Genomic DNA, 129,485 nt, shown 5'->3' on the forward strand with positions numbered 1-129,485 from the left:
CCTCTCCTTTTTACTAGGAACTCAAAACCATATAGACTCGTGGTACTGTTAACTGAAATCATTAGCTCTGTGAACAAGGCTTTTCTGGTGTTTAAAGGCTATTAAACTCTGTTAGGTTGACGTCAAAATGAGCAAAGTGATCATTGGAACAAGCCATTAAATACGCCCGTAACCAATTGGATATGGCAATGCAGGGATTTATGCTCGGAGATTTGTGTCTAATTAGTTGATTGCTTTCATTGCCTTTTTGATGGATCACTTCCCTTCATGAGTCTCACCCAACAAATGAACATCATATAGTACGGTTCACATATTATTACGGTCGGGAGAGAAGCATCCCGTAACAGACTTAATATTTCCTCGCAGCACCTCTAGCAGATAGCTCACTGAAAGATAACCACGTCGTATTTCCTCGCCTTGTCATTTCCTTTTTCCCTAGCAATACATATCACTCTACAAAGGGGTTATAGCATTTCCATTCAAGCCAGGAATTGAGGCCAGAGGAAAGGTGAGTCAGCGTGTAGAGCAGCACTTTCTATCCTGTTTATCAGGAAATGAAATGACGCTGTCAGGGAAACAGAATAAAAAAAAGAGTGTGGGTGATTGACAGCTTTCTGACAGAGCAGCAAACTCTTAGATCTTACTGGTTTACAAGCAATAATAACTCTGCTGTATAACTCTTGACACTATGTGGAGTGACTGTATAAATATATTTTTTAATATTGGCACAATAAATGAACATTTCCACATATGAACTCTTGGATAGGTAGAAACGTTTTTTGATGGTTTGTTGTTTGGTCTAATTAAAAAAACACATCCATCATGCACATGACAAAATATCAAAATCACAATAAATATTTACATTCTCTTTATTATAAAAATGTGACTCTGTATGATGGTGTTCTTCACTATCGTCTATAAATTAGTATATCTTCACATGCTGTATTTTATTGTTGTGTATTCTCACATAACAGCAGAGTTTTCATATTTGTATTTGTCTTATTTTGCTTTGGTCTTTTGCAAGATGTAGCTAAAGGTTAGACAGTTTGCCCCTGATGACTCATCACTTTCAGCTGTCTTTTTTTATGACTGGTAGCATTCAAACGTCATTTTAAATGTCACGTATCAGCCATGGAAAGTTCATGAAATTTGATTAGCAAAAATATTCAGGATAAAAAGGTCTGCATGCTGATCATCTGCATTGTTTTTACTCTCCTTTCTGCCAACTTGAAAGGCAGTTCAATTGACACACAGTCAGGAGAAGACGTTATAACCTGCTGAGTGAATAAAGTGCACTCCTGGCAGATGTCCATCACGTACCTGAGAGGATACTTCCGTTTTCCCCTTCGGTGTTACTGCAGAGCAACGAGGCGGCGGCCTTTTGATGGACGGCTTTCCTGACCATCCCAGTCACTGATGCACACCGCCTCACAGTGAGGCATGAGGAGGGTCATGTATCTCCCTTTGCAGGTATGTGGATGCCTGGGAGACAGCTGCCTCAGGGTGAGGTGATAAAACAGCCCATTTCATTCTGGGGACATCTGATAGTGCAGCCAGCTCCACAGAGTCTGGCAGCACTGGGCCAGACTGAAACTGGATCACACAGCAGCAGGAGGGAGTGGGCACCAGGCTGTCAGAGCAAAGCCAGAACACAACTGGTTCTGGGCTGCGATTTCAGACTGAAGGTTGAAGTGTAGAATACAACTGTGTTTACACACAGTGTATTCGGCAACTATTTTGATAATTGATCAATCGCTAAAGTCATTTTTCATGCTAAATAGTTCAAAATGCTGTTTTCTGCTTCTAGAAATATAGAGATGTCCTGCTTTTCTCCGTTTTAAAATCATATTAAATAGAAAGCAATAAAGTTATGCCCTGGACAGCTAAATAATTATGCCTAAACTCACTGTAAAGCTCTGTAAAGCCAAGGGAAGCTGCAGATTCAGGATTTTTTATACATTTATGGGGATTTTGATTGAAACCAAACAAATAAATAGTGTCTCCTTTACATAGTTTATCCAACATAAAGCAATGTCAAGTTTATTGTTCAAATATAACATGTCCCACTTATCTGTCTATTACCAAATGAATGAATCCTTAGCAAAAAATGAATATATTTTTACATTTCTGTAAAAAAAAAAACAATATCTGACAATATATCATTATCCAATCTTTAAACTGTCAAACAACTCTAATTCTTGGCTCTTCATTAAAGCCATGTATGTCACCGCATCACTACCTGGGGGAAAAAAACACCACATCCAGTTAAAAGTTAACTACAAACATGACACTTTTATTGAACTTCTTTTTTTCCTGATTTAGTTACAGAAACAAGAGAGTTAACTGTTTGTTTTTTCTAATCAGAGGAATCAAGTTCTATACATAGGCATGCTGCGTCACCGCACAGTCACAGCTGTGAAAACCAATATCACCCCTGTCAGCTGCCCCGCTGGAACAGTCTGAAGGCAAGACAAATCAGGAGAGGACAGGCAAGGACAAGTCAAACCCAGGGATACGGGTGTTTAGTGGGCTGTCCAGGGATGACAAACTTAACATATAGAAGTTTTGTGCAAATTTTACCACAGTCTATTTGATTTTAAACACAGAGACAATATCAGTCAGAAGATTCTCTTTTTTTCCCTCGAGATTTCAAACTAACAAGGAAGTTATTATTAGGTCCAGTAAAGATGGCATTTTGTTCCTTTTTGGGGAATCATAGTATTTTGGACCATTTTCCCCTGACTTTAATCTCTTTGCTTGTCAAGAGCCAGCTCTCTTTTTGTGTTTAAGAAAGCACAGACATTAAGTGTGTCATCTGATATACACTGAAATTATGATTGCTGTCACATGACCTTTACATAAATAGAGTTAGTATTCAAAAGTACGTCTGAGAAAGGTCTTACATGTAGAAATGGTGATAAGCATGCACAGATAGGTAGTTGACAGGTGCAAAATCTACAAAGTCACATGTTATTATTGTTTTTTTGTTTTTTTTGTACTCGACATTGAGTGAAAACATCACAAGAACTCAAACCTCCCCCCTCCGCTCTGAGTGGTGAGAGTTTTATCTCGTTACTGCTGACCATCCGAAACCCTGAGGACAGTTCTTCATGGGCTACGACGCACGGATCTGTGGGCCCGTAGCCTGTTTCTGAACAGTGGAGGCCCAAACAGAGCCTGACGTAGCAGGACACGCTCTCTTTGGGCATGGAGCTGGCCTGCTGGTACCAGTCCTATTTTAGAATAGCCAGTGGGTAAGACATGAACATACAGCAGCAGTCAAGGGTTGACCCTTTGGCTTTTCTTAGTTGAGGGTTGATGCACTGTAAGACCAAGGGTCAGCAAAATGACTTGGGAGGTCTTGAAGCTTTTTCAGCCTACCCTGCTCTGTTTATTTATTATATATCTATCTCTAAAGTGTTGCAGAATAGGTCATTGTTTGCTGCATGAAGTGCCAAAAATGATTCACAGCTATTGTAATTTTTCTGAAAAAATAAAACTAAAGTATGTTTGTATCCCCCGTAACTGTAACAGCGAAGAGAGGATGACTGTCTTGATTGAGAATATTGCGGGAAGTACAACCGACGTAAATCCCTTTTTAAATGACAACTCATCATTTCCTCGAACAATAATCAAACAAACAAAAAAATAAAAGCCTCTCTAGTATTGGCAAAACATTTCCAAAATGCTAGCTTAAAAAAAAGACACCAGCGAGAGAGAAATAAAAGCATCATGGAACAACAAGCAAAATGTATGAGCAACTAAGCAAACCAGTTAAAAAAGAAAATCCCCAGATAAAAAAAGTTTGCAGTAGTCAGTTCTCCAGGGGGTCATATGACACTGGTGTCTAAACTCAGGCTACAGTTAAAAAAGAAAGAAAAAGTAAACAAGCAAGCAAAGCTTTACAGCACTACTATGTACACAGCTTCTCGGGTGAAAAGAGAGAGAGCTGGTGTCGTGATGAAGGGAAAGGGCGTGAAACGGAGACTCCAGTGAAACAAGAGTCCTTCTTGGCACGGGGCTACACTTGAGCTATAGCCGACCACAGGGAGACAGGAGGAGGAGGAAGAGGAGGAGGAGACGCTTCACCAGATAAAGACGATGACCACATAGAGCAGAGCAGTCAGCACATCACGCACAAACACACAACCCACGGAGATCTTGCACTGTCGCATAGACTCCCCTTGGACCATCACTCGCTATCTCCTTCCTTCTGTCCCATCCCCCTTCTTCCTCCTTCTATATTGTATCTCCCACTTTCTAACTTACAGTGTAAATCTGATCTTTCTAAGGCTCTAGGATATGTCCACACACCAGCCACAGCTCTATCTATCGCCTGTCACTGATAGTTTTGACACCTGCATCAGTGTTGTTCCTGTAGTTCTGTGCCGCACTGGGAAGTTGTGTGGAGGAATATATAGCACCAGAAAGCAACGTTGACTTTTTGAAATCCCACCCCCTCCCCCCGTCAACTCCCGACACTCATAAAATCACACGTACGCACACATTAACACAGATGGAGGAGCTTAAGTACAGGGGAACGTTTCATTTCCTCGCTCCGTTTCCTGCTGATATAAAGTGACAGTTTCTCCTGGCTGGTTCAAAAACGCCAGTGGCCACCGGAGATGTGGGAGAGCAGCATACAGCAGTCTGACCTAGATTCATGAAGCAGTGCCTCATCACCGATGACTGACGGCCTCCTCGTCCAATCAGAATCCACTCTACTCCATTGTATCGAACAGCAGTTCATTAGCAGCTTTGCGATCCCTCTGTTCAGGTGCTTCAGGCTGCTTTTGCTGCGTGCGCGGTCACCGGGAACTTGTGTCCCGACCGCAGTTCGGGCTTCACAGTTTGTTTCACATATTGCAAAGTGTCCATGCAGGTGGGTGGATGAGGCAAGGTGAGAAGAGTTATGTGTTATATTCACAGACGGTGCAGTGAAACCGGAAACGGAGATAGAGAGGGATGGAGGAAGAAGAAGTGTCCACGGAGGGCTAACGGTCTGGAGGGGGAAAGGTTTATTGGAGCGGTGGTGTTCAGATGTAGGGAATACACACACTATTTTTTCCCCTCTCATATACTCCACATACACACCCACAGAGGTTGGATACTTTTTAAGCGGGCGGTGCTCGAGTTGTACAGTTGCCCATGTGCTCTGTCTTCACCTACACTGTGGGTGGATGGAGGACAGAGCCAAATGTTTCCACGCGAGCGCCAGCATTTTTGAGGAGCAGCAGAAAAGACATCCTGATTGACAGGAAGAGAAATAGAGCGGGAAAAGGCGATAGATTTCACAGTTTTTCAAGGATCCTTACAGTGCTGTATAGTCTCAGTGGAGCAAATAAAATAAAAAGAATACTGCATGTTGATATTTTCAAATCGTGCATTTTGTTTTGCTACTTGCTGGTCACATTTTGAGTTTTTGAACCCTTCTATAGAGATTTGTGTGCTAGAAGAGCTTTAGCTCTGTCCTCCATACCCTACTCTTTCTCAGTCTCACACACACTCATACAATAGTTGATTGGCACACAGTCAGTGTTTGAGTCTGTACACAGAGGGAAAGGACCCTGTTGGCATCCATGTTTTAAGTCCAATTCAACCAGGCAGCACCCCTCGTCCCGGACCCCTCCCTCCTCACCCTCTCCATCCTCTTCATTTTCTACCACACATCTTCTTTCCAATCCTCTCACTCACCACAGCTGCCTCCCTGTGTAAGTTGGAGGAGCAGAGGGCACCTGTAGATGGAAAAATTATGTTTGTAAATAAAATAAACAATTTGGATACTATCATATTCACACGTGCATCTTTACAAACACATGCATACAGTAGCTGCATGGACCCCATATACTCATGCTTGTGCACAAACCCCTCTGTGGTTTAGGACAAAATACATCTCTGACTGTCTTCTACTAAAACCCTCTCATGTTATCTGGTAGCTGTCGAACTGTTCCAGATTTCAGAGCAACCGACAGAGAAGCATTTACTCATTGTGCTCTGTAAAGCTGAAGCAAACCGCCGGAAGGTTTAAGACCCAGCTCAACAGTTAGCCTAAATAATTCTACATGCTCGCCATTCCTTTTAAAGCAATTGTTTGATATTTTGGGAAGTTTGGGGAGTTTAGGCTAATCGCTAGATGAGAAGATCAATACCACATTGTCTGTATATGAACAGCTGGTTAGCTTAGACTGGAAATAGACTGGAAACAAGGGGAAACAGAATCCAACAACCAGCACCTCTAAAGCTAACAAATTAAATAAAACTAAAGTGTAAAATTGTATTTGGTACGTGTTTATTGTTACCTGTGGACAGGGCATTGGTTAGCGGTTGCCCCTATGTTCAGTCTTTATGCTAAGCTAAGCTAACTATCAAGCTCCTCATCTAACCCTTTGCAATAAAGCGAATAGGCGTATTTCCTGAAAATGTCAAACTATTCAGTTAACCTAATCTTACACACTTAGACCATTATCTACCATGCACTTGCATCCTTCACTTTCTTCTATTTAATTATGTTTTTTATCTTTTTAAATTGCTACAAGCTGAATTTATCATTTTGAATATATTTTTTGCCTTATGCAAAGCACTTCCCTTTGAGTACAAAGCATGCTATATAAATAAACTGTCTTTAGAATAAATGCACAAAATTATATTTCATGCAGAGCATCTTAAAGAGAAGTCTCTGCGTTTCATTTGTCTGTTAAATCAGCACGCCTGCAATCTCTAGTAACAGTGGCTATAAATGATCTTTTAGACAGTAGAGAGTGTTGCTTCAGCATTTTTATCCTCCAGTGGTGTGTGAGGTGGTGTGCTCTTGTCGTTAATTCATAATACTGTGGCTGTGAAATAAGTTCACCTGTGCCAGCCAGAGTGCCCATTCATCCTGCATAACGAACGGTGTTATAGGCCAGCAGACAGTCGCATCACTCAGTGGACATATAGCATTGCAGCTTATTAACACACATGAAAGCTCTCTCACACTCACCCATATCAATGTCAGATGAGTGACCATTTGTGACAAAACCATCCATGCATGTGCCCACAAAATACAACACATACCGGCGCATGTCCATGCATCCAACAAACTGATAATGCACACACACACACACACACACACACACACACATACTCACACCTCTCCCTCATTCTTGTGCAATGACGTACGGGCTGGAACGCACAAATGTGCATGCAGTCTGGCCGGCGTGGTCGAATGAGAGAGCGGCGTGTAAGCGGCGTGTACCTGTGACTGGGAGGATGTACTCACCGCTCCCCCATTCAGGATCATGGTCATCTCGGTGGGTTGGTAGACATTGCTGCGGAAAGGAGCGCTGGGCCTGGGGCCAGTGTTGCTGTTATGTTGCCCGGCGCCGCCACCGCCACTGCCACCGCCACCGCCACCGCCACTGCCACCGGTCCTCAAGCCTGGCATAGAACAGACAGAGAGGCGAACAGAGATTACTTACTGTGACTCACAACGTCACTTGAAAAAAGAGAAAAATGTTCCTCCTGTACCTTTTTCTTGCCACGCATGCAAATATTTCCTGGTGTTCTATTACTCACTTTGGCCTACATTCCACCTACAGCCTGTCTGCAAATATTATGCCTGTCTGCTCTAAAATATTGGATTGTACTGTACCTGCAGTGTTCTCATCGTTGTATCCGTAGCCCTGGTTCTCCACAAACTGCCTGTGAGAGAGAGGGATGTCTTCGTCAAAGCTGGTCTCCCTCATCCGTGTAGAGTTTTGGGAGGTGTCAAAGTAATCTGGTGCAGTGGGCTGTGGGGGTGGTCTCAGGCAGATGTGGGCTTCAGGAATTGCATGGAAGATCAGCAGAATCCAGCCCTGAGCCACTAAAGCAATGGCCAGCGCCGGGTCATTCCAGGCCGGGGACCTCCCCAGCCAGTCGTTGCCGTACAGATAGAAGCCCACCCAGGCCACCCACAGCAGCAGCGACAGCAGGCAGGTCACCAGCAGCCAGATGGCATTGCAGCGCCACTGACGTGTCTTCCCACACAGGGCCAGGGAGGCTGCAGTCAGCGCGGCTAGTAGTAGGGCTAACACGTAGCTGCAGGCTAGTGAGAAGTCCATTGGCAGGTACTGACAGGCAGCTCGTCCCTCCCTCAGCACGGTGAGAAGTAGCCACTCGGCGGCGATGATGCCCTGCACAGCACTCAAACCCAGCGCGAGGCATGTTAGGGCGCAGCCACCGGGGCTCCGGCGTTCACGGCCGATCCTACGCAGGCGGATTCCCTGTACCAGCAAGCAGGAGAAGCAGATGGCAAACAGAAGACCCCACAGGGCCCTGCGGAGCAAACATAAAGACTCGTCCTGCTCGATCAGGTAAGCGAAGCTCAGGCCGAACAAGCCAAGGATGCCGAGGAGCAGCAGGAGGATGGGGCCCACGCCGCTGCGCTTCTCAGCCTCACTGATGTGGTGTAAGCGGCACAGCAGGATTAGGGCTAGAAAGATGGCAGTCAGCACCCCACCGGCAGCCACTGACTCGACAGCTACACCCCATATGGAGTCCAGGTCACAGAGGAGGGTGTATGGACGCACAAGGCCCCAGCCGCAGCCTCTTGGGAGAGCCTCAGAGACCTCCGAGTCTTGACCGATGGCACGATGAGCGACAGTCAGCAGCAGCATGAGGAGGACCAGGGAGGGAGGCCATCTCTGAGAGACCAGAAGACAGAAAGAAAAGAAGGAGCAAAGAAGGAGAATGGAGAAAGTGAAAGAAAAGGAGAAATAAATAGAAGGGTCAAGGGATGAGTAATTCTGGTTATAAATGCAACAGAGCTGAGCACTCATTCCCACAGAAATCATCCGCCTGTGAGTGACAAAACAGATAGCTGCTGTGTTTTAGAGAGGAGACAAAGAACAGTAGTTCATGCCTTTCCACACACACACACACACACACACACACACACACACACACACACACACACACACACACACACACACACACACATTGTAGTAGCCTATAACCCTGCCCTCTTTTAAATGTTTTAAGGTTTCATTTTTGTTCAAATAAACAACATAAACATGGCAGAAAAATACCTACAAATCTAAAAAGGCCCAGATAAGCTGCCTTCAGTTCATTCACAGAGTGAAGTGAGGTCAGAGTCCGAGCACCTGGAGTACTTCTGAAGAGAGTTTCAGGATTGTTATTTTTCCGGTCGTGTCCAGTGAACCGGCTTTTGGGGCACTGACAGGGAAGCTGCAGCATCATGCATATTTTTATGAAAAGAAAACAACATACAGAGAAGGGATGTAGTGCGGACAAGCAGTTCCACTCACTATCAGGCATCTCAGGGTATCTAGCAAGGCGTGAGACAATGCATAATACACTGCACACAAATACACAGCGCCTCAAGCACAAGTACAAACACTCGAGTACTTCTGTGTCCCGGTGAAAAAAACAGCAGCACTCTGTAAGCGAAATCAATGCTGTCTCAGTCTACTTATTCCTTTATTCATCACAATTGTCAGACAGCCATACACACACATACACACACACACACACACACACACACACACACACACACACACACACACACACACACACACACAAATACACATTCTTTCGTTTCATTGAGGTCTTTGCTGGGATGATCAGTGCTGTTGTTTCACCTGACAAGCTGTGTGTTTTTGGAGAAGTTGATCTGTATTTGAAGCCACCACGGAGCCGAACACATACAGACACACAGCACATCATTCTGCCAGGTTACTGTCAACTGTCTCACCACTACATTGCTAAGCTTTCAGAAATTCTTTCCAAGCTGCCTCATACATTAGTGAGTCAAACAATCTGCTCTTACAAAGGACACACACACACTTTTCGAGCCGCTCTGTGCTTGAAGCTACACTTTGGATTGTTTATTTCAGCTCTAGTTTTGACATCAAAAAATCTCCCGGGGTCCACAAATAGACTGTTCCACAATATTTACATACCACATAAAGGACACTGGATATCCCCAGCTTCATATTTTCTCTCCATGCCAGTAAGTCGGGAAGAGTTACACGGTCGAGACGTCAGGGGAGAGGTAGGTTTAAATACATGCCAGCCAGGGCTACAGGTCACACACAGTCCTTCCAGCATGTGGCTTATTAAATGGGGCACACAGCGACAGACTCCTACATACTCTGATTTATTTTATCATGAGGAAAATAGGGACAGAAGTGGGAGGACGTCTAGTGGAGCTGCGGCAAACGTATTTAGACCAACACTGCTTTTGATTGTATGAATTGACATTTAAATTAATCTGACTTGTAACTTTTCTATAGTGGTGGAATGCAATGAAGTACAATTAGGCAAGTACTGTACTATACTTGAGCATCTTAATTTCATGCGACTTTGTAATTCTACTCTATTACTACTTTTTACAGCAATAGTCACTTTACAAAAGAAGATGTTGCATACAAAACAAATGATGAGCATATAAAATATGATGCATTGATACAGATTAAACTACCCAACAGTATAATCATTTTGCTCTGAAAAGATAAGTTGATTGATGATTTGGTGCTTTTGGTATGGTGATAGCCGTTTTTCACAATTGCACACCAAACAATGAAAAATAATCTCTGATTTGATGTTCTAATATTCAAATAAAACGTATATTTTTCTTGTGAAAAATCATTATTTATTTATGTGAGACCCCAGAGGGCATAACAGTGAAAGATGCATGTGTGCATATATGTGTGTATGTGTGTTTTTCTGCATATTCATGTGTTTAGAGCTCTTTCATGTATCCTTCAGAGATTTACACCGTCCAAGTTCCTCCTCACGCCTCCTCATTACAAAAATTATTTGCTCCTTCATTTCCTGCTGTTGTTTCAGCCTGTTCTTTCCTGTCATCTCCTTCCCGCCTTGTTACAGCAGTTCACTGCCGCTGGTTATTATTGGTCCACATTAACATCAATCAGTACTTCTAGAAGGATGAGTCACCAAAACAAGCACGCACAAAAAAAACTGTGCTGGATCTTTCTACACACACAAACATCTTACACTTTTATGAATACCTGCACAAGTGGCACACAAACAGACACACTCCAGATCAAATGCTTCTGTCAACATCGTGTTGTTTTCTCTCGTGATAACCATGGTTACGCCCGCATCTCTAAATGACAGAATTAAAAAACAAAAGGGACGGGAGACAAAGAGAGAAAGGCTCACTCGTCCTCAACAAGCCGAGCAGGCTGCTCCTCCTCTCTCTTTTTATTTGTACTTTTCTTTTTGTCTTCTTTGTCACAGTTCCTGGTGACGGAGCCTGTGAAGCCGCACAGTCCAGACAAGAGACACAGAGACGGAAGCTTTGTGTCCTGCACAGCACTTTTTCGTACACTCACCCTCTCATCCAGTCACTCTCTCTTGCACAGATGGTTGCTCTGGCTGCTTTTTGAGTGGGCCTTGGCAGACTAGTGAGCTGAAGGCTGAAGGATGCACACAGAGGGCCACCCACACATACACACACGCATGCAAAATCACTAATGCTCCTGCAAACATGCCCGACACACAGTACCTAACACACCTACAGTACACATGCCTCACACTTGAGTCCTCTTCCCTGCTTCTCACTAATATGAGTTGTATGTGCACAGAGAGGGAGAGAGACAGAGCGAGAGCCCCTGGCCTTCCGCTTTGTGCAGTACTGAAGATGCTGCTGCCGTCTCATCCTCCCCTCCCCTCCCTCCCATCATTCTAGACATGTTTCTCTCTCTGTCACTCCCGCTCCATGCAGCCATTTCTGTCCTCCCCTCCATTTAAAAAGGTTCTATTCAATGCCACCTCTTCTCCGGAGCAGCCGGAGCGGTCTCATCTCTCTGCTACATTTAAAGATGTGCTGTGAAAGATGCACCCCACACACCTCCTCTCTCCACATTTCCTCCTTCCTTTCAACCCCCCCACCCCCACCGTTTAATCCAAAACACACCCCTCTTCCTTCCATTTTGGCTTCTCCTTCTTCCCTCCTTGTGCCCCTTCTTCCTCCCTCCCTCCCCCTTGCCTTTATTCTTGCTGTGTATCTTATGTAACTGGGGAAGGATCCAGCTCTTGCCAGTTCTGCTGCATGGCTGCTGTTTCTCAGGCATCATCTTCCACAGTGCCAAGCAGCCTGCTGGCACTCAGAGGTCCATCTTACTTTTGTATTCTGCATGTAGCGGGGTTACATGCACTCGTGCTGCACGTGTCTCACACACACACAGGCTAGTGTAATGCCCATGTGTGCTGGTTCTATTTGCATGTAAATATAACATTCTGCTTGGCGGCATGTATTATGCATCTGCGGGTGAAGGGACCACCTTCTCACACAAGGCTGAATGTGATGCAGCATGCATTCCTTACACACACACAACTGGAATACAGGCGTGAGAGTGCAAATATGCAGCACTGTAGTCCTTCAAATCTGCTCCAGGTTGGATAGGCAGGGAATGGGGGGGGATCTAGCGAGCCGTCCTGTACAATCACCTCCTCCTATAATTATCAGACATAGCACACAAGCAGATGCGTCTAATTACCGTGGTGATAATTGTGAGGATTATTGCATTTTGACGACTTGCTTCAATTCTCATTTTTCCCCCTACTTTTCTTTTATTCAGACTACTGACAGAGGAAGTGTGTGTGCATGTGTGAGTCTACATGAGTGTGTAGTTGTATGCCTGGGAACACACTGATCCAGCTGTTGAGGTGAGCAGGTCATTTGCAGGACCGGTGCTGGCATCTGCTTGCTGGTGACGCCATTTGAGACTCTGCAGCCTCATCCACACTCTTCTCGAACACTAACAGACCTTTCCTTTTCTGACAGCGTATAAATTTACATTTTATATCAGTGGCTGGGATTACGTAAGGCCTCAGATATCAGTCATGTTAAATTAACCCAGGCTCTCTGGATGTTCTGTCTCACTGTATGAGATGTACTTATAATAAGGACCTGCCTGTCTTACCTGAGGTCTTAGATATGTTACATATACATATGTCTTTCTTCTTCTTCTCTGATTCATGTGTGTCTTTGACCAGCTGATTGACAAATCTCTTACTTGCTTCCTTTTACATTTGCTTTTCTGACATCACCAAGCTGCCATGTAACATTTATCCTCCCTGGAGTTATGGAGGAGCTCTTTTTTAAAAAGAGCTTAATGTGGACATGCTCTTAGCTATGGTGCTCATCCACAACAGGCTCTCTCTTTCTCACTTAAGGACAGTGTGATAGGACACATGGTCGTTGTAATCCCTGACCTTGTGATTTTCCAGAGATGGTCTTCCTTATCAATCGGAAATTCTGTCAGAGTACTCCTACACTGAAAATGTCAAATGCACGGCCAATTTACACAAGATTTCTAAGTTGCCGTTTAGAGAAAGATTTCTCTGGCGCAAGTTTGCTGAAATAAACAGACCTGACATCATCTGACTCATCTGACTTTGTCTCCAATCTCGCCACATATGAAACCCTCCTGAGTGACGTCACCAATAATCCCCAAATAAAAACATGAAGGAAAAAAAAGGGGGATGCAGAAGAAGAAAGAGGTGGAGCGTTGTGATTAGACGTCAAGGTATGACGTATGAGTATGCTAAAATATTAAAAAGGAGTTAGTGAAAAATAGACTCTCGAATAACAGGAGAAGTATGGTTTAGATTTAGAGGAAAGGCATATTGAATGGCGAGACTGAAAAAGTGGTAGTCCATTGACTGCACTGGCCCCCTGAGTGTCAGCATGAAGAAACTGAGAGTGGAAGTATTTTCCCCAGCCTCTTCAGACACTCCCGGCCATCCTAATTAGGCCTCATTACCATGTGACTGGGCCCACAGCAAGACCATATGCTAATTGACTTAACAATTAACAGTGCCAGCGCCTTACACCCCTCACGCTACTCCCTTTCTCTTCTTCTTCCTCCTCCTCTTCCTACATCAACAACTAGCGGGGTGTGATCAGTCAGATGTGAAGGCATCCAAAACCTAAAATGCACACTGAGCTGCAGATCTCCGGTGTCATGTGTTCTGCTTTTTTGTGATGTCAATAAGCATCTTCTTGAGGTTGATCACAGGAGCCCAGAGAGTTTAGATTTGGTTAGAGAGCGTGATAGTGATCAGAGAGCAGGAGAAACAAGGAACAGGCGGATGTGCAAAAGATGAATTGGAGCGAGCCTTGTGCCTGGAGCATCTGTGTGTGTGTGTGTGTGTGTGTGTGTGTGTGTGTGTGTGTGTGTGTGTGTGTGTGTGTGTGTGTGTGTGTGTGTGTGTTGTGTGTGTATGTTGTGAGTGTGTGTGTGTGTGTGTGTGTGTGTGTGTGTGTGTGTGTGTGTGTGTGTGAGGGGAGGAGGGGTGAGTACATGAACACAAATGCTCATATGGGAGGAGAAGCAGAGAAGTTTCTATGTATGTGAAAATCCATCTCATACACTCAGCTGTGTAATGTGTAGAGGCTGTGCACACACACACACACACACACACACAAACACACAATCCTCCAAACAAGGTACATATGGCATCAGCCCCGAGGAGATACTGTAGCATCCTCTTTTCCCATGAGGAAGCTAACTAACTCATGAAAGCACAGCCTGAGAATAAACAGCTCCACTCTGCTGAATATTGATTAATGATGGAAAACAGAACACACCAAAAAAGGCCCGGGAGCTTTCTGAGTACACAAATACTGAAACACTGACCAGGGCTCGAGGTTCATGTATCATCTATCTATTGACCAACAGAAAGTCAATATATGCATTGACTTCCATTTCCATGCAAACTTCCTTAGTCTAATTGGACTCAAGTGGACATTTAAGTGTAATTTCGTTCCAGAGTTAGACAACAAGCCGTTTGTTTATGAGGACAGCGTGGGAGGGAACCGTCTCATAAAGGGGACACCCTTGGTTTTAGCTGACCTAAGGAGCAGTTTAATGCAAACACACATTTGGAAAATGCTTTTTCAGCACCCCCCCTCTCTTAACAATACTGGAGGGTCCCTGGGGGTTCCAGAAGAGTGTGTTTGTTTGCAGGAGCAACAGTAAGACCATTGTTTCTGAGGTGTGTGTGTGTGTGTGTGTGTGTGTGTGTGTGTGTGTGTGTGTGTGTGTGTGTGTGTGTGTGTGTGTGTGTGTGTGTGATCCAAATATAAAGAATGACATCTAACCTCTAAACTAAAGAATGGAGAGGTGATTGACACTCCCAAAATATCCCAATGTATTGTGGGCTGAAAATGGAGGGGCAGCTACTAAAAGAGACCAACGTTTTCATCTTTGTGAGAAGAATGTACCACAGCCAATCAGGCCTTAAATATCTCACAGGTCAAAGTCATCCATGTATTTAGCTAAGCTTAACATGGTTTTGTCAAATGCCCTTTGAGGTCAAGGCCATATGTGCCAAACCCTGTGTGTAAATGTAAATTTCTGCAGCATGCCCTGTTTGAAAATGTACATTTATGTCTACAATACTGCTTGCCCTTTCCTGCTTTACACACCTATCTATTTGGTGCATCGACATCGCCTTTCTCCCCGGGCTGTCAGTGATGCAACTTCCACCTCAGTGGTATTAAGCCCCGAAACAGCCTTATCACAACACAACCTGAGATATGCATTCAAATAAACCGAGATCCCCTGTGGGTTCAGCTAAAATAGTCCTACCCACTGAATATATCATGCACACGCATCTCCACAAGATATCACTCCCCTACCCCCCAATCTTATTAATCAATGTCCTATTGGCTACGTGGTGAGCAGCACGTACCTAAATCGATGTAAACAAATCCGATCGGGAACGAAGGCAGATGCACGGTTGTCAGGTTTGATGGGAGACTGGGAGACTGAAAAATGTCACATTTCGGAATGAGCTCCGCTCGCTGTGTTTGCGTATTCTCTCTCCATCCACATGGACTCGTACGCGATCAGCCCAGATGATTCCTCCTTCTCCAGCTTTGAAACCAGAGGAACCCGATGATTCAGCCCGTGTCCGTTGTCCTCAGAGGCAGATATGGGCATGGACAAAACACACCGGGGTGTCAGGATTAAATTGAGGAAGATATTCTTGATCGTTTTCCCCTAAATCCTTTGTTCAGCGGTGCGCATCTTTGACTTTCACTCTGCACCAATTCATCAAAAATATATAAAACACAAAATGAGTCGAAATCCTATAAGGCGCAGAGAAGGTAGCCCCGAACCTGCCGGATCCCCTTCTCCTGCTACTGCACTGGATGTCCGGGTTGACGGTCACTGCTCCCTGCTACACTTCTCCCAACTGAATGCATCACCAAAACTGCGCTCCGCATAACGCGCGTAACGATAATCTCTCTCTTCTCCGCGCACACACATACACTCAGAGAGAAAGTGACAGCTCTCCAGAGCTGCCACGGACTCCTCTCTGTCCTCCTTCCTTTTAAAAGGTTTACTCTCCAATAAATTAATTGGTGCCTGACAAGGGAGCCACATTAATAAATGCTTTATAGACGCCCAGCGGGTCTCACACGCACACACACATGCACGCACACACACACACACACATACAACTCCTTAATATATTGATTTAATGTTACTGTCAGAAGCTGTACGCACAGTTTAGACTATCTAAATGCTACTCCAGTTAAATTCCAGTTTGCAGTTCTGTTTTTGCCTCGTTCACCGTGTTAAATCATAGAAAATATGCCAATACAGTGTCAAGGTAAACATTTCAACTCTATTTCCGGTTGTATCTTTCAGAATAAAGTTATTAAAATAAATTCACAGTACTTTTTAAACTAGAAATCAAACCAACTTAATGTGAATATATCTAATGAATACTATCATCTTCATTTATATAGCACTGATCAAAACCAAGTTACACCGTGCTTAACATAGTAAGCAAAGAACACATAACACACATAACAAATCTCTAACCTAATAAACCTGCCTAAAATAATAATAAATGGACTGCATTTATTTTGCGATTCAATCCAAAACCCTTTTCAATTTGCCTCTGGTTCACGTACTTACAGACACACACTGAAAAGGTTGATGTAAATCAGCAGGAAACAGGGATTGAACCACAAAACCTTCGATCCAAAGAGAGCCATTTTTAAACCTTGTCCTTTTGTTCTTAATTCAGCTAATATTTGTTTAATTAATGTCAACTCATAAATCCATCTTCCCCTTCTTTTACATTACATTACAGTTCTTTTAGCTGATGCTTTTGTCCAAAGCGACGTGCAAAAAGTGCAAACAATCTTGAGGATACAACTCCGAGTTTGAAATGCAACATAAGTGAAACAGTTGTTAAAGAGGTGTTGATGAGATGGATGAGAAAAGGAAGGAGATCAGGAGCAATAGACTGGAGAAGGTGAGAGGGGATAGGGTCCAGATGGCAGGTGGTAGGACGGGAAAAGGTAATGAGAGATAGATTTCAGCCATTTTCTTTCAGCTCCCCGTAGGATGGCTCTGTTAGCACGCACAGAGTCATCCAACCAGGGAGCTGGAGGGGTCTGGCGAACCTGCTGCAGAGTGAGAGGACAGAGGGAGTCTAGAGAGGAGGACAGAGTAGAGAGGAGAGTGTCTGTGGCAGAGTTGGCAAGCATGAGTGAGAAGGAGTCAGGAGAAGGAAGGGCCGAGAGGACAGCTGAGGCAAGAGAAGAGGGAGAGAGGGAGCGGAGGTTACGGAGGTTACGGCGGAGGGGTACAGTTAGATAGGTTTGTTAGTTTGGGAGAGGGGGAGAGAGTAGGATATGAAAAAGTGATCAGAGATGTGAAGTGGGGTTACAGAGAGGTTTGAGGTCGAGCAGTTTCTGGTGAATATGAGGTCGAGGTGGTTGCCAGCTTTGTGAGTAGGAGGGGACGGAGACAGGGAGAGAGCAAAAGAAGATAGGAGAGATAATAAGTCTGTTGAGTTAAGTTCTTCTGCAAGTTTTCTTTATATGTGTTGACACTCTTATTTTGAAAGTTATCCAGCCTCTTTTCTGGGGTTACTCTGGTTATCTTTGGCTACTTGACACAGCCACAAACTGCTGTGGTGCTTATTATTTCTCCCTCTGTCACATGCTTGTCGCCTCAGCTGCTACAATCCATCCAACAGGGAGGCTTTCAATGGTGGAGCCCCCACTACCTCCCCCACTACCACCACTACCCCCACCCCCACCCGGGCTTCCATCCTGCCTTTATGCTAGTGCATGATCTGAGCCAGTGGAAGTCATCTGTGACAATGTTGTCACAATTTGCCGTGGGTCCCAAAATTGTTACCAATGCATTGTTGGACAAGCAGGAGTAGAGCATGGCAGCCATGACACCTCTGACCAGGTAATCATAATGCTGCTGCTGGTCTAAAATATCAGACAACAGAGACGCAAACCTCTCCTCTCTATGCACTCACCGAGTTAGGTTTCATTTTATGGGATTGCAAATAATCCAGTGATTATCGTCACTTTGTCGTCTACATGTTAATGGTAAAAATCCAAATCCTGCTGAAATATGAGGGAAACACTGGGAACCACATTCTGCATGGGGTTGCCCCCTCATTGCCTCCTTCCCCCACCACTTTCCCTTTCACACGCATACATACATGCAAAGTGAGATGACATGCTGGCTCTGGGCAGTAAGGAGGCGTATCATATGGAGTGGCAGCTGAGGTTGTGAGACTAATCTGACAGGTGCAGGCTAAGAGAGTGACAGCATGGGAAGAGGAGGAGGAGGGGTCGCTATACTCGAAACAGAACGACGAAGGAGATTAATGACTCTCTCACTTTATCAGATGACAGGCTCAGGCAGTACATCATCAATACCATCCTTATTCTCATCAGCAGGGAGAGATTGCGTACATAAAAGCCAATCATTAAACTATCACACATAAGTAATCACAATAAATGTATTAGGAAGAACATCACCTCGGCAGTGTAGGATGATAGTGTTTTTAAGAGGTAACATGTTGTTACTGAATGAGAAGCTCGGAAGATAATTGACATTTTGTTACTGAAAGAAACAATTTGAGATTTCGGGGAATAGGCTTTCCCTTTCTGGCTGAAAGTTTAATTAGTAGATTGATATAATTTTCATGTGTGTATGGTTAATATGTAGCTGGAGAGAGAAGCCTATCAGCTTAGCTTAGCACAAAGACTGGAAGCTGAGGGAAACAGCTAGCCTGGCTTTGTCCAAAGGTAACAAAATCTGCCTAGCAGCACGTCTAAAACTAATTTATTAACATGTTATAACTCCCAAGTTTAATCCATATAAAGACCAAGGTCTAAAAACAACAATTTGCAGTGTTAAGGGGTTTATGTGGCTGAGTATACTTTGGCCGGGTGCAGTATATGAATGAAATGTCTTGTTGTGATGTGTATAATGTTAGCTCTCTCTTTTGTAAAAGAGATCTTGATCTTAATGAGACTTCCTGAATAAATCCGGTTTAACTATCATCCCTGATGCTGAAACATGTGACATGTGAACTGAAACATGCGTTTTGATTTTCAACTCAAAACTGCTTTTTTTGTAAATATTCTTCACGTTCCTCGAGCTCTGTGGTAGAGCAGCAGTGTCGTAGCAGATTGTTCCAATGCATGTTTGCATTCATGTCTATGGTGCAATCATTGGAACTCCTGCTTCAGTATTTATAGAGGGTGACAAGTCACCTCTGTATTAGTATGATGATCATGTGTAGGGCTTAGTTGCTGACTAATATAGCGTTACAGACAGACAGACAGCAGAATAACTTTGGCTCTGTCTGGTGAGTTATTGTCCATTAATGAGGAGAGCACATGCTCTTAAGGTGTCATGTGTCTACAGGAACAACAGCGTCACAGCCACTGTCTGTCAAGTTTCCTTTGGTTTATGCACTATTTATGTTGTTCAGTATGTAATGAATTTTCAGTGTCTCAGTGTCGTCGCCCCCTCCACCTCTGTTTATGTTCTTTCTTCTCTCTCTCTCTCTCTCGTCCCTCCCTCATTACATGACCTCCGTGCTGCCCGGAGGTTGCCTCACCTCGGTGAGACCCTGTTCGGCTCAAACACAATGAACCACAGAAGTGACTGATGGTGGCCGACACACAGGTCGAATGCTGCATCTGTTTCCAGTGACGGGCATCAGGATGAGAGCCTATGACCTCACAGGATGTATTAACTATGACAGGATGCAGGTGTCCTCAAAATTAGCAGGAAGAGAGTCTAATTTTGAAGAGCACTTTGTTTCCAGACACAAATCCCATTTTAAACTCAATGGAATGTATCTTTAAGAGGTGGAAGATGTGAAGCATGATGGAGAAAAGATCAGCTGAACAAATATTTTGTGTATAAACACTGACAAATACTAGTGAAAGGTGCTGCCTTGGTCACTGAGGTATTGAAGGTAGTGTGTTTAGTGTGATAATCCTGACCTCATCTGTTCATAACGCTGACTTATACCCTCCACCTGTCACTGGCCGCCCAGAATACTGAAAAACTGCAGAGGTCATGACCTCTCTAAGTAGCATAGCCCCGCAGAAGGAGGGTAAATATTAAAGGTCATCTGAATGTGACCTTGTCGGGACAATTTAAAACAACGTATATGTGGACAGGACAGGACACATGCACAGAAGCAGTCACACAAACACACACAGTGGTCTTATCTGACCACTTTAAACCACCACACAGACCGTAGCTCACTTGTTTACATTAAGTGAACCTTGGAAACCTTTCTGTCAGCTCCTCAGGTTTCTCAATGGCTCTAAACAGGATTTAACCCTTGGTAGGTCAGGGTGAGGTCAGTGGAATAAAGGCAGCTCCAGGATTTACCTTCCTCCTCTATCATCCAGTCACCGTGTCCACATGCTTAAAGTGACGTATTGTTTTTAAAGCCAGACTCAAGGATAGAGGTGGATAGAGGTTGCTCTTTTTTATCAGCAGAGCAGATATTGTATGTCAAGGCAATCGTCTGTCGGTTGGTTCACCACTTTGGTCTAATGTTAAAATATCTTAACAACTATTAGATGGATTGCCATGAAAACATACTCATGGCCACCAGAGGATACATTCTATTGACTTTGGTGATCCTCTGACCATAAGGTTTATATTTGTGGTTTTGAGTGAAATATCTCAACAGTTATTGAAATGGATTAACCATGAATAAGCTCAAAATACAAATATAGGGAGGTGGAGAAAGTCTGTAACCATAACTGTATACAATGATTTGAGCATTTTGCAACACTGTTACTTGTTTGTTTATTGACACTTCTGTAGTTTGTTTCACCAAGTGGTATTTGGCATCGTGGCTGGTGTGATCCCATCGCAAGATGGTCTCCAGTTGTCAGAATGCTGATGTTAGCATGTAGCAAATACCGCCTCACAGAGGAGCTAGCATGGCTGTAGACTCTTAGTGTTGTTAAACAACTTATATCAGGGGAACATTTGCCTACAGCTGAGTTATATAAAAGTCAGCCTGTCTCTCTCTTTCTCCTGCAGCCACTTCAGCCAAGTCCAGGCCCTAACCTCTCGAGGTCCTGTGTTACCTCCACCCTCCTGCGCAATTACCCAACCAAGTGGAAGCTGCTCTGTCTGGCATGGGGCTCGAGACGGGTTGGGGTGACTGCAGAGCCCTGTGTCTGTGGAGTCCTGAAAGGAGAAAAGAATGGGGACATGGATTTTGGGGAAGGGGTGGGATTATTGGACAAGATCATAGGCGTGCCTTCACAGATACTGGAACGCTCATTACACACACCGCACAAGACTTTAACTCTGTCAATCTGCCTTCCACGCTCAGACATACTGCTCACCCCCTACATGGAATCAGACATCACACAGACAGTTAATCCCTCCGAAAGTCTGTCATTTGATGTTACCCCCCCAGATGCCCCAGCCAATAAGCATGTATGTGCTATGCATACATACAAGCATGCACACACACACACACACACACACGCACACACACACACACACACACACACACACACACACACACACACACACACTGCACACAGACACACACACACACACACACACACACACACATTAACACACATGAACACACTGGGTGGGGAGGATTTGCGATCACAGCATGGAACTGTTTTGGGGGGTTTTGGAGAGAGTAAAGGATTATTGATTTAGTAGGACACTGGCCAGATGTACCCACATGACACATTGGAGTACAATTCAACTATTTGCAGCAAGCTTGTCCAGCAATAGTATAAATTGATTTGTGTGGAGTGAAAGGTTTTGCATTGAGTGCTTTCACTTCAGTAATGGCCTCGCTAATGTTTCTCTCCAGGGCCTTTTCATTCATGTCTAATATACTGTAAGTCCATCAATCTATCCACACAATGACTGACTTCTTTTCTGTGTCAACATTGCAAATCCCAGGTCTCATGGTCTGTCCCTGCTTTCTTGACCTCTCAAACATCTCTCACTCTGCCCCTTTTCCCCTCCTTCACGTCACATGCTCGTCTCCCCATTTGTCCAGATTTGTGGTTTGATTAATCAAACCGATGAAGTTGCTTTGATATTTAGGTGATACAATAAACTGAACTTTAAAAAAGCCTGATCTCAGCAGCTCAGAGCACATGAAGTGTAGCTGCTAACTTGCAGTGTGTGTTTATGTGTGTCTCTGTGTATATATAAGCTTGAGCATATAAATGGAGCTGGCAGGACCAGACTCAGGAAGGAAGGAGCTCCACTCAAATTAATCTCCACTGGATGGCCCAGTAAAGGAGCAGAGCCATTTTTGGGAGCAAGGAGCCATCTCCTAGGTGAGTACCATGGCAACAGCCAACGTGGGCCCCAGCTTTCAGAGCTGTCCTTTTCAAGCACCCGATCAGAAGTGGCAGGCCAGGTTTTTTTTGTTATGTGGCTTCTCTTACTCTCTCTCTCTCTCTCAGCCATTCTTCTGCCTCTCCTTTTCTCTTCCTGCATGACACGGTCCTGGCCTTGTTCACCAGGGAGGCTGTGAGAAGACTGCAGAGGGCGAGTGTCTGTGGGAAAATGTTGCCAGACAACACAGGGGTATGTGACAGGCAGGGCAAGCTAATATCAGCCGGGACAAAAAGGGAATGTTCAGAGCAATATTTGAAACTACGGTTGAAACAGAAATAGAAGAGATTCTTCTTTTTGACTGTATTTTATTTCTCCTTCTATTTCATTACTATTTTGTTCTCATCTGCATGTTAGCAGATTACAAGGTCAGTCAGTTGGTCCACTACTTTGGCTCAGACTGTAATATCTCCACAACCGTTGGATGGATTGCCTTGACATTTCGTAGAGACGTGCATGGCCCCCAGAGGATGAATCCAACTGACTTTGATGATCACCTGGATTTTTCTGTAGCGCCACAATGAGGTTGACATTTGTGTTTTATTAATAAAACGTCTCAACAGACTGGCAAGTTTTTGTGTTTAGTGCTAATTAGCAAATGCTAATGATAAACATCAAACCATTAGCATTGGTTCAAAGCACCACTGTGCCTACAGCCCCACAAAGCTGCTGTTTCTTCTACCTTTTGAAGCCTTTAGGTTTCATTTCTTATCACTATTGAAATTACTTCACTGAGTGAGACAGTTGTTCTCTCATTTTATATCCTAGTTTCATGCAGATAAAGCTTGTGATACGGATGTAGTGGGGGTTGTTTGGGGTCGTAGAAAAGCCCTTTTGTTTTCTTTACATTATGATTGATTATTTTATATTCTTCTTTTGTTGTTTATTTTTTATACTAATTTTTATTTTCTGCTAATGTCAATGTTTTTTTTTACCACAATCCCCTCCAATACACAATAGTGCATTTCAAGAGGCTAACCCTAAACTTAAAGAAATTTAATGATCACATTTTAAAATAAACAGGTCTAATAAGCCTTTTGACATCTACTTAGATTATCTAATGGCATTTCCAAATGTTAAGATAAATGACATTTCCATACTGTATACTTCATCCTGAAAAAGTGACAGAACTGACATCAGGTGTGTTGTTAGGGTTTATTACATTCATAGAACAGTTATTACCTGGAGTGTTACAAGGTGAGTGTCAACCAGTACAGCAGTCGCTAAAAATAACACCACATTAAGATTATTAAAAGGTATTTCCAAGTCACAAAACACATGCTGAATAATTCATTGCATTTCTTGCTGCTTCTGTCTCTGTGTTAATACATACAGAAAGCGCTTCTCTGTTTATGTTAACAGAGCGCCACCTTGTGGATAAATGAGGAAGTCCACAGAGACTGAAGGGATGCAATAACCTAGTTGAGACTACATGGTTACATTAGAAGATTGATATTATTAAAAGACCAGACGGAGGTTGAGCTTGAAGCACTAAATGAAAATCTTCATCTGATTCCCTGTTTATTCACCTTCATTATAATATATTTTCCATAAACAATAATCTCCATGTTCTCCCTGACGAACCCACCTAACGTGAACCCATGAGCTGCCTCAGCCAGCCTAGGTGGCGCGACACTTTCTGGAAGATGTAGCCTTTGCTGCAGTCTTGCCCTGGCGGCAGGCTGATCAACCCAGTGAGGTAGAACACCTCCCTGTACATGGTGAGCAGGGGACTGCCGGAGCCCATGGTGCAGTCAGCATTGGTCCGGGGAGTCGTGCATCCCATTTTGTTGGTCATCAGGTTGGGGTAGTTCTCCAGACACTGAGGCAGGCGCTCGTATATCAGTTGGTTAAGGGTGAGCGGGCCCTGGAAAGCAGATTCCTCAGTGGGTACTTTCCAGCCGGTGATCAAGGCCGGGTACTCTCCCGCCAACAGGACACTCTCTGCAAAGTCTTTTTCTGGCAGACAGGCAGCTGTCACTTCCTTCTTGAAGTTGATGCGGTCACGGAACTCAATCACAGCCAGGTCATTTTCAGGGCGACCCTCCACATAGCGCGGATGGACGTGAACTAATTTAACATACAGCGTCTGCTCTCCGGATTCATGGTTGGTGCTGCGCTTGCCTGAGGAGGGGCGAGTAAGACAAGACATTTAGGATGATTGTGCTTATAAATTTCATGCACACATAGACGAGTAGCATCAGCTGGCTCCCCGTTCAGTATCGAATTCCTTACAAGGAATTTTTATGTTTGTGTTTAAAGCCCTGCATGGTTTTGCCCCAGGCTATATTACAGAACTTGTATCCTCATAAAGTACCGCTATTAACCATCCCACGATCTAGACAAAAACCTTTTGGAGACGAGGCCTTCTCAGTAGCTGTACCAAGACTCTGGAATAGTCTGGCTGAAAATGTTTGTTGTAAAGCACTTTGGCACAAACATGGTTTGTTTTTAAAGCGCTTTATAAATTAATTTGACCTTAACATACTGACATGTAGAGCTGCAATGATTAGTCGATCATTCAAAAATGTGTTGATCGACGGGAACTATTGTGATGATAGAATAATGACAATGCCAAACCTTTTTTTGCAGCTTCTCAAATGTGAAGATTTAAAGGTTAAATGATTGGAGAATTTCTATTTTAAAGACATTGCATTAGGCTCTAAGAAATGATAACATATACTATTTACTATTTTCTGATGTTTTTTTTTAAATGTTGTTGATTAATTAAGAAAATAATCGTAATAATAATTGTTAGATGCAGCCCGACTGATAAGTGTGTCCTATGTAAACTGTGATCATTTGTAACTGATATCTTTGACTTTCATAAGCATTTTACACTCAAACATAGTGCTGTCACATAGTCTGCATACATAATCTGTATTGTGTAGTTGTGCTTAAAAGATGCACAGTTTTTTTAAATGATATTTAGGAAATAAGCCAAATTTATTCTAGAAATAGATTATACATGTTTTTAAAATGTCTACTGTAATTGGATTTTAGTGCAGACTCTCTGTCATGTATAATCTATATAATATAATTGTTCTTGTTGTTTGTTTAAAAATAAATGGGTATTGCATGTCCTTTTTATGAAAACGTGTTTTCGGATAATGGGTGTGATGATGTATCATGTAGTAGTAATAGTAGTAGTTGTAATAGTAGTAGTAGTAATAGTAGTAGTAGTAATAGTAGTAGTAGTAGTAATAGTAGTAGTAATAGTAGTAGTAATAGTAGTAGTAGTAGTAGTAGTAGTAATAGTAGTAGTAGTAGTAGTAGTAGTAGTAGTAATAGTAGTAGTAGTAGTAATAGTAAAAGTAGAAATAATGTAGTAATAGTATTAGTAATAGTAGTAGTAATAGTAGTAGTAGTAATAGTAATAGTAATAGTAATAGTAGTAGTAATAGTAGTAGTAGTAATAGTAGTAATAGTAGTAGTAATAGTAATAGTAATAGTAATAGTAATAGTAGTAGTAATAGTAATAGTAGTAGTAGTAGTAGTAATAGTAATAGTAATAGTAATAGTAATAGTAATAGTAGTAGTAGTAATAGTAATAGTAGTAGTAATTGTAGTAGTAGTAATAATAATAGTAATAGTAGTAGTAATAGTAATAGTAGTAATAGTAGTAATAATAGTAGTAGTAGTACAAGTAGTAGTAATAGTAGTAGTAGTAGTAGTAGTAGTAATAGTAGTAGTAGTAGTAGTAGTAATAATATTAATAGTAGTAGTAGTAGTAATAATAGTAATAGTAGTAGTAGTAATAGTAGTAGTAGTAGTAATAGTAGTAGTAATAGTAGTAGTAATAGTAGTAATAGTAGTAGTAGTAGTAGTAGTAGTAGTAGTAATAATATTAATAGTAGTAATAGTAGTAGTAGTAATAATATTAATAATAGTAGTAGTAGTAATATTAATAGTAGTAGTACTAATAGTAGTAATAGTAGTAATAGTAGTAGTAATAATAGTAATAATAGTAATAGTAGTAGTAGTAATAATATTAATAGTAGTAGTACTAATAGTAGTAGTACTAATAGTAGTAATGGTAGTAGTAGTAATAGTAGTAATAGTAGTAATAGTAGTAGTAATAATAGTAATAGTAGTAGTAGTAATAGTAGTAATAGTAGTAGTAGTAGTAGTAGTAATAATAGTAATAGTAGTAGTAGTAATAGTAGTAGTAGTAGTAATAGTAGTAGTAGTAATAACAGTGGTAAAGGAATGATGACTGTATGCGATTTGTCTACCCACCGACAACCACCTGGAAGTTGATGTATTTTGAGGCACACTGAGCTGAAGTCAAGACCATGTTCTCCTTCAGAATGACTCCGCTGCAGAAACCTGCAGACTCTGGGCTAACCAGAAGAGCCTGCAAACAACACAATGACACACAGCAATAAGCCCCTGGTTTATTGTGACATGTCACAGTGTGATGTGTGTGTTCCTACCTGCCAGGGACACTCTGTAGAAGTACAGATAAGTCCTTCAAAGTTGCTGCGAATGTTGCTGGACAATCTTCCATCCCACTGATTCAGACTGTTCACCTTACCACAGGGGAATTTGACTGAGAAAAGAATGTGAGATGGTTATAATTACTTTCTCTTATTACATTATTTCTCCAACTGAAATCACATTTAGTCATCCCTTTTTGCATTAAAAAATTATATGTTTTTTGTTTGTATTTGAATGTATAGTTCATAGTTTTTATTATTAAAAGGAAGAAAATAATGTCTAGGGAAATTTCAGAAATGCTCCTTCTGTCTCAGCTGGCTGGAGGGCGTGTGTGTTTGATTGACAGCAGCTGAAGTGTGTATCCCCTTACCTAAATCTGAACCAATCCTTATCGCTGACCACAAACAGTTATCTCTGCTACACCTAAACATAACTTCACCTAAGCCCTCAGTCCAACTCAGCGTAACCTGCCAACCTTCGATGGGGCACAAAAATATTAAAAATCATTCCGCGGACGGAATATGTTTTCATCCAGAGGGTGAGAAAAGCTTTGGGGATTCTGGAAATACCTTCAGAACAAAGATACCTTCTGGGTTTTTTTAAACATTGCCTGTTAATTATCTTGTAGAGAAACTAATGGTTACCTCTGTGACCTGAATGTTTGCTAATTCATGACAGGCACAAGCTGTGGTTAGTTCAGCAAGCTAAATTGCATGACGAGCAGGACTTCATGTTTGTCAGCTAGATGAGAAGGAGACTTTAGCAGGAAAGCTAAAGTCTGTGGCTCTTGTTTTGCATAGCAGGCTGCTGTCTGGCTCAGTGTAACCGCCTGCTCTGCCTACAATAAAACGCTGACGTACCTGCAAAGATTTGACTGGCTGTATGGAAACAAGGTACGCCTATAGATTTACTGCATTCCTGTTTACATACAGTTTATTCATCTTGCAATTACTGTACACCTGTCTAATATACAGAATTATTCGATTTTATATTTGATTTGTTTTTTATTATTATTTGTTTGATCATTGTTGGAGGGAGCTTGGGATTTTCATGACTGCCTTTCTGTAATTGCTGTGCATATGACAATAAATAAGAGCAGATATGTATACTATAGCAGAAAAGAAATGCATTTTTTATTTTAGTTGGACTCAAACACTGGAAACAGACGTACCTGCAGGTTCACACTTATTCCTGTCTGAGCTGAGCTTCCATCCGGGGGCGCAGGAGCACTCGTAGGACGTATAGCCTGGTTTACAGAACTGGGAGCAGCCTTTGTTCTTTTCCAGGATGCACAGAGTTTGGTCTGCATCGTGGAAACAGAATAGGAAGATTACAGCACTCACACACCAAATGAGAAGTGAATTAACACAGAGGATCACGCACAACATCCTCCTCACCCTTTTCACAGTGGACCCCTGTGAAACCCGACTTGCAGACGCAGTCGTAGCCTCCAACGCTGTCCGAACACATGGCTCCATTATTGCAGGGGTTTTCTGCACACTGGTCTCCATCTAAACACAAGATAGCAAGTCTATAAGAATATGTAATGTACTACTAATGACTGTGTGGTGATGGGAAATCATTTTAATGATGCACTTACCAATGTAGACAGCCCAGAAGATATCCTGTAGGAGAAAGATATGCACGATAAGTGCACAGTCCACAGAGGCATTTACACAGTGTACTCATGAAATAGAGGCAGACTTCAATATAGACAAAGCAAAGAGCAGGCACTGAGGAGGTTTGAGGTGAAAGGAAATGAGGAGGGAGTTAACTGTGAAGTCATGGAGCTCACCGTGCGGTATGAGTCCTGGAAGACCTTTCTGGCCTCCTCGTAGCTGCACACTCTCTCCATGCAAACCTGCTCAAGGCTGGAAGACGAGGCCGGGTTACTGCCGTCAATGTTCCTCTTATGACGGGAGATCACCGAGCTCGCCTGCTGCTTGTCCAAGAACACTGGAGGAACAGTTAATGTCTCAGCTGGGTTATCCACAAACAGACTGAACTACAGTTTGAAGGTGTTTACCTACAAAGAGGCTTGAAGCTGCGCAGATCTTGTGTCATTAGCAACTACCGTTTTTAAGATTTCCGTTTCACATTTGGGGTTTTTATCCCATTTGGGGTTTATCTAAATAACAATAATATTAGTCGACAGAAAAATGATCAGCAACTGTTTAGATTAATTAGATTAATATATTGTTTAGTTCCTGCTTCCCATATGTGATTATTTGACACTGTTCTCTGTTTTACTTCCTTGTATGGCTTTTGGACTGTTGTGACATTTTATAAACTAAAACAATAACCAAGAGACTAATCAGCAGATAAAATGATAAGAAAATAATCCATAGTTGCTGTATTACATTGGTTGATAAATAAATAATCAAGACAGTAATCATCACGAAGATCATACCTTTCCTATCCCATAACATGAGAAAAGGTTGTGCCTTAACAACAGGGCAGAAACAAACAAATCTGCAACCAAGAAATAGAAGCTCCAGTTTGATGAACAAGAAGCTCTTAGAAACACAGCAGAGAGACTCTGACATGTCATATACTCAGCAAGCTGCCATCTTGACCTCTTTTATTTCCTCACTTCTCTTTTCTCTCTCTAGAGCTCAGACTACACCAGCATCGAGCTCTGCAGACCCATCTGGCTCCATGTCGGCCCTCTCACCTGTGTGGGGGGTCTGAACGGCTGCCATGGCCCCCGCCAGCAGACACAGCAGAGCGGCAGATGTGGTCGAGGAACACATGATGACACTGAAGCGTGATCTGTGTCGAGTTGTCGGTGCAGCAGGATCAATGTCTTCTTCTACAAACAAGATTAGCACATTACAGACATGATGCACAGGATGATCGGAAAGAGACAATGAGATGCAGAAACCCCCTATAGAGTTAGGACTGCCCGGGTTCATTAAAGTGTTACTAGAAGATGAGGGCCACCTCTCTGGCACCACAATTATATTCACACATATGCTCCGTTCATTAATAAACAATAGAGTTATAGAGAGCAAAGACAATAACACTGGAGCAATAGATTCTTCAGTCAAATCATTCTAATGTAATTATGGAAGAAAACTTATGACTATTTGTCAATCAAGGATTTCTTAAGGGATCACACAGGTTTTGTATTTCCCAAAGTATGTTTCAGCTTTTCAGTATTTTGCAGTATTTTAAAACTAAAATGTTCAGGTTTTACACTCACCTTAAATTGAGAGCTTTGCTTAACAGCACTGGTATGATTTGTTAAGTTGAAGTCTTAAAAATGTATTTCAATTCAATAATAATGAACTGTTTGATTATTTATATCATAGTAGATAATTGTATGATAATCTATTAAGAAAATAAATGTGTCCTTTTCTGTAAAGTAAGTCATTTTTTAAAGATAGCAGAACATCACAAAGTGCTTCAAAAACATATAAGGCAACTAATATAAAAAAACAGACATAAATCAGAGTTAAAAGGATTAAAACAAAATTCAAATCTCCCAATCCCAATGAATGTAATAGCATGTTGTAAATGTGACTCAACCCTTATTATAATTATTGTGTTTTATTTGTTTAATAATCTATGAGTAAGGTTAACTAGTAAGTTACCTCGTGCTGTTTTATCGTCAATAATTGTGCAGTTTCTTTCTGCAGCAGGTCATTGATGCACTGCTGTCATATTGATGGGACTATCTGATTACACATTGTAAACAAACAGTGAAGGCCTCTTTAAGAATCTTATTTACGTTTTCAGGTCAGAAGACTACAATGCGTTTATTTTACGTTAGAGAGGTTACGCTTTCTATCTGCGTAGCTTTTTACCATCCTGATAGCATTTAGCTCGTGTGGTGTTACAAAACAAATGAGCCAGAGCAACTACACCGCATCTCTTGTGCTGCAATCAGGATGCTGCTTTTTCTACAAATTGCTAAATTGTTACATGTACAAAAGCATTTGATATTTACATATCCGTCTCTGTGTTTCAGGGCGGATCCTGTAGGTCTGAGTAACGGTACGAAACAACAACAATATCACAACAACAACAGTGATGGTCGGTACCTACCGCTTCAGACTGAATCAAAGTACCGGTCTCGTCTGGTTCCTCTCCGGTCCCTAAACACACCACACCCTCCTGCACAGATCGGGCCTATCGATCCAAAATAACAGATGATGACCACATCCGAGCCTGCTCACTGTTGTACTGCCTGTGGTGAAGTGTGATGACAAAGAGGAGCCACCAGAGGGCGCTATAAGACAGACTGTCACTGTGCGGGACAGAGCCTGCAAGTAGAGCCATACAGTAAAAGATAATAGGTAATAATACAATTAATAGGTAATGTTATTATTATTAATAATATGAATATGAATACACTTTATTTATAAAGCACTTTTCAAACAAGAGATGTAGCTCAAATTGCTTTACAAGAAGAAAAAGAAAATGCAACACATTTAAACAAGGGAAAAATCCATCCATCCATCCATCCATCGTCTACCGCTTATCCGGGATCGGGTCGCGGGGGCAGCAGTTCCAGTAAGGAACCCCAATCTTCCCTTCTCCGGGCCACATCCTCCAGCTCCGACTGGGGGATCCTGAGGCGTTCCCAGGCCAGTGAGGAGATATAATCTCTCCACCGAGTCCTGGGTCTTCCCCGGGGTCTCCTCCCAGCTGGACGTGCCTGGAACACCTCCCTAGGGAGGCGCCCAGGTGGCATCCTTACTAGATGCCCGAACCACCTCAACTGGCTCCTTTCAACGTAAAGGAGCAGCGGCTCTACTCCGAGTCTCTCACGGATGGCTGAGCTTCTCACCCTATCTCTAAGGGAGACGCCAGCCACCCGTCTGAGAAAACCCATTTCGGCCGCTTGTACCCGTGATCTCGTTCTTTCGGTCATGACCCAGCCTTCATGACCATAGGTGAGGGTAGGAACGAAGATCGACCGGTAGATTGAGAGCTTTGCCTTCTGGCTCAGCTCTCTTTTCGTCACAACGGTGCGGTAAAGTGACTGTAATACCCCCGCTGCTCCGATTCTCCGGCCAATCTCTCGCTCCATTGTCCCCTCACTCGCGAACAAGACCCCGAGGTACTTGAACTCCTTCACTTGGGGTAATGGCTCATTTCCTACCCGGAGTAGACAATCCACCGGTTTCCTGCTGAGAGCCATGGCCTCAGATTTGGAGGTGCTGATCCTCATCCCAACCGCTTCACACTCGGCTGCGAACCGATCCAGTGACTGTTGAAGGTCACAGACCGATGATGCCATAAGGACCACATCATCTGCAAAGAGCAGCGATGAGATCCTCAGGTCACCGAACTGCAACCCTTCTCCTCCACGACTACGCCTCAATATCCTATCCATGAAAATCACGAACAGGATTGGTGATAAAGCGCAGCCCTGGCGGAGGCCAACATTCACGGGAAACGAGTCCGACTTACTGCCGAGTATCCGGACACAACTCTCGCTTTGGGCGTACAGGGATTGGATGGCCCTCAAAAGTGACCCCCTCACCCCATACTCCCGCAGCACCTCCCACAGTATCACCCGGGGGACCCGGTCATACGCCTTCTCCAGATCCACAAAACACATGTAGACCGGATGGGCGTACTCCCAGGCCCCCTCCAGGATCCTTGCGAGAGTGAAGAGTTGGTCCGTTGTTCCACGACCAGGACGGAATCCGCATTGTTCCTCTTCAATCAGAGGTTCGACTACCGGCCGAACCCTCCTTTCCAGTACCTTGGAGTAGACTTTACCAGGGAGGCTGAGAAGTGTGATACCCCTGTAGTTGGCACACACTCTCTGGTCCCCCTTTTTAAATAGGGGAACCACCACCCCGGTCTGCCAACCCCTAGGCACTGTCCCAGACTTCCACGCAATGTTGACGAGGCGTGTCAACCAAGACAGCCCCTCAACACCCAAAGCCTTCAGCATTTCTGGACGGATCTCATCAACCCCTGTGGCTTTGCCACTGTGGAGTTGTTTGACTACCTCAGTGACTTCCATCAGGGAAATTGACGATGATCCCCCATCAGCTTCCAGCTCTGCCTCAACCATAGAGGGCGTGTTAGTCGGATTCAGGAGTTCCTCAAAGTGCTCCTTCCAGCGGCCGATAACCTTCTCAGTGGAAGTCAGCAGGGTCCCACCCTTGCTGTACACAGCTTGGATGGTTCCTCGCTTCCCCCTCCTGAGGTGCCGGATGGTTTTCCAGAAGCACCTTGGTGCCGACCGAAAGTCCTTCTCCATAGCTTCTCCGAACTTCTCCCACACCCGCTGCTTTGCCTCTGACACGGCAGAAGCTGCCGCCCTTCTAGTCCTTCGATACCCTGCAACTGTTTCCGGAGTCCTCCCGGATAACATAACCCGGAAGGACTCCTTCTTCAGTCGGACGGCTTCCCTGACCACCGGGGTCCACCACGGTGTTCGAGGGTTACCGCCCCTTGAGGCACCTAAGACCTTGAGACCACAGCTCATCACCGCAGCTTCAGCAATAGAGGTTTTGAACATCGCCCACTCAGGTTCAATGCCCCCAACCTCCACAGGGATGGCTGAAAAGCTCCGCCGGAGGTGTGAGTTAAAGATCCCCAGGACAGGGGCTTCCTCCAGACGTTTCCAGTTCACCCGCACTACCCGTTTGGGTTTACCAGGTCTGTCCAGAGTCTTCCCCCACCCCTTGATCCAACTCACCACCAGATGGTGATCAGTCGACAGCTCCGCCCCTCTCTTCACCCGAGTGTCCAAAACATGCGGCCTCAGGTCAGATGATACGATTACGAAATCGATCATTGACCTTTGGCCTAGGGTGCTCTGGTACCACGTGCACTTATGAGCATCCTTATGTTCGAACATGGTGTTTGTTATGGCCATTCCATGACTAGCACAGAAGTCCAACAACAAACGACCGTTCGGGTTTAGATCAGGGAGGCCCTTCCTCCCAATCACGCCTCTCCAGGTGTCTCCATCGTTTCCCATGTGTGCGTTGAAGTCTCCCAGCAAGACTACGGAGAAGAGCAAGGGAAAAATTGGACAATAAAATAGACAATAAAAAGACAGTAGATGATAAAACATATAAGTGAAATAAAATAACAGAGTACATTAAGAATCATAAAAATTTGATCATTAGTATTAACAAATAAATAGGCTATAAGTTTTCAGCTGTCGTTTAAAAAGGTTCACAGAGCCTGCGTCTCTTGTTGCTTTTAGTAGGGTATTCCATCATTTTGGAGCATAGTTAAAAAGAAAAGCTGCGCTGCCTATTTTCCTCAAGCGTATAATTGTGTGTATTTAAAAAACCCAGCAGTAGATTGCAAAGGATGATAAAACCAAGTCTGCAATGAAAGTCGGTCCAACACCATTAAAAGCTGTAAAAGCAAGTTGGGCCAGCACACATCTTACAAAGAACAGATAAGATAAGATAAGATAAGATAAGATATGTGAAGAAAGACAAAGACAAGATAAGATAAGAACATGTCCAAGATGCTCAATGCAGTTGTTCCTAACGTGGGGATCACGACCGCCAGAGGAAAGATAAATCTGAGGAGTCACCAGGTGTTTGAAGGGATAAAAAGGTGTGCTTATTGTTGTGACTTTTCTCAAATTTGTGCTTGTTCCTTGTGAAAAAATATGAATACTTCACCTCTTCAGGCTTTATAAATCATTCTAATGGTAAATGGTAAAAAGATTGCCTTTTTTATAGCGCTTTTCTAGTCTTTGTGACCACTCAAAGCGCCTTTACAACACGTCAGCAGTCACCCATTCACACACACATTCATACAGAGGCAGTGGCTACCATACAAGGTACCACCTGCTCATCATGATAAACATTCACACACACTCACACACTGTTGGTAATGCCATCGGGAGCAATTTGGGGTTCAGTATCTTGCCTCAAGAGCTTTTCAACATGTTGGCCGCAGGGGGCTCTGACCACCGACCCTACATCCTGAGCTACAGGAGGTAGAGTGAGAAGGAAAAGTCACTCTTTGGTTGAAATGCTCATGATTTATATCCACATAAATGCCATAACCTGTGGTGAGGAGTCACAAGATAAAACATGCAGTGATAGTTTGATAACTGTTTGTCTATCTGTGGCCTTTGGTCTCTGCAGAAATATATACGTATTTGGCTGGAAAACAAGTGCTAAATGATACACCCGGGCATAAGCACACATGCATAAAAAAAGAGTGTGATTAGAATCAGGAACTCCTCTGATGTGCACACTTGATCAAACAAAATGGGATGCTATCTGCAGTGATCAATAGGAGAAGCTTAACTGCAAACAAACACACTTGAGCCGATACAATAGCAAACAGCAGATGACCAGATTTGGGCTCTACACAAATCAGCAAAAGCAGACAAGTGAAAATCAAAGTGAAGGGAAGGATAATGGAAAGTGTTGAGAAACTGAGGGCAGAGAGGCTGTGAGGCTTTCAGCACAATGAAGAACAGTCTCATATATATAACAAAAAAGAGGAGAGAGAAGATTTATAAAAACATTTAGTTCACTCAGGAGGAGTCATGAGCCAGTATTTAGAGTTGTTGCATATTTAATCTTAAACTTTGTGATTAGCAATTCTTGGTTGGTGATGATCAAACACACAAATGATAAGAGCTGCTGAAACTAAGCCATCAAGGCTACGCTTTCCAAATCCAAAGTCCCTCTTCAGTGGCCTTATTTCAATGGGATTGTTTGTTGGAGCAATGTAATTTGCAGACAGGGCCTTGGGGCTTTAGTCTCAGCTGCAGCCGTGTTAAATGTTTCCATTTCCCAAGTCTAATAACAAAGGTTTTTATCAGAGCCTGATCGGACCAGCTGGTCCCTGGTGCTGGACAGGGGCAGGAGCCGGACTGCCCAGTCCAGAAAGACTCACCCAGGGATGGGGAGAGCGGATGGAGAGCCTGCCCCGACATGGGCTGCAGCTAGATGTGTAAATGATTACGATTGTGATAATTTCCCTAGTGATTGTGGTCTGAGGTGAAATCCAAAATAGTTTTAACATGTTTTAACATGTTCATACATGTGCAACATTATATGTTGACTGTGAGAGTATGCACCGTTTGCATGAGCTGGAGTGGAAAGCCTTGCATATCTCCCCTAATTATCCATCCATTTCTTTCTCTCAGTTATGTTTTATTCAACATCCTCCTCTTGTATAGTCTCTCTTGCTCCCATTTCTTCTCACCCCTCTCATTATTCTTTGAGTGTCGTCTCCAAATTGGAGTGGAGCAGGACAGAAAGAAAGGCGCAGCGCTCACGTGTGACCTCACTGACCCATTCCTCTTCAAATTCACGGTGCAATTTTGCAGGCATGCTGAACAAACAGCCATCACAGAGGGTATCTATAATTAATGTCACTTGACAACTTTCTGATGGATACAACAGGCTCGAGACGAAATCCCCGGGACTCCCTGCATGTTGGAGTCTCGATTATTCTCCTTGCATCTAATTACCTCCTCTGCTTTTCATCACTTCTTTAGCACCATGGCTCAAGGGATGGCAATGTCCGTCTTTCGGTGCAGCACTCTAGACTGAGATATCTCAACAGCTATTGGATGGATTGCCATGAAATCTTGTACCGACATTTATGGTGCCCAAACGATGAATTGATCCCATGAGTTTTTGTCTTCTAGAGCCACCATCAGGTTAAATGTATGGCCAAATACCCAAACTAATGACATCAGCCTCAGCTGTACTCTGTGTTTTGTGTAAATTAGAAAATGTGAACATGCTAAAATGCTAAACTAAGATGGTGAACATGATAAAGATGATGCCTTCTTAACATCAGCATGTTAGCATTGTCATTATTAGCATTTTAGTAGGCTACAGTTAGCATTTAGATCAAAGCACAGCCTCACAAAGTCACTACTAACCATGGCTGTAGACTCTTTGTCGTCTCACTTTCAGGGTTGACGTCACGTCATCGCCTCCCCATTTTCTCAGATTTTATGCTTGATTCAGGGACTAAAATGTCTAACGAAGGTGGTGAACATTATACCTGCTAAACATCAGCATGTTAGCATTGTCATTGTGCACATGTTAGTTATTATTAGACCATATATGATGTCATTTTTAATGTGTCACATCCAGATATTCAGCAACTGTCATATGCAAGCATCCCACACCATAAACCGCGAGGTTAAACAGTTTCAAAACCACAAGATCAGCTTTGTTCTGCTTAGTAACTAACCATAAATGTCAACATACAAAATGACTACTGTGGCTTTTGAGGCAATAACACAAGTTTGGTTTTGCATGTTGGTGCATGTGATTGTTCAGTTGAGTGTGGGGGCCGCAGATAATGTGTGTAATGATGATGATAATGGTTTAATAAATAATAATAAAAATAATGGTTTGTTGTTCTTTCCAACTGCTAACCTGTTACATGTATTTCTGCAGGAAGTAATGAGGTCAGCTGGAGGTATGACCACGCTCCATAACCAACAATGCACAACAACCATCACCTGCCCTGGTTTGGTTTGCAATGTATTCAACATTATAGTTTTATTATAAAAATACCCTCACACATGTACAGTATCGGTTGTCCTGTATTGTATCCAACAGCAAACAACAACAACCCGCACACAACACAGTCACGCCTATATCAAAGCGCCAGAAGATTACATGTAATCTAGTTTGTGTGACAAGGACCAATGATGATGTTGTAGTAAGTACTGCAGAACAGGCAGGCACTGCCCCTGTGGGGGTCTTTCACAGCGATACTAGCTACTCTTGAAGAATCACCTTCCCCTGTCCCACATTTCTCCGTGATCAATTCATGTCAGCTGGCCATATTTTATTTAACACTTAATTGCGGCGCTCCCTTCCCTGCGTCCCCCGCAGCTCATTTGTTGACATGTAGGAGAAAAAACAATTAAGAGCATGCGATTGCTCCTTTACACTCTTCTCACCTTCCCTCACTTCTTTGCACTTTTGCTTCTCTTTCCTGCATCTAATTCAAGTGGCTTTCAGCAGAAACAGGTCAGACATTTTATAACTGTTTCTCTAATTAATTCTTCCTTTCATACGGCGCCTTCCATCTGATAGTTGAAGGAGACTCAAGTGATGCCATAATTGAAGCTCCAAGCAGGTTTCGAGATGGTCCTGATCCTCTTTTGTGATCCCCTGCTTTGTGACTCATGAGTTTCTTCCACAAAAATCTCTTTCTTTGTGTCTTTAATCTCGTCTGCCCTCAGGTCCTTGCCACAGCCATATGTGCTACCTTTAAAATTATATACTGTATCTCACTCAGACAGTAGAAAAGAGCGTGGTTGTGCTTCCTCTGACCGGTGAAGTGGTGGAGTAGGCCTTGATTGTGCTGAAGAGGCACAGAGAGAGCAGAAACACAGCTGACAGTTCTCTAAATGGACATGATTTTTTCTATACTCAATGCAAAGCTCCTTTGATGTCTACTTTCTGCACATATCGAAACACCTCAAAGCCCACAGGAGTCTGCAAACCATTGCCATAGTAACAATAATGACTACTATGAATCCACAAATCTGACTTCATACAGTAAAAACCACAATATGGAAAAGTTGTTCCTGCATCATGTCTATAGTTTCACAGTAGTTGATGTAGGAGAAAGATGAAGGCAGAAGGACACAGACATTAGTTTTCAGGGGAAGAATGTGAGAGCTGAGAAAAACACCTCAGTGAGGTTTGGAGTATGAGGTGTGCTTATAACCATTAGGCTACAAGTAATGGTCCAGTATTCAGCAGTGGTGGGCCGTCAGGGCCAGCAAGGCCTTCTCTGCTGGCCTAAACATCATCAGAATATACATTTAATTTTTATTTATTTTTTCCACAAATATGTATTAAATTATTCCCCGTAGTCTATTCTCTTCATTTCATAGCTTTCCTCTTGGTTGCGCTGCTTCCAGCCTCAGATCGAGATTTGGAGGTCTGGCCTTTATGTTAGAGCTTTTATCCAATCATATTTCAGCCATGATGTGTTGCCAGGGTCCACGAAATCTGCCCTGAGGCCTTCAGAACCAACAGTGCGGGCGCCTGTCGCTTAAAGTGAACGGAACAAAACTGTGGCGTTAACCAATCAGTATTGAGAGGCAGAGCTATGCAGAGCTAGCTAACTTTGAACGAGCTAATTTGTGTAGATTTCTACAGGCTGTTTTTTTTCAACCCACAATGGCTGAAGGAGGAGAAGAGATCGATTTGGTTGCAGATATAATTACAACGCCATTTTCAAGACGAACCTTTCTTGAAAAGATAGACATCGTGAGAAGAGAACGGCCAACCCCGACGCTAGCGAGCCTATCACAGCTGGGAAAAGGGTTTGTCCGCCACTTTCAAATCACTAACTACGAGCGGTACCCCCGGCTCACAGCCTCCGAGAGGCACTGCACATTGTACTGCTGGGAATGCCTGATATTTACAACTAAATGTTTCGTAAATATTATAACTCTGTTGTTAGGGTGATGCAACGCCCGGTTATACTGCGTTTCTGTCTAAATGTATAGTTTCTAGAGCCATGGCGTCATAATGATGGTATTAAGAGGTGGAATAATTCAGGTAGGACTGTGTGGGACATCACTGAAGGCCTAGGTGTGAAATGCACGGCCCGCCACTGGTATTCAGTAACTGTCAAAAGTATTATCAGCTAAATGTAATCAAAAGTATCACAGTATGCAGATTTGTTTTATAATTATTCAATATAAATTGTTATTAGCCTACTACGGTTTTATGTTGAGCGGAGTGAAGCTAATGTTCAACCTGCCTAGCAGATCCTGTAGAAGCTATTGTATATATAGTCATCAAATGCTAATAAAAAAAGGTTGTAAAATATACAAAACTTTGTCACAAAATGTAATCCCGTTTTCTCGATGGATGTCTTTTCTGCGTTGCTATTAGCTGCTCCAACAAGAAACTGAGACTTTGGGTAGATTTAAAGCCACATAGGATCCTAAATCTCCATTATAATTCAATCCTCATGTTACTCATGTCACGATACCAACCGTGAAGCGTTAAGATCGAGTGGGCCGATGGAGAGCCGCTAACTACCCCGTGTATCTCTTGCTAGCTTGATAACTCGTTTACTAAATGGACAACCTTCCACTATTACAGTAGCATGTATTTCCGGTTTTTCTTGATTGCATTTTTCCTAAGTACAACGCAAGAAGTCATGGAGGTCAATTATATCGTACCTTAAGCATTTAGTAAGCTATATGTAAGGTAAATCATAAGCTAGCAAGTTATTCCTTCCTGGTTTAATTAGCTACTCAGCTACTTTCACATGCAGACGGTGAAGGTCGGACAGAAGTCGTACATTTATTTTTGCCCAAAGTCTGTCATAACGAATATCAGACTTGTGCTTTGAGTAATAACGTACAGGTATACCTTCATCTGTTGAAGGGGCCACTACCCAGCATTATTAACCCAAACATCTTTGCTTCAATGTTAATGTGTTTTCACTCTGCCTCTGCAGTAAACGCTTGGGAGTGCAACACATAAATCAGCCACCAGATTATTCTATAAAGATTATTGTATAAAGAAGTAAAACATAGAAATAGAAGTACAAGTAGTTGTAAGTAGTCATTTCCAAAACCTCACATTATTATTATTTTTATTCTTAGACTATCAAGATCAAATTATTAAACAGGTCCCAGAACTACTCCACAGCATTGTACTATATGTACGTTTCCAGCTACATTGCCTTTAGTGGTGGTGAAAGCAATGATGTAACAGAAAATGTTTAGGGGATAAAACAGTCCTTTAATTAGATTTTTATGGACTTGCAACAGTTATGCTTATGTTCACAGTGCAAAGAATCAGAAATTACATTTTTCAGACTAAACAACTAAGGGATGTATTGAAAATAACTATCAGTTGCAGCCTTGATAAACCAGAGACTGGTTTCTTTAGAAGGAATATGTGTGTTTTTCAGTGTCAGCCTTCTGCTCATTAGCACATTTTAGCTGGAGATTTAGACAGTTCACACTGCATGGCAAATTAGATTAAGTCCCAACCCCCACTCCCACACACACACACACACACACACACACACACACACACACACACACACACACACACACAAACAGGCGTCGAAAATCACATGTATACTGTAACGTTTATGATATGCAAATAGGATTGTAGGTACATGTTTTGATTCTGCTTTTGCACTCATTTGTGGATAAATGGTAAAAAGCAATCATCATGTTATTGAAAATGCACTAAAGGGATGTGAAATAAAAAGACAGATTGACGATATGACAAGGGCAAACACACATCATGATGTTCCACAATCGACTTAATCCTCCATTTATCTTTTCTCATCTGTTACAGTTTTATTGTCTCTTTGTGTTCACTGCCCTCAAACAGGAACCCCTCTTCCTCTGTCTGAGAATCCCTCAGCCTCCGTCTCTCAGCCTCCGTCTCTCCCTCACTTTCTGCTTTCTAGCGTACCCTTGCTCTCCATCTACCTTACTCCCTCCTTCTTTCCCTCCCTCTCTCCTCCTTCTCCTCCTCCTCCCGCTGCGCTCTCGACTCGCTCTCATTCCCCCTCGCTCACACTCAGGCAGCATCCTCCCCTCTTCACTTCTACCCTCATACTCACCTCTCTCGCCTCCTTCCTCTCCGTCACCTACTAACACATATCATCTCTGGCATTTCCCCGTCTGTTGTCTCCCTCTCCCTTCACTCTCCCCTCCATTTCTCCCTTCTTCCTACACACTCAACCTTGTTGCCTTGTGCAAACTCAGGCGTGCACACACTCCTGCTGATTGGCACCCAAGGACAGTGCACCCTCTCTCCTATACCGCCGACCAGGCGGTTTGCTCGTGTGGCCAGCAGGCTTCTTGACACTGAGCTCAGCTGAGGAAGAGGACGAGGAAGAGGCCATGGAGCACAGCCACATCTTTCCTGTTTTTCCCCCAAATGGCAGCACTTGGAGCCCGGGGCAGCAACCCTCTGAGTTTGCCCAGGGATGCCCTCTTGGACCACTGCCTGTCATCTACTACAGCGTTCTGCTCTGTCTCGGCTTGCCGGGTAAGACATGGACACATGCAATTGTGTGTTTTATATACGTATGTGTCTCGTCACATGCACGTCTCATTCTGTGTTAATTTGCTCAACGGTGGGTTGCAGGAGTCACGCTTTGCATCTTGATTTGTTGTGCACTTTTCTGCAGGTTTAAGTGAGTGTGTGTTGTGCACAGCTGCTCCAGAGTGTCATTCTTTGCACACACACACACACACACACACACACACACACACACACACACACACACACACACACACACACACACGCACACACACACGCACACACACACACACACACACATACACTGTGGATTTGTCATTCTGACCTTGTGGCAACCACTTGTGCATGCTGTATGTATGTAATTGTCTGTGCTCGTGCCTGTCTGTTTGAGCTGTTCTTTGTACATTTGGCTCTTTAGTTGGAAATATTCAAGCACCATTTAACCAAAAGAGGAAACACAGCAACTCTATGTGCAGAGCATCATTAAATCTGACTATTAACTTTGGAAACAGCACCTGTTTTTTGAGCTGGAGTTGTTCTAGCCAATGTCTGCGTGACATATTGTGTGAGTAATGACTCAGGCTTGACCCCGGGGACAAGTGTGCGTTACGTGGCTGATCTTGAATTAATGACACATCCTTGTTGCGTCTTTGCCATTGACTGATTAGTCCATTCACAGTCACTGTCGAACTCATTTACTGCCTCTCTCCCACTGCGTGATCTATGAGCGCTGACCTAGTCTCACACAGGGAAGCAAAGAGGTGTGTGCTTATATATGTGTGTATATGAATGTGTGTGAGAGAGATGCAGGAAACTTGGAGGTCAGATGAAAGTGAACTAGTGCGGATGTCTAATCAAAGGTTCAGATGTAGAAAGTCCTCTTTCCCATCACCAAAATGCTAGACTCATTCTCTGGTAACATAAAGGATCATTTATAGTATATATATATAGTATATATAGTTTTACTATTTAACCCTGATTTTGATGAATTCAAGCAGAGACTTTTCTTGTTTTATTAGTCCTAATATATTAGATTAACATATATTCTAAAGCTCTGCACCTCTCTTACTTAATAAAGATTAGGAGTGAGATGTTATTAAAAACCTAAGCTATTCTGGTTGAAAACAAATCTGCAATGCAAAGTGAAACACTTTTGTACGCCAAGACTGCAGTTGCTCCGCAAGATTTGCAGCATTGTAAAAGAAAAAGTCTGTCTTTCTGATCAAATCTCACCTAATTATTTCTGCTGGATGGCAAAGCAAGTCTTGTACAAGCAATTCTCTCTGCTGTCATTTAAAGTTTCCCCTGCCTCTGAAGTTTTATTCAATTCTGCTGCTGAGTCGTCTTTACAAATGTGATTTAGACTGTTTGTTTAATCACTGAATAACACTAACCTGGTAGTGTAATGCAATCTTACAATGGTTGTCTGAATTAATGGCAGAGTTGAGTGTGGTGGGCTGATACTTTGCAGCATCCGAGATCGACTTATTCAATCATTGTGACGTTTCACTCAAGCTGAATCATAAATGTTTCATGAGTGCGGCATGTGAGTAGTAGCGGCGTGACCTAAAGACCCACACATATTTAACACACTCGACGGATTTGAGGCTGTTACCTTGATTACCAGACAGTTTTTCATTATTTATTTAACAGCAACATGGCTTCAGGGAGACGTCTTCATGTCTGTATGTTTTTTGCAGACTTTGACCTTTTAGCAGCAGACAGAGAGGGGTCACAGATTTGAGGATGAAAAGCGTGACGAAGGTGATGATGAAAGGGATTACGCAAGTCAAGAGGTGGGAAATGATTACTGCGTGACTTAGGGAAATGATGAACAGGTTGAACAGGATGGGATATAAGCAGGACAAGGACACCCATAAGGAAAAGAAGAGGATGAACGGAGTTAAGACAAAAAGATTAATAACAGCAGAGCCAGTGAAGGAGCAACTCTGAGCCCTGAGTGGGGAAGCTACAGACGACGGAGCTGAGACGAATTGCCACATTTTTAATTAATTGCTAACTCGCTCTCTCTCCTTCTCTCTCTCTGCTCACCACACCACACTGCCTGAGACAGAACAGACGTGTGCCGGCATAGCAAACAGCACAATGGAGGAGTCGGTGTTTTACCTCAGTCTTTGACATGCTGGGATTACAGAAGTGAAGTATTCTCTTTGTACAGTATGTCTCGAAACACTCAAAGCTAAGACACATGGATGACAGCATGTTGATGCTGATGAGCGATCATATGTGATATAACTGGATGTTCAAGTGAAAGCTGCTCTGAATATCCGGGCCAAGACACCTGCTTTCATGCGTTTTCGTTTGAGCTGATGGTGTATATAGACTTTCTTACCTGCACACATACACATTTTAAATCCCACCTGATGCCTGAATGTCGTCTAAATTGGCTTTCATTTAAATAACTTGCAAATGTGTTGTTAAAATGTCCAAAGCCACTAAATGGATTAAATTAAATTAAATATTATTCAATTTTACATTTGTAATTATTATTTATTAATCATCAGGCTCCCACAAAAACATTTTTGCCATCATTTGCATCGTGTTGATTAATTCCATCAACACACCAGCAACATGTTTTCTTTGACATCAAATTTTTTACAAATGGTAAATTTGTATTTCTATTAAATACACGCCATCATCACGTATTAATTCAAAATCTCATTACTGTGTGTATACAAATGGTTTGTGTTGCTTTCATGGGCTCTGAAAAGTGCTGTGTTACGACATTTAAGCATCTGTGTGGAGTTGGTCGCCAGCCTGTTTAAAGTCACAGGAGAATAGTGATGAAAAAAGAATTCAGATGATTTCCTAAATGATTTACTAAATGTTATAAGATATAAACAATATTTCCCTCTAAAATGCAGTGGAGTAGAAGTAGAGGCATGAAATGTAAACACTCAAGTACAAGTATCTTAAAATAGTACTTATGTATAGTAGTTGACTAATTGTACTTAGTTAATTATTGACCTTTGAAACAGTGAGACTGTTGAAACAAACAAAACACGTTTCTATCCACTGCAATTAAGTAAATGTTAACAGTTGTGCACATCGAGACAAAACAGTTTCTGAAGATTAGAGTGCAACAAGATGACATAATTGAAAGAGCACCAGTCAAACCTCAAAAGGTGTAAATATATGAAGAAACTTGAAGGTTACAGTTTCCACACAGATGTTTTCCTCTGCTGCTGCCTTTTGTCTCTTCAGTAGAGAAGAAATATATGAAATAATTCATATTCTTATTGTAAATCATTCGCCAAGTCAGTTTTCCCTGCACTGTGTTGCATTTAGTTTTTTTTATCAACTGTTCCACCTCAGCCAAGCATATCTTTCAGAAATTGAAAAGGTGCATAAAAACAGAAAATGCACATATTGTTATCAAACCAGGCAAAAGCATTACTTTAGTCATGACCATGAGAAACTTTAACCATAGCCACAATGTTTATTTAGATTTGGATTGTTTTCTATTTGGCATTGTATAAAATGTTGTTGATAGACATAAACATATATTTCCTTCTGAAGGTCTATTATGTATTCTTTGGAATTTGTTGGAGACAGTATGTGCAACTAAATAATCATAACTCAAATGTCCATTGACTAGCTAATAGTGTGACATGTTGAATATGTGACAACAAGTGGTTATATGGTGCGGAGATGATCTTCCTTGAAGTCTCTCGTGGTTTGTGTGGCTGTTAAACAGTCAGTGGTGTGACCAGCACACGTGAGAGAGAGGAAAAACATCTCCCCCTACTCCCTCTTATCCACCCAACCGAAAGGGGAAAAGGTCGGGGGCGTTCAGCGCTAACAACCCTCTGTTCCACGTCGCAGTATAGGCCAGGTGTCAGCCCCTACTTAACGAGGAGTTGGGCTTTAGCGATTTTCAGTTTGGATTATTGATCTGTCAATCTGCACCGGCGACAGGGCATGTGTGGTGGGATGGGGGCTTGTTAATAGATACTATCACTCTAAAAGTGGAGTTAGGTGGTAAATTGGACAAATAGGAAAGAATGTGAATCCATGTGTTGAAGTGTGGACAGCGGGAATATTGAGAATATTCAGTGAATCGAATAGAAAGAGATTTTTTGAGCTCTGGTTTGTCTCCAATCTGCAGTCTGAGAAAAGAGAGGAAGGGAAGGAGAGACTTTGTGTCAGCTTGTCATGGGGGGAGACGAGCCAGAGAGGGCGCGGGAGTACAGAAGAGGCAAGAGAGGAGGGAGGTGTTGTTAGAGGCAATAAAGCAGAGATGTTGTTGATGCAGTGACAGAGCTGACTTTGTTTGACCAGCCGACAACAAAATGCTGTCACCACTGCTGAAAACCCAAATCCATGTGTGCTTTGACATTTTCTGGACGACAGTAATGCATCAATCTCAGGATAATTACAGAGCTGTAATATTTAAATTTTTCTCCTCATCCATTTACCATTTCTTCCCAGCATTTAATTATCTCCTCTACCCTCTGTTTCACAGCAACTAACTTTCACCCTTTATGTTTTTTCGAAGCTGAAACCTCATAAAAAACATTTGGAGATGATCCAAGAGCACATCATGATTGTTAGCATTGTTTATGAGCCCTTTAAACATGATACGCTGAGTTTGTCAGTCTGCAGTGTCTCGCCACCGGCAGCAGCCTCGATGTAAGGACAGTCGTCTCCACCAAACTTCGAGTCATTGTGGCCCGTCTGGAAAATAAATGGCTGTACAAGGTTAGCAGAGGCAGAGCACTGCAGTAGCATCAATATCATTAGCAGCAACCAGAGCCTCTCTCTCTCTTAATATGTCCACAATCCTTAGATATCTCGTTTCCTTTCATATCTCCTTATTTCTCATTCTTGCTCTATTTTCTTTATTGCATTTTTCTATTCTCATGAGCTTCCTCTGCCTTTCCTTAATAACTCTCAGATCACACACATCAAGCTGATGCTCCTAAATAAAATGTGTTGGCTTGATATCATATTTTCGTGGCATTACAGTCCTGGTTTTCAATGCAAATTAATGGCGCTAAGAAGGATTTCACTTCATGACAACATCAGGGGTTTTTGTCCTCATTCTTAACATTTTTAAATCATAATTTTATCTTCAATGTATGCTTTTTGTGTGGCTTTGCAGCAGGGAAGTGGTTCTGGTTTTTGTTCGGGGGAATTAAGGAATCACCCTGCTTTATGTCCCGTCTGACACTTGGAGAAGACAAAAGGGAAATGGTTGTCATCAGGAACAAAGTGCTTGTGACCTTTGAAGCAAGCTTTGATATTCACCTCCTATCTGTCTCTCGCCTCTCTTCCTTCCCTCCCACCGCCTCACTGCTCTTCTCTCTCTCTCTCTCTCTCTCTCTCTCTCTTTCTCTCTCACACTTTTCTATTTAATCCTCCCCTTCATTCCCTCTCTTTTTTAACTCTCTGTGACCTTCCTCACACCACACTTTACCTCACCTTCCACCTATTTCCTCATCCCTCTCTTCTCCACTCATCTCGTCTTATTAGCCTCCAGATAAGCCGTCAAAGTCAAACCTCAATTTCCTTCAAATAACCAAATAAAATCTTAATTGCAATGTTCACTTTCATTGTCTTTTCTGGGGTATAATTTTCTTTTTGTCTGTGTAATATGAGGCCCATGAGGAAGCCTAAGGACTAGCGTGCAGCATCTCATGTCTTGCCACCGGTTTCGAAGGGTTAAGATGTCGTTTGTCGACTTCCCGTCTGAACACGTCGCTTTAGTGGGTGGATGAGTCAGCCTCCAGTACACACCTCGGGGATCATGCTGTGCCTTCTCTTTTCCTGCTAAACAACATCAATGACACTCGTCATATTGGAGGAGCAGAAGGGGGAGCACAGACACAAAAGCACTCCCTTACAAATAAACAGAAAGGGTCACCTATGCAAACACACACACAAACAAAAACACACACACACAAGCAAATGACTGACAAACACACAGCAGCCCATTATCTGTCCTACACAGCTCATTCTAATCCCCTCTCAGGTGGAGACACTTCATTTTTCCTGCAAAGACAAAAGATGGGGACATTGTGCATGTGTCTCCACCTGAATGTCCAGGCATGAGATGCACATGTCTCTGTATGCATGCTGTGTTTGTGTTGTCCTCGTGTCTCTGGTCTGTGTGTGCAGCTCTCAAACTCGTCTGTCCCCCTACCCGGCCCCCGAGACAACATAAAGAGCAGGAGTCAATTGTAATGAATGGGCAACCCAGTGCAAGCTGGCTAGAGCTAAATGGAAATGTCAAGCCCGCCACGGATCCCTTTTGTTTGTCTGTAAAAGGGCTAATCTCACAGGGGAGCCCAAACAGAATAATACCCAGCCAATGACAGTCAACACCTCACTGTTTCCGTTTCAAAGAGAGAAAGTGAGAGAATTGACGGGCAGAGGTACAGTTGAGGAAGTAAGGCGATTGGATTAAAGGCAAGATACATTGTGCAGGGTTTGTAATGGACCTCCACCAGGATGTTTATGAGCAGCTAAGAGCTTAGAAGCAAACCTTTCCTGGTACAAAAAACACTAAGAAGATAATTTGGATTAACCTGATGAGAGGCTGCAGGTGTGTGTACAGTACACACCGACAGCTGTGAGAGGCGGCTGTATGAAACGACGCGTATGAAGAGTCAGCATGACCTGACAGTGACAAAAGAGACAGTTGAAATAAGCAGTAGGCCAAATCAATAAATGTTAGATCAAGTAGCTGAACAGATTAGCAGGAGATCAGAGTTTAGACTTTCATTTATTCCACAATGACCCCTCAAGGAGGTTTATGGACACAACAGAAATAACAAAAGCAGAAGAAACAGAAGGGCTGCAACTAACAGTGTTTTTTTTCATCTTGATTAATCTGCCAATAATTTTCAGAAAGAAAAGTGAGAAAATTGTGAAATATAGCCATTATAGTTTTGATTCCGATTTAGCGTCGCACTCCTATAGCCGCCTACATTACCCACAATGCAGCTCTAACAGAAGAACGAGAAACGGAGATTCAGGTGTGTTATGCTAGTAGCCTTAAAGGGCCCACGAAATGATAAACATGAATTTCTACTGATGATAGTAAATGCTATTTGTGTTGTAAAATGATGTGTTATTTATGAAACAATGATCGCAGTATTTAATAAATCATGATTTAGTATGAGTGGTAGATAGATAGATAGATAGATAGATAGATAGATAGATAGATAGATAGATAGATAGATAGATAGATAGATATAGAGATAGATAGAGAGAGAGAGAGAGAGAGAGAGAGGTAGATATACATAGATAGATAGATAGATAGATAGATAGATAGATAGATAGATAGATAGATAGATAGATAGATAGATAGATAGATATAGAGATAGATATAGATAGATAGATAGATAGATAGAGAGGTAGATAGATATAGAGATAGATAGATAGATAGATAGATAGATAGATAGATAGATAGATAGATAGATAGATAGATAGATAGATAGATAGATAGATAGATAGATAGATAGATAGATAGATAGATAGATAGATAAATAGATAGATAAATAGATATAGAGATAGATAGATCGACCACCCATGTTTACATTGCCGCTACCGGAAACAACCGACGCCGTGTTCTGACGTCACAAGTAGAAAACAGTCCACCAGTATATACAGACAGCACGACAGAAGCAGCAGACGTGGCGATGTCGGACTCTGGCTCGGATATTTCGACAGAATCCAGTGACAGTGACAGTTTATTGAAGAAGATGCCGGTGTTGTGGATTTAGATCATGCGGCCGAGTTTAACGTGGTGGAAACAGAGCAGCTCGAGACACAGTATTCAAGATGGAGACACAAATGGGACCGAACATGGGGATGATGGTGATTCTGGATTTGGCGGAGATCCTGTGCGACAACAGAACACAGACAGGTATATACATTTGACTATAATTCATAGAACTTCTCAATATATAGTAAATACATCATAATAAAACGTAACATTATCCTCGATCGTAAATAGATCGCACGCTATCGATAGCTTGCTAGAGAGTTGATAGCTTGGTTTCCTTGAATTGTTATGAACCCGACTAGTTGTCCGCAAATTGCTCGATCCCTAAATATTCAATTATTTCTCTACTTGGACACATCGACGTCTGTAAAGCTTGATAACTTGATTCTTTCTCAAAGTTTCTGCGGTTGAGGTTCTAACGTTGTGTCTGATGTCATTACGAGTATATAAAGAATTAGCTATTAGCTAACAGACAAACCAGAGGACAGCGCTGTTTTATAAAGTATAGTCTGTATACTGATGTATATATATATATATATATATATATATATATATATATAGAGAGAGAGAGAGAGAGAGAGAGAGAGAGAGAGAGAGAGAGAGAGAGAGAGAGAGAGAGTCACTATAGCCTATAGTAGCCGGAACACTTACCAGATGTTCATGGAAGTTACGATGTCGTAACTTTACGTGAAACGGGTAAAAAGTTGCTACTAGATAGATCCTACCTCCGTATGACCATAACAGGCTTATGAGCTGCTTACGAGTCGTGAAACACAGGCCTATAAATAGTATGAAATTAAGATGACGTTAATATTGGCCTTTCTTCTGGATATTGCATATTGTGTACATGTCCTTACCACTCTTCTTTTGTACATTTAGGTGTACATGTGAAAACTGTAGAATTACGGAAGCAATTGAAGAGCTGCTGCCAAGAAAAGGATGTCATGGAGAAACTTTGATGTATTTTTGGGAAGTCGAATGGTCACTCTGGTAAAGTTACAGAATAAATAGATAAATAAGGTAATAAGGTTGAAGTGATTACCATTGACATGTATTATCTTGTATGTTACAGAATGTATCATCAACATTGTCTTGGCACAAAGAATTGAGTCTCGGTCAAGAGTTAATTAACATACTCTACATAAAATATGTTTTATAATCAAGAATTATATATAATATATATATATATATATATATATATATATATATATATATATATATATATATATATATATATTATGATGCTGACCTTTGGAACAACCAACTTGGATTGGAACTTGCAGTCCAGCTGACCTGACACGTGGTCGCGCCTGCATGGACTTGTAGTGTGTCCGTGGAGGGGGATCCGTCTGCACAGCAATTTCTTTCTGACATGTCTGAAATGTACAAAACACAACTTTACTAATACATTTTTCAAACCAGCTTGAAATTGTATTGCATGTTTATACATGTCTGCGTAAAGAAAATATCTAATAACATTCATAATAAAAGATGTGGTTGAATTGATTGAGAGAGCAATGATATCAAATTAAACAAATATATGAATTATGTACATGCATGTGGTGATTTTATGTTTAACACGTCATGTGCAGGTCTACTGGCACTACAACTGTAATGTACAGATGACGTACAGTCTGTATACTTACTGCTGTACACACAGCTTCCTCCCCAGTGTGGATGTCCAATAGATGGTCGCTGATCATACAGGTATCCTCAATTAGCTAAAGTTATTAATACTACAAACAATAACACACAGATATTGGCTAGGGCCTGGTGTAGATAGATAGATAGATACTTTATTCATCCCGAGGGAAATTTAGAAAACATTTACATTCCAGTTTACATTTGTATGTAAACTCATTACATACAGTAGGCCTAGACCGATTATGGCTTTATGCTTGAAACAATAAATACAGTAAACAAGTAGCACGGCTTACCTTTGCTCTCTCCCGTCTGGCGAATGCATTTCGTTGTCTCTTTGGTGGTGGACTCTGCACCAGCGGAGGTGTTTGAGTCGGCGTGCTGGCTTGTGCTGGCTTGTGCTGGCTTGTGCTGGCTGGGGTCTCGGCAGTATTGTAGGCACAGCTTCTGCGTTCAGTTTTAAATTATTTTTGAATCTCATTTCCTTGGCGAGCAAAGTTTGTTCGAAACACGATCTCTCAAAGTGCTGCCCACAAATCGTCGGTTTCGTTGACACACTTGTCGTCTTGTCCATAAACGCGACATTTTATCATCTTTTGGCCACAGAAAGCAAGATTTGGAGACGGCCCCACATCCCCATACAACACATCGCTTCACAATTATCCTTGGCGATCGATTGTTGTCCGTTCTTTCTCGTAATAATTGACAGCAGTCTTTGCTGGACGCTTCAACGCAGACGAACACTGGCGGCGGCTGTAACGCAGACGAACACTGGCGGCGGCTGTATTCTACTTGTGACGTCATCGCCCGAACATTGCCGAAGTGGATGCTCTCGGCGCAGCGATCCATTGTTGTTAGCGGAAGTCATTTTTATGCTGTTATGATCGTGATTTATTATGAATACATCAATATTAAAAATATATATATGGCACATTTCACAATAGACATGCAACCTCTATCATATACCAAGCCCAATAACACTGACAAAATATAATTTCGTAGGCCCTTTAAGCCGCTATTCTCAATCAGAGATGAGGAGAGGTCTGGTGAACTTATCTAATACTACATCTTCAAAATAATTGTAAACATTTTTTGTAGTAGTACTCCCTAAGACCTGTAAACAGACTTTGAGCTGTACATTTGGAAATATGTACCTTTTAACTTTTATTTCCAGTCTGGTCAAACCATTAAACATTGAAATATGTCAGCTTAATCTTTCAAAACATAAAGTACACAGTGTTGGAAAAATTATGATTAATAACTCTTGTTTGAAATGACCACATTTTTTATTTATTTAATCCTTTATTTTAATTTATTTCAACATTGAGATCGGGATCTCTTTTTCAAGAGAGGCCTGCGTACAAAAGAATCAGTCTCATAACAAAAAAATCATATTGCGCATTGTTAAAATCCATATCCTTGAGTCCAAGGTTAATCAAATTCAATGTATTCTGGATTAATTTGCTACGATCCTGGACCAAACTGACCACAAGAAAAGAAGAAGAGACAGAAAGTGTAAGACCAGTAGGCGAAAATAAATAATCAATAACACAGTCGACCAAGTTTGACATGAAAGCATTTTGACTTGCCTGTGCAGAAGGTGTGTTGTACAAGCTGGGGTGACTTTGATATCGGGGGACAGTGCAATCCAGCAGCCCTACTTGTACACATATATTGGCTTGCCGAGTCTTGTAAACTGCTTTGACGTCTCATTTATGTTTATTGATAGATGAACGTTAATGTATTGGCGCATCCCTAATGATCTGTGTGTTTGTGTGTACGTGTGCAGACATGTGTTAATGTGTGTGTGTGTGTGTGTGTGTGTGTGTGTGTGTGTGTGAGTGTGTGTGCGCACGCGTGCGTGTGTGTGAGAGTGTGTGTGTGAGAGTGTAGTGTGTGAGAGTGTGTGTCTTCTGCTGCACATCTTCTAGTCTGGCAAGGACATCTTTAGTCATTATCTGGAGTTGCCTTGTAATTTGTAATCGGTTGATAGTGGCTGAGGCTGTGAAGTGTGATGTACCAGACTCCAAGCTGCCATATATAATCCAATCCCTGATCTATTACTGCAGAGAGGAACAAGATCACAGAACACACACACGCACGCACGCACACGCACACACACACACACACACACACACACACACACACACACACACACACACTCACACACACACACACACACAGACAGACAGTGACAGCTGCTAAAAGCATTGATGTCAGAGGCATCTTCATCCGAGGAAACAGATCGGACATGTCTTCATGCTGCACCAGCAAATTTCACAAAATGGGGTTGGTTAGCAACAGTAATGGATGGATACATTATTGTGTGTATTTGATTTGAGTTTATATAATTGAACTAGTACAGCATGAAATAGGAATCTTTGGATACATTGGAAAAGTATAGATTTTCGCCACTGAATGCCTCTTAATTTTACACTTCATGTCACACAATGATAGATTAAATGATCTAAAAGGTTTAATATGTAATTCCGAGCCACAATAAATAGGGTGCAGTAATTCACCTCTACTACTGGCTCCATACAATCTAAATTCATCAATCATCAAAACCATCAGTTATTAAAAAAGCCAACTAGTTAACAAGGTATGTTAACCTGTATATATTTTAATTGTAGTAGTTTGTCATATTTATTGTATTAAAAACCTTTAGAGTATGCTTTATATTGTGTGTTGTATTCTACAGCTTTGTCTATATTTCTTCTAGTGTTGACATATTTACTGTGTATGTTTTACTCCTGTGTAAGCATGTCTGCCTGTCAGTCAGTTCATTATACTAGACTGCTGAAACTCTGAGAGGCAATCTAAATATCACTGATTTCTTATAATCTTCACGTGGAGCTCAGATGTCTCGGGGCTGTACGCTCCGTGTAACGTTACGTTTTGATAGTTTGTTTGCAGAGGCGTCCTACGCGCCGACATAACATAATAATGCAGCTGTCGTGTGAAGGAAAGCGACAGAGTTGTAATAAATAAACGAGAAGGTAGCGAGAGAAACAATTAATTTAGCAACATGGAAGAGAAGGTATACATATGTCGGGGAAATGGAGTGAGATTGAAAACGAGAGGCAGACAGAGACAGACGGGGTGTCCTTGTGCTTTGTTTTAGGATCTAAATTGTCAGCGGCAGGGTGGCAGGTAGTAGTGAACTCAGCAGATTGCCAAGACTGTGATGCTGCACCTTATCCTCCTCTTTGTGTTGTGGCCTTACTCTTTATTAGAGCTAACAATTTGGCTAAAGGCAGAGGCAGGTGCTGCTGGAATGACACAGTAGGTATAGATGAAGGGGAAAAGGGAAGGGAGCAATAAACAGAGGAGGGATTACACAGTAGAAGAGCTGGTTGAACGTGATACACACTGACTGGCGACGATAACAGATTAGATTTTTTTTCTTTTGTTTATATAGCAGGCTTAAACTGAAAGAAAATGTGTGCTTGTTGCTTTTTTTTTTTTTTTAAAGGTGCTTAAATAGTTTGTATTGTGTGTCAGTGCAGTTGTACTTGTGTGTTGCCTACAGTGCATGTCCACTACATCTCTATTGCTGTCATGTTTTGTTGTTGCCTTTTTTAAATTGCCTGCCCACTAACATGCAATTTTTTCTGTTTCCTTCCCCACCCTAACCTGTGTCCATTACTTTTGCAATCTCATCATACTTTTTCTTTTCACATCATTTCCCTATTTCCACCTATCTACTTTCAATCACCTTCCCGCATCCTTCCTTCTCCTAGCTAATATCCTAACAGTGGTGATCCTGTCCCAGCTGGTGCTGCGTCGTCAGAAGTCCTCCTACAACTATCTCCTGGCTCTGGCAGCCGCCGACATCCTGGTCCTGCTCCTCATTGTTTTTGTCGACTTCATATTGGAGGATTTTATTTTGGCCACGCCGCTGCCTCCGTCACTAAACAATGCGGTGCAGGTTCTGGAGTTCTCCTCCATCCATACGTCCATCTGGATCACCGTGCCTCTCACAGTTGACCGTTACATCGCTGTTTGCCACCCGCTGCGCTACCACACAGTCTCCTACCCGGCCCGCACACGAAGGGTGATATTTGCTGTGTATATTGGTTGCTTGTTGTCTGCAGCTCCCTATTACTGGTGGCCTGAGCTGTGGCACAGCCTGCCCGGGGTGGGCAGTGTTGGTGGAGGAGGAGGGGAGGGCAACAGGAGAACCGTGGTCCAGCATGTCCTGGTGTGGGCCCACTGCGCCACTGTCTACCTCCTTCCCTGCACTGTCTTCTTCTCCCTCAACTGCTGTCATCGTTCGTAAGCTGCGCAGACGCCGCAGCTGTTTCCGTCTGCGAGGCTACTCTACCGGCAAGACCACCGCCATTCTCCTGGCAATCACTTCCATTTTCGCTGTTTTGTGGGCGCCACGTACCCTCATGATCCTGTATCACTTCTACTCCCCTCCTCCAGCCTCACAAGGTGCCGGCCGACTGCTCCACGTGCTCACCGATCTGGCGAACATGCTAGCGTTGCTCAACACCGGGGTCAACTTTTTCCTCTACTGCTTCATCAGCAAGCGTTTCCGGGGCATGGCGGCCAACGTACTGCGAGCCCTGGTCCACTGCCGGAAGCAGCCGCCACCATTCTACGCCAGCCACAACTTTTCCATCACTAGCAGCCCCTGGATCTCACCAGCCAACTCCCACTGCATCAAGATGTTGGTGTACCAGTATGACAAAAATGGGAAGCCCATCTGTATTTCCTCTTGAATCCTCAGCCACCAGCAGCCGCCCCCACCCTCAGTTGTTGGGGAACATATTCAGGCATTATCTCCTTGGTGACCAGCTTTGCCCGCATGGGACTCTTTGAGGCTTGAAAATGTCAACACACACAGAGAGCACATAGGTGACAGTTTAGCTAGCTTTGAGCGATAACAAAGCGGTTGGCTAGCGAAGTGGAAAAGCAAACAGCAGATGCGCGTCTGACAGAAAATAGCCTCTCATGTTCAATAAAGTATTCACAAAGCAGTGACCAGCATCAAATAAATGTTGATTGTTTCCTCCATGCAAAAAACATACAGCTACTGTATAAGTGACTCCAGACTCACAGACTGATAAAGGGATATAACCACCATCTATCACTGACTTTTATGAGCCACAGCGCTAAAGACTAAACTGGCAACTGGATGAATCCTTGGTGAAGCTTCACACCTTGACATTGATTTCTTTATGGACGCTCTCTGTTGCCAACCGTGAGGAGCTTTGAACAGCTGCATCTTTGTGCGGTGGGAGTCATTTCCAAAAAGCAGAGATATCCAGTCTTGGCACTGAACATCTCACCTCGAGTGGTGATTCACTCAGGCAGACTCACCGACGGTTCTGTCTGTCTCTCAAGCAATGTTAAAACAGCGCTGTCATTTATAGTTTAATATCAGAGGAGTCTCAAAGGCATGTTAATTTGGGCTTTCATCAAATGAACAGCCCTCCCTGACTTTCCTCTTGTGTGTGCCAAGTTCATCCTAGCAGTGCAGGTCACCTACAAGTCCACTTTTCTTTGGAAGTTACCCCACGGATTGTCTTAGGATGAGTAGACTCTGCTTATTGTTGGTTAAATATTTATTAATGGTAGACTTGACTGTTATTGTAGCTTCACAAAAAAACAAGACAAAAAATATGACTTGTGTGAGGTGTCATTAATCTAGTAATCACATTTCCAATATTAGGAAGAGGAAATTTCTACTATTAGTAGATAGTCCTCTATTAACTATTAATGGTCCGTGATGACTTACTGTTAACCATTATCTGGATGAATATAATGAATTTAACAGCTTTAACCCTTTAGCTTTTTTGAGAGACTGAGTGAGAAACAGAGAGATAGAGAGGACGGTAAAATCTGTACTCCTTCCCTTTCGGTTTGTTTTCCCTCGTTCAAGGTTTTCTGTCCCACGGTGCAGCAGTGAATTTGGTCTCAGGGCCAAAGTGACACATTTCAGCTCTGCTCATTCTGCCGCTGGCTGATGGCAATTCAATAACATTTCACACGAAACACAGTCACGTACGTCAACTCTGTCTCAGTGCTGCTCGAGTCCTGCCCGGTAACAAACCATAAATGCACACACACACACGCACACACACACACACACACACACACACACACACACACACACTGTCCTCTGTATTGCCCACAGAAAGAGCACATTGGGATCAATGCACATCTATTCTGCAGACACCTTGCGGCATTAACAGTGTTCATCTATCTAGCGAGAACGGAGCTCAGCCAAAGGGCAGATTTCTCCTAATATCTGCCTGGAGATATCAGACACATCAGGCCTTGTTTTAATGGATAAGGCTTTAAATCTGATTAATGTTACGTGCATCTGTCGTAGCTGATAAAGGCATGCCCTCCAAACTCTTGTTCGACACCCAAATGTCAGAGACACTTGATGGGGTGACTGCCGCAGATTTACACAAAATACTGACTGTAGCTGAAGATCAGGGCAAGCGTTTAATAGTTTGGGCCATTTTTCAAGTCAGTTATAATAACATTACTCACCAGCTTCATTGCTGAGATATGGGGACATGTCAACTCAACAAGATACGTCGAGGAGTACGAGTGATCAGCCTGTTTAAACATCTTACCGGTTTAATGATATTATCTACATTTAAAGTAGATGACAGGCATTTTGCACTTTTTTCCTTTTTTTCTGGTTTTATAATTGGGTTAAATTGGGATTTAAGGTAAAAGGTAACTATTTAATCTTTACCTTCACCATGCGTTTTGTCACACAGAGCTGAATGAAGCCATATCCTACTCGGTGCTTCATGTCAGCCAAAGTCTGCGTTCAAACTCAGATTTTACAAATGTACTTTTCTAAAACATGAACATCTTTAACACCTTCCATCCCATTTGAACATGGCAATAGAATATGGTCATAAGGTTTTTAGACCAATCAAATGTCTGAACTGTTAGAGAGGAGAAATATTTGAGAGCTTATAAAAGAACTCATTCCTTCTCCATGCCCCTCACAAGTAGGTACACGTTTGGCTAAACCTTCACTACCTGTTGCAATGTAAAGTGTTGTAAAAGATCTAAGCAATATAATTGGTGAATAAATAATAATATGGCCCAAACTTCAAAGACCTAGTTTAAAACTGTAAGGACAAACTGTGAAAGTATCTTCCAATTCAACCCAGAGCATTAAAAACATTTTATTCAAGTGCTGTACTTACACCAATTCCAAATGTTGGCTTATGTGATAGACTTTCCAATTTCTTTTCCCATCAAAGACTACTTTAACTGTAGTGAACCTATTTGCCCAACTTCCAAATTCCCCCCTTTTTCAGTTCAGTTGTGGCTCTTCCACTTTCAATTCCCATTATTTTGTTCCTTACAAATTGATTTTCTTCAAAATGACAATGTGAATGAGGGAGCACTGATGGACACTTGCTTCTCACCTGCTTCGCTCTGCACTTCTCCCACTCATCCCTCTTCCCTCCCACTTTATGTCAAATGGATTCGCTCAAATTTAATTTCACAAGTGTCCTTTTTACTCGTTAACTGATGATCTTGAAAGTCTTCTGTGCTAAATCACTGCATGATTTCTCATCAGAAAATGGATCCATGCGGTTAGGGACCTTGAGATGAAGCTGGTGGATGTCGAGCTTTATTTGATGGAGATGAACGGCCATGGTCGATAACCAGTAATCAATCATCGAACTCCTTAAGTCCAAGTCCATCAAAGCCATCCTCAGTAGGACGTTGCATTTCATTTAGTGTAAAGACACTAAAATATGTGCTTTGATCCACAATCAATACTGCCTAATGATCCGACAATGATCATTAAGAAAGTAAGATAACAAAAAATGATTTGGGCTTTAGCCTGTGGAACTCATGCCAGATCAATGTTGCCATGACATTCATTTCACGTGTTAACACCATCCATTGTTTCAGGCGATGTTAATGTGACATTTGTAGGCGAACCGGGACCTCAGTCCGGTGTCCTCCTGGGAATGAAGCTGGCATGCTGGGAAACCAAAGCGAATGCATGATGGGGGGGCGTTGAAAGAGCGTCACATGCAGGTGTCTCTTCGTCTCCCACGTGAGGCCCTCGGTTGAGCGGTTGGGAGGGTGTGTGTATGATGGGGGATGAAGCCAAGTAATCCTCCCTATTGTGAGAAAAAAACTTCCTAAGATCTATATTTTCTTCAGCCAGATATTAAAAAGATAACCAAACATAAATCAATCAGAGGGTGAAATTGTATTTCTCTCTCACACCTCCTCCGTTTCCTCTCTGTCTCTCTCTACCTGCTGAGCTCAAAAGTGTTTGTGTGTGCGTGTGTGCGTGTGTGTGTGTGCGTGTGTGCGTGTGTGTGTGTGCGTGTGTGTGCGTGTGCACGTACGTGTGTGTGTGTGTGTGTGTGTGTGTGTGTGTGTGTGTGTGTGTACATAAGGTCTGTCTTAGAAAGAAAGAAGCTTTAAAAAGTGTTTGTGCCATAGGACCTGTAATATATGAAATCAAATGTGTATTTATACTCAATCATGATGAATATACGATATACATAATGAATGTAAAACTGACGCTTCTAGCATTTTTGTTGGTAATTTTCTGATTGTGATTTTCTACACAATGACCTTTTTTGAGTATTTTACCTTTTCTCTCCATGGCAGTGTTTCAGAACTGTGTTTTTTGATTGTACTGGAGTAATTATAGGCTTGCATAATTCAGTTTTTTCCTCCTAATGAATGTATTGACTGTATAAAGAGTATGTATTACTGTGCTGTGCGAAGGTATGCAAAAAAGTATTGGCTAATATCGATCTTTTTGAAAAGAAATAAAGAACAATATCTCTAAGGATGGAAATATAGTGCTGCTAATGAGCAGATCAATGTTTCCATGACATTCATTTCACGTGTTAACACCATTCATTGTTTCAGGCGATGTTAATGTGATATTTGTAGGCGAACCAGGACCTCAGACCCGTGGCCTCCTGGGAATGAAGCAGGCATGCTGGGAAACCAAAGCGAATGCATGATGGGGGGGAGTTGAAAGAGTGTCACATGCAGGTGTCTCTTCGTCTCCCACGTGAGGCCCTCAGGGAGCATATATAGTGTGTATAGATATAGTGCTGCTAATGGGGCTAATGGGTCTTTTTAGAGGTCACACTCTAAACTCAGAAATTTCTATTAAGAAAATAGAAATAAAGACTTTTTTTAAAATTATTATTATGGACATATACAGTATATAGCACACTTCTGAACATTTTCCCAATAATATTTAAATTTCTGATACATTTTTAGGAAAGAACCGTGACATTTGGAAATAATTATATATGAAAAAAGAAGACAGTGTTCAAATGGTACTATGCAATCAATCAATTCCAATTAATGGAAGACTACAGAGTCTTTAAGTTAGCAAACAGCAGGTAAGCTGAACATGCAATGTGAAATCTGTCTAAAAGCAACCATAAAAATTCCACATATATAGACAACTAAGTTTCTAATAATAAAACAATTGACAAGGAATTACAGTAATAGTTAGTTGGGTTTAAATTATTTTGAGGAAATAACCTTTTTTCTGTATATGTATTATTAATGTACTATTTATTTCAAAGAAACTGTGTGTGTGTGTGTGTGTGTGTGTGTGTGTGTGTGTGTGTGTGTGTGTGTGTGTGTGTGTGCGTGTGCGTGCGTGCGTTTGTGTGTGTGTGTGTGACCGATTAAAGTCTTGACAGCAGCGCTGACTCAGCCGACACTTTGTCCCTGTCAACGTCAGGATAGGTGGGAAACATTGCATAGTGTAACACACACTCACACAAACAAACAAACACATACACACAGATTCTATCCACATATAAACACCTCTGGTTGAAGTTAAAGCAACACCTGTGTGTCAGCTTTCAAGTCACCATGCAGCTGCAACAAAAAGGATCACTGTGTCTGTTTTAGTAACACATCCTGCATCTGGCCTCTTCCAATAAATCACCACATTGTATAAGAGGAGGTCACTGCACTTTCATGCTGTTATATAAAGTAGGTCTGTTTGATAAATGTACCGTCAGCCCTAAACCGTCTTCTCATGTGAAGCGTATACAAAGAGAGAGAAAAGGAGAAAAGGAGAGAATGAAGACAGAAAGATGGAAGGATGGAAGGACAGGGAGTAAAAACGTGTGTGTGTGTGTGTGTGTGTGTGTGTGTGTGTGTGTGTGTGTGTGTGTGTGTGTGTGTGTGTGTGTGTGTGCTTACTGCCAAGTCTTATGAGTGTGTTGCTGTCGTGATAAAGATGGATGAGTCTGTCTGCTGCTGTGATTGGGCTGCTGTTGTTTGTGAGTGTGTGCACATGCAAAGAATTCTTTATTTATTTAATTATTGAAATGGACCTCAGGCTGGTGTGTGAATTTTAGAGTCAAAGAAAAGGAGAAAAAAAGAGTAAAAAAGGTGAGAATAAAAATTCATCCTCTGAAAATCACTGCAAGAGAAAGACATTTTTAAATATATGTCAAGGCTATTTATTATATATGTCTATCAATATCTTCATATCATATATATATCTACATATATCAGAGGGTGTATTTGTGTATCTGACATTCAATCAGTAGGCTAACAGATGACAAATTGAGAAGAATTTAAAATGATCACATCCTGTCATCCTATTTTACAGTTTCCCTGTCTCTCCTCATATTCATACTGTGAAATCGCGCAAAGGCACATTAATAATGGCTGAATTCCATTTAGCTCTTTCCGTTTCCGTTTTGTCTACGTAATACCTCTTTTCTACTTACACTCAATATAAAGACTTCTAGAACTGCGTCTTAGTGGCTCTTAGTATCATAAGAAGTGCTACCAACCCTCTCACACTACCTACAGTGATTAATTTGATTTGATGCTACTGTAATGCCATAAATGTATTTAATAGAGCGAACACAGAACTTTTAAACTTTCTGAGCAGAAGGCAGCAGATGTTGAAGAAAATTAATGGATTGAAATAAAGTTCTAGGAATTATTATGATTATTATTTATGTGCCGGGCAAAAATAATTTGCTCTTGCAGTTTTTACTGCATCACAAGATCCTTCAGTTCTAGATGAAACACTTTGTGCTTTTCTCAGCTTTTAATGGCCCAAACACTTCCACTTAACCTTGACGAGGCACAATGAGGAGCTTTTAAAGTGTTTAAATCATAAGCTGCTCATGTAAAGTGTCTTTTATCTGCAAGGGGGGTGGACACAATAACAGAAATCCAATAAAATGACCCTGCAACATCTACTACTGACTGCATTGCGTTCACATTTATTGTGCTGTTGTACTGAACTGCATTGTATTTTCTAACATATAGGTATTTCAGCACATTGGTGTGTTTCTTTCACGGAGGTCGAATTCATTGCAGAGCTGTTCTATTGAATTGCATTATATTGTTATTGCTTCCACCCCGTATCTGCCTGTGATGTAGGTGTCTGTCTCTATGACCGCCTCAGGCTCTCGCCGAAATACTCAACTCATCTTCTTTACTGAGCAATAACTGCTATCATATTTTGTACAGTCGCACCAAGTGTTTGAGATTGGAAAAATAAGTAAATAAAACAGAAATAGGGAGGCTAGCCGGCAACACTCTGTGTTGTGACTAAACTGATGAGGTTCACGTCCTTCATGCAGAAAATCTCAGAAAAATTTGCAACAATTGATTATCAACACACAGATAATTGACTGACACGGCAGAAGACATCAGTAATAATTGGGATCAACAGAATTACAGCCACAAGTGTGTTACACCTGAGCTTCATTCTGACTCCGACTGCATCTGGTGGAAAATTACACCTTCACAGTGAAAACATTATACTCTGGGGGTGATCACTCTTCAAAGTGGTTCTTTAACTTTATTATATTCAGGGACACTGTGAGTTAAAGTGCAAATGCAAACAAGCATCTTCTAAGTAGTAAAATCTCCTGAAATGCAAAATGCCTTTTTTAACTTATCCCCAAACTTAATGCTGTGCAGTCAAACATAACTGCTTAAACCCACATAACTTTCTGAGTCTGAGATTTGTGATTGAATATTTTTACAGATAAACATGAAAATGGAGACCTGCTCAAAAAGCATTGCTCCATAGCGCTACTAGTGGTCAAAATACTCCCTATGGTACCTTTAATTTAATTTATATTGATGTTTATTTAGTCAAGAATATGTTTATGAGAAATGCCCCCCTAACGACCCTTCAAGTGTTCAAGGGTTTTACTTACTAAAAGGGAAAATTGGACTTAAGCAGTTCGAACCAATGGGTTGAGACCTAAAACATAAATCCCAGTTCAAACAGCTTATTCTTTTTTTGTATGATTTCACTTATACTTAAACTTTTTAAAAGTCATTGAATCATTGATCATTCGAGAGTGTGTAAGGTACAAAGGCCCCGATGCTTTGTTGCTTTGTGCGACATTAACAAACAAGCCTGCTGAGCTCTTATCCTAACAATCGCAGAGTCGCCTCATGTAGCACTCATGGCTTTCCTGTGATAGAGAGAGATGATGAATCCATGCTAATCCCCCTTTCATCACACCTCGCCCTTGTCCCTCGCTGCCTCGCCTGTGGCTCTGAATGCCTGCCTGTTTAATGTGCAACCTCCTCGGCTTTCATCTAGCTAACCACACCACCTTGATGTTGGAGTAGTGTTTGATTCAGGGTGGTTAGAGCATCACACAATCAGCAAGTCTAAACATCTACAGACACAAAAGGTCACCTGTGAAGTTGACAGCAATACTGTTGTATAGGTGAGATATTATTCACATGCACCTGACACAACATTTGTTATTGTTTGCATCATAAAAGGTTTGTTTAGTGAAAGACCACTGAACAGTTTGATCAGAGGGTATTCTACCATGTAGTGCACTGCAGCAACCCTTAAAACCCCATGAAATATGATAGATCCTAAGTTATGTTTCCTGTACAAAACACACACTGCTGCAGGAATTCCTCCTCTTGGTTTAAAATAATCAAGTGAGGTTTAATGAGCGAGTCCAGCAGCTGACATTAAAGCTCTGGCCCAGGGACAGAAGACACTCTCCCTGCCTTCCTTTACATTACAGGTCATTCCTCAGGGACACATTGTGAAGTAATGGAAAATGCAAAAGGATGGTTGCAGGTTTAATGAGACAGAGGAACTCCTCTTGCCGCTCAATGTTTTTAGCCCTTTTAATCCTTTTCCTCTGACTCAGACTCAGACAAAGGTGCAGCAAATAATGGATGAGGGTGTATTACTCTACTATTACCTTTCTTTAATAATGACCTCTTCCTCCTACTTTTTATTCTATCCTCTCTCGGGAGCTGTCACTAATCCTGCTTCAGCTTTTAAACGTCTCCCTGTTTAATCATAACTCAAACAGTGTATCAAAATGCAAGAACGAATGGCAGCAACAGCAATCCATCAAAGCACTGAAGCCACATGCATATCTGATGAGGAGTACAGTAGAAACAACAGAGTGCCACAACATTTTGCTGATCAGGTTCATTTTTCTTTCAGGTGCTGTTTTGTAAACCCACTGACCCAACTTTTGAAAAATTCCACATTGCTTTGTTATTCAAAGTTTGCGTTCTGATAGACTGCAGCGGCGCTGTTGATTCATTATAATTGAATGTGGGAAACACGCTGATTAAATATTGCAAATTCAATCACTGACCATAATGAGGTGGATGATAATCAAAAGAATCCTGATGTTTGGCTCAATTAACATACAAAGATAATTTAGTGTCATTGTACAACACATGTTGTGCAACAAAATGCCAATATAGTCCTATTCTGCTACATAATAAAAATAAAAATAAATATTTGTTGAGTGTGGAGAACGAGTTCACAGCCTAAAGAAAGCAGCTGCTCTGCAGTCTGGTGGTTCGGCAGCAGATACTTCTGTATCACTTGGCAGATGGCAGCAGGCTGTGACTTGGGTGAGTATTGTCCTTTAATATATTTTGCCTCTTTGCAGGCACCTCATCCCACCAATATCACTGATGCTCTGTAGATGTTATTAATGATTAATCACACGCTGCAGAGCCCTCCTGTCCTGGGACGTGCACAACCTATGCCTATTTGTAATGTCTTCGGTCAGGATACTTTTAATCTCTCCTCTGTAAAAGTTAACAAGAACTTTGCAGATTGAGATGTGAAATGACCATGTCAGGTTTTTTATGATGCTATTAGGAACTTAAAACCGTTCACTTGTTCCACCTCAGCTCCATTGATGTAGACAGGTGTGTGTCTTCAACCCTTTTTTCTAAAATCAACAATCAGTTCCTTGATTTTGCTTATGTTAAGGGATACGTTTTGCTCTGAGCACCACTCTGCAAGATTGTTGATTTCCTCTCTATATGAAGTCTCCTCGTTGTTTGAAATCTGGTTGTTGATGGTAGTGTCATCTGCGAACCTCACAACATAGTTCTCTTTATGTCGAGGCAGGCTGCAGGCATGGGTCTTCAGCGTCTACAGGTGGGTTCTGAACACAAAGCCCTGGGGGGCTCCAGTGTTCAACACAAGTGGAGGAGGTATGAGCACCAGATGTGTGAGAGCTGAGTGGAGGACAGTGGTGAAGGCATCCTCTGTGGATCTGTTGGCTCTGTATCCAAACTGGACTAAATATGAAGTTTAATCCAGCAGCCGCTAATTTAGTTTAGCATGAAGACTGGAAACAAGGGGATAAAGATTGGCCTGTTCACTACTTCAAGGATTCAAGGATTATTTATTGTCATTATGCAACACAGGGTTTCACAACTAAATGCAATTGTAGTTTAGTCCATTATGCTACACAAGAAAAACATGACAAAAAAAAACCGAACAAAAACAGTTACAACTTGTTTGAGCGTCCGCCTCTGTCCTGCAGTCAGCCTGTCAAGTGCGGTAACTTAATCTGGGATGCCAAGAAGGAGCCAGGTCTCGTAAAATGTGCGCACAGCAGTCTCTGATCTCCCATTGCTGGGTGAGCCAGAGCCTTGTTTCATCCATCTTATTTTCCTGCAACCGGACATCAGCCAGGAGCAGGCTGGGTAGTGAAATAGCCTCATGTTCTAGCTGGGATGGATTAGGTCCCATTTTGTCTCTCCTCATGCGGTGGTCACTCCGCCCTTGGTGGCATTAGATCTGGCAGGTCTGGCACTTCTAGCTGGGTGGTTCGTAAGATGTTGTATCTAATTAACATGTTGAATTTAAATGTTTTCATCCATACAAAAAACTAAAAGTAAAGACAACAATTCACCATTTTACAGGGAGTTAGCTTTGTGATTGACTATATGTTGGTTAGGACTGGTTGCCAGGCAACAAGCGGAGACTGCAACTAGTCCTAGCCAATGATCCTGGATAATTAACGGAGAATTGTCGTTTCTAGCCTCAGGTTTGAATACTAAATTAAACAACGAAAAGTTAGATAGCGGATAGCCCTAGCTTTGTAGTTATGTCTTAAACATACATCTCTCAGTATTGCTTATTTTAACAGTGTAAAAATGAACAATCCTCCTGTGTGTACTCTGTGTGTGCAGTGATGCTGCTGTTGTTGGTTAACCTATAGGTTTACAAGGACTCTGACTCATTTAATCTTCCAGGGAGCTCCCTTTGAGCCTCTTGCTCTCCCCGGTCATAGCAGGAACCGAAAGTGCCTCCCCTTCATCTGGCTAAATGACAACCACTGACAATAAGAACAATCCTATTTGACACAGGGCAGACTCCAAAGACATTGTGTTCTCCTGTGGCCAGTTGTTGACCGAGCACTGGATGGATAGAGACGGATAGTGTGGTGGAGAGGTGTGGGTATCGAGCGTGACAAGGGCGAAAAAACACCTCCAGGCCCCTCTTGTTTTCTCATGAAACACGGCATATGTTGACTGCAGCACGTCAGTGAGGGACAGACGTCAATAATGTGCACATGATATCATTTTAGAGGCCAAACATTAGGTGGACATGCATCAGTTAACATGGATCCACAGGAGATTTCCGACCTCTTTAAGTCCCTCCTCTCACAGTGATTAGTTTTTACAATCAGGAGATGTAAATTGGAATTTACTGACAGCCCATCAATCACATCCTGGCTGCAATATGTTGAACGTCTCGGCACGTGCCAGTAGACATATGGTAAAGTCAATTTGCTCTGAGACGCTCAGATATATCTTTGCACCACAGGTATATGGGAGACATCAAGAACATTCAATTTTCATCTACCCTCAAGTCGAGGAGTGTAATTTGTCTCAGGAGCCATGGAACAACTCTGTTACTTATTTTGTTGAACAAGAAAACAAGTTTATTATAAACATGTTTTGTGGTGGTAAGAAGAAACGGAGCTTCCTAGCTGGGAAAACATAAAATAAGTATTGAATCCGTTTACAAAACAGTAAAGTATGTATATACTCAGCATAATGAGCCCACAAAGGGTCATATATGTATATATATATATATATATATAACATATATGTGAGGGGTCGCAAGATGATTTACAGAAGAGGAAAGCACAACAAACATATTTATGTTAAACACCGTTCTGATCTTGGCTCTTTTTCCATCTAAATTATTGAATAATTGTAAGTCTTCTGTATTTCCACATGATTAAATAAGCAATTATGTTGGTCCAACTAAATTGAATTGGGTTAAGTTCACTTGGGTCAACATCTCATTGGACCAACATGTGTTTCATTCATCAGAATTAGTCATGTCACATTTAACCTTAACATTAAACACAACAAATTAATGTAATACTAACATATACTTATGGTTTGCTAATGAAACACGTGCACTAGTTTTAAATGGTACATACGTATACAGTTAGTAAGTTGTACGGAGCAGAAGTGTAAAACTATTTAACCTCCTCCCAGCTGCAGCAGCTGTGACAGAAGATGAATCTTTTCACTGGAAACTGAGGTCAGCTGTTGAACATCCAACTGCCAGTCAGGCCTTGTTATCAAGTGAAGAAGTGGGCGGACGTGTGGTTAAGCATGGCCGCAACCAGGCTGCGGCAAACTCCAAAATACAAGAAAGACACGTGGGGAATAGAGTCATGAAATTAAAAGCCTGGAGTAAAAAGCAGACAGCAGAAAGAAAAATGTAATTATTGGGAAGTCCTTGTTTTGTGTGTAGAGAAGAAGCACACACACTTGTGCACATGAAGTCTTGGTTCACTGAGTGCATTGTGTTTAGCAGTCTGGAGAAGTACTGTTGATGCAGTCTCTCTCTTACCAAATCATTCCCCTGTACTCAATACAAAAACAGAGAGATTAATTAGTATGGCCGGCAGCTGTAAATGGTCCAAATAGGCCTACAGTAAGTTGTCATCACAGGTCCCGAGGGGTATCTCTCTTTGGTGTAGCTCAAAACAGATCACACTGCAATGTATCTGTTATGTGCCCACATATATTTAATAGTATCAAAAACTCTAGGGGCTAACTTAATATGTGGGTGGCCGTGGCAACTCATATCTTTGATTGAAGAAGTAATCAGCGGTAGTGGTAAAGTTCAGTGATTTAATATTCTGATCAGTCGCACTGAGAAGTCTGCGGCTGTTGCCATCTAATAGCGGTGCGGAGCAGAAGGGAAGAAAGTGTGATCATTATTTCTAAGGAACAGTTTCAGTCAGACTGCTTGGAAGTAAATTCAGAACCCACTCTGCTGGCTCTCAGGAGAAATACTGTTGTGATTTCGCTGTGTATCCCTGAATAGCGTGCAATGGGTGGCTTCTTATCTCATACAAACAGTCCGCAAAGTATTTTCTATTTGATTCCTCAATTTGTGGCAAAAGTCACCTGAGAGAAAATAAGACAGAAAGAGTTTCCTTTATTTCACAAACAATCATTTGATAATTCCTCACCTGTCCAATAAAGACGATCGGTGGTTTATGGCGCAATTAGGCAGAAGCAGAGAAGGCTGGCCATGACATCCATCATAATTAATGACAACGGTCCTTTAATGACGATGAGTAATATGCCAGCGAAGGAGGAAAAGATATGTGGTTGTACGTGTGGTAAAACATCAATGTAGATGGGCAATCCCACTGTTATCAATTTTCGGTCCACTGTTATCTTTTATTATGTATTAGCCGTCTTATCTGGTTTCGTAAAGTGTCCTTGGGTGACTTGAAATGCGCTTACAAATATAATGTATTATTATTAGCAAAATGCAACAAAGTGAGAAACTGGCAAGATTACACTCAGAGGTCTCCTGTCTTTTTAATGTGTATGTAACTGTCTTTTAAAGGGCCAGTGTGAAGTGGGATCTATTAGCAGGAATGGAATGTAATGTTCATCATTTTCTTTTAATTAAAATGAATAAATCTTTTTAATTATTTATTTTCACCTCAAACTAAGAATGTGTTGTGTTTTTGTTGATGTCTACGTAGGGAGTGGGTTGTCTTCCACGGAGACCGCCATGTGTCTACAGTAGCTCACAACGGATAAACTCTGGCTCTAGAGCAGGGGTGTCAAACATGCGGCCCAGGGACCAAAACCGGCCCGCCAGAGGGTCCAATCCGCGGGATGACTTTGCAAAGTGTAAAAATGTGTTGTTTTGATCAGTAAAATACTGTTCCAGATACCTGTGACTAAATGTTTAGTGCCTTTGTAGATACACTGTGATCTGTACGTTGTAATGCACATGTTTAAAGGATAAACTGAGGCACTAAAACAAAGGGAAAAATGTGGAGTTGTCGTTATTTATATGTTATTATGCTCTGATGTTACTACTCCGGCCCACTTGAGATCAAATTGTGCTGTATGTGGCCCCTGAACTAAAATGTGTTTGATACCCCTGCTCTAGAGCCTTTCATGTTTTTACACGTTTGTAAAACTGCGGTAATTCCAGCTGCTGCCTGCATTTCATTGCTTCTAATAGTGTTATGGTAAGGATGGCCTCTGAGCGAGACGAAGTTCCTGAAACGATACTACGGCGTTGCAGCGGTTTTGCTTGCACTCGGAGGCTCTTTACTGTAAACGGAGGGGTGAGCAGAGGAGTTTTCATTTGGTTGCAATCTGCAACCACAACTCTAGATGCCGCCAAATCCCACACACTGGGATTAAATATTAGAAATGTGTTATAATCACACTAATAAATTGTACATTGTGATAAATAACGATTATGTTAACAGTGTATCTTTGCCTGATGAAGGTCTAGTGCCAAAATGTGAGACAGTTTGTGATTACTTGCAACTTTTGAGCTACTTATCCCTTCAGTACCTGTCTCATGAAATAGATAGAATAATCACAATAATAATAATAATAATAATAATAATAATAATAATAATAATAATAATAATAATAATCATAATAATCATAATAATAATAATAATAATAATAATAATAATAATAATAATAATAATAATAATAATAATAATAATAATAATAATAATAATCAGTTTATATTTCAGTATTATTTCCACTGAATTAATTCCATATTATTTCCACAAGTATACCATAAATAAACAAATATAGTATCTGGTTATTTAGGCTGTTTATTTATTATATTGTTGTTGTTTTTTGTTTTTTGGGTTTTTTTTAGCAAAATTCAGTATCAGTATTTTGATATATAGTTTGGTCTTATACTGATCTTGCCTATTTTAATTAGGATACTACATATTTTATGAAATGTAGATGCATGGCACTGAAGTGATTCTTCAGAGAAATAAAGCCTCCAGTGTTGTGCTGAAACATATTAGGTGAACAGTAGATGGCAGCAACAGTACCAACATGCATTTTAAACTCTACCAGGAATCCAGAAGAGGAAGTAGGAGGAGGAAGAAGAAGAAGGTGTGTTTTTAAGAAGGGTGTGTTGCTTCTGTTGGTTTGTCTGAGGCAACTGCAGGAGACAGTTTCATATGTTGTGAGCTGAGAATCAAACCAGGTGTCCTTCCTTTTTCAGGTTTGTACTTGTAAACTTAACTTTGTTAAATGTTTTCAGAGTTATTGATGGTGTAACACAGGACAGCTGTTAGTTAACTAAAGGCTTGTCTTAAGTTACAGTCACTGTTGATCACTTGAATCCTTGAGTCTCTATCTAAACTTGAATTTTAAAAAAAAGAAATGCACTAACTAGATTTTCCTTATGTCCTCAGTGTGGTGTGTGAAGATGGAGCACAACAACATAAACAGTGAGACTGGGAATCATCAGATGTTTGAAGGTTTGACCACACGGTTGAACCACTTTTATGATGACCACAAGGTAACACAAAACTAAGCGCCTGCATCTGTCCAACAATCTTCCTGTTATCTTAATTTTGTGTACATGTTTGCTTTCTCATCAGCACAGGGGACTGTGTTCCCTCCCAGCTAACTGACAGTGACAGCTGCATCTTGTCTCTCTCTCTTTAACAGGTAGCACAGCTGATAAATACAAGAATCGGGCAGTACCTGAGCAGCCACCCTTTCTTAGCTCTCATAGTGTTGATGTTCGGCGCCATGGCTGCTCTGCCTGTCGGAATGTTCCTCTCTTTTGCTCTTGTGACCATTATTATGTCGGCAGTAGGTTTTGTTTTCTTTGAAGGTATGTCTGATCATCTCAACATAAATGTTCTGTCTTCTCCAAGCTAAAATGTACTTATCTCACATAACTTTTTACTTAACTTATTATATCTAATCTCTACTATTTCTCTGTGTGTCTGTCAGTGTTCCTGTTGATTGTAGGCGGGTTGACTCTGCTCTCTGTGCTGTCTGGCATCGCCCTCTTCTCTGTCATGGTTTCAGTCGCCGTTAATGTGCTTTATATCCCCATCTCCAACGTCCTGAGACGCTATTACCAGAATCTGACAAAGGTAATGTACTGAGGAATCAGCAAGAGGTGTTTGGTGAATGAACACCAATGATTTGGAGTGTATTGTGAACAGAAGATGACCACACGCATGATTTTATTGTATCACCATTTCAACCACCTCCACTGCAAGGTAAGTTCAGCCTTAAAGATATATACAGTAGCCTACAATGTAGGCCCTACATCACCTGATGGAAATCTATAATAATCAATCATATGTCATTAATTTGAGTTCAAGTGTACATTATATTTAAAGCCGCATCTAACGCTTCTGTTAAATGTGGTTGTGGTGATACAATAAAATCAAAGTTGTTTAGTCATCCTGTTTTCTAAAAGTCTCCTCACGTTCATTTTAAAATCTGTGAAAATGTTTCCACATTGTATTCATTTGTTTTCTCTGTTGACCCACCAGCAAGATAAGGTCCAGGAGAAGGAGAGTGAATGTGAAACTTCAAGACTGAGCGAGACTTTCATGTAGAAAAGTTTAAAATCGCTGAGTGTGCCTTAAATCAGCACTACTGAGGCTCAGTGGGTGTGATTCAGTGGATTCAGACCCTTGAATGTACTTTATGTAACAGATTGTATAAGCACAAAGACTCCCTGTACGTCTAAAGCCTAAAGATTATTATTACATATTGTTCTAAATATCGAAGTGTCATTATCTCTATGTAGACATTCGATATAAGTGTAAAGTATCTACAACAGCCAACAGCCATAATAGTCAAATACAGAATATTTATTTTTGATCTAATCTGCAAGTTTTCTATATTTGCACTTTGCACATATCTTGAAATGGCTGCTCATTTCAAGATATGTTGAAAAAGAGAACAAATGTTGACTGCTGTCTGAACAGTATATATGCCTATTAGTAAAAAGAAATCACTACAATAAAACTGTTACATATTTATTTTTGCTGTTACCTTTTAAAATAGCACAATGTTGTACTTTTGTAGCTTTGAATAAATGCTCATCAGGACAAACGTTGGTACTGGTCTTCTGACCAAACAGAGAATGAGAAATGTCAGTAAACTTTAAATTATAATGGATTCAGAACGATGTATTCTTGGTAAAGATGCAGTGTATTGTGTGGCACACGCCAATTGATCTTGAATTGATTTATCAATGTGGTATAACTACTATACATTTTTCTTCATGGGAGAATATGTTGATGTATTACAAGGAACTGGAGATGAGTTTGGGAGGTAATGGTCTATCCTTTAGTATGTGTTTTGGGTGCAGTAATCTTTATTGGAATAAACTGAGTTTACTAAACAAATGTTCTGTGTAATGTCATTTCTTTCAGTATTTCTCAACCTTATTTCTGTCATAATTTCAAATATGTTTATATGGACTCCTTTCTGTTTTATACACGTGTACACTGGGATCGCAACATATGCAAAGGATTTGTTTACTTAATTTAATTACATGTTGCTTCCCTGACATGTTCAGTTTTGTGGTTTCAAATTCTAAAGAAATATAGAAGTAAGGAAATAAATGAAAGAGAAAAAGAATGAACATTTAAAAGTGCTGAATCCTTCTTGTAAAACAAGTTTGTTTGCATTTGATGTTACTCACCAAGATGTATTGTGTTTGCAAAGCCTATTATTGAGTATTAAGTATTTATAACTCTGTGTTGCTGCATTCCTTGACACATTTCCAGCTCCTGTAGAAATAGTGTTAATGTACATCATCACATGACAAACAAAAGAGGGACCCGCAGGTAAAAACACTGATCCACAGCCAGTGGTTGAATGTAACTAAGTACCATTACTTAGATACACATGAGGTACTTTTGCTTTACTTGCCACTAGATACTTCTTCTCCACTACATTTCAATGGGAATTATTGTACTTTTTACTGCACTAGATTTATTTAGCTTTAGTTACACAGGAACAGCTTATGAAATGTTTTATCATAAATTAAAGTATCCAGCAGTATACGCAAGTACAACTCAAAGAATTAGTGGATTAACTGATTAATATAATAATTAACTTAACTATTTTCACATTTTTTTTAAGCTAAAAGGCCAAACATTTAATGGTTTAAGCTTCACAAAGCTGAGGATTTTCTGCTTTTCTTTTATATTTAATAATGTTGGTTTGTATTTTTAACAATTTAGACAAAACTAGCATTATGAAGGTGTCACTTTGGGCTCTGGTTAATTGTTATGGCATTTCTTCGTTTTGTGTTTTAGAAACCAAACCAGCAACCGATTAATCAGGAAGATAATTAGATTAATCCACAACGAAAATAATCATTAGTTGCAGTCCTATAAAAAAGTTACCGTAACCAAATACATCATCTTGCTTTTACATGAGTAATAATAATATAATATTTAATAGAACAGCCATAGAGGACATTTTTCTGCATTTAATCCTTTTACTGTTAATACATTAATTTCCTGATTATGTTTACATACGTTCACTAAAGTAACATTTTCAATGCAGGCCTTTTACTTGTAACAGAGTATCTATACAGTGTGGCATTTATAATTAAAAATCATTTGAATACTTCCTGCCCCACTGTCCATGTCACTATTAGGGGTCAAAAACTCCATAATGTACCTTTAAAAAGAAAAGAAGAAAAAAAAGGTGTGCTTCTAATCTTTGCTTGAATGATTTCAATAATCAAACAGCGACACCAGAGAGATTCTCATAAAATCTTTAATGGAGGTGATATCATGCAAAAAATAAAAAACATAAAAAGTTGGGAATGACTAATTTGAGAAAGTTGATGTTAACAAGAGGCCTTTAAATGTAATAGAAATGTACCCAATGGACACAGTGACCCTCCCGTCCACTCAATTACAGAGCAACATCTGTTTAATTGTTCACACTCCAGACATACAGTTAATTGAAATGTCATAACCAGTCAAAGAGCTGAAGGATTCTCAGTCTAATATCATCATCCCTTATTGCTTTACTCTGGACTTCATTGATTTCAAAGAAGGTGTTCAAGAGTTGCGTTTGTTATTTGGGTGCAATGCTATCAGAAACAAGGTTTGTGCTCCATCTACATCCATGTGTGATGAATGTGATGTAGCATAGTTTAAAGATTGTGTACATATATATTAAAGCTGTAGAAAAATTGATGCATTTTTATTTTTTTTTTTTTCAAAAAAGCAAGAAGATCAATAAACACATGAAAGGTTTAATTCCATTTGAAAATACTGACATCTATGTCCCAAAGATTGCTGGCACTAAAGTAATTTATTTCGTTGGTTACTTCTTAAACCTAAGATGATACTACAAATACAGTCTTCTGCTTACAAAAAGTTTCAGGTTTATAGACTATAGTTAAAATGTTGTTTCGAGCAATTTTAGAGAGCAATGTTTTTACAAAATGCATGTTTTTGTTGGCGTGAAGCTTTTGCTGTTGGCATCTTAAATATTTCCATAAGAAGGTACATGTATTACAGTATATGCAGACAAAAGAAAACCAAAAGTAAAAAAAGGTGAGAAAGTGGATATAATCTTCATCAGGCACTCAGATACATTACCTCTTTATCTCACTCTTTAACAAGACTGTACATTTGTGCATTTCATTACCAAGTCAAACAAGGTACTTCTCAAAGTCGACCCTATTTGTGACATTATAAAAAAATTAAAAAACAAGCGTATACACCTCACATGTAGAAAAAAAAAGCCTTTTCTCCTATTTGAACAGCAATGAAAAGAAGTTTAAGGCAAGATGCTGAACACAGAAATCCAAACGTTTATGGATTTTTGTTCAGCTCTGCTGTTTGTTGGCATTTACCATATCAGCAATCATCAAGAAGACTAGTGTTTTCCCCCCAAATAGTTGGCTCTCTGTCTCAGGCATCTTTTGCTGTAGGTCACGAGAATAAACGACGTCATCTCCACACCCCCCTGAGTCTGCTGGGAGTCTCCGTCTCCTTCTGTACGATTTATGCCGGCAGGCTCAGCTTCTTGCCTTTCAATACTGAGGGACAAGACAGAAAGATATACCGTCAGAAACCATCACAGGGCCAGTACATGTTCATGCTGCCATAGATGATTTACACAACTTTGCTTTGATAGTTTAAAAATGCTTTTAAAGGAGAGTTCAACTTGTGTTCAGAAGTAACCCTCGGTGGTTGTAAAACAGAAGCTCTTTTCAACCAACTACTTCTAGGAAGTAGAGTTCAAATGGATTAAACCAGAAACTCAACGTCACTTGTGCACACATTCCCATCTAAAGAACCGTGAAGATTAGGTCATTTAGACTGATGACATATTTTAGAAGTGTTTGAGACACAATTTTCACACAAGATTTAACACAGAGACAGTTGTTCTTCGTAATTTACCTTTTTTTTTCTTTTGAATGGATGAATGAATAGGAGACACTCAGAGAAGAAAAAGGAGATCGAAAACTCTAACACGCACGCCTCCAATGTGAGTAATATGGATATTTATTTCTGCTTTACAACATAAGGAAATTATAATTTAAGTTCTTGGGCTATCATAAAGTGCTAACCAAAGACTTTTAGGGAGCCAGGAGGAACTGAATTTAAACTCCATTTTCTGCGATGAACATGAAAAAAGGTTTCCCCTGGGCACCCAGAGGGAGGCACGACTCCTACTTTCAAAACCCCAAATGTAGAGGATGTACTTCCTTCGGCAGCTGAAGAAGTTTAACCTGCCAAAGTCAATGATGGTGCACTTTTACACTGCCATCATTGAGTCCATCTTAACCTCCTCCATCACCATCTCTGCTGCCACAGCACAAGGACAAGGGCAGACTGCAGCATATCATTCCCTCAGCTGAGAAGAGTGATTGGCTCCAATCTGCAGTCCCTCCAGGACCGTGAGGCAGGCAAGATTGAGTCTGACCTCTCCCGGCCCAGACAAAAACTTTTTGATTCACTCCCCTCCGACAGGAGACTGCGGTTCATCAGGACCAAAACCACACGCCACAAAAGCAGCTTCTTCGTGACTGCAGTAGGGCCTCATCAACAAGGCCCGGGACCCCTACCGACCCTGACTCTTACCCAGCTCAGTCTAAAACTGTTATATTTGTTATAGTATTGTAATATTCATTTATGTTCTGTAAACATGAAGGAAAATTCCTTGTTAGTGAAAACCTACCTTTCAATAAACCTCATTCCGATTATAATGTTGGCCCTAAGAAAACTACTGTATCGAAGTTACTGAACAAAAATCAATGGCTATAGTAACTGACAAACCGTGAAGTTTTTCTACATCTTTGTTGTTTTGAATGTAGTGTGAACAGCTGCAGTTTCGGAAGCAATGTGAAGTGGGATAAAGATAGAAGGGATCAAATCTACAGCCATGGTTTCGTGAGGAAAATGGATTCTGAGGTCCAGCCGATGCTAATGTGCGGGTTCAGCAGCCTGAGGAAACCAACTCAAAGTGCGTACTTCCACATTTACAGTCTTTTAAAGACAAATTCTCCTTTGTGCGTTTCCTGGGATAGTATTTCCTTGCTGAGCTACTGTAGATGGACAGTAATAAAAAGAGTAGTTGTACTTAAAAGACCACTGTGAAAGCCTCATATTAGCTTCAACCGAACTTTAGAACGAGGAATTCTTTTTTACTGTAGCTGAAGAAGAAAACATAATTGGTAATTGAATCATATTTCATGTGTATAACAAGTGTCCATATACAGTAAAAGATTATTTTGTTCCCATTGTATTGTCTGATAATTACTCTCTTATTTTTGTACTTAGTTTATGTCTTATGCCATAATGGATGATACATGAAACCCACCTTTGGTGACATAAAGGTAGAAGAAGTCACAGTAGAGGACAGTCTGGACCAAACCGGCTACAATGGCAATCATGTCAAAGAAGCCTTCAAAGTAGAAACGCCAGACCCAGTTGAAGAGATAGAGGGCCCGATACAGGCCCAGGCAGAACAGGTAGTGGGTGGTGATAGTCTCTGCCTCGCCAGTCTTGCTGATCATGAAGAGCTGAGGCAGGATTGCCACAGACTCCAGGTAGATGGAGAACGTCCACAGGATCTGAGGACAGACACATTTAAATGTTCAGGAATTGGGGATGTAAAATAATAATCAGATCTAAGCCTCCTCTTTTCAATATTAATGATGCATGATTTTCTTTACAAATTCAAGCCTTGTTGCAGTTCAGTCTGTTTGTCTTCTCATCCAGCATGTGAGACGCAGAGCTGAACAGCCGCTGACTGAAAGCAAACGTGTAAACAAACCAAACGTGCACAAGGTACCAATTGCCATTTTTTGGATTTTCTTTTCCAAATGTTGAATCTGACCAGAATTAACCAACACAACATTTAGCCAGCGCAAAAATGATGCAACAAAAAACTAAACATTGGCCACTGCCAATTGCAAATGACATCATATTTGCCGATAGGCCAATGGCCGTCAACAATGTCAATATTGGCCGATAAATCGGTGCATCCCTAGCAGGAATCACATTACAGTATATATAATGACAGACATCGGAGTGTGTGTGTGTATGTGTGTGTGTGTGTGTGTGTTCCATCTGGCCAACGCTTGGGGCCAATCTACTTTACGCTCGGCGCTGCGTGTTGCTGTGGACCAGACTGAGTGCAGAGCCGCGTGAGACGTTATTTGGATCAGCGATTCTGTATAAAACTGCAGAACATGGTCCGCCTGGCCAGTCTTTGGTTAGCGTCTGTGCTAAGCCGTAAAAGTGCAAATAGACGCGCATCAAAATCCACATAACAGCACGACCATGTCTGCTAATGGCATCTATGGGACGTCTGTCTGTTTTCTTTCATAAAATAGCGCGCCTGTCTGTTACCGGTGATAGAAATGAGGATAAGGGTGTGTGTGTGTGTGTGTGTGTGTGTGTGTGTGTGTGTGTAACACGTTTATCCATTCCGTTACGGTACAGGTGTCCAGAGCATTCAAAATGGTGCACCGCCCTTTAAATGAAGATGAAGTCTGAACTTCAACTTTCTTCCAAAGCCTTCATAAAACCGGGGCATACACATTTAATGGGGCTTTGACTTTATTGAGGCCGTAAAATCTTTAATAGGAGCTTTCGCACTCATGATGCGTAGACTGTAGCGTTGCTACTGTAAGCGCATGCATAGACTCACTTCGAAACCAAAGAAGCAGCGGTAAGAGCACATCCCGAACGGGCACTGCTCTAGTACAAATACATTTTAGACACAGTATCATTCATACCAAGCAAGATTAGACGTTTACAGCAGGAAATTCTTATAGCGGTCAGCTCCTTTTCAAATAATCATATCACATTTTGACAACATTATAGGAAGTCGAACCCACCTCAAGGGGAGCGAAGCTGTGGTTGATGAGCACAGCAAGACCCCCGACGGGAACAATAAGGAACTCCACTCTGAAACTGTCATGGTTGCCGTCGTAGGTGGCCCTGAACTTCACGTAGATCAGGTAGACTGTGGCATACGCACAACCGACGTAGATCAACTGATAAACAACAGAACAGAACAGCAGAACATCTCATCATTGAAGGTACTGGGGAGAAATGTGGAGCTTGTATGAAAGGCTGCTGGCCAGAGCTGAAATGTGACCATCTTACCTTCATGCTTGTGTTATAGAGGGAGATGAAAGAAGTGAGCAGATCCAAGTAGCGTGTGGTGAACACTATAGCAAACAGGATTTGGCTTTTTCCAGAAATACCTTTAACAGAAATATCAAACAGATTTTACTTTTATGTTGAGCCATCAGAAAGGGCAGTTTGGATATCAGAATCAGAAATGCATTTCCTTGTTGAATGGTGCCATCTAGTGGAAACATGATGAAGCAATCTCAGTCCTTTTGAACTTATATATTGATGTTCTTAAGCTTACACAGCACATCAGCAGAAAACAAGAAGTGTGTACATGTTTCTCTCTTTGTATGCATGCATCTCATACCTTATCACAACCAAACAGAGACCCTTACAAAATAACTTTGGTTTTAAAGACAATTAGAGGCAGAGATGGACATCCCTCACATATCTTACCATGCCTAAATATTATGATTTTATCTTGCAAAATAAGCTTAATGGGCTTTAAGATGCATACAGAGTGGTGCAGTGGTTCGCCCGGATGCCTTGGCGAAAAGGTCCTTGGTTGGAACATGGTGGATTTTCTGTGTGGAGTTTCTTTGTGTCTGCATGAGTTTCCTCCAGCTGCTCTGGTTTTCTTCTTAGTCTGAGTGAATTGTTGCCTGTCTGTACACGGTGTGCACAATTATTAGGCAAGTGAGTATTTTGACCATTTGATCATTTTATGTATATTTTCCAACTCCATGATGTATAAACTTGAATGAGTATTGGATTTAAGCATATCAGGTGATGTGTATTTGTGTAATGAGAGAGGGTGTGGCCTTAGGAGATCAACACCCTATATCAAGGTGCGCATAATTATTAGGCAGCTTCTTTTCCTCAGGCAAAATGGGCCAAAAAAGAGATTTAACTGACAATGAAAAGTCACAAATTGTAAAAAGTATTTCAGAGGGATGCAGCACTCTTGAAATTGCTAAGATATTGGGGCGTGATCACAGAACAAATGTTTTGTTGCAAATAGTAAACAGGATCGCAAGAAACATGTTGAGAAAGAATTACGCAAATTAACTGCCAAAGATTTGAGAAGAATCAAACGTGAAGCTACCAGGAACCCATTATCCTCCAGTGCTGTCATATTCCAGAACGGCAACCTACCTGGAGCACCCAGAAGTACAAGGTGTTCAGTGTTCAGAGACATGGCCAAGGTAAGGAAGGCTCAAACCCGACCACATAAGTTGAAACGTCAAGACTGGGCCAAGAAATATCTGAAGACAGATTTTTCCAAGGTTTTATGGACTGATGAGATGGGAGTGACTCTTGACAGACCAGATGGATGGGCCTGGGGCTGGATCAGTAATTGGCACAGAGATCCACTTTGACTCAGACGTCAGCAAGGTGGAGGTGGGGTACTGGTATGGGCTAGTATTATTAAATATGTGCTAGTTGGATCTTTTTGGGTTGAAAAGGGACTCAAAATCAACTCCCAAAACTACTGCCAGTTTTTAGAAGACACTTTCCTAAAGCAGTGGTACATGAAGAGGTCTGTATCTTTAAGAAGACCATGATTCTTATGCAGGACGATGCTCTATTGCATGCATCGAAGTCCTCCACTGCGTGGCGAGCCAGTAAAGGCCTTAAAGATGAAAGAATAATGACATGGCCCCCTTCCTCACCTGACCTAAACCCTATTGAGTACTTGTGGGCCCTTCTTAAACGGAAGAATTACAGTGAAGGTAAGCAGTACACCTCTCTGAACAGCGTGTGGGAGGCTGTGGTTGCTGCTGCACAAAAAGTTTATCTTAACGGATCAAGAAACTGACAGACTCCATATGAATGGAAGACTTGTGACTTATTGAAATGAAGCGTGGTTATATTGGTCACCGATTTATTTATTTTAAATGTCTGAAAAGTTTATTTGTACATTTTGAGTTGTTTGTTTATTATTCTCACCTTAACAGATGAAAATAAACAAGTGAGATGGGAAAACTTTCGTTTTTTCATTTAGTTGCATAATAACATTAATAGTTGCCCAATAATGGTGCACACATAGATATTCTCCTAAGAAAGCCAAAACCTCACTTTTGCTTTCTTAAATATTCAGGTTTGAGGTTTATTAACATTTTGGATTGACCAAGAGCACTGAAGTTGTTCAATAATAAAATGAATCCTCAAAATTACAACTTGCCTAATAACTGTGTATACAGTGTATATGCGAGATGACAACCTTTACAAAATGTACCCCTGGTTCTTGCCTAATTCAAGCTGGTCTAGGCTAGAGGCCCATGCAAAGGATAAGCAGGTCTTGATCCTCCAGGAGATTTTTCTAGTGTTTCCTCCATCTTTGCATCACGTGCTGTGTGCAATAACTGCTTCATCTTCTCTTAGCATCTCTGTGTCACTTCTTCTTCTCTCTGCGTGAATGGTATCCTTGTTTTGGCTCTGCAGTGTATGTATAGTCTGTCGTCTTTTCAGGTTCTCAAGGTAATGAGGAAGTTTTTACATCCTACCAGCGCTTGGCAGCACTTTGACTTTCATCAAATATTAATCTGATCCATATGCTTCATGTATGTATGCACTTTATTTACCTAATATTGTCATTCTGCCATTATTCTACTATTGTTATTTCTGTCTACTATACACAACAGCTAGGTTATTGCATGTCTGTCTGTCCTGGAAGAGGGAGTTTGGTCATTTTCATTCAATGAAAAAGGTTGGATCACTGTATTTCATATGGTTATTATACAGCAGGTTTGGGAAATCTTCATTTGCAAAGTAATTAGTAACTTAGGTCATCAAATCACTTTAGTTGTGACATTTAATATATTTCCCACTGAAATGTAGTGAAGTAGAAGTACAAAGATTAAAACACTCAAGTAAAGTTCCTGTCACTCAGAATTGTACTTAAGTACAGCACTTGAGTACATGTACTTAAATACTTTCCACCAGTGGTAACATTAACATTTTAAACATAATTAATAACTTAGATGTAGATACAACTATGCAATATCTAACAATGTAAACCTAAATTATACATAAACACTATCTACACTATTACACATACCACTATCTTTTGGTTGTAACCCAACATAACCCCCATTAGCTTTGAACCTTTAGGCAACCCTCCAGCTTTGCAGGAGGCCAATCACAACAATTCTCCTCATAAGCAAAGTAGGATACACTACTGTGTCCTCTTGACTGCAGACCAGAAATAACTCTATATAAAATATAAATATAAATATATAAATAAGAGCTAGAGAAATGTGTAAAAGAAAAAGTAACACAAACTACTTAAGCGGGTTAGACACTTCCGCAGCGCTTTAGAACGCCACGTCAGAAGCCAGACGAGAATAATCGAACACCAAATGTATAATTATAGAGCAGGAGTAATGGATGTGTGATGTGTACAGAAAGCTAAACCAACAGGTGAAACTAAATAAATGCCCCCCAAAAATATGATAAATGTTGTATTAATTTGCTTATTCAGCTATTAAGTGACTACATCAACCTGTAACGTTAGCTTAGCTAACAATTAGTTAATCATACCAGCAATCCCCATTCAGTTAGCTGATGCTATGCTATATTAGGACGTTGTAACTTCCATATTTAACTGTATATGTTCAATAAATACAGCAGTAGACTGCTCCTAAAACTTGTTAAGGGGGTGCAGACAGCCCAGTCAACGTTAGCCCATTGACTGCTAACGTTATTAGCCATAGACTCAAATGAATGGGTGGTAAACGTTAGCATGTAGCTAGCGTTAGCTAGCTTGGAGCTTGCTGGGTAAGACGAGAGAAAGCTAAAATGATCGTTTCAGACATTTACGAAAAGGCAAAGTTAACCATTAACGTTAGGGCAACAATATTGTAGCATATATTATACAATTTACAGGTATGGCTCACCTGCACATGACCTGCTTTTCCATATTTTAAGTAGCAGGATGATGATAGCAGCCAAATGAGAGAGGTCCCCTGTCAGTCTGAAGACGTTCATTGTTGCAGAATGAATGAACGGACACAAACTAAGGCAGATGTCGCTTTTATCCTTTGAAGTAGATCGTTTCAAACTTAATGCTGTCTTGTGTGAAGGCTTCTCCTTCTTAATTTAGCAGCAAACGGGGCTGAGGGCTTCACAGGATTGAAAATATGGCGAGAGAGGAGGTCGACGTGGAAGGGGGCGTGAAAAAACACAGAGAGAGATTTGGATTGGACTAAAATCTGACTGACAGACGAGAAGATCCGCCTACAATGAGCTGTACGGAAAGCGAGTGAAAACTTGAGCCCTGTGAGAATGAGGAGTCGTGAAGTCATGATCACGGAATGTATAAAGAAGCGTGAAATTGATCCCATAATTTTATGTTTTCATTTATTGTGATAAAACTTCAGTTCAGGTCAAAGATGGCTGAGATCATGAAGTCACCAAACTACATAAACTAATATGTATGATGACAGTGTCATTTCTCCCACACCCAAAAAAAAAACAAATTGGGTAGGTGTGTCAATTTTCCATGTTGTTGTCTGCCCAGAGAGTTCACCTGTGGTGAACATGGATTTTTGCTGCTGCTTTATATACATACAATGTGTTATCTGCTCCGCGGTCATTAAGGCTCCCGGGGGCCCCTAAAAGTCCCATATATATACTTTCTGTGTATTTATTTACTTATGTAATCAAAAATTAAAAAACTGACATGACAAGGGCCTTAAATCTTAATCTGGCTTTATTTACCACTCTTAAAGCAATCTCTTAAAGTCAACTTGACAAAAGAGCATTGGCACTTTACTTGAATGATCTTGTTTATGTTTATCAAGTTAGACCAACTCAGAGGGCAAAGGCCATTCTGGCAGACCTTCATGCAGAGTTTCAATTCCTGCTATCAGGGAGAAGGTACACTTTCTCCAGGAGGCGTAAATCAAACAGATATTTGAGATCATTTGTTCCCTTGGCTGTTGGATTTTAAACTGTATCTGCTATTGCAAACACACTTAAACAAAGGACTGATGGACTCTTGGTGCTTGTTTAGCTCATTGCAATTGTATTATGATAACATCTACTGTATGTTGTTTGTATTTATATATTTTGTTTTATTTATCTATTCTATGATGTACGTTGGTTGTGTTGACAACTGTTCGCGAACCAAATTGCTCCTCAAGGACATTATAGAACTATCCAATCCAACGGCTAATACTGTGCTTACATGGCGCATAATAAATTAGCTTTTTTTTTTTACCTGGCGCCATGTAATAGAAGAGGAATACTACATAATGCAGAACATGGTGGTTGTGATATAGGGATAGAGGCCCGACAGCTCATTGTTGCTCTCCCAGCAGGTTAATGTAGCCATGATATTTAGCTTTCTTTTACCCCTTTTGCTGACAGCCTTTTTAGTGAACAGCATACAGTCTCAGTGGTATCACCATTTCTCTTTATTGCATGTTTGAATTCTGACCACACATAAAATATGTTTCTCTATTCCTAGATTGCACTATCACCTATGCACAGAGATGACGGTACACTTCTTACTACATTTTACAGAAAATGTTGCTCATATTAGGCAATAACAGACAGATTGTGGTTTCCCGTTTAAATAGACAGTACGTCTTTCCGCATTCTAACCATAACTTTATCTGTAAATCTTAAGCTTTAAATCTATTTGCACTTGATATTACAAATGCCATCCTTATCCTGCCATGTAACTACAAACACACTTAAATTCATCATGTTTATGAAAAACATTTTGCTGCAAAGGACAGGAACATAAGTACGAACTACGTGTTGAGGAAGTGTAATGTACCCACTTCCCATGTTGTCACACATTTAGATACCTCCATGTGAGGAATAATGAGATCATTTACAAGCTGTCAAGCCTCAGACATGGACCGTATTTTTTTGTTTTCTCTCTTGCTCACCTACCTGCCAGTAACAGGTAAGATGTCTTTGTTATGTTTTTATCAGCATTATGTACATTAGTCCTTTAGGGAATAATATTTTCATTTTTCTACATAAGCGATAAGAATTAGGCTAAGCAGTTTCTGTTTCAACAATAGCTCTGACACATTTTGGGACAGGAGATATTTAATGTTATATCTGTTAAATGTCTCGGTCTAATTTTTATTTTTTTTATTTTTTAGAGAGCATGAAAAAAGAAGAGAGCTGCTTATCACAGCCAAAAGAAATGATCTGGAGGAAAACCGGACAAAGTGTTGTTCTCCATTGTAGCATCAGTTCACAATGTCCAGCCATTGGCCAGCATTATGAGTGGTTTGCTTTCAAGGAAAACTTCCATCTTCGTCTCAACCTGGGTAGTGAGTCTCTCAAGTACAGCCTGAAAGGAGCATCTTTAAACATCATGTCACTTCAGGTTAACGACAGCGGGGTCTACTACTGTGCTGCAGTATCGAGTGGCGACCCAGCACGCGGCGCCCAGCATGTAGGGTTGGGTACAACTCTTGCAGTGAGTGGTAAGAGTCTGATTTTAAAGGCGAAGCACAGATGTTTGGATATGTTGATTAAGAGGAATTGGGACAGATAGCTTTTCTTTTGTTTTTAGAACACTTAAAATCGATGACGATGCACATTCTTCTGTGGATATCATTTGTCCTCTTGGCCATCTACAGCTTGGCAGTAGTGACACTTATTATAAAGAAGGTATGTATTAATTTGTACTGTTAAGATATTTCTGAGTTCATACAAACAAGACTGAAAACTGAGAATGTACTGATGTGAAATGTACCTGTTCCTCTCTGTTCTAGTATGGCTGCAATATGAGCGTCAGCAGAAGGTCGCGCAAAACTGAAAAGGTTGTAGATATAGATTAGTGTCTGATTTCTATTTTAATGTGTTTACCAAACTGGGAAAAACCCAACAGAAGCAAAAAGAGGAACAGGAACCTAGGGCTCTGTAAGCCTCTGTTCACCAGCTTTTCTTAACACCAAAACAATCAATAAAAGATATCTCCAAATATCTCTGTTTTATAACAAATTTCTTCTTAACTTTACAAACAGAATAACTCAACTAAAAGAAAACTATTCCGTGATGTGCTGCAAGAAATGTACAGCGGAAGAAACTTGGACGGAAACAAAGAAACTGTGAGCAAAAACAGTTCTCAAGCCGAGGTAATTCTTGTTGCAGCAACTTCTGCATCGCTTGTGTTACAGCATGTATGTAGTTTTGCCATCATTTTCATATAGAATTTAATGTCATTGCAGGCTACAAGCACGGAGTTCAACAGCTCAACTGATGACATCTATCAAAATATTTAAGTGTCATATTAAATGACTCAGACCTCCAACATCCAGACAGAGGAAATTCCACAGCCATGAAACACCTGACGGAGTATGCCATTATGTGACATAGAAAATGAGCAAATCAAAGGCTGCAAGTTAGTCGTGTGCATGTTCTCCTTTTCTCATGGAGTGAGACATAACAACCACAACAGTTTTTCAGTTAAAGCAGTGATAGACTGCCCTTTCTTCGGGAAATTGTAGTTTTTCCTATGGTTTTGTTGATTGTAATCAACAATTAATACCTTTCAAACCCACACCTGTGTTTATCTGAAAACAAAGAAAGAAAAGAAAATCCATCTTTAGAGTTTTTTAATTCATCTATTTAATTTATTCCATATAAACCGTTTGATAGGAAGAAACAAAACTTGTGTACTGTACTTTCAGGAATAGAGAGAATAGAAAGTAGCACATTTGCACTAATGAAAGTGAAAATCAAAAGTGTGGAAATCAAAAGCTGTCAGAAGACAATGTCAGTTCCCTTGAGAGGACTCATGGTAATACTTTGAACACTTTTCTCAACAAATAAGTAAAGCACACATGTGTATCAATAGTCCCGGCATAATTGTGTTCAAACACTTCCAAAAACCTTTGAAATAAAACAGAAGAATTCACATTCAGATGTAATTTGATTATACATTGATCATTAAAAACACTGTAATGACATATAAGGCACATTACATATGACCTCACATACAATACAGTACAGCTTTCAGTAGACAATGTTACATTAACAAAGCTAAAGGTTGTATTTGCTATGAAAAATCATCATTAACTTACAAAGAACTTACAGTAAGGCAACATTTCAACAACCTGATGTGTTTGTGAGGTATCTTGCTGTTTGTTTACTGCAAATGCCCACAGAAAGTAACCAGGCAGTTAACATTAGATTTTACTTTATAAAGTCAAAGTGGATGTTACATGTCTATGTGCATTTTTTGTTTTTTTACACTTTTTAAAGCTGTGATATGAACATTTTGGATGTATACCATTATTTCAAGCATCTGTAGTTCAGAGCTTGTGTGAATTCTTCCCTTTCTGCCTCCTATTTTTTAAAGCTTAAATGGTGTGAGCCATGCATTGACTAAAAACATTTTTTTTATGTTACTCAAGTGCTGGTAATCATTTAAAGGGAAGATAAGTAGAAGGCAACACCCACAATAAATAAATCAATCAATTCAAAGGTGATGTGTGTGGGCATTGACTCTTTTCTTTGGAATATTATTATTCGCAGTGAAACGAAGGTCTGTTAAGGCGCCACTGATGTAAATGAACATCAGAGCATTACATTGAATTACTATAAATGCAATTTGTAATTTTGCCGATGTTTAGAGCTGATGATTGTGGTATTTACTGCAGTGCATAATGTCTGATGTAATATACGTTTGTAGTATTTGCTTGGTTAAATGTTGTGGATTAGAAACAGCGTATACATCTTGGAATGCATCTTGGACACATTTCAGAAAAAGATTTGGAAAATAAAGTGAAATTTTAACTCAAATCAAATGTTTGGGATATTTGTTTCACCTGGTTTCTTCAGGTAAAATTAAGTTGAGCCTATTATTTACTTAAATTATGAAATTAGATTTGAATAACATTTGTTATTACTTCCGCATTGTTACATATTATATAAAAACGAATGTCAATTAAAGAAAAAATTGATTACACTATGGAAAAAGATGGATATAACATGATATGTTAGTGGAAAAAGCATTACAGATGTCAGCTGATATGTCTTTTTTGTGTGTATTGCAATACAACAATTTCCTAAAACCATACAATCAAAAGTCAACCCTGGAATGGGAAAGCCCTGGACTGAAAAAATCCAACTGAATGCACTTTATGTTTTTGTACCTAGTTTCCCCTACACCATATGGTGTAAATGTGCTTACAGAGGAGGTAGTCAGTACTCAGTCTACAGTAAGTATTCAATGTTCAGCTTTTGTCTTGGTAGAAGAGAAATGGAAGACACATCCTATTTTCCACTGCCAGTATGTATCACGTCTGTTTCAGCTGACTGTTTCAGGATGCTGTTAGACAATTTCTGTAGCGACTTTCTAATTTACACTAAGTTTCAATGTTTGAATAACTACAGTTCCTCTATTAAAGCTGGAGTGCGGGACATTTACATATAAATGAACGGAGTTCACAAAATACAGATTGATCCTATCGCCGCCAGGGTGAGCCCTCTGTATTTCGCAGTATACCGAAGTTGGGATGGGTTTTATGTCAACCAGCCAGAGCTAAAGGGGGCAGGAAGAGGAAGAGACCCTAGTGATGGAGCAGCAGCTACAAGTATGGCGGAAGCAATGGCAGAAAATTCTAAGAGTCAAAGAAAAGTTTTTTGGAGTGGCTGCTCCAGATAAAAAAAAGAAACTAAGCACAGAGGAGGATTAAAGTGAAAACAAGAAAGCGACCGACGGCAAGGACCAAGACTCCTGTGTGCGGAGGAGATGCGGCGAGCTCACCTGATGGTGTACCTCAAAAGCAGCATTGACGGTGTTTGTGTAATTACTCTCACTCCCATAGGGGGAGACAAAAGTCCTGCACTCAAGCTTTAAAAACAAAACAGTGTTTTTCACACGCCCTCTGAGGAATTGCTATTTTTCTGCAGAGCACAGCAGTCGTACAGGATGTTCCTGCCAATTAGCTGCTGAGGTCAGTGACTGGACAAAGATTATGACATTTAACACATCTGTAAAAGACTGCAGGACTGGGATTCTTCCAAGGAAGATGATTTCAAGGAATATAAAGTGGCATGATTTCTGCTACATTTGGTCCAGTTATCCAGGAAGTGTTTGAAAGGAAAGAGTCTCTCCGCTTTACATAGATTCATAGTTTACAGCTCATCTTCTGGGTGTCACCCGTCAGCACACCAAAGATGCTTTACAGTTGTACTTTCAGTATATATTCAGAGCAACTCAGGATTCACAGACATTTACACATTACTTTCAACATAATCTCTTAGCAGAAAATAATTTACCCAAATGCCTGTTGATAAAATATCATATAATAAGTTAGTTATCAACGTACTTTGTGTCAACTGTGTGACTGCTGCGTATAGAAAACGGTCTCCAAGCGAGAGCTTGCAGGGCAGCGACACACATGGGCACCAGACACACCAAGTAGAACATGACACTGTGAAGGCTCTGCGAGGCGCTGCAAACAGGGAGACATTTTGTTATGGACACAAAGTGTTTGTATGTTTACCTTCATTTATAACTGCGGGGATTTAGGCGTCACCATTTGGCTTACTGCACACTGTCAATGATATGAAACTGTAAATGTAACAACCTGAGCATGTCAGTCACATTGTTTAAAATGAAAGATAATGTGTTTCTAAATGTCTTTAAGCAAAGTGAATGTCAGACCTTCTTTTCACACATGCCTGTTGTTGTTGTTTATTAGATTTGTGCATTAACCTTTTCAGCCCATAACCAACATATATGTCAGATCAATTATCTGACTTCAAAGCAAACATTTAATTGGCTCTGAATTTATGAAATTATATTACCGGTTATGACCTTTGAAATAAAAGGCCATCTCTTAATCACTGACATTTATTCGGTTGATTATAAACTTGATGGGGGGAAAAGGAAACTTCTGTTACTTCAAAGTTTCTGAGCCTTTAAAAGTTGTGTTAGGTGATTTCTGTATAAGCATTCATCTTTGCTGTAGTTAAACCTACTGTATAGTCGTCAGAATGACATTTTGCTAGTTCTCCTCAAGTATAAATAGTTAAACAATTTATCTACAGCTCTTATAATATTATTATTTTCCCTTTAGATTGTGGTGTTTATTTTTCAAGTGTAGTAGAGCAAATAAATATAACTTAATACTGAATTAAAACTACTGTACATCAGATCCCAACATCGGTTTTAGTTTGACTTATTTGGGCTATTTCGCCTCAAGTTTTGAGAAGCAAGAAACTCTGTGTACCTTGGATTAGAATCCCTTCCTGCATCCTTCAGCTGCTCGTATCCAAACTGGTTGAGGATATTCAGCACTATCATTGGAGCCAGAGACTGAGCCGGCTTTGTGAACAGAGCATTCGTCCCAAACACCATGGAGGACAGAGGGGAACTGTAGAAGGGGAAAACATGATACACTATTAAATCACCAGTCAAATAATGAATATAATATGATTATAAATGAATAAAACATGACAGATTGGCTTCATCAGACACATGCTATGCTATGGCGTAAATTCCCTTTTGTATGTAGTATTGCCAGATAAAGTGCTGTATATTTGTATGTGAGAATGGAAGTGCTGATTATCATATTTATTTTTACCTGCGCTTGTACTTCTGCATGTCTGTGTCAATGATGTCAGCCAAAGGCAAGCCAAAAAGACTGAAGGCTGCCTGGATTATGACCCTGCATAGAAGATGAGGGAGAGAGTGATGGAATAATTCAAAGTGCAGTAATAGTGTAATTATATTTTTTAAAAGTGAAAGATATTAGAGTAAGTGTTGTTTAACCTCTTACATATTAACGGTGAGGAAGAATGCCAGGATATAGTAGTGCTGAGGACCGAGTGCGAGCATGATAGCCGCCATTCCAGATTGCAAGTAGAAGGTGAAGAGGATGATCCTGTAGTAGCCGAGACTGCTGAGAAGACTCTGACAGCTCAACACTAACAGCTGTGATGGAGACAAGGGTCCAGAAACAACACATAAACACAAAGCAGCATGTTATATATAAAGTAGTGCATCAAGCATGTTGTTGATGGTGCATTCAGGTGCTTGGACAAAGCTTGTTGTTGTGTTAACAATAGTGATGTCAGCTAGATCGGTTTAGGTTTCGAGCTATGGAATATTAAATCATCCTTTTTTTGCACATTACATTTTAGCCTTTCTTACCCTCAGGTGTGCATACATTACAGGTTATGAACTTCTTTTTAAAATACAAAAATGTGAAATTATTGGTTATCTTATCGGTATTGGCCATGAGAAGGAAATTATTGTTATAAGTATCAGCTGAAAAAATTCCATGTCATGCATCCCTTTTCATTAGCTTTGTTGTACGTAACAGCCAGCATGGTCCTTTTAGATAATGGGAGAACAAAAAGACACAAAAGCCCCTGAGGTACAATACCTGTGGACAGATGAATCCCGCTCCATACATGATGCTCTTGGCAAGTGATGGGAGCGCATTTGGAGGAATCAGCTGGTCAGCAAATATCATGGTAAAATTATTAAAGAAAGCTAACATGAAAACCTGGAAGAAGTTCATCAACACAAAAAGCTGGAAGTCCCTGTTGGTCAGAATTTGCCACGTCAATGATTTTAACATGGAGAAGGAAATTGCTGATTGATGGGAAGTCTGGTCAGCAGACCCCGGAGCATCCGATTCAGATCCTTTGTCGAAGCGGCTCTCACTGTGGAGGCCCGTGTAGAGCATGCAGCCACAGCTCAGGATAGCGATCAGCACTGTGAAGGCTTGGAAGGACGCAAAGTCCTCCATATTTTTAGACAGCACACCACAGAAGAGGACACTGGAGGAACCAATGAGAGAAGCCACCTGGGAAATAAAAGGGAGGGGATATGAGAAGGATGGACAAATACCCTGTTGACTGAAGTGTGTGATATCACTATTCCTTACCTGGCTGTACTTTATAAGTCTTATTCGGCTCTGATGGTGGCTGGAAATCTCTGCAAACAATGCACATTGTGCCAGCAGCACAAAAGTCAGCATGGCGTCAAAAGCACACAGTGCCACTGTCAAGTGTAGGCCACTCAGCCAGTCACCGGGGGCATAGGTATGCCATGGGAACCAGGCTAGTAGAAAAGCCAGTGAGTAGAGGGGAGCACCATAAAGGATGGAGAGACGTCGCTGAGAGCAGCAGGGCACCCTGGAATTATCTTGCAGGTAGCCAAAGAGAGGGTCATTGATTGCATTCCACAGCATGTACACAACCTGCGGAGATAGGATTAGTGATTAAATTGTTACAAGTAGGAATCTTGTTTCCTTTAGAACTTTAGAGAACAGCCCTAAAAATGTAACTTTTGCTCTTGACTACAGCAGTGTTATTCTTATTATGATCTACTACATTGATATACATTTGTATACAAAGAACTGCAATGTCGACATAATATACTCACTTGTGATTGGTGGAACGCTCCCTCTGATATCTTGTACTTATTGAGAAAGAGTTTGACATAGTAGAAGCTGAATATGTTGTTTATCATGCCAGATCCCAGTGTAGTCATGGCATAAGCCACAGCAGCAGGATTGAGCCCAAAATTCAACAGAAGTCGGACTACATTCATGTTTCCGGAAGCAGGTTTTTCCTCCACGGCCATGACAGCCCAAGTGGTAACAACCAAATGACTTGCCGGTCTAACCAGCTCGAGCGGAAGAAGGTTGCAGCTTGCAATAATTATGTTACGCTCTTGTTGTTGTTTAGCATTGCTTCAAAGTACTGCTAATAGCAACAATAGTGAAGTTAGTCAATATTCCAGAGCAGAAAGGCGTTCAGCACTGAGCTTCCAGCTGTCTCACTTAATGATGATGTCTTCATGTCACGATGTTTCTTCGGGTGAAACAGACACTACATTTGTACTGAAGGTGTGTTACATTTTTTTTTTAACTCAACTGCCGCACTCACAACAATTGTGTGTCTGCGGGGCGGGGCGGGACTTCTAGATAAATAACAAACATCTGAGTGGACAAAAGAGTTCTCTGGTTCAATTTGCTGCTTCCTGATTTGTCGATAAAAGTGTCTGTCAACCGAAGCAGGAAGTTACGACAACGAAAACATTTTAAAACATATTTAACTGTTAACTTGTTAGTATGTTCTGTATAACTTATATTTTGAATTGTATTGAAAGTTTATTTTAATATTCGGTTAAAATAAAGAGGTTTCTTTTTAAAAGTAATTATCTATCTGCCACCTGCTGGATGCTGGGGTGTATTTGCCACGTTGCTGTAGACAACAGACTTAACGCCTCACTCACACCGGGAAGATGTCAGTTGACATTTCTCCACACACAGTGGTGGACGGCGGACAACTTCAAGCTGCTAGACCTCACACACCGATGTGTCAGGTTTCTGTCAGGTGGAGCTGCAGACTGTTTTGCGGCTTAAAACATGTTAACTGACGTGATTTTGGAGGAAGAGTTTGACAAGAATGGAGAGGCTTGGTACGACCCGCAGGACCTTGAACATGGTAAGAGCTGCTCGGCTCTGCGGTCGCACCCTAAACTCTGTCTGACTGTGTGGGCTGATGTGTTATTACTCCATAGACAGTTGCATACAACATAATAATATAACTGAGTTATTATCGCATCAGGTATGGTACACGGTGTTAATAAAAAACACTTAGTTTAGTAGTTAGTTGCTGATCATATGGGTTTTCTCTGCACTGACGACATGATGACACAAACCTTAACAAATAGGCTCACAGATGATGAGATTGAAGTTTTTAACGTACTTTTGTGATTAAATCATCACATTGGTCGTGAGGTGAAAGCTTGTTACCTGAGGCTGTCACAGGTCCTGTGTTGGTTATGCTTGTTTGATATACTTGCTTCTCATGCATGTTCTTTGTGCTGCTGACAAGTCCACAAAGGTGGGTTTTAGATAAAGATACATGTCTATATAAAGATATATTGATGGAGTACTTTATTAATGCTTAATAAAAACCTAACTCTTATATTTGCTGTATGGCAAGGTGAGATAACAGTGAATAGCATTGGAAAAATGAACCGCAATACATTATAAAACTAACTGAAAAATAAATCCATTGCAAAAATAAAAATCAGCAACTAAATTGATAATCAAAAAATCTGTATTATTCAAGCAAAAATGCTGAATACTCACTGCTTTTAGCTTCTTAAGTGATAGACTTGATGCTTCTGTTCGGCATTTATGAAATACAAGTGATTATGTCTGGGTGTTGGCCTGTGGGGAAGATTAATTGATAATGAAAATAATTGTAAGTTGCCGCCATAATTAATTACTATTATAATTAAATGATGAAATAATTGACAAAGTGAGCGGTCTGTCTTAGTTGCATAAATCTTCGGCTTCATGGGCAGGAGAACCACAGTCCCGATACAGAGGGTGGCTCGTGATACAGGGTGAATGCTGCAGGAAGGAAAGACTTCCTGTAGCATTCCACAGAGGCGCTGAATCAAACTGATTTACTGTTTGTACATATCTGTAGAATAACAGTTCTTCTGTGCAGCATCCTCCTCTCCACTACTCTAAGGACTTCAGAGTAGGGTGTGTGTGTGGGTGTGTGTGTGTGTGTGTGTGTGTGTGTGTCTGTGTGTGTGTGTGTGTGTGTGTGTGTGTGTGTGTGTGTGTCTGTGTGTCTGTGTGTGTGTCTGTGTGTGTGTGTGTGTGTGTGTGTGTACCCTTTACACAAGTCTAGTTGTATCCGTTGCCTGTGTTTGGGCATTAAAAGTGTCTTGTATCTTGTGTTTACATGTTTTCCGGTGTTTTGACAGATCTCCATTTGGCAGCGGAGCTTGGGAAATCCCTCCTCGACAGGAACCATGAGCTGGAGCAGGCCCTGCAGCAGATGTACTCCACCAACCAGGAGCAGCTGCTGGAGATAGAGGTGATAAATGTTAGGAAGGAACTAATCCAAGTTCATGAGGCTCCAGCAGCAATAAAAACTGTCTGTGGACTGTGTTTGAGCAATGCATACTCCATTTATTGCAAAAACATTCTATGTAAATCCTCCAATGGGAGATTCATTGAGAAAAGTCCACAGTCTGCAAAGCTCTTTCACTGCAGGGGAGGTGTCATAGTGAATGTCTCTCACCTTTAAATAGGATGGAGTAAAAGCTAATATAATCCTGACCAGACTGACCTAGTGAACCTTTGGTACGGCCTGTTGTCAGGATGTGTGTCTACCTAATTATATATGTATTAGTGCATTACATAAACCTTAAAAATTAAAAAACATAGTTTCAATAAATAAATGAAAAATATAAATGTGTACAATATTTCTGAATTAAAATGAAAGAGGTTTGCAGTTTTTAGAAATGGCAGTTTTGTGCTACAATGTGCAAAATTGTCCAAGAATGTGCAAATGTTCACATTACGATGTATAAAAAGAATATGCAGTGTACAGTGATATAGTCACCAAAGATGTGCGTTAATGTAACGTGTAGTGTCCATGGGAGGGATATTGTTCAAGTATGAACATGTTATTCATCTATTCCCTAAATCAATACTAGATCAAACTCTCTGGCGTGTGTCAGTCTGCTTTAATACAGCAGAGCATAGATTTTGCTTTACTTGTGAGTTTTCAGGGAAAGCTTATTAACATGAAAAGACCTCACATTTCAATGCTCAGACATTTCATTTTGGCATATGCAGACGGTGCTGATCTATTTGAGTTTGAGGACATGGCATTCAGCAGGCCAATAAAGATAAGTGCCTTAATTTGTTTACGGCAGTTAGAGGGCCAGTGGCTTGAGGATTTATTGAGGTTGATATGGTAATCCCCATACGTCACTCTGACCCTCATCCTCATGCAGTGTGTGATACAGCGCTGTGCTGCTGCACTAGACAAATGGTTGCATTGCTTTCTACCAGAGAAAAGTAATTTAATTGAAAGACGATGGAGGGCTATAGCAGAAACATCTTTGTAGATAGTGAGTGCATTCTTATTCACCATGCAATAAAGCTCAGACATTTCCATTTTAAAGGCTCTTAATTGGCATCTCTTTGTTTCTAAGGAAGCCTTTGTCTGTTTGGTAACATTTATTAGCCTGGGATATAAAACCAAATGTAAAAGTGTGTCAAACTTGCTACGTCGGCTCTTGTTTTTCTTTTCTTTTATGGGTCGAACATTTCAAATGACCTCACGTGTGGCTGGTGTGGCTGCTCGACATTTTTTAATATGTGATAATTAAGTGTCTGATAATAACGTTATCATAAATTTAGACTCTTGTTTGTGTTTCTCTCATGAATCTGAATTAGAGCTGCAAGTCGATCAACAAAAATAATCGGCAACAATGTTTTGATAATCTTTTTATTGTTTAAGTAATGTTTAATGCAAAGATGTCAGCAAATGCTGTTTTCAGCCTCTCAAATACGGAGATTTCCTGCTTTTATTTCATATCAAACTGAATATATATATTTATTATATAATACATATCCCTATTATGAATCAACACATCTATGAACACATGTGTAGAGCTATTAACAATTACTTTCATGATCAGTTAAAATAAAAATAAAAATGTCCAACACAATTTTCCATGGCCCATGGTAACATTTTCAATCCGTCCAACAGGTCAAAACCCAAAACAAATTCAGTTTGCATGTATATAACACGGAGAAAAGCAGCCAATGCTCACAGTGTAGAAGATGGTGAATAGACAACAACAAACTGATTTATACACGTCATTTATTTAAGATACAGTATAACGGACATCTAAAACACAAACCAAGCTAAATCTTTGTAATTTCCCTCTCTTGTCCACCAGTACCTGACTAAGCAGGTGGACCTGCTGCGTCAGATGAACGACCAGCACGCAAAAGTGTACGAGCAGCTGGACATGTCCACGAGGGATCTGGAGCAAGGCAACCAGAGACTAGTGAAGGACAGCCGTCTGGCCCAGCAGAAGATCAGCAGGTCCGTTCACTTATCAGTGAATTTGGCCTTCAAATGTTATTTTACATAACTATGTATCACATATTTGATAAGGTGCAGTGCCACATTATTCTTTCTCCTCTTTCCTCTTTAGTCTAACAGAGACCATTGAAGGGCTTCAGACCTACATGGAGGACCTGCAGACTCAGGTGGAGGAGCTAAAGACAGCTCAGGCAGAGCGAAACAAGAGAGAGCTGGCAGAGCAGCGACGCAACCTCGGAGCACAGAGTGTGTCCTGTCTCAAAGAGCTGTACGACTTACACCATGACAGGTATTTGTATGTGTGTGTCATTGCACATGACCTGCTGTACAGCGCCAATGGCAGAAATACAGGAAGAGACAGAGGGACTTTTTTCAGAAAGAGAAAATGAGCGGGAGATCCAGACAGTATTGTGATATAAAGTCACAGTTAGGGCTTTACCACATAGTTCAAAGCTTCTTTCATAACGTTGTCGTTCAAATTCTAAATCCACATTCGAATGCTGCACAGCTTGTTTTCCATTCTTCCTATTACATGTCTATTTATTCTATTTAAACCCGGTATTTCTGCACAGTTGCAAATACAGATTAGGCTACACTAATATAATTAGTATTATTCCAGTGGTGGCTGCGTAGGACTGTTTCTGACTTCTGCGATCCAGACATTTCTAATAACTCCAGAGCGTTAAAGTCCAAACGTTAAAATTCATAGAAAAAAGATAGATGTGATCTTTTACGAAATTCTCAACATCTTTTTATCTTACAAAATATTCTGCTTCAATCCATTATTGTTGGCGTTTAGCCTTTCAAAAACCAAATTTCCAATGCTCTCCCACTTGCACCTGTATTAATGGGTCAGCAATGTAACAGCACCATAAATTACATTTATATACATTTTCCTCTACTTTTTAAGGTGATGACATTATAAAGTATGACAACAGACATTCAAAGCTTCATTCGAAAACCTCAATAGAAGCTTAAGAAAATGACCTTCGATACAGCCCTAGTCGCAGTATGTAATGTGGGCATTTTGACATAAATGTACTGAAAACATATTCAGATATATCTGCCTGTTAAACCCAGGGCAATGTGTTCAGATGTTAGACTTTCCTGCATCTTTACATGAGTAACAGTAAGAGCTCCTGTCTGCTGTCTGATCATCTCTTACCCTCGGTGCACTGCTGTCTCATCCCCTTTGTATGCTGACTGGACTTCTACGGGTCACCTAGAGCCGCAACAGACATTTAGACATAATCCAAAGTAGGAGGAAGTTTATCCTCCCTCATTGTAAGCAGTGCACTGATACATACACGCAACTGTTGCTTTAGCTCGCTACTTGTCATGCCACTTGTGAGAGAGAGCAGATGTGTATCTTGTTTTTTTGAAGGTCAAATAAACAATTGTTAACATAAAATGTGTTTATGTTTACAGACAATTTTCCATGCCAGCACGTGAGGGCGTATTTTTCGTTTCATAATGGAAACAATGAAGTTAGAGGTCTAGCAGTTGTAGATCTATAATCTTGTTTGCTTTTCCTTGATAAAGACCTAACGCTTAATGATAAATAACCTCCTATTTCCATCTTTATTATGTAGAGCACTGTCCTTAACTGCATTAAAAGCATAAATGAAATGATTTTTGTTTCCCTCAAAAGAAAAACATGTGGAGGAGGTGAATTAGTTTTTTCAGCCCTAAGTAGTCTCTCTCTCTTGGGTTGCATGAAAGTTATGACCTTGGGTAAAGAATTCCCCCAAACATTGTTCCCTACTGGACACTATTTACTGAGGTGTTAGTGAGTGAATCAAACTAAAACTGTAAAAGTAGTTGGGACAAAAATAGGGTTTTAAATAGTTGGGAGACATGCCCCCATCACCAGTGAAAATGATACCCTTGGCTACACTTCTTTGTACATTTAATTGCACCTGTCCATGTATTATTGGGATCTCATTGTTTGTCTTATTCTGAAAGTGTTATTTTCACACATTTATTGACATTTCTCTGTCCTGTCTCAGGCATCTAGCCCACCATGGTCTGCGTGTGGATGGACTCTGGTCATCTGGTCCGGGCTCTTTCTATGACAGAGACAGAGGCCAAGACCCGGAGCAGGAGAACGCGGCTCTCCAGCGCTCCGTCCAAACCTTTCAGAGCCAGATAGCTGTGGAGCGGAGCCGGAGGAAGGCTGCAGAGCGTGAGAGTGAGTTGACATCTAGCGAGAACAGAGGCCTGGAACAGCAGCTGGCCCTGCTGGCCGGCGGCCGGGCCAGGCAGAAGGAGCTTGAGACCGAAGTGGAGCAGCTGCATCTTCTGTGGCGCGCTGAATGTGCCAACAGGTAGGACTGACTTCTAGACAAACTAGATTCAGATTGTCATATTTTGGCTGCAACTTGATGACTGAGATTTGAGATTACAACATTTGATATAATGATTCCCATGGGTCTATAAAATCTTTGAAAGTTTGTGAATTAGAGGGGCCTTTATTTATTTTTTAATAGATATGGGTCTTTGAAAGTGCTTGAATTATATATTTTTTGTGCAAAAACGGAAATTGAAGATTTTTTGATATGTATTCTTTACTTAACTTTAGTATGTAGGCTACTTTCCGCTGTCTGCAAATGTCTCCTGCAGTTGCGTCATTGTTTTACGACTACCTGCCTTGATTCCTAGAATTGGACCTGGAGAGTCCTTGAAACATCCCTGAATTTGATGTTTAAAAATGTGTGGGATAAACAGCACAACAACAGACCTACAACAAATGTCATTTCCTTAAAATACTTGTCCCTACTTGATACCCACTTGTCCCCTGCACTCTCTCAGTGCCAGAAGACCGGACCTTCTGCTGCTGCCTGATACAGTATTCTTTGCCTCAGAAGAAAGACCGGTGCAGGATGAGATGGATGAGAAGGTAGAAAAGGAAGAGGAGCAGAGAACATACATCCGGCAGAGGTGTAACAGTGACAGCGGTTTGAGAGCGACTAACACAGACGAGATTCGCCGTGGTCACGAGCAGCTGTGTGTAAGGCGAGCGGAGGCGGTGAAACAGAGGGGCATCTCTCTGCTCAACGAGGTGGATGCACAGTACAGCGCTCTGCAGGTGTAGTATTCATAACATGTCTGGTACAATTTATGCATGATGAATATTCAGAGAAAAGGTAATCTTGTTGCAGAATTTCCATTTTAAGATTTATTTTGTGTTTTTTATGTGTTTGTTGTCTAGGTGAAATATGACGAGCTGCTGCGGCGGTGCAAGCAGGCAGACAGGCCCAGTCATAAATCTGTCCAGACATCCAGCAGTCCCTGTGCGAGCGGCCGGACCCGCCGCCGCCGGTCCTCAGTGGCTCTGTCTGAAATGACAGTCGTTGTTGAAGACGGCAAGCAGCCCGAGTACAAGGCTCTCTTCAAGGAGATTTTCACCTGCATCCAAATGACCAAAGATGACCTCGGTGACAGCAGACATCCAGTCGAGGACAGTGATGCCCAGGGCTCTGCAAGATGATTTTATTATTCATAATCCTTGGACTTGTTTGTCTCTGTCAGTGTTTGACAAAGGAGAAACTTGGATGTTGCTTTGCTATAAAAACATCCAGAGGGTGTGGATACAATATACTTGACATGCTGCAATCCTCTTATCTCCTGTCATTTTCGACACGCCTATGCTTTTGTTAGTCAGCACTGTTAATTTTACTCCGTCCTTATTGAAAAATGAAGTGTTATAAAGCAGCTAAGTAAGAGTGAACAACACATTTGAAAAAACACAAACAGAAAACTATAGGTGGTAAAGAAATATTTCATGGGGAGATATTTATAGTATATGTACTCTCAGATCCTCGACTAATAAAAAGTACATTTCAGTGTGTTGTACAACCTCCGACAGTATTCAGGGTTTATGTAATGTTAACACTGTGATCCTTTGATCACTTGGTGCTTGGGAGACTTGACCTAAATTGGAGACGTAGCTGTTATGTATGACTTATGTAAACAGAAATGTTGGAATGTTGTAATAGGATGAAAAACTGTAGATACGTAATAACTAAAGACTCAGGAGTTTACGATAATTAGCTTAATAGCTAATGTGAGTTGGTTTTTGTAAGTTGACAAAAGTTGGTTCACCAGTCGAGGGTCATTGGAGTGTTACCAGAGAAATATGAGTGGACACTGGAAAACTGTTTTCATGTCTGCACAGCTTCTGACGAGTGTCTTTCTGCCAGTATGACGCATAACAGCTCTGCACTTTGCATGACTCATGACATTTTCCTTTTTTATTTATTATTTTTTTTGAAAGAAGATTAAATTATATTTATTTCCTTTGTTGTTAAAGCAGATTGGTCAGCTGAGTGTGACAGTAATTGTACACTGAGGTGCGTATTTTGTGGATGTACATAATCAGTGTGGCACAGGTGATTGAAAAAAATAAAACAGAGGTAAATGGAAAAAATCATAAGAAATGTGCACTTGTTTATAAACAATTTCCTTTGCCTCAAATTGTCTGAATAATTCTTCTGACATGGAAATTTTCTCCTTTTGATATAGAACCGTAATTGTGTTGATCAGGTTACCATACACTACGGAAAGACTTAAATAACAGTTTATGTATAAGTCCGAGTTCGAAATGTTGTTATGAGGTTGTCCTTTTACTTTCACTTTCCATGTGATGTGATGCTCATGTGAAAGAAGATGCTTAATGGACAATGCTGATGTACTAAAATACAGTATAGTATGGCACTTAGCAATATGCTTTTTTGAAACTGTGAAACTAATTATTAAAAAAAACATTAATGCAAGAACCTGTGGAGTTTTCTCTGTGTGCTAATGTCTAAAACATCAACTCTGGTATCATCGGTGCGTGCATCTAAAATGCTTTACCAAGAAAGATAGCATCACTACATAGTTTGTGTTCGCAGAGCTGTTTCAACTTGAGCTTCCTGCAGTGTGTTGTCGAAACAATCCAAACACCGCAGTGAAACATTTTGTCTCAGGACTTCGCATTCTTCAAGATCTCCACCCCCCAGTGTACTCTGGGCGAGCAAACAATTAATGGGGCTTTGTCTCTTTTTCATAATTAGGTTTTACATAACTGAGATTTCCCCACCCTGCTTTCAAATCCAATAAACCTACAAACAAGGGGATTGCATACCACGCTTGTCTAAAGAGGACAGGTCATGGCAAGACCATAAGCATACAATCAGAAATCTTACAAAGGCATTATCAAAGCAATCAGAAGAAGTATTTCTTTGCTTTATCTTATTTTATTTATTTATTTATTTTCCATATTACCTATGGAAGCCATACTTATGAGATAAAAAAGTCGAAATTATGAGATACTACGTCAAAATTTGAGATAAAATCGAAATTATGAGATAAAAAGTCATAATTATGAGATATTTTACACAACAGACAAGCTAGCAGCTTTTTGGCGTAAATTCTCCTATTTATCTTGACAATGAAATGGATTGTGAGCACATTGAGGACTACTTTAAGCATGGATTTACAACAGATGAAATACTTAATTTGCTTGCTGATTTTGAGCAGGAAGCAGCTGTGGCGGTGAAAGAATAAAACCGATGTAGCTGAGGTGGCAACTTTCATTGAAAATGATGATATGATATGGCTTGAAGCTTACAAAACAAACAATGACCCAAAGATCATCGCTGGCTACTTCATTGATGCTGTTATCAATGCTGGTGGGTTAATTTAAGATCTTCGCTGATGCAGTGGCCTCTGAATAACATGAAGCAACTTACCGCAGCAATCGGCCTGTTTACACTGTTTTCATTAGTGATGTGAACCACAACACTAGAGGCATATTATAGTTTATAACAGGTGTTTTCGGAGCTTCATGAACTGCATTGTTATACAAAATGTAGTTAAGCTGCAAAGACTGCTGATTAACGTTACAATTAGGCTGGCGGAAATAGGCTTCCATAGGATTACCCTATTCCTGCAACCATGTTGAATGTATCAGTGTTGATTTTTAAAATAACGATTTTTTTTTTTTTAATCAGTAGGGGAGGTGGTGAAGCCACTAATACAGAGTTTGTCTAAAATATTAAGCATTAGACTCCTCTGAAATGTCGTACTTTACATTAGGCCTGTTTAAATACGCACTTTTCTATTCTTACATCACATACAAAATCCATATATATATATAAAATATACATTTTACTAGTATTTTTAGCTCAATCTATTCATTCAGTGCTTAGTGGTAGCGTGGCCGAGTGGTCTAAGGCGCTGGATTTAGGCTCCAGTCATTTCGATGGCGTGGGTTCGAATCCCACCGCTGCCAGTATTATTTCATTTTGTATATAGACTCCTTATATATGCACAATATATGAGTTGTCATACTCTTGTTTACTTAATTACTCGAACACACTACTCACATATGCCTGTAATGCTAATTTTGCTGCTACATTATTTACCGCTGATGAAATCTTTGGCAGTGCAAGTGCGCACTCTTGTGGCAGCCTGCATGCTCAGTCCTCAAATGTGACAGGCTGTGTTGGATTACACTTAAAATGTGTTTCATAGAACTTTCAAATAAAAATTATGTTTTTCTTTTACGTGCAGGAAAGTTGGGAACTTATCATAGGCATTCATTGTTAATGCTTTTATTTTTAAAGTGTATAAAATTACTAATTAAATACTTAATAAAGTCTTAATAGGTGTATATCACAACAGATTATCATAGAACCTGGAAACAAATCAATCAAAATGTTTATATTTGTAGTACAACGTTAGATTTAGTCTTTTAATGAAATCAAACTGCAGTTAAATCAATAACATTCACACAACTCAGGTTTAATACTTTTCAGCAACCTGGTAGTTTCCTCATTTGCAAATCAGACACACATATATCAACATCAAAAAGATGGAAGACATATTTACATGACACATCCTGAAGGCTTATCTTTAAGGCATATTTTATTTCATCTTGTGGGTTTCAAGTCACTCGTAGAGAAAAAATGTCATCAAACATTTAATTTCCTCACAAACTTTATTAACCCGCTATTCATCCAGTATTTTTCCAATAAAATTTGTTTAGTTCTAACAGAGTATACAGGATAGCACCAGTAGCAGCAAGCTGAGGCCCATCAGCAGCAGGAGGGGGAGGTGTCGGGGCAGCTGGGGGGTCCAGGACAGGCTGAAAAGAGCCGAGCTGGAGCGAGGCTGTCTGGACTTCAGGTAGTACTCAACAGAGTCCGCCAGGCTGTAGGACTTCGGACAGTAACCCAGCTCTCGACGGGCCTTGTCGATTTTGAATGTGTGGCTCACAGCTATGCTCCTTACCTGCAGTGGAAGACATGTGTGTCAAATAAATGTTTCATCATGTTTTCATCTTTAGAAGCTCCTAAAGCCACTTCACAAAAATTAAAACCAGGCCAAAAGAGCAAGTTAAAGGTCATACTGTCAGGCTAATGGGTTTAGATTAACCTCAATTTAGCAAACTTGGTTTTACATTCTGATAGTCTGTGATTGATGGATGTCTCCAGTTACTGCCTCTTCGAACAATAAGGGGATAAGGTGTCTGCATGTGAAGTGACGACTTCAAACCGACACCAGTCAGGCACGAAAAGTTTGTTCTCACACAAGCTGGTTCTTCTTTGCTCATGGCGTAAAACTGCTTTAATCAGCGTATCCTTTAAAAAAGATCTCCCCTGTATGACTCGTGACAGGTTTGTTGAGGATTGATCTACCTGTTCATCAGCATTGTTGAACACAAACTGCTCATCCTGTCTAATCTGACAATCTCCCTGGCTATATTTCTCTCCCTCAGGCAGCTGTGCCTTTTTACTGCCTTCAATGTTCCCTCACTTGGACTTGAATCAGCATTGAAAAGTAATTCACTGCCAAAGGCATTACCTTATTGAAGTCAGGACAAAGTATATCATTTTTGATGTTGCTGATGTGTGAGGTGGGACACTGAAGACATACATATATAGTTTGATTTTTTAAATAGGCTAATTAAAAACCTTCCTCCATGTGTTTGCAGACCTGAAATTTATGTGCAAGAGGAAAAACTTTGCACATCACGCGATGGCTTAACCTGAGAGTTGGCAGGATCATTTGAGCCCAGCCGAGAGACTGCACGACTCTGCTCACCATAGCAACAGCCACTGTACTGAGGTCACTTCCTGACGAATTCATTTTGAACTTCCTGTTCTGACCCACAGCAGTTTATGTTTTATTCACGGGACAATCATCGATCCCCGGGCCAGCAGCTGTCTGACAGAGTGAGCTCCAGGTGCAGGCCCAAGGGCTCAGCTTTGGTTTCTGTCTCATCACACATTCATGAGCACCTTACAGGCCGTGGCCGAGGCTCCTTAAGACACATCGTAAAGGTCTCCCCAGGCAGAATTACTGCTGACATCATCCTCATCCTGATACATTTTAGTTCCTAATGGTGCAGCAGACCGGCGGATAGTATTAAAATGCTTTTAGTGACTCTGAGAACTTTTGGATTTCATTTTTTGCCAATATTTTGAATTCATTAAACGCTCATTTTTGTCAGGGAGGGAGGGGAAGAGCTAGGGGGCAAGAATCTACTAATGAGAAACCAGGTAACCTATCTCCAACACACAAGACCTATACTTTCAATTAGGTAGCTACATACTGTATGTATGCACAGTGTTGCAACTTTCAACACTATAGCCCTGTCATTAAGATCCAAAATATATCTTATTTCATTCAGATCAGACGGCTAAAGGAACTTTTTGAGGAATTTGAGTTATAAAATAATTCAGTTTTTCTGCCCAGAATCAAATACGGAGTTCATCTGTACCATGACATATCAAAAAACAAGTTCAAGAGCAGAAAAGGTTTCATGAAGGAATTCATAAAATACATATAAACAAAAATAAAAGTTTTGACAGAGACAGAAGAGGCAGAAAGAAGCATAATTACCTCACTTCTGGTAAAGAGGAGAGGCACTTCTATCACGGGTCTCAGGACTACATGTAAATATTCCACCAGGATGGCTGAGAAGAAAAACATATATAGAGTATGTTAGTAACAACTCACCAATTTGTAATACAAATATGTATCTAAAAGGAGTACAATTTTTAGAGAAAGAGAGATTAACTACCTGCTGAATAGACGAGTGAAACAGGCAGGTTTATCAGCGGTTGGCTGTAGCCCAGCATCTCAAACTGCAATGATAACATAAAACAGAAGGAAGTAAATTCCACTGAAGTTTTGACATAATGCATTGTAATTAAACTGTAAATATCCTCGTCAGTGTAAAGGATGAGTCCGGAGTTATTCTATATTTTTCTTAGAGTCTTAGTTTCTAATTTCCCTATCATGTCTGTATCACTATCCCTTAAGCCCATTCATTACGATTCGAAGATGTAAATATAACAAAATTAAAAAGGGTCACAGATATATAGTTTCATTTTTTTTTTAAAGCTCCATAATGTTCTTTAAGAGCTTGGTACTTTAGTTTTTAGCAAACGTTGTTTCAAACAGGAGTAAATGGCCCATCATGTTGGTGACTATTTTCAGCTGCGGATTAATACACATTTGGAGCGTGTGAGGGTTTCCAGCAGCATGCCCATGTGCCCATGTTCACTATCGTGAAGGAATATGTTACCCAGTGCAACAGTGTGGCCTTACTTAGCATACAACAATGGAGCTCTACGACATACATTAAGCTTTGGCTTCACGGACGTTACTTGTTAGTAGGATCAATTCAGTGTTGGTTTTGGTGTTTTCATGATATTTGTTGACAATAAGAAAAATATATATCATCCGCCTTATTATTTAACTCACCAAAGGTGTCAACCACTCAAACAGATTGAATGAAACTCCATCGTTAATGAAATAGGCCTGTCCACTCTGCAAAAGAACAGAAAACAATGAACGTCTTTATTCAAACTATAAAATAGTGTAGCTAGTGGTTATCATTAACATACTAGCTGTAATAGATGTATCCTATCTGTATTGGGTCTCGTTCTGTTCGTTAAATGTTTTGTGATATTTTTGTACTTCCTGTTTTATTTTGTTACTTGCCTGTTCTCTCTTGTTTCAGTTGTTTCTACTTCCTGCTCCCAGGTGTTCCCAATCTGTTAGTGTCTCCACCTGTGTCTCGTTGTGCCCTCCCACTTCCTGGTGTCTGTGTTTTGTTTGTCTCTCGTTGCCAGTTCGTCTTTGTACAGTTATGGCAAGAGTTCCAGCGTTAGTCCCGTCTTCCTGTTTCCCAAGTGTTTGATTCCCCGGCTTCCTCGATCCCGTTTCAGTTACCTGATTCTGTCCCTGCCTGATTCTTGTCTGCTGTGCTGCTACGCTGAGTACCTGAGTACCTGAGTACCTGTGTATCTGAGTATCGAGCCTGTTTCTGTGACCCGACTCTGCCCCTGGATTCTCCCTGCATGTTTTGTATGTTTGACTGCATACATGTGTACCAACTCTACTGCCAAGTTTCAGTAAAGACTGTTTTCATTCTACATCGTTCTGCCTCTGAGTCGTGCTATTAAGTCCCACCCTCCTTGTGTCTTGATCGTACCGTTACAATCTTTGGTCTCAGTTTGTGATGTGCAGAACAAAGGTTGAAAGGCATGTCATACCTCTCCAGGATTAAACATAAATCTTCAGGTCTGATTTATTGTGTGTGGTTTTATTAGTCTGATGGCATGTCCTAACTCACAGCGACACCGTTCCTCTGCAGTGTGAGAGCCTCGGCGGCCAGCGTGTGGGCCAGCACCAGGTTTTCTACATGTACCCAGTTCATCCTGGCCCGGGGGTCACCAAACCTGAAACTGAACAACCGGCGCTCCACATTCACCTGAGTGAGAGAAAGAGAGATAGTTGTTTGGTGGTTAATGTTAAATTACTCCCTGTCACTCATTTTGTAAAAATAAATAAATGTATAGGCGCTTGTGTCATTGTGCTGAAAAAAAGGATACCATGCATGTGGGGTAAGAAAAGTTAAAAACAAAAATGAATGCATAGAAAGTTGGCAGACAAGACCAAAACCTAAATCCATCAAATTTACTGCACTGTAAAAAACTTAAACTAAAGGCCTTGTACTGTAGATATGATAATTACGCTATTGATTTGGAATCATAATTATACATTATTTGTCAAAATAACTCCAGACCTCAAAAGTAAACAGGCCAACAGTAAACCCAGAACATAAGCAACCGCAGCAGCCCTTCAGCAGCCTGTACTGCTGCCTCGTAGAGGACAGACTGGAAGGAAAGGCGGCTGTAACTGGATGCTCTGGAAGCTCTATCAATAATGTAAACTCTTCAGGCAGAAAGATTGCAAAATGTAAAAAAATTCCAGTATCGACACAAAAATAAATTAATCTTTATCATATGAGAAGTTTAATATGTGTTAGTCTCTCACCATCACTCTGTGGAGGTGTCTCCTCTCCTCTGGTCCGTAGATGCCACAGGGCCGCAGGACGCAGGTCCGAAGCAGACCTCCACCTTCACAATAGAGGATTCAAACCTTCACTGAATACATGCATGTAAGGTGTTATTGAAACATGATGTTACGTAATGGGTGAAGCCAAATTAGCAGCATATTTTGATGGTGGTCAGTATCCGTGCACTCATATAAAGAAAAAGGCATAATTTCTCCTTTTCCACTGTTTCAATTTTTTTGGTTAAGTTTTTTGGGAGCCCCCCACTGGCTATATAGTTAAGAGAATAATATAGATCCAAGAACAAACTCTCAGAAGGATGGGGCTCAATTACAAATCCATCTGTTACTTCAGCACCGCGGACAGCAACATAGATTTATCAATACACAGCACAGTGAGGCTACTGATAGATTCTAACTTGCACAAAGCTCAGTCAGATAAAGGATCAATGACTCAGGCAGACTAGACTAGCATATTAAACTAAACAACCGCTCGGCCCCTGCACAGAGGGGATGAGGGGAAATTGCATCCCCCTCATATCCCCTCAAATTGTCTACTGAGTGTATCAGATAATATTGGATGATCGTAGCTCTTTGGGCTCTTTCCAATGCAAAGAATTTAAGAAGTTTAGAGGGGAAACCTGCTTTTTCATACAGGGTCAAAGAAAGTTGGAAAGCACTTGTATTTACTCTTATTTTATAATTCTATGTTTTTCTTTATTTTATGTAATTGCTCAATTTTTGTCTGAAAAGTAACAAGGAACTATACTTATAAAATCAAGCTGGTTATACAAGTTTAATTGTACTTAAGTACACTACTTGAGTAAATGTATGTTCTCTCTTGCTGAGGTGCAGAGGTAGTGGAAAAGAAACTTAAACCACATCTCCCTGTAGAAGATACATAAACTCTAACCTACAGTATGTAATGATACAGCTCTAAGTTTAATTGAACGTATAAGGTGATGGTCACTGATGGGGTGTCGGGTTACACTGAAGGAGGTAATGGGACGCTTTACACCTGAACTCAAAACGCATTATAATGTATTAGAAAATTGTAACAGTCACATGACTGCTCCACTACAAACTGGCACTGCCCTGTCCAGCTCTAAATTTAAACTGGTGTCACTGGTTTGATTTGATTTGACTGGTGTTGTATTGGATTTCACACTGAATTTGAAACCATTCAGCGCTTCAGTATTTCTCTTTCACACAAATGTTTTTACACAGAAACCAAAAGCGACAGCTGCAATCTCCTCTGATTTTCATGTAATTCTGTCATTGCACACATTGATATTTCACACATTTCAGGGAGCATCCGTCGGCAGAGAGCACCATCTGCTCTGCAATCGCTTTAGTCCTGGAGTAGTGGTCGATGTGCTGGAACAGAAAGAAAGATACATACTGAAAATGTTGGCGAATGTATGGCACATTTTCATATTGAATATTCATACTTACATTCTTCATTCCAAGTGATGGTGATACATCGGTGTATGGGACATTTACAGGAATTTACGGGTAACATTTTAGTTGACATGGAAGTATTCAAAATGCTATTAAGGTAAAAGTATCAGCATGGAAATGTACTCAAAGTACCAGAATTAAAAAATATTCCTTATGCAGAAGGCACTCATTTCAGACTAATGTATGTTATATTATTGGATCATAATTATTGATGTATTAAACTGTAATCATCACTTTAATGTTGCAGCTGGTAAAGCTGTGGCTACATCTTTAAAAAAACATTATAAATTATTAGTCGATTATATTTTGCAATAATAATCTTAATCTGCAAATTAAACCAAATGATCAAATAAATGTAGTGGAGTGAAAAGTACAAAGTAAATGCATAAAGCAGTGTAAAATGGGAAAAAGTACCACAAAATTGCACTTATTTACAGTAGTTGAGTAAATATACAGTTTGATTAATTAGTTTTTGTTTTTAATTATTTTCTTTTTACTCACTACGTCGGGGGGCACATACGGCACAGAGGCCTCATCACCCTCTTCAATTGGTTTCCCAGCAAACACCACATTGATGGTGCTGGTGTACACCAGCCTGGGGATGCTCCTCTCTTTACACACTGAAAGAAAGGCAGATCACACACATCAAACACTCCCAAGATGTTTTTAGCGGTGTGCAGATGCTGGTGCAGGTGCTTCAGATTTAAATTCAAACTTTGCTAATAGTAGAAATTAATTGTATTTTCTATACAATTGTACAATATCTTAATTAAAAAAAACCACTCAACCAATTCATTTTCACATCACAATTAAGAATGTCCCCTTAAAAGGGCCCTTTTACTATTATTTGTAAGTATTAGATTTCAAATTGTATTTAGAAATCATCACATGTATTAATCACAGTATGAGTGGGAATAAAATAGACAATGACAAATAAGATCATTGTTACATGAATACTTACCGTTTATGACATTATTGGTCCCTCCAACATTGACTGACTCCACCTGCTCTTTCCTCAGCTGGCAGACAGAGAATAATAATAATAATAATAATGAAGATATTACATCCCTTATTTTCACCTCCTGTGTCTATTTCTTCTGTGCCGTAAGCAGTTTATATACACCTCAATTTGGATTATCGGATTATAACAGAAATCCTAATCGCTTGGATGATAGCTCCTGAAAGATATTACAAAAATACTCCCATTACATACTTCATCTTACATCATGACTACTTGCTCTCTCATACACTCACAAACAAGTCAGCAACCCAAACAGAGACTAGTTGTAGTGAGGTGTGTTTGCTTTAATTGTATTTTTTGGGGGAGCACTGGGTGTTTTGGCATGGAGGTTTATTAGTGTATTTGTTTACACATGCTTGTGAACAAGACCGTCAGTGACTAAGTCAGCCTTAAAGTCAGTAGAGAATGGCTTGTATGACTTGTTGTGTAGAAACGTACGGTATGCGTCTTAGAATGTTGGTATGCACTGCATGCTTGTGGGTATGTGACAGTTTGTTGGGTGCGCCGAATGAGAGGCCACACTCTTCTTCTTGCTGGGTTGCCTGGTGAAGAGGCTGCTGGGTGTAGTATTGTATGTATTAATTTGTGTTACCTTGGTCCCTAGTTGTATATGGAAGGATGTATTGTTTTTAAAGTAGCCTAAGTGATTGTTCAGGGTACCTTAGTCCTCTGTGACTTTTTTTTATTGCTATCTTTGTCCTCCTGTAAAGAGGACCACATTGGAAAGAAGTTATCCTTTAACTTTATTGTGTTATCCTCGACATTTTCAATGAATATGTAATTGTTGCAGAGTATGATCTGTTGATATGTCAAATAAATCAAATCAAAGGTTAACTGGTGATTTTACACATCAGTCTGTTTACAGGTGTATGTGAAAAAATAGTATTAAATCCTTTGTGGATCCAGAAAGAGCTGCACGAAATATGATAGACTGTGATGTCACTTGAGTCAGCGTCAGCTGGGAATGGAGACGACAAGTTCGAATATGAAATAAATCTGGGGGTGTGGAGTTAGAAAGAAGTGAGACCTCTGTAGCTCACTCCTCATCTCTGCTTGAGGTTAACATTCGCTGCATGCATAACTACTAATATTGCATAATGCTGCATTCACATGCTTCGTTGTGTTCATAAGCTTTAAATTGTAATGTGGAAACAACATGGACGCTACAAAGATGTGTTTTTTTTATTGCTCAGAGTGTTTAAATCATGTTTACATTGTTTATATTAGTGATTTTGAACCAGACTTGTTGCTGCAGTACATTATTTACTACATCACTATTTACTTTCGTCCACTATGTTTCTGCGTAATATGACGTCAACTCGGCAAGTCATTTACCAAAGATCTTCGCTGACTAGTTCCAAATTGGGAAATCATTTTCCCGATTATTCCGACACCACATGAATGCAGCATAAAAAACCCGAAACTCCAACTGAATTGTCTGCGTACACGTTGCATTGTGGGTAATGTAATGTAGGTGCCAGGATTTGACAAGGAAGATCGAATAAAAATGTGTTGATGTTATATCAATTGTAAAAGAAAAAAGACTGTTACTCTTCGATGTGTGTGAGTGAAAATAAAGGTGGAATGGATGAAAATTGAATTCTTTATTTTGTCACTGAAGAGAATAAAGTACACTACATCTTCACTACATACAGTCTTTGTTTCTCTGACTTTTGTTTGAATGATTAAGTGGTAAAAACGCACTAAAGAAGATATGAAGGGAAGTCACCTGATCTGGTCCAGACATGCCGTAAGACGCCGTGTGGAATATGCAGTCCACTCCTTCACACACCATAGAGAGGGAGGAATAGTCCCGGATGTCACTCTGTAAGAAAGAAGGAAGAAGAATTACCCTCAATTAGTTAATGCCAACTCTGAGAACACTTATCTTAACTAAACCACTTGATCTGTTGTTATTACTAACACATTCAATGTGTAAATGGACTGGTGAATTGTCAATGGATTGCATTTGTATCGTGCTTTACAATGTTTGCCTCTCATTCACCAATTCCCACACACACACACACACACACACACACACACACACACACACACACACTGGTGGCAGCAGGCTTCCATGCAATGTGCTGTTCAACCATCTGGAGCAATTTGTGATTCTTTGTCTATTCCAAAGACACTTCGACCAGTGGACCCCCACCTGCACTCTACCTCCTGAGCCCCATCTTTATTCTCAACATTAGCAGTTTGACTTGGGAGCTTTGCAGCTTCAGCGACAGAGTATGTGTGAGTCAATATCTATCCCTTGAAAGGACAGTTGTAATTAACGTGAGTGTGCCATGAGGCCTGCAGGTGAAACCTGAAACATGTCTCCACCCTCTCTGACCCAGTCAGCACCTGGCGCTCTGAGGCAGATCACTCACCTGTGTCTGTTTGCAGCCAGAATGCGGACTAACCACACTGACGCTCAGTCAAGCATGGAGACACTAGAGATGAGTCTGTGCAGAGCATTGTAAATTGAACAAAAAACACCTTCTTTGTGTTTCATGTAATGTATAACCCAAACCAATGCAAGAAGTAAAGCATCTGTAAGCGGGAATGCGAGTGACATTGAATGAGTTTATAGTTAAAACTTTAATGTGCAGGGAGAAAGAAAAAGCCCACAAGGTCATTTTAAAGACCTCCATCTAAATAATACATAACACATTTGCATTATAAGTTATGACAAATCAAGATGAGAAACCATTTTTGTGATTAGAGACCTTTGAAAATGTGAGCCATCTCCTCCAAATGAATAGGGGGCAGTATTACACTTCTAAACTGGGTCCATACAATCTCTAATGTTTAGAGATGTATTGCATTTACTCCTGTGTAATACCTGTCAGTCAGTCAGCGGGCAACATTTAACCAAACTGCTGAAACTCTGAGAGACAGTCAAAAAACACATAATGTTAGTTAATTGTTTTAATGTTTTAAGTTTAAATTCTGGCACATCTTACACATTGAACCTGAAAGATGTGATTGTTTGACCAAATGAGAAAAAGAGTTCCACAAGTCAGGAATCCTAGTTGAAATGAAATGAACAGAATCTGGACTATTATTAACATGTAACATGACTCTGTTGCTTTTCACAAACCTTGTGAAGGTGAATTAACTGTCTTGCCATATTTCTGCATCATTCTGAATGTTAGTTCACAAGAAGGATTTTCAAAGCTTTAAGTGGCAATTGGCAATAGTCGTGGTAAAAAAAAAGAAAGAATTTGAAAGGATTGAAAGGACACTGTTATTGGGCAAAATGAACCACATCTATATGGCTGAATAATTATTTATGTTGTCAGTGATGTGTGTCCTGTAAAATTACAATGTGAATTGAGTGTGAGTCGATGAGTATTGGAAAAACTGAGAAATATGAATCGGTATAATAACAGGATTTCTGTTCCCTCTCCACTGTCCCATACCTGATAGAAGATCGCCCCATTAGGGATATCACAGGGAGGCTTGTTCATGTCCAGAAGGATCACTGACATCCCCTGACTGGCCAGTTCTCTCCCCAGCCTGAACCCAAAGTACCCCCCACCTCCTGTCACCAACACCTTCCCTGTGGAGATGCCTTGGGCCAGTGCTGCCTCCTCCCTCAGTCTGGAGACCGCACACTCCGGGTTACTGCAGCTGGCCACCATGGCTCCACTTGCCCTGTGGCGGATGGCAATGGTCGGGGTGTAGGCGATGGCTGGAGCTGGATGGTTGACCCAGGGCTGGTGGGGGAGGTTGCGCATGTGGTGTCCACTGGCTTGCAGATGGCAAAGGGGGACACTGTGGCAGGGAAGCTGCTTTACCTGGCAGAGAGAGCCTCCACTGTCACTCATGTTGGGACCGCACAGCTCCATAAATGTCCTGATGGGGGGAGGAGGGGAAATATTGATCATTCATTGTTTAAGTCTCATTACAGTTTGACCTGTAAACTATGTCATATTTGTTTTATTTTTAAAAACACAGGCATACACACCATTCAATATCATCAACAATAACAACAGGAAAAATATATATATATGGTGATATATACCAAAGAGAAAAACCCAATAACAAACGCTGCAGTGAATAAAAATGTAATTAAAAGAGAGAAAGAAAGAGAGAGAGAGAAACAGATATATACATACAATACATGCATTGTATGACACATAGCATGTAGCCTACAAAGGAAACAATTAGCGTTTGCCTTCCAGGGACAAGTGAGTCCGTCTCTGTCGGAAGCAAGAGTTTGTCTACAAAATTGTCCGATATATGATTTAAATCATGAGTCATAACTGTGATATCCACATGCATGGGGAGAGCAGACTAGCGCAGCAAGTTACACAACATGTCATATTTAAGCAACATCTTTTCTATCTTCTTCTGCTAAACGAATCAGCTAATGAGACATTTAGCACTCAAAGTGGAGAATAAACAATACGCGGATCAGATTGCAATCACGAGTCAACTTTAAACGGTCCTAATAAGCTACTCAAATTAATATTCACATTAATTAGCATACCTTAATTTTCCTTTCGACCTCTCACATCCATACCTGTGCCGGTTGGCTCATGAAATACTCCAATCTATACCGTCCCCTTTCCTCTCGTGGTGCCTCCTGACGCGTATTGCTCACCTGTCAATCACCTGCACCTTTACCTGAGGACTTTTCTACCGTAATGTCTGGATGCAGCGCGCCGTAAGGATCCCGTTTCAAGGAGCCTCAGGTGACAATCTCTCCTGCTCCCTTTTGAGTGCCTACGTGCCTAGAATGTAAAGCTGTGATTCTTGGCAATAATAAACTGCACTTTATTAATAGTTACATTGTTTATTCAGTGTATTACTTTTAACTTAATGATCATTATTTATTATTATTGATTATTATATATACAGTATATATATATTTATATATTTATAAGCACGGGCCGAGCTACTCATTCAAACAATATCTAAATACATATATAATAATCGTTCAATGACTTAGGCTCCACTACCCTCATAACACCATAATATTTTATAAGAATTTCCCTTTATAAATGATCACATATCTGTTGTGGAAGAACACATAGGGCCATTAATCAAAGCTCATGCATCAAATGATATAACTGAGGTATCTTTGACATGACAACAGGCCAGGTAAACAACAGCAGTCACTTCCTGAGCACAGTGTTTTTGGAGAGGACAGAAATAGACGCTTCATGTTTTATTTAGCAGACAGCAGACAGAATGCCAAACCTGAGCTGACAGTTAAATGCGCTCCACGTAATTAAAGAGGGGAAAAAGCGGTTGGAGCTCTTGAGTACGGAAGCAATTTGGAGATAAACTGCAATTATTTTAAAAAGGGCTGAATTGTACGCTTTTTGATGCACTTTCCTTTTTAAACAGGAAATACACGATGTGTTGATTTAAATCTGATCCCAGATTGCATTCAGCCTACCCTCATATGGGTTAAACAGCAGCTCTGGCACGGCTGTTGTGTGGCAAAAGTAATTGTGATTATGATGTAAAAGCCTCTTTCTTTTGTATTTTCAGAAGAGGCATATCCTTCCCCTGTAATGGACACTGATGAAGGTGAATGATGCTGTGTCATCAGCAAACCTAACGTAACAGTGATTATGTGCTGCATGATGGAGAAAGTATGGAACCCAGAGGGACATGAAAACATTACATTACCCACGATCCAACTTGGCTACCGACAGTTTGTGCTTTGCTTGAAGCGGCTAATGTAGCAGGTGACGCCACTTAGGCAAGACTTCCGATTTGACACAGCTTTCTGTCATTAATGGATAATCATACCACTCTGTGTGATAAAAGGATTACATGTTGCCAAGTACACGTGAATCACAGCCAGCAGGGAGCCGTCACCTTGTCTGACCTGCTGCAGCGGTGAGGGGAAGGAGTGATGTGGTAACAGGGCAGACCTCCTTTGTCTACAACACTGTCCCACCAGTATGGTCCCACAACCAAAGATATTCAGTTCACTGTCAAAGAAAAGCAGCAAATCTTGACATTTGAGACGTTGGAAGATTTTTGGCATTTTTGCTCAAAAATTATTTGAGCAACTAATCAATTATCGAAATGTTTGGCAATTAATTTTCAGTCATTCGACTAATTGAATCAGTTCTAATGTAAATGCATTACATCATCCAAAAGGTAAACCAACCTAAAATATGTATTCTAGTTTCAGTTTCTACAGATTTAATGATCTTGTATACAAGGATGCATTGCAGAGCAGTGCATCAATGATATTTCCCCCTTCTCAGTGCTCCAGTGAAAGCATCGCCCACCACCGCGTGACAGCTCTGTGGCAACTAAGAGAGAAAATCAGAAATATAATATTAATAATGTATAATAGCACTTTAAAATAAGCATTTCGATAAACTGCACAATAATTGTTGTTTTAGATGTTGATCTCAGTGCAATTTGACTTTGACCCTACAGTAGATTCAGAGAAATAAAATAAGGGGTCCCACACAAAATTAGTAGGCCTAATGGGCAGCAGGGGGAGCCAGACAACAGCATTTGAATACACCATGAGCATCAAAACATTGCAGATGAGTCAAAGGTCAAAGATGGTTTGGTTATTTATAATTGCATGTGAGCTAATAGAGTCAGTGTACCATGATGAGTTAAAACAAACTGAGGCTGGATCAGTTGCTCCTGTTCGTCTGTAGTCTTCTGGTAAGGATGCAGAGGCTTTTCATCCTCAGATTCTAGATGTTTCTGAACCATTTAGACAGAAATATGTACAAATGTTAAAAAGCTGAGGTTTAGGCTTCTACGTTCTATCATAAACCAAAGAAAAGAAGGCTGATGATGACTTATTGAATTATATTATAGTGATAAAATCTACTTTCATAAAGATGTAAGTTCCTGTACAAAAGATAAAAGACAGAGACAGAATTACATCTTCAAAATCTAGTGAGACCTTCAGTGGGAAGTCAGGGCAGATGAGTTGAAAATACTTGGAAGGATGAATTAAGCGGAGGAATCGTGTGAAGTTGGACCCTTGACAGCTGAGAGCAATTGAAAGAGCTCTTGCGGAGATAGGGAGAAACGGCAGCGAAGTGCTGTCAAAAGCAAACAATCTGCCCCCTCAAAAAAAGAAATGGGTGGAAGGTTTTTAAGAAGCTATCCTTTTTTACACCGTGTCATGCTGAAACACAACCTGTCAGAAAGAGAGAAAAGAGTACACCTGACTGACAACCAGGATACCACAGAGATGCCAAATTACAACTACAAATGTGTTCTTGAAAGGAGGGGAACTCCCGAGAACAAAATACCTTCAAACAGTTCAAGTTCAAAATGTCGGCTGTCACAGGCAATAATAAATGCCATGTAATTATGTCATCAAATAATATTATACTTGTAAAATAGAGAAATTAACCAACATTCCTGCTTTTAACACCCTTCAGTGAAACATGTTGCAAAAAAGGATGTTGGCAAGTAGGATTCTTTTCTGAAATTAGTAATTGAAGTGGATTAGTCATCCAATTTCATGCTCATATTAAGAAACGGGAGCTCTGCAGTTGCACTCCTGACAAAAGGCAGCCTGACGACTAATGTACTGAGAGGATTTTAAGCTAAATCAATTAGTTTGACTTTAAGTATAACCTCCCCAACATCACTTGTCTGATAAAGTGGGATATGGAGAGAAAGGAAGCTGCACAGTGAGAGGAGGATGAGAGGCAAGGCAGTGGATGAATATCATTTATCCAAGTAACTGAAACAAGAGTCCACAGCCATGCAAAAGGCTCTGTGAAGCTGAACTTAAGCTAAGTGTTAACGCTAACATGCTTACATGTATGTTCACAATGCTAATGTTAAGAAGGTGTAGCCGAATGTTTAGCATGTATATCCGTTAATAAGCAGTAAACACAAGGTGCAGCTGAGGCTGATGGGAACAACATTAGTTTTGCAGATATTTGGAGGTAAACCAAAATATTGGACTGATTGAAGTTTTGACTTGATTACCAGATAAAATGTTAATCAGTTAATCTTGAGAAGGGGACCAATGTGTGTTGCCTACTTAATTTCATGGCAACCCACCCGACAAATGTGAAATATCATCACCAGACTCCAGAGAAGACCGACATTGCCATCCATAGAGGCATCATGGCTGAAAAAAACATTAACAAAAAACTGCATCTGCTTCACACACACACACACACACACACACACACACACACACACACACACACACACACACACACACACACACACTCGCCTTGCTAAAGACACACGGGAGATATAAAGAGGTTACTTGTATAGGGGCTATGATTTGCAGGAAATAAAAATGTCAGTCGTGATTATAATCCCCAGAGAACGGGACATATTGATACAGGAGCACCGATTCACTGATAAAGGTTAATTAAACCCTTGCCCAAAAAAAGAGTGTTAGTGTTCTGCTCTCTTACCTGACCACAAATACAAGGAAATAAAAGTGCAGCCTAACGGTTGTCTGCACTGCAGAAATGAGACAGGAGGAATAGAGGACAGAAAAGGAAGTGTTCCTCAGTGACCTTCAGTCAACCTTAAACGCAGGGAAGGAAATTACATTCAGCCACCAGCCAAACTCTTGACCGTGGGTGATGGGCAGACAGCCAGAAATCACATTATCTGATATTGCTCTGAAAGCATACTCTATACTAAACAAGTATACTCTAGTATGCTAGAGTTGCACATAATGAACCACTTCTGTTGTACTTACTTTAATAATAGTTGGATTTAAAGGAATACTTCAGCTACAAAATGACCATTTGTATACTCACGCTGTGTTACCTTACATTCTTGAAGAAAACCGCATGTCCTCCACGGTGAACAAAGAATCCAAAAATGGAGAAAAGTCTTCATGAATACAATAACAAAGTCTCATTTATCCAGTCGTATACTCACTACTTCCCAGACAAATGCATTTTCACCTAAAAATGACTAATTAAAACATTTCTGTGCAAATCCGGACGAGTAGAGTGCAGAAGCATTTGCAGAAATGTTTCAGGTTTTTAGCAAAAATGCATGTGTTTGGGAAGTAGTGAGCATACTACTGCATAAATGAGACTTTGATTATTCTGTACGAGTTGTGTGAGGGGAACAAAAAAGACAATATCGACTGCAAGTCATAGTATTCCTCAGCGGATGAACTTTCATACTTGGATCACATGATGGCAACTGAACTATCTCCACAACAACAAACTCCATCAATTGACGATGACAAGATTCAGTTGAAGGTGCTGGGAAATATAAGTGGACCTTGAGTTTCTCTAGCGATTTAGTATTGCACTTCCATAAAGTCGGGGGACTCACAAGAGACAAGGTCACAATTTTATGCATCAGAGGCCGAGATATCCGTCTTTTAGTCAAGCTCCAAAAACACTGGATCCCAACAGTGTCTTTAATTAGACTCTTCCTGCCTCCTTAATGCTCGCTGCGGGGGGGAATTCCCAGCTTAAGTTGAACCAGAGATGTTTCAGTTGTGTGGTTTGTTTGTATCTAGATCACGGACCCATCAGGTCGTTTTACTTAATTTCTCACAAATAGCTTTTCATGAATGACAAAAACCGTTAAAATAGTGTCAGTACAGATGATGAAGTTTGCTTGCTCCCTGTCGTGAGTTTGGAGAGATAAAGGAGAAAGCAATTGAGAAAGTGACAGACAAGCCCATAATTCTTTAGAGGACGAAATTGGAAACTTGGGACAAAGATGATGGCGGTACCGCTGCTCCAAGGACAGATAAAACATTGAGGGGAGGGGGTAAAGCTGCTCCTCGTAGCTCTGTAACTGAGAATGTGATAGGTATTTTTGTGAGAAAGCAGCAAGGATCTCCTAATTTCCTGTATAGTTTATTAGCTCAACTTCTTTCTGGCTATCAGCATAATGTTTTGTCAGGATACTTTGCTCTCTTAATCATCCTGAGTACATATTTAGCCAAAAACAACAACAGAAGGCGAAACAGCAGCACAGATAATGTTGTAGCAGGATCTGACAAACAGTTTTTACTCTAAGCCTGCTCTTGTTAAGGTCAGAGGCTTGCAGGCAATCAATATTTGGCAGTTACCTTTCAATCCATCGCTCCGGAGCCCAATCAGCCGAAGCAGCTGTCCTGATGCACCTGATGGCTCGAAGCAAAGGAAGGAGAGAATAGAGGATGAGCCGCTTCCTACATTATCTCTGCATTTATCTGCAGCTGAAAAACAAGATATGGAATAATTAATGAGAGGAAAAAATGCATGTGCACATGTTCTAGAATTGCAGAGAAAGACAAGGAGAGGACAAAGGGGATTACAGTCACCTCCTTTATTATCACAATGACTGCAACGTCCTCCAGTCGTCCCTGACAGAGACCGTAAGTGTGGCTCAGCTCTGATCTCCCTCCATAACACAGTGGCATCTCTGTCATCCACCGCACACATACACACAGTAAGACACAACAAAGATCTCATGAGTTTCTCTGTAGTCTGAAGAGAAGCTGAGAAGACGTGACAGTCTTTTCACTGGGCTCTATTCAAACCAGGACCACATCAATCATTCATAACCACTGGTAAAAACAACAATATTTTCTTTCTTACTTTCTTCAGCGGTTATTGTTTGTGACACAAGAGGTCTATTCATGATAGCTGCTGCTGCAGTCCCAGCATGCACCGGTCCTGTCTGCCGTTCAGTGTGTGGAGGGCTGAAGTGGAGAGAATAATTTGAGAAAAGGTGAGGGAAGTATAAAAAGGGAAAAGGAGAGTGCGAAGGAGATTGTTCAGTGACGTGAGATGAGTCTACACAAGCCTATTTATATATGTTTTTAGACACAAAATGTAAAAAAATGTATGCTACCGCCTTTATTCCTACTTTGTACAGCAACAGCTGCACAATCATTTCCCTGAGGATAAATAAAGTTCTCATTTAATGTTATCTTAAGAGAGCAGGATACAGCCTTGCTGCCAATTCGTCCCAGTTGCCACTCACGGTACTGCAGTGAAATCCAGCACGGCCCAAAAAGCTGTTTAGACTGTGTAAAAGAAATGGATGTATCCTGTTGTTCTAAAAGTGAAGCCAATGAAGAAATGTCTTAAACCTGCATTATTTGTAATGACCAGTAGGAGGTGACTCCACTTGTTGCAAAAAGAAGTCCGATTGTATAGAAGTCAATGGGAAAATGTGACGTCACAGTAGCTACGTCCACTTCTAATACAGTATGTTTCCCCATAATCACCATTATAAAAGTCTCTAGAAGTCTGCAAAACTGTTGACAGCACACCTCCAACTGTAAACAAGGTAAATTATTACTCTTTGCATAATGTTTTTTATTTTCAAAACTTTCCCAGAGCCTAGAAAAGCTAGTTGTATTTGCGTGACGTCACCTCAACGTAAAGTCCGGTATCCAGGTCTTATAATACATCCAATATCTCTTCAAAATAAAAGTTATTTTTCATGAGGTGTTCATATAATTTCGCTGCCAGGACAAAACTACAGGAAATAAAATAACATGTAAAAGTTATGTGAGTTATTTCCAGCTCCTTTTCAGACACTTTTCATAACGATGAGAGTAGCCAGCTCCAGGCCTCTCTTTAGGGCCTGAAAGAGGTTATTCATCCCCCTGGGACTCCCCACAGCCCCCACCCCCCCATCTAACCCCTGGACTGACACTGTTGGAGTCAGGGGGACAAACAGAGGACAGTTATGCTGCAGACAAACCTACTAGCCATGTTATTTCTCCCTAACTAGACAGAAAACAAAAGTGCTGAAGATGGAGCTTATTTTATTTGAACTGTACTATTATGTAATGTTTACAAAGCTCAACATTGTGAAAAGCAGCACACAATAGACTTTCACATTCTCATCTTCTCTTGGTAGCGTTTGTTGACGACGGATAAAGAAACAAGCTTCTCTGCTCAACAGTATACAGAAGCTTACATTATCATATGAGTGTGTGTTTGCACATTGCACATTACATTTCAGTTAGCTGACACTGTTGTCCAAAGCAAAGTACATTTGCTTCAAATAAGCCAAATCAAGTAAGTGCAACACACAGAAGCAATAGAATAAAAACTCAATCATTAACTTCAAATAAGCCAACCAATAAATACAAATAAGAATCTTTTTATTGGCCAAGGTGCTGCCGAAACAGGTGGGTTTTTCAGTTTGCGATGGAAGGTGTAAAGACTTTCTGCTGACCTTATATAAATGGGGAGCTCATTCCACCATTTCGGAGCCAGGATAGCAAACAGGGGTATTTGGGTCTCACTCGCAGAGAGGGAAGAGCAAGCTGATCGGCCGATGCAGAGCACAGTGAGCTGGGGTGTGTGGTTTGACCATGGTCAATGGCCTGGATGTAGGAGGGGCCTGATCCATTCACCTCACGGTAGGCCAGCACCAGGGCAGGTACTGGTAACCAGTGAAGGGAGCAGAGCAGCAGTGTAAACACACATACAATCCTCTCCATGGTGCACACGTCTCGCCTGTACTCGCAGAGGCACAGACTGTTCTCACATGTACCCACACACTCCTCAATGACTCATCTAAAATAACATGGGAGGCATATCAAAATAGACATTAATAACCTCATGAAAATAAACGGAGGGGCAAAGCAGAAATAAACATTGGTCTGCTAGCTTGGTCTGTGGGCCGTGAGACTGCAGCGCCTGCAGCCTCTCCTCCAGCTCCTACTGCTACAACAACATACCAAACACATCCACGTCCACGGGGAGTTCAGTCCGAAGTGACTAAGCAGCTCTTCAGGATATCACAAGGTTGTCTTATGAATAATGGGTGCTTTCACTGGGACAAAACACTTGGAGGGATATGTGTCAGCAGTAATATCTGGGACATGATGACTGACGGAGGAGATTTGTCTGATTTAACTCATGTGCATGGATGGATTACTGAACGTGCCTACTGGCTACAGGCCAGACAAACCACAAAGAGACACAGAACACTTAAAAAGAGACACAAAATAGCTACAAAGACATACAAAGAGACTCACAACCTCTATGAAAAGGGGAAAAACAACCCAGGCAAAAAAGAAATATAAAAAAAACAAAACAATTACAACGTGACACATAATGACCACAAAGAGACATAGTGATGTAAAAGATGTAACCGTACCTTTCAATCACATGTCACGATCTCCCTCAGCAGAGAGTGAATATGGTCATTTAGAGCGAACTCAATCCGATGATGAAGACTGGAGAAATGGACGAGAAAGACTTTGTGTCAAAACTTCTCCAAAATGGATTGTTTCAGTGCTCACTCTAATAATCATATTGCGATGATGTTAGACATGTTGTAAATGTAACCAATGAAAGCCATCAATGAAAGAAAAAACATGAATGATTGTGTTCTTTGACGCTTGAAGTTATTGTTTATTCCGACCTTATTCAATTAAGTTTATCCATCCATCTATTTATCAATGTCAACATACAGTATTACATTTAATTGAAATGTAAAATCTGACTCATGTCCAGTAACATATTATATATTTTGTCTGGCTCTGTTAAAGCTACTATCACTCAAACTATGATATAACATTATGAGGTGTGATGAGTGTGATTCATTTTCATGTTTTCATGTTTTCCTGGCACTAACACAAACCCACAAAAAACTACATAACAGCTTGGCAAACTCATTATACTAACGATGCATAGAGGAAGAGAAAGTTTTACGCTGAAATGCCTATTGATCAACTGGTAGCTTACAATCAGTGTAGTATGTGGACAAGCTGACTTTTTGACCCTTGACCTTTGACATTACACCTAATGAAAACTTCGGATAATATAAATAACTTGTATAATTGACCTAATGATCGGTCCACAGAACATTTTACCGGACATTTCCCCTCGAAACAATAAATGATAAATGACACAATCTGTAAATGCGTACGCTCTCTCTGAGTAATCTCTGTTTCAGTTCAGTCCTCAGGATGTGGCGATGTGACTGCAGTAAACACACAGTCACAGGTGCACTCTGAGAGAACCGTGGCAGCTGCGTTAGCCTCATATGACAGCAGACATGTGTGTGTGTGTGTGTGTGTGTGTGTGTGTGTGTGTGTGTGTGTGTGTGTGTGTGTGTGTGTGCATACAGCAGCATCTGTTCGTACACTCGGGGGTACACTTAAGTGACAGCAGATGTCCTTTGCATTCCAGTGTTGATCGTGTGTTGCTAACATGCGTTTGTGTTTATTCGTAATAGACTCCTGTTATTGTCAGAAATACACGTTGAGCGGAATTCCAGCTGTTTGCATGTTACTGTACCGATATATGTATGTTGTTTGTTTTTATTTCTATGGCGCTACAAGATAAAAAACAACACGTAATGAGTGCATTGTTTGAATCCAAGACAAACCTCCCAGTGAGGACTATAAAGTATATTGTATCGTACCGAACATGACAGCAACATGGAGAAAGTGAGTGAGAGACAGGAGTTGCTGCAGCTTTAACACTGGAGCAGAAGAGCAAAAACTGCTGATTTTAAATTCAAGCAGGAGGTGGAGATGTTTTGGCCACTTGGAGGCGGTGTAAGAAGCTGTTAATGATATGTTTGCAGTTTGGTGCTGGACAGATAGTGAACAGTGTGGTTCTAAAAGCTTTTTCACTGAAAACTAGTACGAAAAGTGTTGAGACTGAATCAATACAGTAGAGTTGCGACCCGCAAAACCAAAACAATGAGCCGAAAAGACGCAAAAATGCTGCGTAGAGCTGAGGGGATTTGGTGATAATTGTTCATCACTACGAATGACACCTTTCACATTACACATCGTTATTCAATCCATTGCAAATAGAAAATATGTATTGGTGCAGCAAAATCAAAATGAAAACAAGGTGTTAAAAATGTCTCCCTTTTTATGTCCTTTTCAGAAAATACCACCTTGACTAAAATGAAGTGAACATAATTACTAAGAAGTTATAGAAGAAATTAAATAAACTAACTCATGCTAAACTGTAATAATCATTTAAAAAAAGTTTACATTCAATTTTAATTTAATCTGGAAAAAACCCTCACAGTATGCCTTCCCTGTATCTACACTGATAGCATGCTCACATTGTAATTGAAGAGATTGCATTTCTTTTTCTTTTAATATTGTGATTATTCTCCACAAACATTGCTTTTCTGTCTTGTTTCCAGCCTCAGCATCAGATGTGCTGTGTGATGTTTGCTGACGAGCAGCAGGCAGACATGTGTCTGGGAGGAATCATCGCTGCATCCTCTGCTGGGCCTCTACCTCCCACCTACTGACGGATCGATACTGAAGGCAGCTAAAGTTAGCACCAACAAAGCATCTCCAAGGTCTCAGAGCAGCGTGTCTCACATCACTTTGAATGCAGTGTATATTGCACTTTTACTGCTTACAAAGACCTTTTCACAGCAGATACAGTATGTGTAGCTGCATCCAAGGTAATTAGAATGAATGCATTTGAAAGTGAATATAATGACGTGTGTGGAAGATAGGATCTTAAATAAGATAATATAATGTGCAAATCTCCTAAATTAGTGTAGGGTTCCCAAAGTGTTAGATGGATGGATGGATAGTTAGATAGATAGTTAGATAGATAGATAGATAGATAGATAGATAGATAGATAGATAGATAGATAGTTAGATAGATAGATAGATAGACAGACAGACAGACAGACAGACAGATAGATAGATAGATAGATAGATAGATAGATAGATAGATAGATAGATAGATAGATAGATAGATAGATAGATAGATAGATAGATAGATAGATAGATAGATAGATCGACAGATAGACAGATAGATAGATAGATAGATAGATAGATAGACAGACAGACAGACAGACAGACAGACAGACAGACAGATAGATAGATAGATAGATAGATAGATAGACAGACAGACAGATAGATAGATAGATAGATAGATAGATAGATAGATAGATAGATAGACAGATAGATAGATAGATAGATAGATAGATAGATAGACAGACAGACAGACAGACAGACAGACAGACAGATAGATAGATAGATAGATAGATAGATAGATAGATAGATAGATAGATAGATACAGTAGGGGGTCCCTGCTCCACACTACACCAGTTTCGGGGTCCTTGGCCTGAGACATGTTGAAGACCCCTGAGATAGATAGATAGATTTCATGATCAGGTCCTCAGGTGGAGCACAGAAAGATAGAACAACCTCTCACAGGAACAGATGGTGGCCATATTTCCATCTAAGTGCACTTGACATGCTGTGCTGACACAATAATCTATCTTAGTGGGCAGACAGGAAAGACGCCACACTGTAAACCATGAGCACAGCGTTCATGGAAGGAGTACTGTACACATATTTGCAAAATGGGTCTTGTAAAATAGAGGAATATGAGCTGCTGCAACATATTTTTCCTCGACACTTCTTCCACCCACACAACTTATGTCATGTTAAGGCACCTATCAGTGTGTGCAGCACCCAACAGGAGTGAATTCTGCAGATAGGTTATAGTTATTTGTCGTTAATATGATGTTAAACAGCAAATGACAACATAGCAGTTTTTATCAGAAGATTTATTTGGGTTAATCTGCTAAATAATGGTAATGGTGCTGAGAAAAAAAAAGATCCTTGGCTAGAAATGCCAAATGATACACAAAGCCAGTATTTGTCTCTTGAGTCAGTCCTCTAGAGCCATTCTTCTGCTTCTTCTTGAATCTCTCATTGTCTACATTCTACAAACTAGTGCTGAGAGTCCTCCGCTACATCATATTGGTTCAGCAGATGGCAGACTCTTGTTAAACGACAGACATTTCCACAATGTTAGAACGGGATCATTGCCTGATGATGTCTCATTAAGTGCATTGAGCTCCCAACATTAAAGTGTAACATTTTCACAGGAAAGAAATCTGCTAATAGCAGTTGTATTGCAACGATTCATCATTATGTACCGCAGTTGGACAATCCTCGTAAAATGGAAAACCAGGTCTGGATAGTAAAGCGCTTCTAGGTCCGGTTTATTACCAGCCAACATGCTGTATTATGTGTACGGCTGACACAGACTCGCAAATGCTCATTTTAATTAATAATAAAAATATAGTTACTGTGGAAGTTTTCTTAGCTAATCATCTACTTTATTTTTAAATGCGAAGCAGCGTGCACACTCCTTTCTTTGCAAACTGACAGGTTAGTTATAACCGAGCATTTTGTGCCAGAGAAACAAATCTAAACCTCCATCTGGACTGAGAGAACTGTTCTGGGGTCTGTCACTGTTGATCTGTCGCCCAATAACTCACTATTAAGCATTTGCTGCCGATCAGGGGGGCCCAACTAAATCAAGTGTAGCAGTCTCATCTGCAAGTCCTCCTTCATACGGTGACTCGTCCCCTCAGTACATAATGCAGGGTGATACCGTATTATGCACACACTGTGAGGGAGGACAACATATACAATTGAGTAAGTGTGGGTGAAAGCAAACAAAGAAAACATTGCAGAAGCATCCAGCAGAACTTATACAACATGAAATGTATTTATTCTGCTTATTCTTCTAGGTAGAGATAAGAAGTGTTTTGTCATTACTGCTTGTAACCTCTTAATACATAAAGACCTTAATGCCTCATTAAAATGCTGAATTTGAGTTTGTCAGATTATTTCATTAAACACTGTAAAGCTCTTCATTTTTAAACACATATTTATGTAAATTTCTATTTTATATTCAGATTCTTAACTTGCACTTCTTTTTTATTTGTATTTTCTTTTACTATGTTTATCGTGAACAAAATACCAAGGCAAGGCTCTAATGCCTGAACAGGTCAAACTTCACAAGGTAAGATTAAAGAGTCACTTGAAAGGAGCCTTTGCATGAGTCGAGATCAAATATTCGTAAGTGCTTTTTCCTGTAGTTCGGCTAAAGTCTCGCAGCTGTCGTCAGAGAGCAGAGTTCTGTTTGGACTGATGTGATCCGCTGAGCCGAAATACTGTGACCTTCTGAAATCCTAAATGGAAACACTACTCATATGGCAGGTCACGGAGAGGCTAATGGAGGTGCAGTCCTGAGAGGAGTCGAGCCGCACACCCCCAGTGAGAAGATGACAAGCAAATGAAACTGACTCATGCAGCTGAATGTGAGACAAACATGAATATAAAGACTCGTTCATGGT

At 40.7% G+C, this 129,485-nt stretch overlaps 10 protein-coding genes and 1 non-coding gene across 16 annotated transcripts in view; 6 read left to right on the forward strand and 5 right to left on the reverse strand.

The window, feature by feature from the left end:
- iqck (IQ motif containing K) overlaps positions 1–22 on the forward strand; it is a 12,896-nt gene extending 12,874 nt beyond the window's left edge. Inside the window, 1 exon segment of the mRNA XM_029438147.1 lies at positions 1–22. This exon segment is cut by the window's left edge and continues 165 nt beyond it. The gene's annotated coding sequence lies outside the window, so the exon portion shown is untranslated.
- Positions 23–2,265: 2,243 nt separating this feature from the next.
- On the reverse strand, positions 2,266–16,487 carry gprc5ba (G protein-coupled receptor, class C, group 5, member Ba). Of its 4 annotated transcripts, XM_029437689.1 has the most exons (5): positions 9,942–10,118; positions 9,052–9,207; positions 7,631–8,663; positions 7,235–7,416; positions 2,266–5,735 (listed from the first exon to the last, which is right to left on the reverse strand). In XM_029437689.1, exons 1-5 carry the CDS (start codon positions 9,972–9,974, stop codon positions 5,691–5,693), a joined length of 1,449 nt encoding a protein of 482 aa, XP_029293549.1. In that variant the 5' UTR covers positions 9,975–10,118; the 3' UTR covers positions 2,266–5,690. The 4 variants fall into 4 exon arrangements, with proteins under 4 accessions (XP_029293549.1, XP_029293550.1, XP_029293547.1 ...); XM_029437690.1 differs by lacking the exons at positions 9,052–9,207; positions 9,942–10,118 and adding an exon at positions 15,709–16,487; XM_029437687.1 differs by lacking the exon at positions 9,942–10,118 and having other exon boundaries at positions 9,052–9,304.
- A 7,363-nt stretch (positions 16,488–23,850) lies between these two features.
- Positions 23,851–31,344, reverse strand: proza (protein Z, vitamin K-dependent plasma glycoprotein a). Its single transcript, XM_029436715.1, has 9 exons — positions 31,200–31,344; positions 29,824–29,961; positions 28,945–29,105; positions 28,750–28,774; positions 28,547–28,660; positions 28,321–28,452; positions 27,146–27,261; positions 26,949–27,066; positions 23,851–24,833 (listed from the first exon to the last, which is right to left on the reverse strand). Exons 2-9 carry the CDS (start codon positions 29,900–29,902, stop codon positions 24,298–24,300), a joined length of 1,281 nt encoding a protein of 426 aa, XP_029292575.1. The 5' UTR covers positions 29,903–29,961; positions 31,200–31,344; the 3' UTR covers positions 23,851–24,297.
- A 10,327-nt stretch (positions 31,345–41,671) lies between these two features.
- Positions 41,672–59,838, forward strand: LOC115011599 (probable G-protein coupled receptor 139). Its single transcript, XM_029436725.1, is given in 3 exon segments — positions 41,672–42,127; positions 55,259–55,779; positions 55,781–59,838. Coding segments are annotated over 3 exon segments (1,134 nt in total). The 5' UTR covers positions 41,672–41,979; the 3' UTR covers positions 56,246–59,838.
- An 11,363-nt stretch (positions 59,839–71,201) lies between these two features.
- Positions 71,202–73,495, forward strand: LOC115012543 (promethin-like). Its single transcript, XM_029438210.1, has 5 exons — positions 71,202–71,340; positions 71,534–71,640; positions 71,793–71,961; positions 72,084–72,229; positions 72,638–73,495. The coding sequence occupies exons 2-5, from the start codon at positions 71,548–71,550 to the stop codon at positions 72,701–72,703; spliced, it is 474 nt and encodes a 157-aa protein (XP_029294070.1). The 5' UTR covers positions 71,202–71,340; positions 71,534–71,547; the 3' UTR covers positions 72,704–73,495.
- Positions 73,496–74,870: 1,375 nt separating this feature from the next.
- Positions 74,871–83,880, reverse strand: LOC115012493 (ER lumen protein-retaining receptor 2). The gene is made up of 5 exons (XM_029438133.1): positions 83,620–83,880; positions 79,751–79,851; positions 79,480–79,638; positions 77,955–78,207; positions 74,871–76,167 (listed from the first exon to the last, which is right to left on the reverse strand). Exons 1-5 carry the CDS (start codon positions 83,708–83,710, stop codon positions 76,133–76,135), a joined length of 639 nt encoding a protein of 212 aa, XP_029293993.1. The 5' UTR covers positions 83,711–83,880; the 3' UTR covers positions 74,871–76,132.
- Positions 83,881–85,553: 1,673 nt separating this feature from the next.
- Positions 85,554–88,498, forward strand: LOC115012051 (immunoglobulin superfamily member 6). Its single transcript, XM_029437474.1, has 6 exons — positions 85,554–85,640; positions 85,846–86,175; positions 86,265–86,362; positions 86,467–86,514; positions 86,719–86,829; positions 86,923–88,498. Exons 1-6 carry the CDS (start codon positions 85,556–85,558, stop codon positions 86,974–86,976), a joined length of 726 nt encoding a protein of 241 aa, XP_029293334.1. The 5' UTR covers positions 85,554–85,555; the 3' UTR covers positions 86,977–88,498.
- On the reverse strand, positions 87,293–93,542 carry mfsd13al (major facilitator superfamily domain containing 13a-like). The gene is made up of 7 exons (XM_029437471.1): positions 93,102–93,542; positions 92,602–92,916; positions 92,095–92,520; positions 91,486–91,640; positions 91,291–91,374; positions 90,937–91,080; positions 87,293–90,156 (listed from the first exon to the last, which is right to left on the reverse strand). The coding sequence occupies exons 1-7, from the start codon at positions 93,300–93,302 to the stop codon at positions 90,015–90,017; spliced, it is 1,467 nt and encodes a 488-aa protein (XP_029293331.1). The 5' UTR covers positions 93,303–93,542; the 3' UTR covers positions 87,293–90,014.
- On the forward strand, positions 93,433–102,363 carry cdr2a (cerebellar degeneration-related protein 2a). 2 transcript variants are annotated; one of them, XM_029437473.1, is made up of 7 exons: positions 93,433–93,567; positions 95,454–95,566; positions 97,449–97,597; positions 97,710–97,886; positions 99,607–99,924; positions 100,409–100,685; positions 100,809–102,363. In XM_029437473.1, the coding sequence occupies exons 2-7, from the start codon at positions 95,528–95,530 to the stop codon at positions 101,085–101,087; spliced, it is 1,239 nt and encodes a 412-aa protein (XP_029293333.1). In that variant the 5' UTR covers positions 93,433–93,567; positions 95,454–95,527; the 3' UTR covers positions 101,088–102,363. The 2 variants fall into 2 exon arrangements, with proteins under 2 accessions (XP_029293333.1, XP_029293332.1); XM_029437472.1 differs by lacking the exon at positions 93,433–93,567 and adding an exon at positions 93,911–94,168.
- A 1,429-nt stretch (positions 102,364–103,792) lies between these two features.
- On the forward strand, positions 103,793–103,874 carry trnal-uag (transfer RNA leucine (anticodon UAG)). The gene has a single exon. It is a non-coding gene; the product is annotated as a tRNA-Leu (tRNA).
- Positions 103,875–104,494: 620 nt separating this feature from the next.
- On the reverse strand, positions 104,495–115,985 carry sdr42e2 (short chain dehydrogenase/reductase family 42E, member 2). Of its 2 annotated transcripts, XM_029438140.1 has the most exons (12): positions 115,924–115,985; positions 114,851–115,286; positions 113,164–113,259; positions 111,375–111,432; positions 110,915–111,033; positions 110,254–110,329; positions 108,935–109,017; positions 108,231–108,368; positions 107,357–107,422; positions 106,671–106,734; positions 106,490–106,563; positions 104,495–104,875 (listed from the first exon to the last, which is right to left on the reverse strand). In XM_029438140.1, exons 2-12 carry the CDS (start codon positions 115,277–115,279, stop codon positions 104,633–104,635), a joined length of 1,446 nt encoding a protein of 481 aa, XP_029294000.1. In that variant the 5' UTR covers positions 115,280–115,286; positions 115,924–115,985; the 3' UTR covers positions 104,495–104,632. The 2 variants fall into 2 exon arrangements, with proteins under 2 accessions (XP_029294000.1, XP_029293999.1); XM_029438139.1 differs by lacking the exon at positions 115,924–115,985 and having other exon boundaries at positions 114,851–115,459.
- Between the last annotated feature and the right edge of the window lie 13,500 nt (positions 115,986–129,485).

This window comes from Cottoperca gobio, chromosome 8 (genome assembly GCF_900634415.1).
Source record: "Cottoperca gobio chromosome 8, fCotGob3.1, whole genome shotgun sequence".
In the NCBI taxonomy this organism is placed as follows: domain Eukaryota; kingdom Metazoa; phylum Chordata; class Actinopteri; order Perciformes; family Bovichtidae; genus Cottoperca; species Cottoperca gobio.

Coding starts and splice junctions, on each gene's coding strand:
- gprc5ba (XM_029437687.1), bottom strand. CDS start 9,297: ATGCCTGATAGTGAGTGGAACTGCTTGTCCGCACTACATCCCTTCTCT. Junction 8,664..9,051: donor ATCTGGGCCTTTTTAGATTT/GTAGGTATTTTT, acceptor CTGGTCTCTCAG/AGATGGCCTCCCTCCCTGGT. Junction 7,417..7,630: donor CAACGATGAGAACACTGCAG/GTACAGTACAAT, acceptor GTTCTATGCCAG/GCTTGAGGACCGGTGGCAGT.
- proza (XM_029436715.1), bottom strand. CDS start 29,902: ATGTGTTCCTCGACCACATCTGCCGCTCTGCTGTGTCTGCTGGCGGGG. Junction 28,661..28,749: donor CTTCTGGGCTGTCTACATTG/GTAAGTGCATCA, acceptor TCTTGTGTTTAG/ATGGAGACCAGTGTGCAGAA. Junction 28,453..28,546: donor AGGGGTCCACTGTGAAAAGG/GTGAGGAGGATG, acceptor TCCACGATGCAG/ACCAAACTCTGTGCATCCTG.
- LOC115012543 (XM_029438210.1), top strand. CDS start 71,548: ATGGAGCACAACAACATAAACAGTGAGACTGGGAATCATCAGATGTTT. Junction 71,641..71,792: donor ACTTTTATGATGACCACAAG/GTAACACAAAAC, acceptor TCTCTTTAACAG/GTAGCACAGCTGATAAATAC. Junction 72,230..72,637: donor ATTACCAGAATCTGACAAAG/GTAATGTACTGA, acceptor TTGACCCACCAG/CAAGATAAGGTCCAGGAGAA.
- LOC115012493 (XM_029438133.1), bottom strand. CDS start 83,710: ATGAACGTCTTCAGACTGACAGGGGACCTCTCTCATTTGGCTGCTATC. Junction 79,639..79,750: donor TCTATAACACAAGCATGAAG/GTAAGATGGTCA, acceptor GTTGTTTATCAG/TTGATCTACGTCGGTTGTGC. Junction 78,208..79,479: donor ACAGCTTCGCTCCCCTTGAG/GTGGGTTCGACT, acceptor GTCTGTCCTCAG/ATCCTGTGGACGTTCTCCAT.
- LOC115012051 (XM_029437474.1), top strand. CDS start 85,556: ATGAGATCATTTACAAGCTGTCAAGCCTCAGACATGGACCGTATTTTT. Junction 86,176..86,264: donor TACAACTCTTGCAGTGAGTG/GTAAGAGTCTGA, acceptor TTTTGTTTTTAG/AACACTTAAAATCGATGACG. Junction 86,830..86,922: donor AAAACAGTTCTCAAGCCGAG/GTAATTCTTGTT, acceptor ATGTCATTGCAG/GCTACAAGCACGGAGTTCAA.
- mfsd13al (XM_029437471.1), bottom strand. CDS start 93,302: ATGGCCGTGGAGGAAAAACCTGCTTCCGGAAACATGAATGTAGTCCGA. Junction 92,917..93,101: donor GAGCGTTCCACCAATCACAA/GTGAGTATATTA, acceptor CTATCTCCGCAG/GTTGTGTACATGCTGTGGAA. Junction 92,521..92,601: donor GACTTATAAAGTACAGCCAG/GTAAGGAATAGT, acceptor TTTATTTCCCAG/GTGGCTTCTCTCATTGGTTC.
- cdr2a (XM_029437472.1), top strand. CDS start 94,090: ATGTTAACTGACGTGATTTTGGAGGAAGAGTTTGACAAGAATGGAGAG. Junction 97,887..99,606: donor TACGACTTACACCATGACAG/GTATTTGTATGT, acceptor GTCCTGTCTCAG/GCATCTAGCCCACCATGGTC. Junction 99,925..100,408: donor CGCGCTGAATGTGCCAACAG/GTAGGACTGACT, acceptor GCACTCTCTCAG/TGCCAGAAGACCGGACCTTC.
- sdr42e2 (XM_029438139.1), bottom strand. CDS start 115,318: ATGATCAATATTTCCCCTCCTCCCCCCATCAGGACATTTATGGAGCTG. Junction 106,735..107,356: donor TTGAGTGGTTGACACCTTTG/GTGAGTTAAATA, acceptor TTATCATTGCAG/TTTGAGATGCTGGGCTACAG. Junction 104,876..106,489: donor TCCTCTTTACCAGAAGTGAG/GTAATTATGCTT, acceptor CTTCCACTGCAG/GTAAGGAGCATAGCTGTGAG.